Source organism: Lutra lutra, chromosome 17 (genome assembly GCF_902655055.1).
Source record: "Lutra lutra chromosome 17, mLutLut1.2, whole genome shotgun sequence".
NCBI classification, from domain to species: domain Eukaryota; kingdom Metazoa; phylum Chordata; class Mammalia; order Carnivora; family Mustelidae; genus Lutra; species Lutra lutra.
In genome coordinates, this window is record NC_062294.1 from 24127951 (window position 1) to 24272129 (window position 144179).

At 37.2% G+C, this 144179-nt stretch overlaps 1 pseudogene; it reads left to right on the top strand.

The window, feature by feature from the left end:
* The first annotated feature begins 16971 nt into the window (after positions 1-16971).
* On the top strand, positions 16972-88771 carry LOC125088531 (AP-3 complex subunit beta-2-like; annotated as a pseudogene).
* Positions 88772-144179: the final 55408 nt, after the last annotated feature.

Genomic DNA, 144179 nt, shown 5'->3' on the forward strand with positions numbered 1-144179 from the left:
GGCACCTTTTAGTTGTACCTATGGTCTTTTTTTACCCCTCTGCTTATATCATAATGCTAGCTTTCCTCTCCTGACCTTTATTAGAAACTAAATTCGGGAAATTAAATGAGAACGTCAAGGAAGTCAATTATTTTTATGATGGCAAGAAATTCTGGCACCTTCTCATTTAATGATATATTACATAATATTGCCTATTAGAAAATAATGGATTTTACAGACCATCCAAGGCTATCCATTCACTTTGCAATTTAGGAAATTGAGGCTAAAAATCTATAAAACTCTTCTAATTTTATGCTGCTAATAAGCAGCATAGAAAGGGCCCACACCAAAGATTTCTGATTCTTAGGTTATTGCTTACTTTTCTACTCCATTTGGATGCATGCATGAAGGCAGCAGCAATTGAGGGAAAAAAATCCTACATTGGATTTCTTCATCCCATGGACAAAAGCTGGGTATAAAAGTAAGCACTACATTTTGTTTTCAGTAAGAACCTATTTCAAAGAGAACCATTTCTGCTGTATTTTTAAAACAATGATAACAACAACAACAACACAATTTGGGAGATTTCTCCCAAGCCAAAGCAAGACATAATAAAGCAGGCTCTCCTTCCAGAGCAAAGCACGACGAAGAAGTATATCGTGAATAAAAATGTTAACATCAAACATATCCACCAAAAAGTAATAACGCTACAACAAGATAAGGCAATTTACATAAGTATTTCATAAAGATTTTCCTCCTGAGAGTCTTATATGATCTCCCTCTCTCCTAAGCCTGATTTTTTTTTTAATTTAGAAGAAAGTGTAGTGATTAGTTACACTGCCTTTGAGAACCAGATAAATATTTATGAAGAAAGAGTGTGTATGTATCTATATAGAGATAATGTCCAGGGAGAACAAAACATTTCCAGAATCAGAATCTCATTTCTATAGGGTACCTCTACTGCATCAGGAACCTACTGTCATTCTTGTTTTTATTTTTGTTTTTGTAACGTGGGCACATGAGCTGCATTAATGTTTGACTCTAATTTGCAGCTTTATTTCAGGCATCTTAAAAACTTTCCTAAATGTTGCCTGCCTTCATGAGAAAGACCACCTCTGGCGTCATTTGCTTGGAAAATTCAACCATAAGGCATGTAGCTGGGCTACAGAAAGATATAGGGTTAGAAACCCCAGTGTGGATCCTACCAAGAATTGTCAACTTTCTTGTAACATCCCCACAAGAAACCTCCTCTAGGCCTCTTGCTCTCTATTTGCTTCCACACAACACCATGCGCATTAAAGTATTCCAATATTTATCTGTTGTTATTGCCAGCTTGTCTCTTGATATTTTAACTTTACCTCTTGATATTTTAACTTGATATTTTAACTTTTACATGCCTGTCCAGTACCTGTCCTACCCACTCGGAGCTAAGAAATGTAATTACCTTTTTCAGTCTGACCTACTTCACTTCAAGGAATGCATTAGTAACTAGCCTAGTTATCCCTCTACTTTTGTCTGAAACAACTTCTTGATCTGATCAAATCTGCTATTCAAAACTAATTGTAGCATCTGTCTAGACTTATGGGTAACTACTAGAACTGTCCACACCTCTTCCAAAAAAGAATCAGACTATTCAATACACAAGTAGAATCATGTTTTTCTGCAAAATCAGGTTGTAGGAAGGAACACAAAATTTCAGGTACCACCAGTGAATGCTCAGTACTACTTCCTCACATCCTAGAGCATGCCAAGGCTTCTTAAGCATAAGGTAGTGCCAACTGATGGCCAATGAGCCAAATTAGTGTATGTATGCTATGGCAAATTGTGTTTTCCAAACATGTCCATACTAATACTTATCACATCCTATATATTCTTCTTGAACTGTAGTATTAAGATTCCTCCATTGAAAGAGAGGGGTTTGTAGTCTTTCTCCTTGAACTGAGTAGACTTTTATAGCTATTTCTATAAATACAACGTGATGTATGACAATACAAAAGTGATGCTGAGTGACTTACAAAGCTAGTTTATGAAAGATGATATGGCTTCTGATGGCTCTCTATTCAGACATCTATCTTGAGCTGTCCTAGGCTGACACGTAAGAAAGCTGGGTGCTCAAGAGCCATCTTGTTTGTGAGACCATGTGGCGAGACCACTCGTAGGGATGTCTCAAAGAGTTCATGTTGTGAGAGTCTCTATCTACTCGAATTTTCCCAGTCCATGTACTAGATAGGAGAAGACACTCATTTCTATGATTCTAGCCCTCATCTTCTGAGCCACCTCAGTTAAAGCTACATGGAATAGGAAGGAGCTGACCTCACTGAGGCTTACCTGAATTACTGTTTCACGAGCAAAATAAACACCATTGAAACTACTAAATATGGGATTGGTTCATTATGAAGGCATAGTAACTAGAACTGATAGGTTTTTCGGTGTTTCCAATGTTCTAAGAAATTTAATTAGCTGCCAAGCAAATGTGCATTTAGTTAAGAAACCCAATATCCAGTTACATGAAAGGTCAGAAGATCAGAAAACAATGAGCCAACATTCCTACACAGCAATTCTCAGTAGGAAAGGAGTAGGGTCTGCAGTTCTCTCCCCTTCCTTTCTTAAAGATTTTTATATGTTAGAGAGCACAAGCAGGGGGAGCAACAGGCAGAGGGAGAAGCAGGCTCCCTGCTGAGCAAGGACCCAGATGCAGGACTCCATCCCAGAGTCCTGGTATCATGACCTGAGCCAAAGGCAGATGCTTAACCCACTGCGCCATATAGGCTTCCCAGGATCTGCCCCCTTAAATGAAACCTACAGTTTCAAGTTTACCACACTCCTGATCACTACAGCCAACTCATCTATGTTTTCTGTCTAGTCACTTTTGGCATTCAAGTTTGGACCCCTGAGAGGGGCGTTTGACCTTCCTTCCTTTTTCTTCTCTTAAGAATTAAAGACAATAATATGGGCAATTTACCCTAGGATATTGATGCAAATACTGGACAATAACATAATTTTAAGCACTTAGTTTACCAGGATGCCTAGCTAGTACTAAAATTTACATTTCAAAAGGGTTTTAGTTTGTCTGTGTATTTTCGTAGCCAAAACAATCTCTTGGTGAGTTAGAAAATTGTTCCATTTTCCATGCTGAGGAAGCACGGGCTTATACAAGTCCAGGGATAATGAGTCTCCAAGCCTTATATTCTATATAAGGAGAATATGTTTCATTAATTCCTCTTTACTTCTTGGGTGTGGCTTAAGAGCTAGTAACAGTTGGTATGACTTTTCTCCTACAACAGAAGGAGGGAAGGACTTCCAGGTGTCTACAGTCTTCTTTAACATCTACTCCACATCCCAGGCACTCACATTCCCAGGCACTTTTTTGGTCAACTGCATATGCATTTTGGATTCAAAACTGAACGTGGACTCTTAGCCCTTCACTGGCTTCAAATCTAATGCACAAGAACATTATATCTGCATGTACGATCAGAGAGGAAACAAGAAAAGACCATGTGAGAACTAAGTGAGAAGGTGGCCACCCATCAGGAAGAAATACCTTACCAGAAACCAAACTTTCTAGTACCATGATCTTAGACTTACAGTCTCCAGAATTATGAGAAAATAAATTTCTGTTGTTTAAGCCACGTAGCCTAGAATAATCTGTTATGGCAGTCCAAGCAGATTAATACACTGGGGTTTCCATTTCTATGCTCACATCCCTTCACTATAAGCTGCCTTTCATGATGATTGCCAAGAGGTCTGCAAATACAGACATTCAAATCCATCAAAAAGTCACCCTTGTCTGCATTGGAGTTTTGGAGGGAAAAGGATAAAAGTAGCCCATCAGTTTGTTGAGTTGTTCTGTTTTGTTTTGTTTATTCATTTCTGTAGGTTATTTTCTTTATTTATTGCTGGATAATGAAATGATATAACTGCTCAAAATACTTTTTAGTTGGTTATGAAGAGAAATCAATACTGCTTTGTGTTTCAAAAAGGAAAGGCATGCAAGGACGCTGAGGTATTAAACACAAGTGGATTGAACAGTTATTTGTGAGGGGTTGCTAACAATTGAATTACTATTTTAATGTCATAACATGGCAGCACTCAAGATTACCTTTCACATCTAATCATACCATTTACATGGACGTGGGAAAATGCTTCTGAAGTGGCCAAATGTTATTCACTGAATGGATCACAATAACACTAGAAATTGCTCTGGAGGAAAAATAATCAGATTCCTCGCCAGGCTCTGGGGAAAGGTTAATGTCTCTTCATTTGAAAAAAGAAAAAAGAAACATATAAAGCACATATTCTTTTAAAGCTAGCATTTGGTTAAAAAAAAAAAAATACCATGAGTTTTGGCATTAGTTCTTGGCTCCAATCTTGACTTCAACATTTTCAAGGTACATATCCTTGGTTATGCTACTAGTATGACTGGAGTTATACTCAAAATAACTAATACATAAGACCACAATATACCCCCAGGACCTGCATGAATTTTTATGTCATTCAATCCTCACAGAACTCTTTTTATCATTTTCATTTTATAGATGAGGGTGTAAGGCAGAAGAGTATCATTTGCCCACATTTGGGAAGTGGCAGAATGGGGATTCAAGAATAAGTCTAGCTCTGTAAAGAGCTATACTGCTGTCACTAAGAACTCCTACCATGAATCTCAAAGAAGCTTCATGAGAGACCACGTATATCTACAGTGAGGCAAAGGTGTCCCCCTTCAGGCCCCAGGCTACTTTCGCAGCCCGTACTCACTGGTCCCAAGCTCTCCTCCCGCTTCTCCAATAATATCAACTGTACATTCACCAAACGAGACTTTTTTTTTAATGTTTTTTATCTTTTATTTCTTTAGAATGACTTTCTACTTGATTCACTCTTCCAGCACATGTAGTTCATATATTACATTTTCCAATAATCATTTCCAAACTCCCTCAAAGTCTACTCTTTCTCCTTCATTTCTAGTAACATTCCATGGAATCTGACTCAGGGGATGTATGCTGTGATATAATTATGTTTACATATCTATCTTTCCTGCTCTTATATAATCCACTGGAAGGCCAGCTCTATTTTTCAATATGCATGGCATCCAAATACAAAAATGTTTATATCATTTTATGTATGTCTTTATATTTATATTTAAGTGTTTGACATCAGTAAATACATGAAATTAAGATATCCTAGGATTGGTGAGTTAATAATAATAGTGGACATTTATTGAGACCTTGCTACATGCCAGGTATATAATTACATGGCAGGTACTGTAAAAACATTCTGTGGACAGTAACTCATGTAATCCTCACATAGTCTTATGAAGTTGGTATTGCTAACTAGCCCATTTTCTAGTCAGGGATACTGAGGTACCAACAGTTTGAACATATAACGCAGGTTGACACAGTTCTTACATGGGGAGTCTAAGATTTAAATCTGAAATTATGGCTTTACATCCCACATTATCAATCATTAAGTTTTATTGAATAACCTAGTCCAAATAAGACAGAGCAAGGGAGAGCTTCTGGGTTCCTGTGTGACCAAACTGTTAGACATATCAAACAGGAGAATTACACAACCCCTGTCCATGTAAAATAAACAGAAATAAGCAACTACCCTTTTACAGGAGCTAATTTAGGATGTTAATAACTGTATCAAGTGTTTAGAAATGAATGATTCTAATAAGCACACATGGAATGAATGGACTGAGCACCTGCCATGTGAATGATTCTCTCAGAATGCCATGGCCAAGAATGGTTTAAAGACAAATGATCCTGAACGTCTTCTGGAATGGAACTATTGGGAAAGATAGATCTGTCCTCAGTAACACCATTATTCATCCTTTTCAGATCAAAGGACAAGCCAACCTAGACTTAACACCTGGTGTGCTATGATGAAACAGCTACTCATTTTACTGTTTTACCTTGTGTCAACCTAATCCTATTCCCAGATCTGTAACAAGTGAGGATTAAACCAGCTGATTCTCGCCCAAAACTTTGGGTACTCTAACATTTGGATGCAATTCAAGCCACTGTTGTGAGCACAGGATTTGAACGAGGACAGACTTGGGTTTGGATCCTGTGCTTATTAGAGATATGACACTGATAAACCTGAAAAACTACTCTCTGCCTCAGCTTCCACATCTTTAAAATGGGGACATCAGCAATGCCTACTTCACATGGTTGATGATTAAATGATAGAATAAATACAAGGCACTCAATTCGGCATTTAATTCTCTCTACAAATCCACCAAAAAGTAAAGCTCTTATGCTCCTCATCTTACAGATCCAGAGAATAAGACAAATGACAGAGGAGGGATTTGCCCTTCAGCAGGCCAGAGATGCTCCTTTACATAGCTAAATTATACTGCCTCTGCTTGTTCAACTCCTGGTGCTTAGAACGTAACCACCACATAACATTTTTTTTTAAGATTTTATTTATTTATTTGATAGAGAGAGAGATCACAAGTAGGCAGAGAAGCAGGCAGAGAGAGAGGAGGAAGCAGGCTCCCCGCTGAGCAGAGAGCCCAATGTGGGGCTCGATCCCAGGACCCTAGGATCATGACCTGAGCTGAAAGCAGAGGCTTTAACCCACTGAGCCACCCAGGTGCCCCAACATTTTTAATCAGAGTGATTGATGACCTGGTAGGCATAGCATGTAGTCATAGCCGTGCCTGAAAAAGACCAGTACCTTGAAATATGTAAACCCTTCATTTCTCAAAGTAATAATTACACTTATCCTTACTGGGCACTCAGTATGTAAACTATGTGCCAGGTACCAATCAAAATGCTTTATGCAGATTAACTCCTTTTAGCTTCATAAGTGTCACTAATATCCTATTTTACAAATCATACACACATACATAAAAATACAGGCACAGAAAGGTTGAGAAGCTAGTTCAGTCACACAACCAGTAAATGGCTGAAGCTTCAATTTGAACCTAGTCTTGCGAACATAACCATGATGTCTCCCTGCTTCTCACACCCTCCTATGTTCCCCAATCTGAAGCAGCAGGTTACAGGCACACATTTTCCAGTATTAATCACTTTCTGTTAATTTCAAGTTTAAAAATTTAAGGATGGGGGCACCCGGCTGGCTCAGTCAGTAGAGCATGACTCTTGATCTTGGGGTCATGTGTTCAAGTCTCACAATGGGGGTAGAGCTTACTTAAAAAAATAAAGTAAAAAAAAAAAAAAAGGATGAAAATCATCAACTAATTAGCAATTCTTCACAATGATTCATTTTGTGTGAAAAAAAGGGAGTTGAAACAATAGTACTGAGATAAATAGACCCCTCACCCAGGTTTGTACACATATAAATTTGGAGAAATCTTTGGGATTCACAGAGACTTTTCACCCACTGCAATTACACAAGATTTGTTAAGTTAAAATCTGTGCTATGCATCTTCTCCCCTTTTATTCCAATCTTTCCAGTAGGATGAAATACTTTAGAACAAGATGACTTTGCTAGAAAATGCTAAATAAAAGAAGGAGAAAAACAGTTTAAAGTATACAGCTTACTGTACCCAGGCAGGAAGGAGGATGGGGAGAGATCCAGAGATAGGATTGTGAATCTCCTGGTCTTCAATCCAGCCTGTTCTCAGACCTTGTCAATAGTATTCCAGCCCTCGGTATAGTTTGAGGTCATCTCCCACCAAAAGACCAAGTAAAGCCACAGACTCTTACCAGACTTCTAGCTTTCTGGTTGTACTTCACCATATCCCATGTTCCTACATGGATATCATCAAATTCCTAAGCCCTAGAAAAAAGGCCTTTTTCCTCTCTATAAATATACGTTTTCTTGCCTTCAAATAGCAGGTAGTTCTCTCTGCCTCTTTCTGGTGACTATCTTCCCTTCCAAGTATTTGCCCATAACAAATATGCTGTCTTTCTACCCAAGTTACTACTTAAATCTATTGTTTTTAATGGCTTTTTAGTTCCCTTAATCCTAGATACCCTCTCATGATCTCCAATGTTTGGTCTTGACAAACCAGGAGCAAATGCTAAGACTTCTTTTAAATTCCCTGTCCCATTAGCTCCAACCCACGCTGTTTTGCTGTTTATAGTCTTGTTTTTAAGTCTTAGCCCATCAGCAGGGAATACCTGACTGATCTGTCCCAGAGCCAGTGGATGATAGTGACCCACTGGCAGTCCATGCTAATTGGTTCAGATTACCAACCTTTGCCTCCTGGTGGATTAGCAGCCCAGAGGTACAACCTAACTTCTCTTCGTTACATATTTATTTCTTACCAATAGGTTAAATCTTAAGGGCTATACAGAAAGCAGAGATGAATAAAATACATTCTTTGTTCTATGGGACATAGATATATAGTGAAATTAAATAAAATAAAAATAATAAAAAATAAAAATAAAATAAAAAATTAAATAATTAAATAAATAAAATAAAAATAAAAATAAATAAAAACCAGCTTTATAAACACCCAGGGTAAGTTTTGTAGACATACTCTAGAGGAAATGAGGTGTTCTTAGTTATTTAGCATGGCAAAGTGGGTAGAGTGTGGAGTGCTTAAAGAAAGAAAGAAAGAATGGAAGAAAGAAAGAAAAGAAAAACTTCTCAAAATCTTTTATAAGCTCTTATCCCATGATGTTCATTTAAGTTTTTCAAAATAGGGTTCCTTTCCAAATTTTTCAAGGCTTAACTGGAATATAATTCCATACGTCTCTTGTGTAAAATGTATGCACTTGTTATGAATACATTTGCCTTTACTTGACCTAGGTCTGCAGAATTCAGAATTGCTATTAATGTTGTCATAATAATGTAGTAGCACTTGTACTGAAATTTACTAATGTTCACTGTACAGTGTTAATTTGTCAGATGCTCCACTTTGTAAATTTATTTCTCTCATAGGTTCAGTGTTTTGGAAGTTCTTATTTGTTTTCTCCTCATAAGTAGTAGTATATCATTTCTCTTTGTTGATACTTAATGGTTTTGGTGCACTCTTTATAAATGCTAAGGTAACAACACTGCCAAACCTCTCAACCACTTTCAAAAGCATACTTATTTTTAATCTACAGATTTTCATTAAAAAAAAATCAAACCGGAGAATTTTTTAAATTTAAAAAAAGAAAAAGACAAAACTAAAGGAAAGAACCTATGAAATTATAAAATGCAGGTATTTGGTGACAAGGTAATAATCTACCTTCAAGGATCAGGGGTCTTTTCCTCTTATAAAGATATCCGCTGATAAATATTAAGTGGTCAATTTTGTGTATAACCTATGTTTACTTTGTATTTAAATGCTTCTGATCCTCTGAAAATACAAAGGAGCAGGGCATCCACCCAGCTTCAGTTTAAGGACTTTAGTTAATCCAATTCAAGCAAAGTGACAGTAGCAAGGGCTTTCTCTATTAAACTGTAACTCACAGGAAATTGCTCTGAATAACAGGAGGGGGAAATATTGCCAAAGGTGATTTTCTGAGAAGACCACTTGATAGGATGAATGAGAAGAGTAGGATTATTTAGTAGAAAGAAAACGAATTTCAGAGTCAGACAAATGGTTATCCTCATCTTTTACAAATTGTGTGACATTTGAGGAATTACTTAACTTTGCTGAGTCTTAGCATCTTTATTTATAAACAGAGATAATACCTACTTGAAAAATTATGAAGATTAGTGTGATAAAGGATAAAAAATGGTTGGAACATAATTGACACTCATTACACATTTATTCTCTATCTATTTAAGATGAAGCTACAGAAAGAGATTCAACTTATGGAACAATGTTATTTCAGACTACCAAGTCAGAGACCAAATGGAGTAGTCACCCTATTGACATTGCAAAAAGTGCGAATTCAGTTCCTCTGCCCAATTTTAATCAGGTAGTTTGATTAGTTACACCATCAACTTATATCAGTTCATTACATATTTTCAATATCAACCTCCCATCCAATATATGATTTGCAAATATTTTCTCCCATTCTGTAGGTTGCCTTTTCTTTTTGTTGATGGTTTCCTTTGATGTGCAGAAAGTTTTTTAGTTTGATGTAATCCCACTTATTTTTCTTTTGTGCCTGTGCTTTTGATGTCAAATCCAAAAGTATATTGCCAAAGCTAATGTAAAGGAAACTTTTCCCTATGTTACTTTCTAGAGTATTTATGGTTTCAGATCTTATGTTTAAGTGTTTAATTCACTTTGAGTTGATTTTTGTACATGGTGTAAGATAAGGATCTGACTTCATGCTTTTGCATATAAATACCCAATTTTTCCAACACTGTCTACTGAAGAGACTTTTCTTTCCCCACTGTATATTCCTTGGCACCTTTGTTGAAAATCAGTTGATTGCATATGTGTGGGTTTATTTCTGGGCTCTCTACTCAGTTCCACTGGTCTATCTGCCTGTTTTTTTTTTTAATACCCAAATAATACTGTTTTGATAACTATAGTTTTGTCATTTAGTTTGTAGTTGGGAGGTATGATGCTGCCATCTCTGTTTTTCTTGCTCAAGATTGCTTCAGTGAATTAAGTTCTTTTGTGGTTTCATATGAATTTTTAGGATTGTTTTTTCCTATTTCTGTGAAAAAGGTCCCTGTATTTGTCTGTCTGGTTAAAAAGGCTGTTACTACTAGGAAAAAAAAAAGACAATTCATGTGACCTTTTTAATTTATCTCTTTTGCTCTTTGATTTTGTAGCATTGGCCTCAACACTAAACGTGTATCATATAGCAGATTGTTCTGGAAAAACTGGATGCCACATGATATTCACAGTTTCCTATAGATGTCCAGTTATTTAAGTACTTTTTATGAACAAATAACCCAGACACCTTAATCTCAAGGAACTTAATTTTCCTAGTACAGTCCTGTGCAATTATGTTTTTCAGATACTGTAATGAAAAAATCATCTGCTGAATATATTTATGATTATTTCAGGGCCTAATACCAATATTCAGATTAAGTTGTCTTGGGTAGAACCACTGAATTTTCATTTTTAGTAACACTCCAAGAATTCTAGAAGCAGATAGTACTAGTGGCATTTATAGATATTAACTACTTCTCCATTCTCAATATTTACCTGAATATAGAGGACTGTATGGCTTGATAATAAAATATATATGTGTATATATATATATATATATATATATACACACACACACACACACACACACACACATATATATATACACACACATATGTATATGTATATAAAATTCAAGTTTGGTCTCACAATATGAGACAACTTATTCAATTAGTGATTATAAGAATCTCACTTTGGAAAATGGGTCAGTTTCATCTTTATTCTCATAGTCTGTCTTCAAGATGAAGTAGTGCTGTCAGGTTTCTAAGGAAAAACAAAAATAAAACAAAACAAAAACAGAGTGTTGCATTATAAAGCAACCCCCAAAGAGAAACCATTCAAGTAAAGTGAAAGAAAATTTCTGAAACTAGACATCTTTTGTAGATATTTTAGCTGTAATGCATAGACCTAGAGACAGAGGTCGAATTCCTTATATGAACCCTTACCAATTAAAACATGCATTGTACTCTAAGTGATCACTTGACTATAAATTCAGTCAATTTTCCCCTATTTTTAAGTATCTATCATGTGCAATTCACTGTGGGAACATGAAAAAGTATTAGATACAGCCCACAAAAGTTAGGAAAACCCATTTGACTTCAATAAGCCAGGTTTGAAAGTGATGTTGCACTGATTAGCTGTATGAACATGAACTATCTCCCACGCTTTTTTTCTAACTGTAAAATGCACATAGCCATTCCTTCTTTAACAGTGGCTTGATGCACAAAAATATGTTCAATTGATTTTTGATACACGTACCAACAACTCAATGGAGGAGGGACAGCCTTTTAAAAAAAATGGTCCTGGGGCAAATAGATATTCAAAATGAACTTCAACATAATTTTACATCTTATACAGAAATTAACTCACAATGAATCATGAGCTTAAATGCAAAATTGTAAATGTAAAATTGTAAATATATTAGGAAGTAGAAATTCAGAAGAAACATCTTCGGGGTATAAGAGTAGAAAAAAGCACTATCCATTAAAGAGAAAAATGAGAAACTGGACCTCATCAGCATTAAAATATGTGTTTTGCAAAAGATCCTGCTAAGAGGATGAAAAGATAAACTACAGAGAAAAGATATTTACAAAGCACTTATCCAAAAACGGATTAGTTCTAGAGTATACAAATAACACGTAAAAGTCATCAGTAAAGTACCACACATACACACACACAATCCAATTAGAACATAGGGAAAACACATGGACAAATATTTCATCAAGTAGGGTACAGAGTTGGCAAATTAAAACACAAAGTGATGTACAGTATCATTAGCCACCAGATAAATGTAGGTTAAGACCACAACAAGATACTACTATAGATCCATCAGAATGACTAAATAAAAAATGACAAAACCAAAAGCTGACAAGGATATGGGAAAAAACAGATCACTTATACATTGATGGTGAGAATGCAAAATGATACAGCTACTCTGTAAAACATTTTGGCAGACAGATAGATAAATAGATAGATAAAACACACATGAAGATACCATACAAAGCAGCAATTGAAATCTTGCACATTTATCCTAGAGAAATGAAAATTCATATTTAAGGGCAATCATGTTCATAACACTTTACTTGTAATAACCAATAAGTGGAAACAAAAGAAATGGCCTTTAGTGGGTAAATCGTTAAGCAAACTATAGTACTCCCATAGTACAGAACACTGTTCAGAAATAAATATGTAATAACAACAAACCACTGATATATCCAACAAATTAGATGAATGTCAAAAAAATTATGCTAAGTGAAAAAAGCAACCTCAAAATGTTTCATGTTGTATTATTCCATTTATAGAACATGCTTAAAGCAGTAACATTATAGAAATGGAGAAGAGATCAGTGGTTGCCATGATTTAGCAGCAGCAGACATGGAAGAAAGAGAAATAGGACTATAAAAAACCAAAAGGAGGGATCCTTGCTATGATGGACAGTGTTTTATCTTGAGTGTAGGTAACAAAATCAATATCCTGGTTGTGATATTGTGTTATAGTTTTGCAAATGCTAACATTGTGGTAAACTTGGGAAAGGGCACAAGAATTATACTCTGAATTATTTCTTACAGTCATATATACAAATCTATGATTATCACAATATTAAAAAAAACTTGAACTTTAAAAAAAGAGATTGTTGAGGATTATATTGAAAAATAAGAACTGAAATGGTTTTGAAATTAAAATGCTATCCAAGGGGCGCCTGGGTGGCTCAGTGGGTTAAGCCGCTGCCTTCGGCTCAGGTCATGATCTCAGGGTCCTGGGATCGAGTCCCGCATCGGGCTCTCTGCTCAGCAGGGAGCCTGCTTCCCTCTCTCTCTCTCTCTGCCTGCCTCTCCGTCTACTTGTGATCTCTGTCAAATAAATAAATAAAATCTTTAAAAAAATAAAATAAAATAAAATAAAATGCTATCCAAAAAAAAGAAACACAACAAAAAGAGACCCTACACTTAAAATAACCCTTGAAATAAAAACAACCATATTTAAAAATATACAACAGTAACAATGAGTAAAACAAATTATTTTTTTTTAAGATTTTATTTATTTATTAGACAGAGATCACAAGTAGGCAGAGAGGCAGGCAGAGAGTGAGGAGGAAGCAGGCTCCCCGCTGAGCAGAGAGCCCCAAGCGGGGCTTGATCCCAAGACCCTGGGATCACGACCTGAGCCGAAGGCAGAGGCTTTAACCCACTGAGCCACCCAGGCGCCCCAAACAAATTATTTTTTAAAAGAGACACACAAGGGCACCTGGGTGTTTCAGCTGGTTAAGTGTCTGACTATTGATTTCAGCTCAGGGCAAGATCTCACGGTCCTGGGATCGAATCCTGAACTGTGCTCTGCACACAGTGGGGATCTACTTCAAGATTCTCTCTCTCCTCTCCCTCTGCCCCCCTCCCACTTTCATACATACTCTCTAAAATAAATAAATCCTTTAAAAAGAGAGAGACATGCACAAAATAAACCTTCTGAAAATGATAATACACATTATACCTATATAATGAATAAATGTATCTGTATTTACATATTTCTGTCCACAGGGGATGAAAATAGAACTGTAGATATGAAAAATCCAAATAAATAATGTGTGGTGCTTATATAAATCAAAATTAAATCTTGCATAATTTTTCACCTACTGAGTAGTAAAAGAGAACTACTTCACCCTAACATTCTAAACCTTCTCGTGTGAGCATCACAGATTTAGAAACATAAGATTTTATTACCTTCTTGCTTGGTACTTTGATACTCAAAATTCAGAGAAAAGGTGACAATTGTTCTAGATTGCAGCAGAGAATGTAAATGTCATAAGCCATAAAATTAAAAAATGATCATAAAAACCAGAAGACAAAAAAAAAAGGGAGAAGTGGAAAAGAGGTTTACAGATTACATAGTAGGGAGACATGATGAATTGTCTACAGCTGAAAGACAAGGAAATAGTAACATTTTATCACTTAAATATTATTTGTAGATTGCAAACACTAGGCATGGAGAGGAGATGGAATGTTTTTAAGAGAGATAAATCTACCATCCTTCATGGCTTATAACAAAATATAACATAACACAAAATAGAAAAAAAAAGTATTACTTCAGAATTATGTTGGAACCACCAGAAGAATTAAAAGGATAAATGGTCACATTAGTAATTGCTACAGAAAATAATGGAGTTGTCAGTCAAGGAGCATTCTCCTTTAAATTATTTCTTCACTGCTTGAATATAATTCCCTTGTATGGACATTTAATATTATAACAGGGATCTTAACAAAGAAAAATGTTAATATAGACATAGTTTCTAGCAAGACGTTTGGTATAAAAATATAGTAAATAAAGTCAAAGAGAAGGAAAATAAGACAAAAGCCACAGTTAAAACTCAGTACTTAAAGAAACAGTCTCACAAGCATCAAATACATTGTGTATTTTTTAGAAAGAAGTGTGATTAAGTGGGAAAATGACCTTAAAATTACTTAAAGGATTCCAACAAATGATGTGAGATCCTGTCCAAGTCATTTAATCTGCCTGAAATGCAGGTTTTGTTTGTTTGTTTTTAAAGATTTTATTTATTTCTTTGACACAAAGCGAAAGAACACAAGTGGGTTGAGTAGTAGGCAGAGGGAGAAGGAGAAGCAGGCTCCCCACAGAGCAGGGGGAGCCCGATGAGGGACTCAATCCCAGGACCCTGGGATCATGACCTGAGCTGAAGGCAGTTGCTTAACCAACTGAGCCACCCAAGGTGCCCCTGAAATGCAGGTTTTTTAATGAGAAAAAAAGTATAGACTAAGAGTATGTTCCCCATCTAATGTTCTTTGAAGTCAAAGAGAGTAAATTGTGATGGAACTGAAAGGAAAAAGTTTTTTTCTGTGGCAGTGACAGCTATGGAGATGTGCTGCTCAGACCTCCCCTGAAAAAGGAACTTTCTGTCCAAGGGCAACAAGTGCAGTTAGCTAACAGCCTTCACCTGCTAATGTCTTTAGGACCCATCTCAGTTTTCCAACCAAGGCCATACTCTTCCTCAGCAATCCTCACAAATGAATGAACCCAAGACAGGCATAGGGACTTGGCTATTTCTATCCAAACTCGGGGCTATCCAGTGAGAAACTGTGGTTTTGGATTCTCCCTTGGGTTCCCTAAGAAATTTCCAAATCTACATTTCAATTTAAGGTTCTTCCTGTCCAATCTTATCACCATGCCTCTTCTTTCCCATAGGAAAGGATCTACATCATGGTTTGGAGCTTTTTCTGCACAATCACACTACTGCCCTCTTTTACCTTTTAAAAACATTAACTCAAGGAGCTGGAAGATGGTGGTGGAATAGGAAGACCCTAGGCTTACCTTAAACTATGAACACACTAGATAATTACTGAATCACCCTAAGTACCTCAGAAATCAACTTGAAGACTGACAGAAGAAACTTCACAGCTAAAGGGAGAGAAGCCACATTGAAGAACATAGGAAGTGTGGAGCTATGGTTTAGGGGGGAAATGGATCCTGGCTCCTTGAAGGAAGCAAGAGAATGGTGAGAGAAAGAGAAGCATACAAGGGAATGAGCAAAGAGCACATCTCCCAAGAGCCACTGGCTTGGAAAATAAGAGAGGCTGAATTTTCTGAGTTTTTGCAACAAGCAGGGCTTAAAGTCTAGAGTTTTAAAACTTAAAAGGTATGGTTGGTGTAGAGACCAGAGGGCACAATACTGCTTCTGGAGACAAGGCAGACAAACAACATAGAAGCATACAACATGGAAACAGTGAACTGAAGAGTGCATGAGGCACAGAGAGAAGAGACTATTTGCTCTTTGCAGAAGGTGTCCATAAGGCAGTAATCACAGAGACATGTCTCTGAGAACAAAGGAGCTGGCTGGAACCATTTCCTTCCCTGTCCCCGAGCATAAACAAAAAGCCACCTGTGGAAAGCAGCATAACATCAATAGTGGCAGCCAAACTTGCTTACACCAAGCTTCACCCCTCTGCACTCTGGTGGAACAGCCCTTGTCAGTCATGTTTGCCTCAGTCCCAGTAGGGTAGTCCCTCAAGAAGACCAACAAAGGCCCCTGCCCACACCAAGTCTCCTGACCAAAGAGTTTTTGCAGGACCTCAATTCCAGTCAAAGTGGTGATAGGTCTCACTTCACAAGCAGACCAGAACACCCCTAGTTAAACTTCACTGCATTCAGGCAAGAGACTAAACAGTGCCCACAGCAGGCAAAGCGAGACTCTACAGACAAATGGCATGAAGGACAAAGCAGCCAGAACACAACAGCAGAGTGTACACAGCACACACCAGACACACTCCCTGAAGAACCAGGCCCTAGGCACTATGTGATCTCTTCTTCATAAGACCATTACTTTCAGGAGCAGGAGACCTAACAGGATTTCTAATAGAGACAGGAAGGCAGAAAAGTAGATAAAATTCAAATACAGAAAAATTTACCACAAATGAAACAAGATAAGGCCACAGCCAGAGATCTAAGTGAAAAAGATTATAAGTAACATGCCTGAAGCAATGATGGTAAGTAAATGCACTGAACTTGAGAAAAAAATGGAAGACATCAGTAACATCCTTATCACAGAGATAAAAGAGTTAAAAAAAATAATGAAGCAAAGATGAAGAGTGTGATAAACTAGATTAACAACATTAAGAACAGCAAGCTAGAGGAAGGAGAGTAACAAATTAATGACCTAGAAGACAAAGTAATGGAAAGCAATGAAGTTAAGCAAAAGGAGGGAATTTTGCAAAATGAGAAGAGACTTAGGGACCTCAGTGACTCCAGCAAACATAATAGCATTTATATTATAGGGGACCTAGAAGAAGAAAAAAGATAAAGGGTGGCAGAAAGCTTGTTTGAAGAAATAATACCTGAAAACTTCCCTAATCTAGGGAAGGAAACAAACATTCAGATCATGGAGGCACAGAGAACTCCTGTAAAAATCAACAGAAGCAGGGCGCCTGGGTGGCTCAGTGGGTTAAAGCCTCTGCCTTCGGCTCAGGTCATGGTCCCGGGGTCCTGGGATCGAGCCCCACATCAGGCTCTCTGCTCAGCAGGGAGCCTGCTTCCTCCCCTCTCTCTCTCTCTCTCTGTCTGCCTCTCTACTTATGATCTCTGTCAAGTAAATAAATAAAATCTTAAAAAAAAAATCAAGAGAAGCAGGCCAACACCAAGACATATTGTAATTAAAATGCAAAATATAATGATAAAGAAAAAATCTTAAAAACAGCAAGATAAAAGAAGTCATCAACTTATAAGAGAAAACCCATAAGGCTAGCTGGAGATTTTTCAACAGAAACTTGGCAAGGCAGAACAGAGCAGAGTGACCTATTCAAAGTGGGGGATGGAAAAGATCTGGAACCAAGAATACTCTATCCAGCAAGGCTATCATTCAGAATAGAAGGAGAGATGAAGAATTTCCCAGATAAACAAAAACTAAAGGTGTTCATGACCACTTAACAAGCCCCATAAGAAAAACTAAAAAGGGGACTTGAGTGGAAATGAGAGCCCAAAAATGACAATATAAAGGCAGGAAACACAAAAGCAGTAAAAATGATTATTTCTGTAAGAATCAAACAAGAAACTCATACAACAAAAAGGGACATAAAATACAGTAACATATACATAAAATGTGGAGAGAAGGGGAGAACAGAATGGGTTCAAACTTGAAAAACCATCAGCTTAATATAGACTTTGCAGAAGAGGCTATATACAAACTTAAGTGTAACCATAATCAAAAGTAACTAATATAAGCAGAGAATACAGATAAGGAAATCCAAATAGATCACTAAAGAAAATCAGCAAAACATGAAAGAAAGGATCAGAGAAAAGCTTCAGAAACAACCACAAAACAAGAAATACACTGGCAATATTTTTGACAAATATCTGTCAATAATTACTTTGAATGTAAATTGACTACATACATTGGGTATCAAATGGCTAAAAAAAAAATAAGACCCTTCTATATGCTGTTGAAATGAGATTCATTTTAGAACGAAAGTCACCTGCAGATTGAAAATGAGGGATGGAGAAACATTCACCACACAAATGCATGTCAAAAGAAAGCTGGAGTAGCAATAGTTACATTGGACAAACTCAACTTTTAAAAAAATTTTTTTTAATTTATTTAAGTAATCTGTATCACCAATGTGAGGCCTGAGTTCATGACCCGAAGATCAAGAGTTGTATGCTCCCCCAACTTAGCCAGGCAGATGCCCCCAAACTAGACTTTAAACAAAGATTAAAATAAGAGACAAAGAAGGACATTATTTAATAATAAAGGGGACAATTCAACAAGAAGATATAATAATTGAAAATATTTATGAGCCCAACATGGGAGCACCCCAATATGTAAAAGTAACAAACATAAAGTAACTAACTGAAAATAATACAGTAATAGTATAGTAGGGGACTTAATATCCCACTTACATCAATGGACAGAACATCAAAGCAGAAAATAAACAAGAAAACAGTGGGTTTGAATGACTCATTGAACCAGATGGATTTAACAGATACATTCGGAAGATGCTATTGGAAAACAGAATACACATTTTTTTTTTCAAGTTCACATGGAACATTCTCCAAGACTACATATTAGCCCACAAAACAATCCTCAACAAATACAAAAATATAAAAATCATACCTTGCATCTTTTCTGACCACAATGCTATGAAACTAGAGACCAAAAATAAGAAAAGATTTAGAAAGAATACAGATGCATGGAGCTCAAACAATATATTAGTAAATAATAAATGGGTCAACCAGGAAATCAAAGAAGACATAAAAAAAAATACATGGAAACAAATCAAATGAACATACAACAGTCCAAAATCTTTGGGATACAGCAAAAACAGCTCTAAGTGGGAAGTATATAGTAATATAGGCCTACTTCAAAAAGCAAGAAAAATCTCAAAAAAATAACCTAAGCTTACACCTAAAGGAGCTAGAAAAAGAATAACAAATAAAGCCTAAAGAAGGCAGAAGGAAGGAAATAAAGATTAGAGCAGAAATAACTGACAGAGAAACTAAAAAAAGCAATAGAACACATCAATGAAATCAAGGACTGGTTCTTTCAAAAAATCAGTAAAATAGACAAACCTCTAGCCAGACTTATCCAGAGAAAAGAGAAAAGACCCAAATAAATGAAATCACAAATGAGAGAGGAGAAATAACAACCAACATCACAGAAATACAAATAATCATCAGAGAATATTATAAAAAATAATATGCCAACAACCTGGACAACCTAGGAAAAATGGATAAATTCCTAGAAACATATAAACTACCGCAGCTGAAGCAGGAAGAAATCGAAAACTTGAACAGACGGATAACAAGCAAAGAAACTGAGTCATCAAAACACTCCCAACAAACAAAAGCATAGGGCCAGAGGACTTCACAGGCAAATATTACCAAACATTTAATGAAGAGTTATAACTCATTCTTCTCAATCTATTTCAAAAAATAAAAAGGAAGGGAAACTTCAGAATTCATTCTATGAGGCCAGCATTACCCTGATACCAAAACCGGATAAAGACACCGCTGACAAAGAGAACTACAAGCCACTACCCCTGATGAACACAGATGCAAAAATCCTCAACAATACTAGCAAACAGAATCCACCAATACATTAAAAAAAAAAAAAAATCATTCACCACTATCAAGTGGGATTTCTTCCTGGTGGCAAGGTTGGCGCAATATTTGCAAACCAATCAACATGATACATCACATCACTAAAAGAAAGGATAAGAACCATGTGAACATTTCAAGAGACAAAAAGCATTTGACAGGGGCACCTGGGGGGCTCAGTGGGTTAAAGCCTCTGCCTTCGGTTCAGGTCATGATCTCAGGGTCCTGGGATCAAGCCCCACATAGGTCTCTCTGCTCAGCAGGGAGCCTGCTTTCTCCCCTCTCTCTCTGCCTGCCTCCCTGCCTACTTGCGCTGTCAAATAAATAAATAAAATCTTTAAAAAAAAAAAAAAAGCATTTGACAAAGCACAACATCCATTCTTGATAAAACCCTCAACAAAGTAGGTTTAAAGGGAACATACCTCAACATAATAAAGGTCATCAACAGCTACTATCATCCTTAAAGGAGGAAAACTAAATGCTTTTCCTCTACGATTAGGAATAAGCCAGGGATGTCCAGTCTCACTACTTCTGTACAAAACAGGACTGGAAGTCCTAGCTGCGGCAATCAGACAACAAAAAGAAAAAAAAAAAATAAAAGGCACCCAAATTGGCAAGGAATAAGCAAAACTTCCACTAGTTGCAGGTGACATGATAGTATATACAGAAAACATGTAAGACTCTACCAAAAAACTGCTATAAATGCAGTCAGTAAAGTCTCAGGATAAAATAACCAAAGCACAGAAATCAGTTACATTTCTATACATCAATAATGAAGCAATAAAAAGAGAAGTTAAGGAATCAGTCTCATTTCTAATTGCACCAAAAACAGCAAGATACCTAAGAATAAACCTAACCAATGAGATGAAAGACTGAAAACTATACAAGTGATGAAAGAAACTGAAAAGAACAAGAAATGGAAAGACTATCTATTCTCACAGGTTGGAAGAATGAATACTGTTAAAATGTTTATAATACAAAGCAATCTATGCATTTAATGCAATTTCTAGATAATACCAACATCATCTTTCACAGAACCAGAATCCTGTCTGCACCATGAAAAACCCTTAACAGCCAAAGCAATCTTGCAAAAGAAAAGCAAAGCTGGAGGCATCACAACTCCTGACTTTAAGTTACGATACAAAGCTGTAGTGATGAAAACAGTGAGTACTGGCACAAAAATATTCCTGTAGATCAAAAGAACAGAATAGAAAACAGAAATGAACCCACAATTACATGGTCAATTAATCTTCGACGAAATAGGAGAGAATATCCAATGGGAAAAAGACTATCTCGTCAACAAATGGTGCTGGGAAAACTGGACAGTAACATGCATAAGAATGAAATTGGAACTTTCTTAACACCATACACAAAAAGAAATCCAAAATGGATTAAAGACCAATGTGAGATCTGAAGCCATAAAAATCCTAGAAGAGAACACAGGTAGCAACATCTTTGACATCAGCCGTAGCAAGTTCTTTCTAGATAAGTCTCCTGATGCAAAGGGAAAAAAAAGCAAAAATAAACTACTGGAACTTCATCAGAATAAAATGCTTCTGCACAGTGAAAGAAACAATCAACAAAACCAACAAGCAACCCACAGAATGGCAGAAGACATTTGCAAACGGCATATCCAGTGAAGGGTTACTATCCAAAATCTATCAGGAACTTATAAATTTCAACACCTGAAAATCAAATACTCCAATTAAAATTAAAATATCAGCAGAAGACATGAACAGACATTTTGCCAAAGAAGACATGCAGATGGCCAACAGACACATGAGAAGATGTTCATTATCACTCATCATCAGGGAAATGCAAATCCAAACAATGTTATCACCTCACACCTGCCAGAATGGCTAAAATCAACAACACAAAAAACAACAGATGTTGGCGAGGATATGTGGAGAAAGGGGAACCTTCTTGCAGTGCTGGTGGGAATGCAAACTGGTAGAGTCACTCTGGAGAACAGTACAGAGGTTCCCCAAAAAGTTAAAAATAGAACTCCCCTATAATCCAGCAATTACACTACTAGGTATTTACCCAAAGAATACAAAAATGCTAATTTGAAAGGATATATGTTCCCCAATGTTTACAACAGCCATTATCTAGTATAGCGAAATCCTGGAAACAGCCCAAGTATCCATCATTTGGTGAATGGATCAAGAGTATGTGGTATATATATATATATCCAATGGAATATTGTTGAGTCATAAGAAAGAAGGAAATCTCACCATTTGCAACAACATGGATGGAGGTAGAGAGTATAATGCTAAGTAAAATAAGTCAGAGAAAGACAAATATATGATTTCGATCATATGTGAAACTTAAGACATAAAACAAAGAAGCAAAGGGGGAAAAAGGGAGAGAAGCAAACCAAGAAACAGACTCTTAACTATAAAGAACTGTTAACTACCAGAAGGGAAGCTGATGAAGGAATGGGTAAAGTAGGTGATGGGGATTAAGGAGGGCATTGTGATGAACACAGAGGTGTATGGAAGTTTTGAAGCCATGGATTGTGTACCCCAACCTAATATTACTCTGTAAGCTAATGAATTTAAATAAAAACTTAAAAAAAAATTAGCCCCCAAAGCACCTTTACAATTCTATATCCATCTCAGCACTTGCTTCCCAGAAGACCATGCCTTCTATCTTTAACACAATGCCTTTTATCTTTGCTTCTTCTGAGATTGAAGTTATTCAGATTTTTTTTTTAAGATTTTATTTATTCATTTGACACAGAGTGAGAGAGAGAGCACAAACAGGGAGAGCAGCAGACAGAAGAAGAGGGAGGAGCAGGTTCCATGCTGAGCAGGGAGCCAATGCAGGGATCAATCCCAGGACCCTGGCATCATGACCTTAGCAGAAAGCAGATGCTTAATCAACCTCACCACCCAGGTGCCCCATTCACTTAGATTCTGAAAGACCCACATACCTCAACTCTTCAGTCATTTGTACATACGTATGTTGATACGTACATATGTATGTATGTATTTTGGATAAGTATAAATGGTCTTATTTCTATATATTTCCCTTTTAAATTTCACGTACTTATTCCTACACTTCCGTTTCCCAAAATCACAAACTTCACAAAGATAGTCATTCTTGTATATTTATTATATATTTTTAAATGGTATCTAAAGGGGCGCCTGGGTGGCTCAGTGGGTTAAGCCGCTGCCTTCGGCTCAGGTCATGATCTCAGGGTCCTGGGATCGAGCCCCGCATTGGGCTCTCTGCTCAGCAGGGAGCCTGCTTCCTCCTCTCTCTCTGCCTGCCTCTCTGCCTGCTTGTGATCTCTCTCTGTCAAATAAATAAATAAAATCTTTAAAAAAATGGTATCTAAAAGAAAGAGTAGATGTTATTTATTGTTTGAAGGAGGTTAATGTATTTAATACACTCTCCAGACTCAGGTCTCAGAGAGGAAAAGATGCTCTCACTAATTTTATAAACAACTGCTTCCTTAAACGTAAGGAGGGATAGGGAAATTGTTCACTTTGTTAAAAGTCAGCTTTGTTTCTAGGCCTGGTTGCTCTCTCATTGTTAAATGTATATAGGTTTACCTCTTCACTTTGAAACTTTCCATCTCATTTTAGATGTCCCTCCAGGAAAATATTGAACATTGTGTGTTCTTGTCGGTAGTACAGTTAGTACTCTGACCTACGGCAAACTTTCTTTATATTCTGTTTAAAGACTGCTATTAATTGAATCAGATCTTGAATTTCACTTTGAATGAAGAAGACTTTGCGGAAAGTTGTGCATCATCTTTGATAAAAAGAGAGACTGCTGATTTTCAGCTTTTATTATAACCTATTTTTTTTCTGTCAAAATGTCCTTTAATACAGACTGTTTTTAATCTCTTTAAATTAATGAATCTCATTAAATGGCTCTTAAGTAAATCATTTTGATAATGGTTGACAGATTTTTTTGTACCCCAGATGGATAGTTTAAGATCGTTTCTTTCTTCAAAAATAAAAAGTGCCATTCCCAAACCACATTATTTTGTGTCTCCCAGATGAATACTCCCCAGTGCTGGTTTTCTGGTCTGTGACCAAAGAATGATTTAGTTGTTGAGAAAAAAAATGACTTAGATACACATCAAAGAGCAAGACCTTAGGGACAGAGAGGTTTAGGAAATTCTTATATTTTTGGTCTGTTACACTCTTTTGTCAACTTTGTTTCTAGCCTTGTACCTTTTATTACTATCTTTCATGCAGTGACCAGCTGCTTTTTGTTAAACTATAATTTAACTACAGATAACACTCAAAATGTACTCCCAGGAAGTCTTTGGTTCTGACCCATGACTTCACTTAGTACTGAAGGTACAACATTTTTCATATGTTCTACTTTTTATATGTACATTTTAATCTATTTAGAGTATAGAAGTCTAAGAACATGTTATATTATGCCATTGTGACCACTCTGGACTAGAGACGGGAAGGAGGAATCGGTCAGTGATTTGAGGTGACTTTGTGTTTTTAAACAGTAACAGTTTTGAACAGAATGTTTCCAGTTTTGAATGGCACAGCCTTCAACTGCTGTTCACTTTCTCTTCCAATTATCTCCATTCCTTCAAAAAATATGTGTCCATTTCACACAGTATAACCACAGCAGGTGAAACCACTTATCAACAGAAATGCCCAGAGATCTATGGTACTTAGGCACTGCAGCTCTGCTCAGGGCAGGAATATCACCAGGGGAAGAAATGGAAGGAAGCATTATAAGGGAAGCCAGGAAAAGAAGGTCGCTAGAAGTAGCAAGAGGAGGATGCAGGAAGAAGAAAATCTTCATATTCCATGAGGTTAAGTTCTGCATGTTTCTTTCATCATGACTTCCTAGGAGACATAAGGCACTGAATAAATCTTTTTTTGTTAGGAAAGAATCAGAGATTGAAAAAATGACAAAGGGAACAAAATGTTTAGAGACAAAAGCAGGACAATATTCCTATCAGTGTGTGTGGGGGGGGGATGGGGACTGTCTTGAACTAAAACTCATGCTAAGCAGTGATACTCAGAATATAGTAATTTGGCAGTTATTTGGTATTTTCTAGGTTTTGTGAGAGGAAATAACAGTAATATATGCACTAGTTACCTCAGACCCCTCATGCCACAGAATGTAGAGAGATTCACTACTTGGCTGGTTGTAAAGCCATTTTATAAGAGTCCAAAACTTTCAGTCCTTATTATTTTAATAATATTGCCCATGACAATGTTCTGGATCTTCAGCTCAACAACTACTGCAATCTGACTTTATTTCTAGTCTTATATATTTAAAAATAAATAAATAAAAGAGGGGAAAGAGCTTAAGGAAGGAGTAAGAAAGATCTGCCCTTGCTTGCTTGTAACTTGCCCACTGAGGTATAATGTTCAGGTTGTTCTAGTCTGTGTTTTATAGCTCTGGAATGGAAGTGGCCACCTTAACTAAGTTGGGGCAGGCAATTCCATCAGCTTGTCTGAGGGATAGTTCCAACACAGTGTGGTTAACTGAGTGAGTCATTGGCCTGAGATCAATGATGGTGTTGAAAGGGGAATGTCAAAGCCAAGTGAGGATCAGGAAATATTTGAAGATGGGAACAAATATATATGAATAGAATCAAAGCAAAAGGAGGTACTTTATTATATTCAGACATGAGGCTATATTTTAAAGCAGTTTTAGTTGAGATGCTATAAATACATCTAGTTAAGTCGGTGCAGAGGACTCTCCACTGGGCTACAGAATCTTGAGCAACAGAATTTATATATTTTTCAACATCAATCTTAATCCATTAATTCTGCATGTCATAAGGAAAAAAATGCAATAATTAAATGAAGCTTCAGTTTCCTTAGTCATAGGACATTCAAATCACACACACTTCCCCAAAAGGTATTGAAGGAAGAAACCGTCATATCCTACATTCAGCAATTCTATTTGTAGAAAGGGAAAAATAAAAGGCAAAATCTCTTATCTGCCCTTGGGAGTTTTCACAGCATAAACCGTCATCCATTTCAACGATTTTCCTTTTACCCTAGGTGATAGATTATCAGGAGGCTGTTTAAAGTCCCAAAACTTTGAAATAATATATTCATGAGACTTCCAATAACAAAACTTGAAAGCTAAAGAGGAAACTGCTTGTGGAAAAGGATGCTCATGGTGTGGAAGGTGGAGAGCAGTCTCTAGAAAAGTCCTATCAAGAAAGGAGTGGCTCATCCATGAAACGTGGGCTTCGGCAGTCTGGCTTCACTTGGGATCCAGTGCTGCACACATACTTGTTCCAGTCCCAGGTAGCAGGAACAAGCTTCACAACGGGAAGGCTGAACACCCTCATGGGAGCAAGTGAGTTGCGGGAAAAAAAACAAACTGAAAATGCATTTGAATTTTTTAAATAAATACATTTTCCAAACTCTTTAGTTACGAATTTTAAAATATTTTATTTTTGTTTGAACTTTTTAATTCTCCCTACATATTATTTACTTCATCAGCTAAAAACCTTTCTGCAAAGGTCTCTGGAATAAACTTTAATCTTTTAGATCAAGGGTCAGCAAACTATGGTCCATGTCCAAATCATTCCCTGCCTACTTCTTACAACCTGGAAGCTAAGAATGTTTACATTTTTAAGTATTTACATTTTAAAGGTTATATGACCTTCCAATTTACCATCTGGCCCTTCACAGAAAAAAAAAAAAAACAAAAACAACTTGCCAACCCTTTTCTAGATCATTATCTTTCATATTTATATGTTCAGATCCTATATACAAAACTCAGATAAACCCGAGGACATGGCAGGGCAAAATTATGTTGCACTTTGCCTTTCTTAGTTGACCCTGCATTATTCTTTTTACTCTTACCTCTGAAACGACTACTTCATCTGGGATATTAGTACATTATAACTGAAGTGATACATAACTATTTCATTTTATTTTTTTTTAAAGATTTTATTTATTTATTTGAGAGAGAGACAGTGAGAGAGAGCATGAGCGAGAAGGTCAGAGAGAGAAGCAGACTCCCGCGGAGCCGGGAGCCCGATGCGGGACTCGATCCCGGGACTCCAGGATCATGACCTGAGCCAAAGGCAGTCGTCCAACCAACTGAGGCACCCAGGCATCCCTGAAGTGATACATAACTAAAACAACAAATTGTTTAGCAATAAATGGATTACTATGAAGCCACAGATGCATAGAACACTTGAGCTAGAAACTAACTGTCACATAATTTCAGCTCCCCTGCTTCAGGATCTGATATTAGATAAAACCTCCCCTCCCACCCCATTTCTTCCTCCAGACTGAATGAGAAAACACAGTTCCTAGGCAAAAGAATGTGCCTTGCCTTTACTAAATCAGGGAACTTATGACCAGAAATGCTAATTTATTTGCCTACAAGTAATAGTCAGTTTGTATCAGAACCAGACTTGGGCTTGGAATCCAGACATACCAATGCTCACGTCAATCCGCACAATGTTATTAAGCTGTGTGCATCCTGTTTCTGTATAGTTGTGTCTCCTACCTCCCACCCATGCAGGTGTATTGACAAGACAAGGTACTCAGGGATGCTACTCACACATTCATAGGTGGTGGCTCTGGTGCTGGAGGTTGGGATAACTTTTTATTTACTTCTTTGTAATTAATTACTTCGTAATTTTGTTGTTGTTTGCATTGTTTACAGGGAGCATCTTTCGATGGATCCATACTGAGAAATGAGTTACCAAGGAGCATTTTTCAAATACATTGCTGTGAATTATCTAAGAGTTAGCAAGGAATAAAGCACACTGGGTAGGGAGGTAGTTATCAAAGAAAAAACACACAATACTTGAGCAGGGAGCCCAGAGCACGCTTGGTCACTACACACACAGACCATCACAAATTCTTAATTCCAAAATGCATTTCCATCCACGTCTGCCTCTCCATTTTGTCTCTGTGAGCATGCAGACACACATTTTCCTAAATTAAGCATGGCTTTGGTATAAGAACACCAACCCAGGGATCAAAGTTTATGTCTTTTTAGCTAAAGATGTCAGGGTTCCTGCATTGATCAAATGGGTTAAAAATAATGAAGGAGACAGCAGTGGAAAAACAGAGGGTGAATTTGGGAATCAGACTGGTAGAGAATGAATTTGGACTCTGCTTCTTATTGACTTTGTGACATTTAGCAGGCCACTAATAGTTCTAAGCCTCAGTTTCCTCATCTATGAAGGGACAACAGGCAAAATGTACAAGTGTCCATTTAGGAGCACTACAGTGGGGATCCAATGAGATGTCCGCTGTGCACTAAGTATGTGGTATAGGTCATTGTTTCTCCATTTATGGATGCGATAGAGAGAGAGAATGCAAAGCCAGCCTCACTAAACCAGACAGTAACAGAACTAGTGCACAGACCTGGGTGTTCTCGTTCCAACATTCCCCAGGAGGCAAGCACAGATGAGTAGTGAGAACATAGCTCTTAAAGTTGCAACCTAGTGAACTGGCAAAATTTTTAATTACTATAGTTTCATCTATAAAATTACAACAAAGCTGTATACTTCATGTGGTCATTATGAGAGATGAGTAGTGTTTGAAAATGAGTTAAAATACAATAGGTAGTTCTCTTCTGACACCAGCAAGTAAATACTTAAGGGGTCCACACTGAGTAAGCTCTAAAAAAATATGGATCATACTTTATTTTTTTGTGGTATCACCAGCTCTTAGATGTAGGCTTGATTAGTAGACATTCAATGAACAAATACAAAATGAAAAAACTGAATGAATGATGAGAAGTAGATCCCTCTACTGACATTTTCTTCAATATTAACCTTACACTCTAATTAGCCGTATTCTTTCTTCTCCGTTGACACATTACAAGCCAGACTTAGAATCCTGTCCCCAATTATCTTGCCCCGCTAAGCCTTCGAATCACAGTGAACAAGGTTAAGTTATACATCAGTGGTTAACAGCATTGTATCTGGAGTCCAACACCTCGGGGCTCCTTCCCATATCTACCACTTCAGAGCTGTAGGACCTGGACTGATTCATTTTATCTCCCTAACCCTTAGTTAGGCAAAGATTTACTAACTGCTTTGGAGGTGCATTAGAAGGATTAAACACAGATACTATTGAAGTACTTAGCACAGGGCCAAGAACATGTAAGTGATCAATGCATGTTAGCTATTTTTATTATCATCTTAATTATTACTTACATCACACTGAGTGTCCCAGAGGACCTGTACATTGGGCCCCATGTTCCACGTCCGTGGAGAGGAAGATCCAGTTCTTAACAGCAAAAGAAATATGTTGGTCTTCAATCAGCTGCCATTACCAAGCATGATTTAATTGGGGATTTATCCCTTAGTGATGAAAACAGAATCATTCATAGGCACTGCCTAAACCTGGGTGGTCCAGGGGATTTGGAAAAAGTTCCCTGGTTGTAATAGGGGACTGAAAGCCCAAACAGGAAATGAAAACGCTACAGTTTTCATTCATAACCAAAACAGACACTTTCACTGACTTGAGAGAGAGAGCACTGGGGACATTTAAGTTGGGTGTCTTGTTGAAGGTAGTTAGGGAACAGGAAAAATGAATCATGTGCTATTTATCTCAGTATTTTATTCTGTAAAGTCCTCACACTATTCTTGCAAAACTGATACAAGTACTTTTATTTATAAAATGGAGACAATAAAAAAATAAAAAATAAAAATAAACAATTAAAAAAATGGAGATAATACCAAGCATCAAAGAGGTTAAATAACCTCTTAATATCACAAAACACTTAATGACAGAGTGAACACTCACACTCAGATCTGGCTGTCGCCAAACTTACGTTATTTAAACAATAACACTTCTGAAAGAATGATACACATTCATTGTAGAAAATCTCTGAAATGCAGATAAAAGGGAAGTCAAAATGATGTTGAATCTACGTGTTAGAGATAGCCATATAGGCAGACATCCTCCAGGTTATTTTCAGTAGAGAAGCCTCCCTCACTGAACCCCAGAGATCTCCTCTGTTCAATTTGAAGCAAAAGCAGTAGTGTTTCTTCAGTTCCTTACAGCTTTAAAATCTTATAAGTTTATACTTCAAGTGATTTTTCTCTCATACTTTAGTTCCCTTAATGTAAAAAAAAAAATGTATCCACACAGAAAGATACATAGATTTCCATGGGCAGTTCAATCTGTCTTGCACAGGAAGACATTAAGCCAGGAAAAGTGTCTCTTTGTATGTTTCATGACAACCCATCCATTCCTCGTATCCTGGATCGTCTTCATTTTACTGACCACTGAACATGAAGCTCTATCACCTGCCCCTGGCTACATTTAGGATGATTAGAGGACGCTGAGCGGGGTGGGGTGGGTAGAAAGCTGGCTTAGGAAAGTTGTAACAGTGGTAGGCATTAAAATGAATTTGTTGAGTATAAAACTGTTGATGAGCTCAGAAACCTTAAAAAGCTATATAGGTCCAGACACCAGGAGCTAAAAGATTTGATATTAAAGCAGAAACAGCCGTTAATCAGTCACCTCTACTTTAAATGTTCAGTCCTTCTGGTTTTGCAGGATTTTTTTTTTCTTCTGCCTCCTGACTACTACACTGACAGAAAGATTAGAAAGTTACATAATTGCATTAGGATAACAAGGCAGTTCAGGGAAAGGCTGATACCCGGCAGTATTTTTAGGATAATTTGGAGAAGCTGCCATTACCATCTTGTTGAGAGCTGTCTTTATTTGTCAAAAGGGACAGAGAGAATTGAGTCTATCATCTTCTTTTTTTTTTTTCTTTCAGATTACTGGGTACTTGAAAGATGGGTAGAAAGAAGTAACATGAAGATCAAGTGGCTTGAAAAATAAGGACATTTCTAACACTTTTACAATGACTTACAGATTTGTGTGTGTTTTTCATCAAGCACAAGATTTGCATCATTTCACACATAGCCTTCATTTCTTCTGCTCCAAATTTTACCTCATCCCCTCCCCTTCTCATTTTTCTTCCTCACCTTTTCATCACACGCACACACAGAAAGGGACACAGAGATGCGATTACACTGAAATACACACACACACACACACCCAAAATGCAGGAAGAGGTATTTTCCTTGAACAAATTCTGTACTTACATATGTCTACACAACACATTCAGAATGAATCCTTTCAAATGATTTATAATTTCCTATTTCTCTCAGCCTCAATTTTGCCACCTATAAAATTAGGATGAAAATGCCATCCTACTAGGATTTGTGGTAACTATTTTTGAAACTGCTAAAATCTTCTGAATTAAAAGTGACAGGAATTCACTCTCTTAAGCAAAAATGGGAACCTTCTTGTGGTGAAGTGGATTTGTTCCACAGCATAGATGGGCAGAAATGACTGGGTTTCAGGGGTATGTGTAATGAGGTATACTGTCAAGATTCTCTTTTTTCTTTATCTTTCCACATGTACTTCATGTATCTGATTCTGTGCAGTAGACAAAGCTATTCCCAGAAAATAACATGCAAGGTCATATTATCCAATAGCAGTTCACTATAGATTTGACTAAGGTTTCCATAAAATAAAAGCAAGCACTGACAAATTCTTCTGAGCTATTATCCCTTGCCCTTTTCAGGGTCTGCTCCAATCTCTGAGGTCATGTTCACTAGGAACCATTAACAACCACTCCCATTCACAACCTTCTCCTTCTTGGACACAATGAAATATAAATGTAATTAAATGTAAAAAGAAATAAGAAAGTGGAGCATTCTATTCACTGGAAATGATATGCAAATTCTCACAGAAAAAGCAGTGAGGGAGAGAATAAATGGAGTGTCCTAGATCATTTTCTACCTGAGAAGCAAGGAAAGACAGGGTAGCTGGAGTTCAAAGGTGTCTGTTGATCCTAGAGCAACTTGACGGGTTGGTAAGTGGGGAAAAATTCCTAGTGGCCAAAACCAGAATAGAAGGAAAATATAAGAAGTTGATTAGCAAAATGCTAAGGAAGGGGATATAAATAATTGGAGAAAGAGAGAGAAACAGATTCACCAGAAAATTATAGGAAAGGTTTTTTCTGGGTACCAAACATATGCCACCCAAATGCCTAAACACTCACCAGTTTTTGAGAATGATCCAAGTAAATACTTATACTAATTTTCTAATAACTTGTTAGATGTTAAAGTTATTTAAAATATGTGTACCCTACTTATAGTTTTTAGACATCAGGGTGTTTTTTTTTTTTTTTTTAACATGTAATCAACAAAGACTGACCATGAGGAACCATAGTTACATCCAGGTCACACATATGTGTATATTTCATCTCCCCTATCAATCATGACACTCTTGAAAGCAGGGTCTTTTTCGGACTCAATATTACATATTTGTTCTACATGGCTAACACGGGATTTGAAAATAGGTTCTCAATGTTCATTTTAACAAATAAAAAGTGATGAGAGGAGAAGAGATACAGCAGGAAGAAGGTAGATGGGAAGGCAAGAAGGATTAAGCAAGGTGAGAAACAAAGAATGGGCAAACGTCTATCTTCTGTCTCTTCCTAGAGCAGAATATAGGCAGAATTCATGCACTGCTCACAGTACTGGTACATCGCCCTTGCACCAGGTGTGACATGCTCATTTTCCAGCACTTACAAAAGAAAATCAAGCCTGTTACATGTTTCATTTAAAATTTCTTTTCAACAAGGCTAACTATCCCATTAATTCTATTTTTTAACTTGAAAGTTTGGCTCCTTCATCACACAGCTGTTTCGCACCAACCCCACAGTGATTTCACTCACACATACTCGATATCTCTCTTGTTGGGGTCACATTCCTGCTATGAGGCTCTTTTGGCTACTGGGGAGTAGAGCCAGTTTCCAAGTAGAATCTGTTTCCAGGCCAAGTTTTCAGATGAGTACATGTATTTCTGGCTAAGCACCATCTTTAAAAATACCTAGATTTTTTGTTTTTAATCTTGACTTCCCAAACAGTACCCAGAAATAAGAGAAGCTTCGAAGTTTTATGGAATAATGGTTGATTTATTGGTTGACTTAAGAAAGAGATCAGGTTTGGTAGTCCCAGGTTCAGGTCCTGGCAAATCATTTGATTTCAGCATTTATTAAATGGAGATCACTCAATTTTCCGTTACCTTTATATTTTCAGTATCTAACATAGTACCTGTTACATAGTAGGTCCTCAACGAGTAACTGAATGAAAAACGTGCATGAAGGAATAACTCTTTCCAACTTTACGGTGATTTTGTGAGACAGTGGGGAGAAAATGTAGCTCCGGTTATATCTGAAAACTGAAAAGAATTTTAAAAGATGGGCAGGAGAAGTAGTTTTTTATTACAATATATACCACCAACTTTTTTTTTTTTAAAGATTTTATTTATTTATTTGACAGAGATTACAAGCAGGCAGAGAGACAGTCAGAGAGAGGAGGAAGCAGGCTCCCTGCTGAGCAGAGAGCCCGATGTGGGGCTCGATCCCAGGACCCTGGAATCATGACCTGAGCTGAAGGCAGAGGCTTTAACCCACTGAGCCACCCAGGCGCCCCAATATACCACCAACTTTTAAAGAACTATTAAGATATATATTGTGCAGGTAAATTTCTTGCCCTGTATCATAAGAAGTTAGTGCTGCAAGGGGACTAAAATATATTTGGTTCAACCCTTTTTCTTTTACAAATGAGAAAACTGAGGTCTAGCAATGGGAAATAATCTAACTCAAGGCATATAACCGGTTTCTAACCAAATGGGTTAGGTTAATTTAATGAGGGGTTTTGTAAAACACTGATTTTCCCTCTAGCAGCGTATTTCTTCCTTATGTGGATTTTGTTTTGTTTTCTTTTGTTTTAATATCAGCACCAAACAAGATTATCAAACACCTGACTCCTTTTGGAATAGGAAAAGGCCTGCAGAAGAATGAGTTGACAAAATCGCAAAGACCCTTTGTTGGTTTGCTCAGCTATATTGGGACCTTCCTCCCTTATGGTAGGTCTGCTCACTTTGCTTTAAGTGACCTGTGGTCAATTTTCACTTTTCCCTGGTACAAGTCCAAGCAGGAAATGCTTGGTGAGGGAAGGAGTGGGAAAGGACACATGGAAACTTGAGTGTCCACTGTGCTCTGGTAGTGGTGTGAGAAGCTAGAGAAAGACTGCTGAGTAAGGCCCATCCACCTGTCATAGGGCGTTCAGTGTCTCATGGGGCTGACTGACCCCTAAACAGAAAAGGCGACCACAAGACTCTGTGATGAGAGGTTTGGCAAAAATCCCACCAATGATGCTTTAGGAACACACAGGAAGGGATTCACCCAGTCAGAGGAGTTGAGAATTGGGCAATAAAAGGAGGCAATTAGCAAAGGCCCAATGCAAAAATGCATGTCCAGTAAGGGAAATAACAGTGTCACCCACCACAGGGCTCAGAGGTGTGAAAGAAAACAACTGGGTAACTTCTAATGAAATCCTGTTACCACGTCTGGTGTCTTAGAGCTCTGTTCTCTAGACAAAGTCTCTTACAAAATTTCTGATGCTTTTTCATAGTACAAGGGACTGTGGGATTCTATATCTTCTTTGAAATCCAATGTCCTATATGGGTGACAGAGAGGAAGATATACATAAAGACAAATAACTAAATAAGAAACTCATCTCAACAGTCTGATGCTCAGATAGGCATTCTCTGACAGCATGCTACTTTAAAAAAAAAAAAAAAGGACTTATTCTGTCTTCCATCTGATGGGGATCATAGTCTATGATGTGATGCCAGCTCTCATAGAAATAGGCAAAGGCTTCTCATAAGCCAAGATATGAAATGTCATGGGAAGAGGGCTTTAGCGGGCAGATTTAAACACGTGTATGGGTTTTATTTATTTTTGTCAGACTTAGTCTGAGATGTTTGGATGCCTGTATTTGACTTGAATCCTCCTCATTTATCCTTTAATACACATTGATTAGCATGTCTACGATGCACCAAGCCTCTGTCTTGGTATTGTTTAGGAAGGTTGCTGGCCTCTATTCCTCAGATTCTTGAGGTACAAGGGAAGTAAGACAAGTAACCCCAACACTATTACACAAAAGTCCAATAGGACAAAACAAGGTGATTACAAAGTCATCTATTTAGGTCTCAGTGGGCAAATGAAAGATTACATAGGAATAATAATCTTAGGCAAAGATTTGTAATAAGAAATTACTTGCATATTGGGGAAAACATTAGGTGGATTATACAGAACAATTAAGTAAAACAAGAGGAATTAAACAGGAGAAATAATGGAAATATTTCTTTATGTCCTGAGAATAGTAACTCCACATAATTTAATGATCAGTGAGGAAAAAAATACATGGCATAAATATGTCATAAATTTTCAGGTTTATTTTGCTTTACTTTGCTCTTTTTTTGGATGCGAGGATATGTATTTTTAATTTTGTTCTTTTTCCTACATTTTAAATATTTTATAAATTTTCTTAAGAGAACCTGTGTTTCGTCTATAATATGAAAAATACATATTATACAAATGATAGATTAGGTTACATTGAAAGTTTCTGAAGGCCATATATGTGAGGGATATCAGAGAAATGGGACAGGGAAACTAGTCAGATATACTATCATGAGTTTAAATAATTAGAATAAAAAAACTTGGATCTCTTCAAGTAGACAAGTTATTATTGATACAAAATGATGAATCCTTTTTGGGGGAGAGAAATGCATGCATATGGTTGCTGAGAACACAGCCTTCATCAAAACTACCCTGAACTGATATGCTTCTTTTTGGTGCCCAAGTCAAAAGATGGAAGTAATTCAGCAAATCCACACAGGAGCCATATCTAAATGACAAGCGTCTGATTCTAAAGCTTAAGTGCAGTTATTATGCAAAAATGACCTTTATGCTTTCAAATATGGTAATTCTATATAAATGACCCTCCTATCCAGATTTAGTTATAAGTAAATATTTTCTAATGTAAACCCAAGCCCAAAATCAAACCAAGATATCCTTTCTATATTAAATTGCTCTATTGTTCTTTTTTTTGAGCAACTCTGCACATTTCAAAGAACCTTCTTTGTTCCCCTTAATTTTGAGGAGAAAGAATACCTTCTTTAAGGCTGATTCAATTCCTCTGACAAAATTCTCCAGGCAATTGCTTTACAGCCTTCTGAATTTAAGTGTTTCAGAGGAGAAGTCTGAGGCCAACTATAGTTTTACTTATTTTGCCTAAATAAATCCAGGGACATTGTCTTCTCCATAGTAAATACTGAAAGGATTTGTCTAAGAATGTAATAACTCTTTTAAGTTAGTTGGTTAATTTCTTTAAATCTGTCTATCTAGCTCCTACCCAGCTTTGGAAATATACTTTGAATTATTTGTGCCAGCATTCTTCCCCTGACAGTTAGGTGGTTTTATTTTACCACTAAGTGTGTTAATTGTAGGTTTTTCCTAAAGCATTTTATCAAACTGAGAACTTTTTTTTCTATACCAAATCACTAAACGTTATCATCAATGGATGTTGAACTTTTTCTGTGTCTACTAAGATGATATTTTTCTTCTTCATCCTGTGAAATTCTGTGACACACATTATGTTTTTTTTCTAATGTAAACCATTCCTGCAATAAATTCATTTTTAATATATCCCTAGATTTACTTACTGATAATTTGTTTAGGAGTCTATTTATGTTTCTGAAGGATTTTAGTTTGTCATTTTTTTTTTCTTGTAATGACCTCAAATTTTAGTACCTGGGTTGTTATGCTGTTCTTATGAAAAACAGTTGGGGAGAGTCCCCTTTTCTATTTTCTAAAGAAAAATAGGAACCCCATTATTTCTTCCTTAAATATCTGACTGAATTCACCCATGGAGCCATCCAGGCTTTTATTCTTCCTAGGAAGGTTTTTGATTACAAATATAATCCTTTTAATAAAAACACAGTTTTTAAGATTTCTTCTTATGTTAGTTTTGGGGTTTGTGTTTTTGAAATTTGGGTTAAGAAAAAACATTCTCTACTTTCAACCACCTTATACTAAATTTGAGGAATATTGGAAAAACTCCATTCAAAAAATAATTGTCCAGGAAAAAAGAATTATTTTGGAGGAGATAAATTTTCTTTTTTCAGATGATTCAGAAGTAAAATATGAGTAAATTTAAGTCCTGCCACCACAAATTCATTGTCCAGCACAAAGACAATGATGGTCTTGCTTGATTTCAACCTCCTTACATCACACCTGGAATGCTGTATTTATATAGGATGCCTCATATTAGGACAAACAACTACTAAGTTGGGAGAATGAAAATTCAAATCTATTATTGAGAGCAAAACAGAAAAAGTCAATCAGTGACATGGCCAGCATTCCAGATGAAGTAAACAGTGTTGGAGACATTGGGTACATATCCTATCTTAAAAGGGCAGTCGAAGGGATTGTTGCCAATTTCCATTAAGATAAGCAAGAAACTGGATTATCATGAAAATTTTGGCATCTAAGGCAGTGGGGTGTGGGGCAAGGCTGTAATGTACAATCTGCTTTGAGCGACCAATTAGAGGAATGCAAAGAACATATAAAAATATACTTGAGGAACACTACCAAAAACTAAGTAAGATTTTTACTTCAGAAGGGATGATCTTGAGGAAGCATTACATCTGGATTCAAATATTTGCATGACCATGAAGTAGAAGCAGGATCTAAAGTATTGTGTTAGGCCCCAGCAAGTGAACAGAACACTAATGACGATAATGAGTACTTATGTACCGTTACTCTGTGCCAGGCGGATCAGATCATTTAATTCTCAATATATGATACAGGTGGTTTTTTAGATCACTTAGTGTTTGAGAAAAATGAAATAATTAATATTTAAGTAAATTATACCCAAGGACATAATTTCTGGTTAGCAGAGTTGAGATTTAAAAAGTGATGTCCTGGGACGCCTGGGTGGCTCAGTTGGTTAAGTGGCTGTCTTCGGCTCAGGTCATGATCCCAGGGTCCTGGGATCGAGTCCCGCATCGGGCTCCTTGCTCCGCAGGGAGCCTGCTTCTCCCTCTACCACTCTGTCTGCCTGTGCTCTCTCTCTCTCTCTCTCTGACAAACAAATAAATAAAATCTTAAAAAAAAAAAAAGTGATGTCCTGGAGACACCTCTTCAGATTATGAGGCTGACGCTGCCTACTGCGCTAGAGGGTGGCTTCTGGAGACACCTCTTAATGGCTCTCAAGAAGTGACTGTAGAACACCTCTTCCCAATTCTATGCTTAGCAAGGTCATGTTGATAGCCTGAACTAAACATGAGAGAACTATTTATACTGCAAATGTTTCCAAATGCTACAAACCAACCTTTCCCCATAACTTTAAATCAGTTAGGTTGTTAATCATGCACCTGCCTACCACTGATTCAATCTATATAAGCTGATCCAAATATTGTGCTCCTAAGTACTACATTACATAGGAATTACAGAGATCCTGAGGTAAGGAACAACTTTTTTTTTTTTTTAAACAGCAAATTTGTATTACTTTACAAAGTAAAGGATGCCTGAGCCATCCCTGACACTGGGATATTCAGAGAGTAGGCAACTACAATTTAGGGCTCCAGCAGAGACTATTCAAACATCAGGCAGAATGATTGGAATTTTTCATTCTAGAACTGCATGCATTTCTTTATATACTTCTTAGACATTAAGAGTCTAACACAATGGTGTAAATGTTAGAATTTAAATTAGAATATTCTCACTAAGATGTGTAAGATTTTAGTTGCTCAAATTTGAGCCAATATTAAGTTTAGTTTCACAAGCATCATTATTAAAAAATACATTTTTGAAAGTTGAGAAATAACTCTAAAATCCTTGAAGTTTCATTTCCACTCAGAGAGCTGACTCATAAACCAAATTAAACATTTCCTAAAAATGCCATCCAAAGTCTAGAAGGGTCATTTTATTTTGGGGGTGCATATTTCAGAGCTGCATGACATTTTCTTAGAGTCTTGTTTTATGTTGTAAAATATTACACTAAAATTGAAGTTAAGGTTAACAGACTTTAGAGCTCATTTTTTTAAAAAAGGAATATATGTCAATTTTGGCCTTTTATGCAAAATGAAAGCCTCCGAAGCACAGACATAATGTTGTTTAATAAAGGCTAATTTAAATTCATCATGTACTCAATGCCTTCACAGGAGGGGGTTTGGGGTAGAGAGGAGTTTAACAAAAAGTTTCTCCAATTAGGGTGAACTACAAAATGTTCTTTGATTAATTGGTTCACTGGTAAAATTCTGGTTTTGGCCAGTAGATGAACTCAGGTCACCTGTTCAAAACAGTCCCTTTTGATGGGTCCACCAGGGAGAAATGCACTTCAACCTCACTCTCTCCCACTTGAAGCATCTCTAGGTTAGCACTTTGAAAGTTATTTCACTGCTGACCTTGGCCATTTCAATTTTCAGGCAACTGACTTGCAGTCATTAGCAGCTTCCTCACAAATCTGCTTTCTCCTTGTGCATTCTAAGGATAAGTGTGTCTCTATTCATTATGTCACTTGTCATTTATTTTCTTGCACTGAATATATTATAAGAATCATACTTGGCAGGATCATAGATGAACTTTGTCACTTAAAAACTAGCTTTGGATTATCTGCAAACTTTCCAAAAGATCTTTTTTCGGATTTTCTTTTTAAGTTACTAAATGTTGTAAACAAGTGGATGCTCGCAATTATGTTTTTTTTTTCTTTTTCTCAATATGAGGAGAGAGAAGTAGAGGGGGCACATGAAGAAGGAAAAGGAAGAAAAAGAAGAAAGGGAGGATATAATATATAAATTATATATTTGCTAAGTATTATGCTGATTTAATATATTTTTCCTTTTTTATCTTCTTGGCAACTTATTTTTACTTTCTTAGTTCTATTCTTTGTTCCCCTCACCCTTAATTTACAAGAAATATCAGTTATACATCAATAAACTCTACCTAATTAATGTAAACAATTTGGTGAGTTTGGAGATATAACACACACACACGCACACACTCATGTTAACATCACCAAAATCAAGTAATAAATATATTTATCATCTTCAAAAGTTTCCTTGTGTTTGTTCTGTTAAACAGGGAGGTGGCACATAAGAACAATGAACATGAGATCTACTGTCTTAACAAATTTTTAAGCTCAGTGTACCTTCTTGCTCAATACAGGCACTATGATATACAGGAGATCTCTGAAATTTACTCATCTTATATAAATTTATACCCATCTTCCTGAATTCCCCTAGAAAGCACCAATCATCTATTGTCCATTGTCTACTTCCATGCATTTAACAATCTCCAATGCCTCATTAAAGAGGAATTATTCATAATCATTCATCCCACTGTAACTAACTTGCTTCCCTTTTCATAATGTCTTCTGGGTTTCACGAGGGCAGAACTTAATCTAAAACACGAAGTGCTGGACTTGCGAACCGACTGTAAACGAGACCTGCATGGTCTTGTTTCCCTCAATGCTTCTCATTATGGATCTTACCAGTCTTCGTCCAGTGGAGCTTCAACAATATTGGAGGATTTGAAGTAAGCCTTTGTTAGTCACTTCCGTTGGTTGTTTTTCATTTTTATTTATCACCAATATGTAAAATTCCACTATTGAATTTCTCTCTCCTTTTACCTTGCACCACAGATTTTATAGCTGTTTTATGGTACTCAGCTACTTGGCCTTTCATTTCCTCCGCTGGAATTGTGCCATTTTATAGATTTCCACCCCTGGGTGAATCTAAGATTCAAGAAGCCTTTTATCTCTTATTCACATCCCACAGTATTCTCTAACATTTATTTTCAAATTGGTTTTCCATGTCAGTAAACAAAACACGGAGATGACACTTTGAGGAACAAATTAAAAAGACAAGCCACAATCCATTTTTAGTTTCTAGAGATATTTTGTGCTGAAGTCACAGGCTTCCATTATTCAAGACAAATTAAGATTTATAAAATTGCATTCCATCTAAATGTATGGACATAGCATTGGCAACTGTGGATTTATGAAATAAAAGAGATGCATTTTACTTTGGCTCATAGCAAGGCTGTTCAAATGATAATAAACTGGAATTATCATTTAAAAAGATCTCTTATTTTCCTGTAAAATGACAGTAGCTACTTAAAAAATTTTTTACTGAGAATTTTTTTTTTTACCTAAACTAATGAAGGTAACTCTTCTTTTATGTTATAAAATGGACTGATTTTTAAGTATCTTTTCACAATTTTTTTATCAAGGTGTATTACATGGATTCATAATTTCAAAATTATAAAGACTATTATTTCTCTTAAAAACCTTAAGCAGAGAGTTTAACAGGATTTCTCCAAAGTTTAATTTTGACTAAGTGGTCGGTTTCAAAATTAAATCTCAACACTGAGCAACTTTTAAATTTAATTGGTTTCTTTCTTAGCTTTCGGTCTATACCACATGATCAAATGGTCTCACTTCATGCAAAAATACGAAATTATTTTTACTGTAAAAAGGTAACTGTAAAACTTGGCTCACAGCTTCTTTTTCATGATTTTCCTACCTTTGAGGCAGTATGTAAACAAATTCATGCATAACTGTCCTGCTTCCTATACAGAACCCAATTACTTTCTTATTTAGAAGCCTGCTTTTTACTAAAGGTGGCATTAAAACAGTAAGAACTCCTTGATACTGTATCATAGAAAAAAATCTTATTTCTTTCCACTGTGTTTTATAAACTTTCATAATGAAGTCTTTAAATGATAATCTTTGGATAAATTAAGTCTGTGTTCTTGTTAATGACCATACCCAAACTCAACAGCAGGGTAGCCTCTCGGATACCAAAAATTTGTGCCAAATATATTCTAGGACACTAAGTTCTGGATCAATTTTAGGCTGATCCAATAGCCCATCAGTGCTGGATTCTGATGAAATTTCCATCAGCTGGAAACTTAACATTTTTTATTATTTGCATCTTTCCCTCATTCCTTTCTCTCCCACCTTGACATTACCAAATTGTTTTAGCAGACATATGTTTTGCCCTATTAAATTTTATTGCTGATTTCTGACTAATTCATTAAGCACACTGCCAAGATATTTTTGGATCCTGATTTTATCAGAATCTGAAATATAATCATTTTCCTTCCCAGTGTCCCAAACTTATCATTCACCTCCAGAATTCCTTCTCATTCTAGCCATTTTATAGCCAAACTCATCAACATTTATGGCAATTCTAAAACCACAACACCCCTTCTGAAATATATTTCACTGCTCATCCAGAAATATAGTGTTTTCCCAATTTCAAGGTATCAGGGTAAAGGTCTTAAAATGTGCATATATATGTGTGTGTGTGTGTGTATAATAATCTGAAATTTTGATGCTCTTTTCTAACCCACTTATGCCATAATCCCTTTTATGTACCACTGAAACTATGTAATCAGGTTTTTTATTTTTATCTATGACTATGTCAGAAGGAAGATTTTTTTTTAAAGGAATATACTAATTTTCTTTCTAAAAGTAAGTTTTAATTATTTCAATAAAAGGATATAATTATTTCAATTACTAATAACATTTTGTATAATTACTATAGTCTCTGTAATTTCTAAATGCTTAAATTTTAATTTGTAACAAATTCCTGAGTAGGTTTTAAAATACAGATAAGCTCAAGGTGTGTTGTTGTTGTTTTAATCTAAGGAGTAGTTGAGACAAAAGCATAAATATAAATTCTTATTGGTTCTGCATGTTCATTTTTGTTTTAGAATCGATGTATTTTAGATTCTGCCTCCTCCCTCCATTCTGCCTATAGTTTGCTGGATTTTACTCATCTCCACAACCTAACTTGGGCTTAAACCCACATCACAGATCTCCTGTAGAGTTAATATTCACCTAACCAGTCTCTTCTGAGATTCTTCTCTAGGCTTTTAATGTCTATGTACTCCTTGCTCCCAGTTAGCAGGAAATAATGTCATTGATTGGGATCCACCGCCCCTCCTTGTTTTCTTAGTAGACATACAATCCTTTTATTTTTATTATTAACAGAATATATTTTTCAGAGCACATTTAGGTTTACAACAATGAGCAGAAAGTAGAGTTTCCATATACACTCCCCCAGCCCTGGCTTACAGTTTCCCTAATTATTAACATCCTGAATCAGTGCAATACATTGTTTACTATCCATAGACCAATACTGATACATTATTATCAACCAAAGTAGTTTATATTAGGATTCCCACTTTGTGTTGTACAGTTCTATGGGTTTTGATAAATGCATAATACCATGTCTTCACCATTAGACTATTATATAGAATAATTTTAGTGTCCTAAAAATGCTTTTGTCCACCCTCTCTCCTGGCAACCACTCAACTTTTACTATCTCTATAGTTTTGCCTTTTCCAGATTGTTCTGTAGTTGGAATCATACAGTATGCAGTCTTTTCAGATAGCTTTATAGTAAAGGGCATTAAAGTTCTTCCATGTCTTTTTATGGCTTGATAGCTCATTTCTTTTCTTTTTTTTCTTTTTTTTTTTTTCAGAACTGTGAACGGTTTATTGGGGGGATACCAGGAGAGACAAAGCACAGGGGACGATAGCTCATTTCTTTCTACCAATGAGTAATATTCCGTTGTACAATATAACGGACTTACGTATTCACCTATTGAAGAACATCATGGTTACTTCTAAGTCTTGGCAATTATGAATAAGGCTGCTATAAACATTCATGTGTAGATGTTTGAATGGACATGTTTTCAACTCATCTGGATAAACATCTAGGTACTAGGTATTAATGGTAAGACTGTGTTTAACTTTGTAAGAAACTGCCTAATTGTCTTCTAAGGTAGCTTACCATTTTTTATTCCCACCAGCAATTAATAATTCCTATTCTCCATATCCCCACTAGCATTTGATGTTAGAGATTAGGATGTTAGCCATTCTAGTAGGAGTTTGGTGATATCTTAATGCTGTTTTAATTTGCAGTTTCCTAATGACATGATGTTAAACATCTTTGCATATGTTTACTTGCTGTCTATCTTCTTTGGTCAACTGCCTGTTTAGATCTTCACCTTTTAAAATTGGTTAATTTATTTTCTTACAGACTTACAAATAGTTTCAAAATATAAATTTAAGGCAAAATCCTTTCTAAAGCACACTCCTATCAATAGTCCTTCTCTGTTCTTCTTGGAAATGCTCTTTCAGTTCTATATATTCTATTAAACTATATTAACAACTGCAATTATTTGCTTACACATTTGCCTCCTCCGTAGATGATGATGAAGTCTATCAGAAGAGAATCTTATCTGTATTCCCAGCCAGGTACATTTGCAGGTACAGTAGAAGCATTCATGAAATGATTTTGAGTGGTTATCATTACTGAATTCAGCTACAGCAGACTCTAAAGCAAGTGCCTAAGACACCGTCTCAGACATATGGTAAAATTCCTTGTTTCAAAAACAGAAAGTAACAATTCATGGTTTTTGCAGGAAGAAGAAAACATCTGACCCATCTATCAGACGTTTTAAAAACCATTTGATTCTTTATTTCTACTTCATCCTCTGATTTCCTAACATTAGGAAGACCTGGGAGTTAGACTTTGGCTATACCATTTGAAAATGAAAATCCATTTCCTTTAACCTGAGCTTTTACTAAGGATCAGGAAAAAGGAAGTTTTAAGCACGTATTGATCAGTTCCAGCTAGTCAGTAATTGATTTTAATGAGAGGATATGAAGAAAGTGGTGGAATCATTTTGACCTTCTTAAGTAGATCCAATTCAAGAAACAAAGCACTATCATCATCATTATTGTTTAATTCAGATAGATTTTTAGATATAATTTTGGAAAGTGGGAAAATAAAGATGAATTTAGTAATATTTGGTACAATTCAGAATGTGCATACATTTTCTGACTCAGAATTCACTCTAGGCCATTCACTCTATGTTAACTTTCATACAAGCCCATAAGTAACTATATATATCTTTTTTTTTTTTCAGTAATCCAAAATTCATTGTTTATGCACCACACCCAGTGCTCCATGTAATTCATGCCCTCCTTAATACCCATCACCAGGCTTAATACCTCCTTAATACCCCCCACCCCGCTCCCCTCCAAAACCCTCAGTTTGTTTCTCAGAGTCCACAGTCTCTCATGGTTTGTCTCCCCCTCTGATTTCCCCCAGCTCACTTCTCTCCATCAACAAATGTCCTCTGTGTTATTCCTTATGCTCCACAAGTAAGTCAAACCATATGATAATTGACTCTGCTTGACTTATTTCACTCAGCATAATCTCTTCCAGTCCCATCCATGTTGATACAAAAGTTGGGTATTCATCCTTTCTGATGGAGGCATAATACTCCATATATATCACTTTTAATTGAAAAATACAAAAAATAATACAAACAACCACCAATATATTTATATGACGGAATGCTGTACACCACAAGAAGGGAGGGAAGGAGGGAGGGAGGGAGGGAGGGAGGACACACCAATATGAGTAGCTCTCAAAGACAATGTTAGGTAAAAATTCAAGTTGCAAAATTAAAAATACACAATGATATAATTTTTATATATTAGCAGTCAATATAGTTTACCTATATATGAATATGTTCTAAAATTGTTAGTAATATGATGCTAATGAATATGTTACTAAAAATTGACCAGGAAGATACAGACTATATCCAAACTAGCATGCCTATGTGAAAATGTGATTGAGGAAAATCTAAAAGAAAACCTTCTCTCTAATTTCTGTGTATAATTTTTTAAATGTTCTGAATTCCCAAATATTAAGATTTTTACAAGAATAGATATTGTTATATCTCTTTCTATGTTTAATTATAACTTTTGTTTTAAATACAAACAAATATTTTTAGGGAGAATTCATTTTCCTCTAATACATACTCCATTTCATGGGCTGTAAAACTGGTTTAAGAAAGAGAATATCACACTAGTTGGAAGCACCTCAGTGAAAAGTGAGTGGCCATGAAAGTTGTGGAGACCAATCCAAAGAAAGGAAATAGTAGCTAGCTGCCAAGAAGAAGATAGCCCACGTCACACCAGAGAGGACGAGATATGCTAGCATGCGTCTTATTATGTATGGGACCTTGGACAGGGTCTTTCTTTCCTTCTGTAAAATGATGGGTTTAAATATATGTATCTATTCTATATCTTCCATCTTTAGAATATAATGGTCCTCTGAATATGTTCTATATGTTTTACCAATCCTCTCCATTCTTCCCTTTTAAAATTTTGATAATATAAGAAAAAGAAGAAAAACTATTATGATTTAAATCATTGGTTGCTACTCAAAAGCCATTTTGAGGCTTTTTCCTTCTCCAGGATGAGCCACCATCCGATAATGGCCAATGAGAGGTGAAGGAGTATCTGTTGGGATAAAGGAGGTTTTGAAAGGATCCCCCATTTTGGCCAAGATACAAGCCTTCCTATGGCGGATGCCATTATATGACACATAGTTCTTGGAGTTATATAGCAGAGCCATCCATTTTATGACTATGCAGTGGCAAGCTGGAATATAAAATGTTAGCTCACTAACATCATCTGTGTTCAGTCACTGCAAGTTTATGAAATGAAGTCATCAGTTGGCTTTTTTCCTTGAGTTATTGTTTTTCTTTTACTTGCATCTTAATGGTTCTACATATGTTCTCTTAGTTCTCTCCATTGAAGCACACTACTTTCCACCATAAATGTTTACTCAAATTGACCCATATTTTGATTATGTCTCCCTATGACAAGATGTTTGAGGCCAGGAAACTAAATAAATAGCCTAGTACTGGTTTTTTTTTTTTTTAAGATTTTTTATTTATTTGTCAGAGAGAGAGGGAGAGAGAGCGAGCACAGGCGGACAGAATGGCAGGCAGAGGCAGAGGGAGAAGCAGGCTCCCCGCCAAGCAAGGAGCCCGATGCGGGACTCGATCCCAGGACGCTGGGATCATGACCTGAGCCGAAGGCAGCTGCTTAACCAACTGAGCCACCCAGGCGTCCCAGTAGTACTGGTTTTTTTTTAAATATTAAAGAAAGAGGACCTACCTCACACTATTTGAAACTCAGGTCAAGAGAAAAATTGAATTATTTTTGGTAATCCTTAGTACAAAACAGATTCTCAATACAGATAAAGTACCCCTATCTTTGTAACACAGTGAAAGGGAGATATATGAAAAGTTAGCTCGTGGTAGTAGAACAAGACAACTGTGGACATTACCAGTAACAGGTTGATTGTGGTCTGAGTGGGCAAAAACAAAAGGAAAATAAACAACAACAAACAGTAATAAAGATTCTAGAGCTACCATCTTTCTCAAAGAGAACGGTAAAGCAATCAATGTTTATCCCATGCCATGACCCTCAATTCTATGAAACTTAAAGTACACCAATTATGTACATTTTCTTTGACCCCACTACTTAGCTGTAATAAACCCAGAAAATTTAAACTGAGTCTCCCTTCCCATTCATAAAATATGGATAGCAATAATTGTATCAGAGGATTAATCAAAAATAAGATTAGAGAAAGAAATAGAGTGAGCATCTAGAATGACTAGTGTATTATAGGCACCCAATAGTATTCTCAGTTTCCTTATTACATTTGTTTTTGATTCATGCATAAACTTTTTACTTTCTATTCCTCTGAGCTTGGTAAGGGACTGCAGAAGAAAATGAGAAATAATAAGTATAATTTTATACACACACATACATACACTAGATTTGAGAAGTAAAGTAATTTTTTGGAATTCCTCCAATCACCACACCTATTGGCACCTTCATATATCACCTTACACACACAAGCTAAGACGAAACAAGCTACAGTCCCTGAGCGCAAGAAACCTAGGGTAGCTTCAAAATCCAGAAAAAAATGTCAATTTCTTGTCAATTTTCTCACTCTTTGCTTTCATTACCATACACCCTTTCTCCCTATAGGCATCTCTACTATAAAAAAAAAAAAAAAAAAAGACTCAGATAAGATATGATGCAGTTCCTTTGCTTACCAATATCTACCTATGTAAATGCATCCAATTTTTCTATCTCTACTACCATAAGGCGTTCCCTGATCCTTCCACTAAAAAACAGCATCTCTCTAGTCTGACACCCAGTGTACTTTACTCATGACCCTTAAAAAAAAGAAAAGTACTTTTCTACATATTACTATGTACTATCATTATTTTGACATATTTTTCTTTCCCTGAAAAAGAAAATAAGATCATCATCATCATTTTTGAGCATTACCATATATAGCCTGAATTGTGCACTACTGGAAATTCAGCACGTATGTGTGAAAACGTGAATGCATATGCAGAAACTTGATGATAATAACTATATTGCATTGAGGAAGTTCAAGGGACTGTGCCAGGTGCTGAAATATCTTGTGCAATGTATTATATAGAAGATATATCCAAAATATTATATTCATTTTATAGAAGAGGAAATAAAATCACATAACTTATTAGCAAGAAATTCAGAATAGACACTCAGAAAACTCAGTAAGGATAAGCAGTTTGTCCACAGTCACACAGCTAGGACAGGAATTTGTCATTTGAATATTTCTCTTTGAAGTTATCAGATAATCCAATTTATTTTTTTTATTTATTTATTTTCAGCATAATAGTATTCATTGTTTTTGCACCACACCCAGTGCTCCATGCAATCCGTGCCCTCTCCAATACCCACCACCTGGTTCCCCCAACCTCCCACCCCCCGCTGCTTCAAACCCCTCATATTGTTTTTCAGAGTCCATAGTCTTTCATGGTTCACCTCCCCTTCCAATTTCCCCCAACTCCCTTCTCCTAACTCCCCTTGTCCTCCATGCTATTTGTTATGCTCCACAAATAAGTGAAACCATATGATAATTGACTCTCTCTGCTTGACTTATTTCACTCAGCATCATCTCTTCCAGTCCCATCCATGTTGCTACAAAAATTGGGTATTCATCCTTTCTGATGGAGGCATAATACTCCATAGTGTATATGGACCACATCTTCCTTATCCATTCGTCCATTGAAGGACATCTTAGTTCTTTCCACAGTTTGGCGACTGTGGCCATTGCAAATAATCCAATTTAAGTCATTTTACTTAAATGAAATTTATTGCCTCATTAGACTAAATGTTGGGAGGTCAATCTTGGGGATGATTTGATACAAAGTTTCATGGTATGAGCTCTGACTTATTTTTCAAAAACTACCTTAACTGTCACTTCCTCTATTTAAAGACTTCTTCCTCAGGATGGCTGTCTTGTGATAGCAAGTAGTTGCTGATATTCAGACCTCCCCTCTACACCCCACATCTTCCAGAGCCGAATGCACTGACTGTTAGGAAGGCTTCTTATAATTTATGGAATAACAAGTTAGAAGCTTCCCTAAAGTCCCCCAAAAAATCTCTCTCCTTATCCAGTCTGGGATAGCTACCCATATTTGTTAACATCCAAGATGGCCTAGACCTCTGGCAAGAGAGAAGGCCCAACCCCATCCATTCACTAACATAAATTGGGCATGAATAGATCTTCTGGAAAGAAAATTAGATTACATTTTGTGGAAAAGGCCGTTGAGAAGCAGGGATTGGATCATGTGACATCAAAGCTGGTATTCTTTAAAATTAGCCTCTGAGGCTCCAGGCTCTGTTGTAAGAGAAAAGATCATTTCTCTTTTGGCTACCTCAACCACTATGCGGGAATTTTCAGAGCCTTTAGCAGTACATAGATGTACAAATACGGTTTCCAGATTTCTCTCTTTTCCAAAACCCTGCCCTTTCTCCCTAGGGCACATTGCCTGTTCTTTTTAGCCAACCCATCCTTCAGCAGTCGGGGCCGCGTGAGTGCAGCTCAAATGTAATGCCAAACAAATCAAAAGAATAGCTGTCAGGCCTTCACCGGAAACAATATCAGCCTCGTCTATTCATACAGAGAGCAGAATGGAAGTGACACAAATAAAATGTAATGGAATAAAATGTATTGCTCAATGTACAGTAACAAGGAACTATTGGTTGACAATTTTTTTTTTCCTCTCCTCACTACATTTCAATATGTTTTTCTCTAGGATTTCCACATAGTCTTAGTTAATCATGTGCTTCCATCAATCCTGAACACATAGTGGAGACACAATAAATGTATTTTTAGGAGTGAACAAATATGTGGATTAATTAAATCAGGCTCAATAAACCAGTTATAGAATGTATACTGAGAAATGCAGAATCTGGAAGTTGGAAAATAATCTTGGCCTAAAAGCCATCTGATCTACCTCTTTTCCCCGAAAATTAATCTTTTCCACTGAGTTCCCGATGTGTAGTTATTTTGATACTAGTTCAGTATCTCTGGGAAGAAAATTCATTATCCCATGGATCACTTAATTCCAAAGACATTAAGTGATAATATCTGAGAGTTTCTGATACTGAAGTACAATATGGCCCCTGCAGCTCCCTCCCACTGAACCCATCCATGACGGTTTATAGGAATTCGAAAAGTATTATGGTTATATCAACCAATACTGTCGCCTTTGGATCTATAACATGTCTATATGACAAGAGAATTATTAACACATAATATAGTTTCAAATAAAAGCATATGGTGCCTTTGAATCTACAACTTTTCCTTAACACCATTCTCTTCTCTCCCAATCAACTATATTTTTAAAATTAGAAAAAAACAGATGAATGGAAAGGGGAATTGATAAGCATTTGGGGGTATCTAATATGTCCATGCATTTCGCACACTCCATCACCTTATCTTTGCAATGTTAGCACCAAGTAGGTATTGCTATTAATTTAATTCTCAGAGGAAATAGATATAATAAATTTAAGTAATGTGCTCAAGGTCACACAGCAGATCAATTATGGAGCTGGCACTTGAACCTATCTGGAACTTGTGTCTATCCAGCTAGAAAGTCCATGCCTTATACCCTATATTCACTGCCTTCCAGCTATGTTTATCATTTCTTTCCTAAACTGCATCAGAAAAAAAAAAAAAAAAATCCAGAGATATTCTTGGCAAAAGACTCATTTGATAAAACACACATGCCATTGGTTCTTCTCTAACATTTAACATTTGTGATACTGTTTGCCGAACGAAGAGAAATGCTAAGACTCCAGACCAACTGTTTACTGAGCAGATTATTCCTGATGGCCTTCTGCTTAAAAGTTTAAAATTAAAAATAGAACGCTATTCACTATGTGCCCCTGCCAAACCGTGTGGGAGCAGCAGCACAGGCTGCAGGGCAAGGCTCCCGAAGCTTGAAGCTCAGCAATACATCTTCCTTTGCCCCCAGTGTTAATATCCTCTCTCCTTTTCTTTCAGAACAGAAAATAGTAACTAATAGCTTTAATAGCTGCCACTTTCATCACTTTAACTGCGAATAAACTCAGTTTTTCTTCCATCCTTCAGAATCTACAGACCACGCATGACCACCTATGGCTGTATGGAGTCCTGCAACTACTGCTTTGAGGGAATTACCGCAGTGCTTCCCCAAATATGTCTCACCACAGAAATGATAAATAGTGGCAAAGAAGCAAGAATAGGATCTTGGGAGACTGTAAATATGTCCCTCAGTTCTCTGAATGTACTTTGGGTTTCTTACCTCGAGGGAATGTGGCTGTAGTTGTCTTATGTGCTGGGAGTAAATGAGAGTGCTCTTTTCTAACAAAACTTGGAGAGTGGAGGGATTTTGCCTGGGGAAGAGGTAGAATAAAATAAAATATTTCTGTTTGTCTTGATCTATTTAGCCAGGGAGAAATGTATGTGTTGGTGGAGACACTGTTAGTGATTCTGCAGTCAAATGTGTTAGAGTGTTTTATGAGCAGCAGGTCACATTGGAAGGAGTACCAGAATTGGGGGAAGCAGGCCTGGGTTTAATCTCCCTCCTTGCCACTTGCTGGCTGCGTGATCCAAGGAATGTAATCAAAGTTCTCTGAACCTTATTTTTTCCAGCTGTAAGATTGGGCAGTATTAGCCTACCTTGCAGAATTCCCATGGGGATACAGTCACCAGATTTGGCCAATAAAAACACAAAGCTCCTAGTGAAATTTGAATTTCAGATAAACAGCATTTTTTTTAGTATGTCTCAATACTGCATGACATATACCAAAAATGATCTTTTATCTGAGGTTCAAATTTAAATGGGTGTCCTATTTTTTATCTGGCAATAAAATGCTTGACACAGATTTGTTGCTGAACAGAATTTATTTCCCTCTCTACCTCTTACATTTTAGTTCCATGCTCCACCCAAGGACTCATTTTTTAACTGTCAAATGAGTCAAAATTTAATTTTTTCAAGCCATACATTAGGAGAGCATTATATTTTTTTCTTTGGTGAGCACCATCTAAGAATAAAAAAAGGAATTTCTGATTCTTGTCATCAAAGATTCAAAGTATCAAGATTGAATCTCTTTTAATAACTAGGGTAGGAACTAAACCAGTTCGTCAACTAGAAAATATAGATTCGAATACCTGAGTTTATGCCACATCATTTTCTGTAGACACAGATATTTAATTTCATACTTCATTTGATCAAACAAAAAGGAAGTAATAGCAAAAGATAACTCTCCATTCATTTCAAAGGTGGAGAAATTAAGGCACTGACTGATTTAACGAATGATTTACTCACCAAAATACAGCCAATCAGAAGGTGGAAAGAAAATAAAATCAAAAGTCAATTCCCTGGATTCTAACAAAGTTTTATTTTTGTATTTGACCTCACAAAACGCAGAGAGGAGGAAATAAAACAGAATACATAGAAGTATTTTAAATACTTCAGAAAAAAAGAAAACAATATAACTGGAAACATTGTTATTATGTAGAAGCTAAGTATGCCATCATTAAGTCTACTTTCCAACATTCTAGTATTAAAATGAAGAGCTAGTAAGCCACATTTAAACAACATTTAAATTATATTAATGTACACAAAGGTTGGAAGTATGAAATATAGTTCTAATTTTCATTTTATAGTTGAGGTAAGTCTAGCCTTCTCTCACTGTGTTACTGAATTTAATTAAAAATATTTTCTCTGCTACTAAAAGTAGCCATTTCTTCTTTTAAAAAATAATTATTAGAAACATATACCTTTATTTTTAATGTTTACCTACTAAATATAACATACACTACAGTAAGTGTATATTTGTTTTACCTACTACCCATAAGCAAGGTAATTTTAAATTATCTTTAGGACTATTGTAAAAAAAGAACATCTAGAATTCTTGGCCCTTAGATTTCAAGATACATATGTTCTAAAGCCCAAGGTGAGCAGAAAAAGAAATAATAAAGAGCAGAACAGAAAAAGAGGACATAGAGACTAAAAGAAAAAAAAAAAAAGGAAAAAAGTCAATGAAACCAGAAACTCATTCTTTGAAAAGATAAATAAAATTAACAAACCCTTAGCCTGACTCATCAAGAAAAAGAAAAAGAATTCCAATAAATAAAATCAAAGAATGAGAGAGGAGAAATAACACTGATGTCACAGAAACACACACACAAAAAAATTATAAGAGAATACTATGAAAAAATATATGCCAACAAACTGGGAACCTAGAAGAAATGGCCAAATCCCTAGAAACATATACTCTTCCAAAACTCAACTAGAAAGAAACAGAAAACCTGAATTGACCAATTACAAGAAACAAAATTGAATCAATAATCAAAAAAACTACCAAAAAAAAAAATAAAAGTCCAGAACCAGATGGATTTGTAAGTGAAGTCTACCAGACATTTAAATAAGAGTTAATACCTTTTTTTTTTAAATTTTATTTATTTATTTGACACAGGGAGAGATCACAAGTAAGCAGAGAGGCAGGCAGAGAGAGAGGGGGAAGCAGGCTCCCTGCTGAGCAGAGAGCCCAATTCGGGTCTCGATCCCAGGACCTTGAGATCATGACCTGAGCCAAAGGCAGAGGCTTAACCCATTGAGCCACCCAGGCACCCCGAGTTAATACCTGTTCTCTTCAAGCTATTCCAAATTGAGAAGAGAAAGAAAAGTTTCTAAATACATTCTATGAGGCCAGGATTACCCTGATAAGAACACCAGAAAAAGACACCACAAAACAAAACAAAAACAAAAACAAAAGATATAGGCTAATATCTCTGATGAATACAGATGCAAAAATCTTCAACAAAATATTAGCAAACAACATACAAAAAAATACATTAAAAAGATCATTCACCATGATCAGGTGGGATTTATTCTTGGGATGATTCAATATTTACAAATTAATCAACAGCATACACCACAACAGCAAAATGAAAGATAAAAATCATACAATCATGTCAATTGCAGGAAAAATATTTGACAAGATTCAACACCCAGTCATGATGAAAAAATTCTCAATGAAATGCATTAGATGGAACATACCCCAATATAATGAAGTCCATATATGAAAAATATAGTTAATATCATCCTCAATGGTGAAAAACTGATCTTTCCCTCTAAGATCAGGAAAAAGACAAATATATCCACTCTCATCACTTTATTCAAATTAATACTAGAAGTCCTAACCATAGCAATCAGACAAGATAAAGAAATGAGACATTAATATTGGTAAAAAAGTTAAACTATCACTATTTGTGGACAACATAATACTACACAGAGGAAGTCCTTAAGATTACACCAAAAACTATTAGAATAAACAAATTCACTGAAGTGGCAGGATATACAATTAATACCCAGAAATTGGTAGAATTTCTCTACATTGACAATGAAGTCACAGAAAGAGAAATTAGACCACCACCACCAATTATAAGTGCACCAAAAAGAACAAAATACCTAGGAATAAACTTAACCAGAGAGATGAAAGACCTATACTCTGAAAACTACAAAACAGGGATTAAAGAAACTGAAGATGAAACAAATGTAAAGGTATTTCAGTTTTATGGACTGGAAGAATGAATACTGTCAAAATGTCCATATTATCCAAAGCCATGTGCAGATTTAACACAATCCCTATCAAAATACCAACAGCATTTTTCACCAAACTAGGACAATTAATACTAACATTTATATGGAATTAAAGAAGACCTCAAATAGCCAAAGCAACCCTGAGAAAGAAGACCAAATCTGCAGGTATCATAATTCCAGATTTAAAGACATAATACAAAGCTGTAGTAATCAAAACAGTACAGTACTGATGAAGAGACACATAATTAATAGAACAGAATAGAAAACCCAGAAATAAACTCACAATTGTATGGTTAATTAATCTATGAAAAGGAAGCAAAAATATACAATAGGGAAAAGACAGTCTTTTCAATAAACTGTGCTGAGAAAACTGGAGAGCTACATGTAAAAGAATGAAATTGGGACACTTTCCAACTCCATACACAAAAATAAACTCAAAACCAATTAAAGACCTAAATGTGTAACCTAAAACCATCAAAGCCCTAGATGAGAACACAGGCAGTAATTTCTCTGACATCAGCCACAGCAACATTTTTCTAGCTATGTCTCCTAAGGCAAAGAAAAAACAAAAGCAATAATAAACTAATAAAAAATAATAAACTCAAAATATATATATATGTGTTGCCGAAGCAAGCACGGGACTGTGTCAAAATAAAAAGCTTTTGCACAACAAGGGAAACCACCAACAAAACAAAAAGACAACCTACTGAATGGGAGAAGATATTTTCAAATGATATATTCAGTAAGAGATTAATATTCAAAATATATCAAGAATTCACATAACTCAACACCAAAATAACAAATACTCCAAGTAAAAAATGGGCAGAGGACCTGAGTAGATATTTTTTTTCCCCAAAAAGACACACAGATGACCAACAGAGAGTACGAAAAGATGTTTAACATCATTCATTATCAGGGAAATGCAAGTCAAAAACAAAATGAGGTATCCTCTCACACCTCTTAGAATGACTACAATCAAGAAGACAAGAAACAACAAGAGATGATGAAGATGTTGAAAAAATGGAATTCCTGTGCACTGTTGGTGGGGTTCTCAAATGTACAGCCACTACAGAAAACAGTATGGAGATTTCTCAAAAAATTGAAAATAGAAATAACGTATGATCCATTAATTCCACTATTGGGTATTTACCCAGAGAAAATAATACTAACTAAAAAAGATACATGCATCCCTAGGTTTAGTGCAGTATTATTTACAACAGCCAAAACATGCAAGCAATCTAAGTATCTAATCAACAGATGAGTGGATAAAGAAATGTGGTATATATACACACAATGGAATATTATGTAGCCATAAAAAGGATGAGCTCGTGTCATTTAAGATGGATGCTCCTAAAGGGTATATGCTAAGTGAAATAAGTCAGACTAAGAAAGACAAATACCATGATTCCACTTATGAGTGGAATCTTAAAAAATGAGTAAACAAACAAAAAGCAGAATGAGGACTATGACTACAGAGAACATACTGATGGCTGCCAAAGGGGATGCAGATGCAGACTGGAAAAAACAAGTGAAGGGGAGAAGGAGAGACAGGCTTCCAAATATGAAATGAGTAAGTCACAAGAATGAAAAACAGAGCATAAGGAATACCGTCAATGATACTGTAATAGCAATGCAAAGGGACATATGGTAGCTATACTTGTGATGAACACAGCATAATACTTAAATTTGTCAAACTGCTAAGTTGCACACCTGAAACTAAGTAAGGTTGTGTGTCAACAATACTCAAAAAAAGGTAAGCATTTCCTGTATTTGATATGGAACTTGGTATGTGTCCTGGTTTGTATTCCATTTAATTTATTTTCATTTTTCCAAATCTAAAATAAAGACTACTTTATTTTGGCAGTGGATTTGTTTATTATAAACTTAAAAAAAAAAAAAAAGATGAGCAAGATGGAAATAGCTTTTAAGTGGCTTACAATTAGTTTTATGTTCAAGAAAAACTGAATAAAACTAAACATATAAATAAGATTTTATATATCGTGATCAATTCTATATTGCAAAACTGAACATTGCTAAGAAAATAGACCTTAAAAGTCCCCATCACAAGAAAAAAAAATTATAACTATGTATGGGAACAAATATTAACTAGACTTACTGTGGTGGTCATTTGACAATATATACTAGTACCAGATCATTATAATGTACACTAGAAACTGAAAAAATGTTCATGTAATTTCAATTGAAAAAAAAAAGACTGTGAGAGAACTTATCTTACATTGGAATTGGCATCACAAACTAGGATATTAAAATGTTGGTTATGTTTTTCCAGGTATCTGCAATTGTGCTTTTTAGCATTTTGGACGATTCTCTCTAGTCCAGGTATTTTTAAGGAAATGGGATAGTCAGTGGTCTTCTATCAACGCCAAGTAATTGTTTTCATATTTCCTTTTTTTTCCAATCTAAATATTTCACGTTTCTATTTTTCTAAAGGCAGTGTGAGGTCCACAGGAGGAAGTCTAGGATGTTATCTTGACTTATAGATATGATGATAAAAGTTTAGGCTCACAGCTTGTTCCCACTCCTCTGACAGAGTGCAGCCTATAGCAATGTTCAGAGACAGGTTATCCAAAGCTGAATGTAGTTTGATTTTAGTAGTAAACATAGCCTACAGTTTGAACATATTGAATTTAGGTCCAAGCTGCACAGAATAGACAAGTAAGACTATTCCAATAAATAGCATGCTCTCCAATTAACTCTGTGCCTAAGACCTTTGTTTCCACCGCACCCCGCAATCCTTAGGAAGTTAAACTCCAAGTATAAATGGTCGATATACACTACAAACATATTGATGAAATATTTAGCCTGGATGCAAATGGGTTATGACATTAATTCATCCAGAAAATAGCTTTCTTGAATGTTCCATACCTGTCAGGCACTACTGTAAGGGCAAAGTCTCCAACCTTTTCCAGGTGATGATCTAAGGAAATAGATAACTATCATGCAAATTACAAATAATGAAGCAGATTATACTGGGTAAGTGCAGGGCACTATGAAATAACACAGCTAAGTATTAGGTAAGGGTACTCTGATGAATTAATATTTAATCTGAGACTCTGAAGAATAAGGAATGAGCCAAGCAAAGTAGAAGGAAGTCACCTCTTGTCAGAGGACCCTGAGGTACTGGGACCTGGGAGTATGGTGCTGACCAAGAGGGGGCAAGATCTTGGTGAACCATATAGGCCATTAAACTGAATCTCTAGAAAGTCAGTAGCAGGAGGACAACAGATTGATTTAGTATTCCTCTCTTTATGTGGATTAAGAATGCACCAAAGTTGGCAGGAATAGAGGCAAAAGAACCAAAAAAGACACTTACTGGAACTATGTAATGGCGGTGGAGATGGAGAGGATGGGTTGTTTGGAACACAAGTGCATTTTCTAAATGGATAAGTTTGTAGAATAAATACTCTTTGAGTAAACTCGAAGAAGCCTAAAAATCATACTGACAACCAAAAACGTTACAGAAACCCTCCAAGATGAACGACATTAAGAGATGAAATTAATATTCTATCCCCTGCAAAGGCATCATGGAACCACAACCTTCTAACAACAGAGTGAGCTCTCTTCTCCTTACCATGTACTTCTTACACCACCCTCTAACCATACTACTCTGTAATGGAGAGTAATGATGTACTTCCAACGTTTGCCACACCCAAAAAGGTCTTAGTCATGCCTACCCTCCTACTGCCTTTCTATCCAGCTCCATAAACAGTACCTTTCACCGAGCAAATTTTCAACACATGTCAACAGAGAATAAATGAATGACAGTCTCTACATCAAACGACTGGAATGAATGTGATTTAACATAGTTGTTACCAAACAAGTCATATGAGATAGGAACTCGCTCATCTCTGCAATCCTCCTAAATTATAAGAAATATGTTATCCCACAAAAGCAAAAAAGCACAGCTACAAAAGAGACATAGCAGTGATGACTACATGGGAACTTGACATAAAATGACTATAAGATATTTGTAATGCTCAAATTAGCATCATTAAAAAATTTAGCAAAGTGATTGTTTAGAATTTTAAAAGTAAAACAAACCAGATCATAGAATAGCTATACTGTTAAGTTAGATATTCTGGAGAAATGAAATGTTTTCTCTCTTAACAACTGATAGAATGACTTTTGCTGTCTGGAGTTCTGCATCTTAGGATTGCTATCAACTCCCTTAAGTTATTAAGATTATTAAGACTCAGAAAACACTCAAAATATAAAGAGATAATAGCAATAAACTTCTGGTAACAAGTTTGTTGCTAAAACTTATTTTTAAAGAAGTTAACCATATAGTCCCTTATTTCACAACACAACGCCATCCTAGACTCATGGTTAAGTCTTAGTTTAAAAGCAATTCCAGGGCGCCTGGGTGTCTCAGTCATTAAGCCTCTGCCTTCGGCTCAGGTCATGATCCCAGGGTTCTGGGATTGAGTCCTGCATCAGGCTCCCTGCTCGATGGGGAGTCTGCTTTTCCCTCTCCCTGCCTTTATCCTTGCTTATATGCTCTATCAAATAATAAAATCTTTTTTTTTTTTTTTTTAGAAAACCGTTGTTTAGTGGCATCAGTGAGAAAGAACGAGGGTTTGAAATGAACAATTCAACTGGAAGTTTATATATTTGAACTTTGCAGGGTCTATGTGTGGTATATTCCATTCCAGCAAAACTGCTTTAAGGGTCCCTGCATTCTCTGCCTTAGCCACCAAATTTCATCTCTTCAGAGAACCACTGATTATTCAACTAAACCTGCTAGTTTTATCAATGGCAGGGAGGCAGAGCATCTATGGAAAATTGATTATATGTTATATTAATTATACTCTATTATTTATATTTCTTTTATATAAATAATTGTAATACTGTATATGATATAGAGTGACTGCAAGACATTACTCTAATACAAATTCCACCATGCAGTTGCTACCTCTGCACTTCAAAAATATGGACAGAATGGGCAGGAAAGGTCAGGTAGAGGTCACTTATCACCATTTCAGAGAAACATTAGGTAAAGTTTATGTTGTGCTAAGACCGGCTGATCTTCTTGAGCAGTTTAAGAATCACATGGCAACATGCAGCAATAAAACTTAGTGGGCACGGAGAAAGTGCCAAAAATACAGCCCTGGGTGCTATTTGTGAATGTCACTCTGACCGGCAGATTGGTTCAGGGAGGTACTGGTCATCACAACAGGGCATTCAACTCAAAGAAACCAGATTGTGTTTTTTCACTACTATCTTCCACATCTAACCAACAGTCTTCAGCGGTGCTTTCTGCATTTCCCCCCAGCCACTGAACCAATTCCACAAATAGTTGAGTTCTCCTTCCTGATCTCGCAGTTTCACAAAAAAGATGTTTAGATATTTGCAAGAAGAACAAAATCAGGCAACTTTATTATCTATTTAGGACATTAGAGCTGCAGGGAAACTGCCTTTGCCCCAATAAACTTTTCCAAAACCCTCCCTCTTTATGTAAATCCTTAAAAAACTGCATGTTGGGGCGCCTGGGTGGCTCAGTGGGTTAAGCCGCTGCCTTCGGCTCAGGTCATGATCCCAGGTCCTGGGTTCGAGCCCCACATCGGGCTTTCTGCTCAGCAGGGAGCCTGCTTCCTCCTCTCTCTCTGCCTGCCTCTCTGCCTACTTGTGATTTCTGTCAAATAAATAAATAAAATCTTTAAAAAAAAAAAAAAAACTGCATGTAGAAACTCACCAAACAAGGATAAACGTCAAAACCTATTCCTACCATGTCTTTTGCTGAGGACCTGGCTCTCAGTAGTATCCCAGCCCTTAACCAAATGGAGAGGAGAATTTAAGATAATGCCCGTTGCAATGCTAGCACCTGGGGTACAAAGGAAAGCAATTCAAATGTGTCTCCTTCTCCCAAGGTGCTTAGGGTCCCTTTCCATTATCCTTTCTGTATATCTACACCATTTATTATTTTTCTTTGACATCCATTTCTTTCCTTTTCTAATTTCTTAACAAAATTATCATCTATAGACCTTTTTCTGGCTCCTTGGTCAACATTACTAATAGAAGTTGAGGTATAAATTAGGATCCATTCTCAAAAGAAAAGGCCACTATCGGATAGTCACCCACCCTAGGCAGTGGAACTCATTTAGAATCAATAGTATCAGGCTACCCGAGCAGGTATTAAATAGTAAGCCTGTCTGCAGAACGAGAATAAAAAAAGATATAAAAAGTGTGAAGGATCTGTTGAAACACAGTAGTAAGCATCATGCAGTAACTGTGAATGGCTGAGAAATCACAGGAGTTTAATAGACCTGCTGAGCATATCTAAGGAGAGGAATGACTTTTTTCTTTGAACAAAGTAGTTGCCTATGTCTGCAAGCACCATGAGGTCTTGAGGTTGGGACTGAAAACTTTTAACAAAATAAAAAAAAAAAATAAACCATTTAAAGTCTGTGTAAGATGAGAAAACTGTCTGTTATTTTTCAGCCACAAGTAATAATCATAGTAATAACAGTAAGAAAAAGAAGAAAATTAACTGCCATTAGTCATTGTTTTTATGAAAAGCATCTTATTATGCATTGTAAAAATTGTTTATCTGTGTGTTCTTTTCATCTTAGTATAAAATAAAACACTTATAATCAAAGTGGCTGGTGTGAAGGGAAAAATGTGTTTTCTTATGCCATGGAAAGGCTTCAGGTATGGCTGATTCCAGGCATATAACCAATGCCATCAGAACTCAGATGTTTTTGTTCTCTTTTCTTATATGGGGCTCCATTTACAGACAAGCTTTCCCCTCATAATGGCAGAGGCTACAAGCAACTCTAGATATCAAAGCTATCTTCTCAACAAGACCCAAAGAAAGCTCCAGATTCTTTTACTCAAAGGTGTTACAGCTGAAATCCAGTAGTCCTGATTACCGTTCTTGGATCTCTTACCTGACACTAATCCAGTGCCCTGCTGGGTCTGGCCTGATGTCTACCACATTTGACTTAGGTGGAATGAAGAGGAAAGTGGGGGGTGGGGGTAAGGGGTGGGGAGGGGAGGGTTCAACGTGGAACTTGGGATGCTGCTATACGTTTGGATGAATGATTGCTAGACTGTCACAGAGACCCTCTAGTCTATCAGAAAGAAAGAGAGAAAGAAGAGTTTGGGACTTAGATCTGAAGAATGCTCAATTCAGACCAGGAACCAATGTTTAAAAAACACTTACATGCAAGAGGAATTGCATAACACTGTCTTACAAAGTACACGTTTAAAACAAAAGTAAAGAGGGCTTAAAGAATTCAAGAACAAACTCCCACCAAGTTCTCTTTGTTTTCATCAGATTATCAAGGATGAGCTATACCCATATAGTGTGACTCATAGTACTGGGGAGAGAAAAGTGAACAGAAAAGGAATAAATGAATATTGCACATCTCAGTCCTCACCAAAAACTTCCTGAATGTAGCTATTTTATCAAAATTTCAGAGGGGAGAAAAGAGAAGATAAGAGAAGCAATGTAAAGTCCCTAAATAAACCAGCTAGTAAGGCCAGAGCTAGAATTTGAACCTAGATTGGGCTGACTCTAAAACAATTTCTAATCTTAGAACGAAGATCCACATCCTACGAAACAAAGTATTGAGAAATGTTTAGTATTCATCCTTTCTGATGGCTGAGTAATATTCCATTGTGCATATGAACCTCATCTCCTTTAGCCATTCATCTGTTGAAGGATATCTTGGCTCCTTCCAGTTTGGCTCTCGCGGACATTGCAGCTATGAACACTGGGGTGCAGGCACCCCTTCTGTTTACTGCATCTGTAAAATACCTTGGCTAACTGAATTTAAAGAAAAAAAAAAACCTTCCATTTTGTTAAAAACAAACAAACAAAAAGAACAAAAAGGAAAGAAAGGAGGGAGGGAGGGAGGGAAGAAAGAAAATGTTTAGCCAAAGAGTTATATTAAAGTGGGGCTCCTGGATGGTTGAATCGGTTAAGTGTTTGGCTCTTGGTTTCAGCTCAGGTCCTGATCTCAGGGTCATGATCTCAAGGTCCTGAGCTGGAACATCTTTTGGGGCCCCAAGTTCAGTGCAGAATCTGCTCAAGACTCTCTCCCTCTGTGCCTCCCCTCCACATGATGCATGTTCTTTCTTTCTCAAATCAATTGATCAATCGATCTTAAAAGTATCTTCCAAATATAAGATTTTCAAAACCATGAGGAAGTTCTCAGGTGGAAGTTTCCAGCAAAAAATGCATAGTGCATTGGTAAATTCATCCTGGTTATGAAGAAATTTGTAATTAAGGCAGAAAAGGTAATGATCTAGGTGTTAAGGTGAAAAAGATTACTGGTTAGCAGTCAGTGACCTGTCTATGTATGTGCAGATCAGCACACTGGTTTAAAAGATACAGAAAAAAAACTTTAGCACTTCTCAAATAGAATTCATATGTAAGAGGGACGGAATCCCATTTTGCCTCCAGATACAGTAAATTGAGATTGAAAATTTGAATGCTGAAAAACCGAACTCTCTGGGAAATGCCAGGAATCTGATTATTTAGAATGTGACTGTTGTTGCCTTCTATTGCACAGTATTCAGTCCCCTCTCCCCCGCCCATCTTCTCTGTGGCTAATGTGAGGGAATATTTGAAATGTGAAAAATAACCTTATTTTTTTCTATCCCTGATGGTGTTACCATATGGCTTTAGCATTTGGTTCCATCCTTTTCACCCTCCTACTATTTATTTATTTTAATCACTACTCGTGATTAGTAAAAAGAAGGTCTCTGAGAGTCTATTCCTGGCTATATTCTCACTCACAGTTTGGCCTCAGATCATTTGATTTCCCGTAGCTGCAGAGACTGCCATCTTTAAATGAACATAATGTTACTCACCAGTTGAATGAAATCCTTAAAAATGATAGTTCCCTATATTTTAAGAGTTTCTATTATCTGTGGATTCTTTTTCCTCCCTAAGATCCAAAACCATCTGTGCCTTCTCGTTTATGACCAAGACTTTTCTGAGTTTTGAATTTGCTTAGAGCTGACAAAACACAACATCTGGATTTCAATTCAAGGAGGAAGGCTCATTTGAAAGCTTTTTAATGCCCCTGGACCACAATGAGATCAAATTGAAGAACATTTTTTTATAAGTTGAGTGCAAATGAATTAGAAACATGTGGATTAAATTTCTCTTAAACCTCAAAGGGAATTTAAATATTAAGGAAAAGTGCTTTGCAAACTGCTTCTTGGCTTCTGCCAAAGTCAGAACACTTGAAAAAAGAGTCGGTGATATCTACTGAATTCAAATGTACCCAGCATTTTCTTCTGTGGTGTATAAAGGACATTTTGATCTTTGAATAAAAGGGAATATAACTAAAGATTTGCAAGTTTCATATCCAATAATGCTTAGATTTTGGTCTAAAATAAGCATATTGCTAGAATTCAGTCTTTCCCATTTTTTAATAGCTCCCTGTTTTGTGTTAACAATATCCCAGAATAGAAGCGAATGACACAATTATACACAATGCAACACAAAAATTTTGTAGTCATTTCATGGGCTTGACTTCAGAGATGGGAGAAATTGATTAATAGGTATCAATATGTTTTAAATTTGCGAGTACCTAAGTCTTTTCACTTCAAGTCAGTGTTATCTGGTTGGGTTTTAAACTTTTCTGATCAGTGGAAAATCACCTGGCCACCTCACCTGTCCACACACCTCCTAGTCTCAAGCACTGATTCCATAGCCAGTATTCTCAAAACAACATGTGTGCGTTTTTGAGTGTGTGTGCAGAGATGTGTAGCAACAGTGTTACCAGTACTTCAGCTCACTACATATGACCCTGAGACCCCTGTACACTCAGATGAAGTCATTCTTCAATTACTTGCAGGGAAAACTCTGCCATGACCGTGGACCTGAGTGAAGTCCCCGTAAAGGACGGCTCGGAAGAGGGCAGATGGAGGGAAGCAGTGATCGGTGCAGGAGCTGCAATTTCCCCAATTTCCTGAGTCGGAAGCAGCTTAAAATGTTCCTTTGCTGGTAGCCACAAAGTCTGGCAGTGACGAGGAGTAACTCACCCCTTCTGCCCTTTCCTCAGAACGCCTTGATCTACTCTTATCCTGAGGGTAACCAATGTCATGACATGTCTGCGGCCTTCCTTATCACCGCTGCTAATAACACATTCCCGCCTGGAGACAGCACCATGAGCACAATTTTAAATAGTCTCTTCTGGCACAAAATGATTTTGTAAAGCAGACTCCGTCGTTGAGGCAAATACTCACAAATGTGCCAGCGATAACTCCAGAAGTCACTTGACGACATTAAGATAAAACCTTATTACTGACCACTCTCTCTCACTCTTTTTTTTCCCCCCTCCTACTACATCTTGCATTTTAACATAAGACCTTCAGAGACATCCTTGTACTACCAGTCTCTCTACTCGGGGATAATGCTGAAGAAAGCAGACATTAATCTGAGTGAGAAAAGAAGTCCCATAGACACAAAGGTTCTCTAAGAAAACAATGAGAGCTGGGGAGTTGGGGCTGGAAAAGGGTCAGTTAAAACAAACCTTCCCAAAGTATGCAAAAAATGAGAGCCTTGGAAAATGAAGACGTGTTTTCTGAATAATAAAGCTGATACTTATTCTGCGGCAGTAAAATATACAAACAGGCTAGTTCAGCCTCTGCCTCACCTGAAAAAAATCTGCAAAGAGGACAAAATTGACAGGGTCACAGCCTCCCTCTTATCCGTGGTAGAAAGTACTGAAGGAGAAAGGGTAGAATGGCCCCATTCAAACGATAAAGCTAACAAGGGGAACTATCCTCCAAGAGGTAAAGAGTAAGCATGCAGCAAAAAAAGTAGGTGAGTTTAAGGGGAAATGCCCTCTTCCAGAGAGCAGAGAAATGAAAATGCATGCAAACACACCCAGGAATTCTAGTAAACCTTATCACTTCCACACATTTGCTGGGAATCATGTGCTGGGTTATAATGAACAAATACTCACACGAAAACAATTCAAATACTGCAAAATATTCCTGACCAATTCCAATGCAGTAACTGATTTTACTAACACTTTAATTTAGGCATCTGAAATTATCTATTTCCTTTCTTTTACAACCCAGTGTATTCATTAAAGGAAATGCTGTGTTTCTTTTTATTTTCATTTTATAAAACTTCTCTGGAATTCAGATCTGCACGGTACGCTCTTCATTACAAATAATAGGGAAAGTGTGTGTTATCCAATTGGAAAGCCACATTCTACTGGTTTCTGATTTCTCACTCCACCCTGACACTCTTCTGTCCTTTGTGACGAAATGCAGGAGAAAAATTTTATGTCATTGCTATCAGGGTAACTGGAGAGTGTTTCTTAATGCCTATTCCTGTGAAAAAGTAGTTTTCCATCGTTTGCTTAAATCCCAACTTCAACACTACACAATGACCACCTATGAAGTTGTGTGTGTGTGTGTGTGTGTGTGTGTGTGTGTACACATAAGTTTTGGAACTGGCAAATATATTTCTGCAAATGATTATTTACCAATAACAAAATGAGTAAGCGATGAAGATCAATGGGAACATTAAAATAATTTGTAAAAGTAATCCACACACCATCTTTTGTCCCCAATATAGAGTATTACAGACATTTAATAATATAATTTTATTATTAAAGGCATCACTCATTCAAATTATCGAGTATAATGTTAATACTACAATGCTGGAATCAGAGAAAAAATGATTTATTGGCATGATTCCAAAATCCATATAAATTCCAGGCTCTCATTTACTCATTGCTTCACAAAACAATGATTTTTTTAGCTATATAGAGACAGACAGAGAAGGAGAGCACTGGGGGAGGGGCAGAGGAAGGAGGAGAGAGAGAATCTTAAGTAGGCTCTGTACCCATGCACAGCCTGAAGCCGTGTTCCAACTCACTACTCTGAGATCATGTCCTGAGTCAAAATCGAGAGTCAGAGACTTAACTGACTGAGCCACCCAGGTGTCCCTGAACAACTATTTTTTAAAAGCTTTATGAGTTTGGGGCTCCTGGGTGGCTCAGTGAGTGAAAGCCTCTGCCTTTGGCTCAGGTTATGATCCCAGAGTCCTGGGATTGAGCCCCGTATGGGACCCTCTGTTCAGCAGGGAGCCTGCTTCCTCCTCTCTCTCTCTGCCTGCCTCTCTGCCTACTTGTGATCTCTGCCTGTCAAATAAATAAATAAAATCTTAAAAAAAAGTTTTAGGAGTTAGAAAAACACAGTATACCAAGAAGACACAGTCCACACCGACAGAATAATAGAAGAGGCAGCATCTAACTTTCATTGGCCACAAATTAGGGTAGCCCCTGGCTAATCACTTTATACAGTGCCTCACTTAATTATTAGAGCAATGTTACAAGGAAGATACTATTATTAATCTTAATTTACAGCTGAGAAAACTGAAGCATATACAACTTAAATAGCTTGGTAGGAATGATCACAGATAGGATCTCTACAAAAACTATCTCAGGAACTCTCAATCACCATGCCCTAGTGCACTGGTAATAGATCTAAAATATTTCACAGACTTTTAATATATTGAGCTAAACCATAGAAAACAGAGATGGCCAAATATCTTAGCACAGCTGCCTTCACTATGTAGTTAGAAACCTTCTTTCTGGCATCTAATTTAAAATGTATAATTTCTTGTGCAATGCACTCTGTCAGTGGCACGGGTTGTGCATAGTTATATGAGGAGTCTTGGCAGGACAAGGCTGTGTAGATTGTCTGGGACTCATACATAATTGCAGTGATGGAGGCTCGAGCTGCTCTTCAATGCACCCCATGCTCACCTCCAAATATGCTGATCATCAACTTACCAGCTGTGGCAATTATTTGATATACTTTTTTTTAATACTTAAAAGAATTGTATTTGTTTGAGATATTCCTGTTATCTGGATTTTTTAAACCTGGGTGGCTCAGTGGGTTAAGTCTCTGCTTTTGGCTCAGGTTATGATCCTAGGGTCCTGGGATGGAGCTCTACGTTGGGCTCTAGCCCTGCATTGCTCAGTGGGGAGCCTGTTTCCCCCACTCTCTCTGCCTGCCTCTCTGCCTATTTGTGATCTCTATGTCAAATAAATAAAAACTTAAAAAAAAATTAAACCTTTAATATGGCATCTGCTGTAGTATGAGACCTCCAGGATAATCATATACTAATTACGGTCTTTCTTCCTATTACCTATTTTAACACTCTATAGGGAAAGCATGATCTAGATACAAGATTGACTTTCACTTTCTAGATTTTTTTTTAAAGTTTTTTATTTATTTGACAGAGAGATCACAAGTAGGCAAAGAGGTAGGCAGATAGAAATGGGGAAGCAGGCTCCCTGCTGAGCAGAGAACTCAACGTGGGGCTCGATCCCAGGACCCTGAGATCATGACCTGAGCTGAAGGCAAAGGCTTAATTAACCCTCTGAGCCACCCAGGCGCCCCAGATTTTTTTTTTTTTAAATCAACCTACACAAAGAAAACAAAAGCAGCAGCAGCAGAATCAGAAGAAGGAGAAGAATGAGGAGAGGGAAGAAGAGAGGATGATGGAGGAGAAGGAACTACTTTTCATAATTTATTCATTAAGTTCCTAACAGCAAAGGATAGACTGATCAATGAAGTTCATATTTCATATGCATCCAACAAATGCTAAGCATTCTTTAGAATTCAGTGATACATAACGTCTTCCCATGAAGATTTCCATGAAATTCCCACCTATCCAGTAATGATGATCACGGCCTCATACTTACTTCCTCTATAATGCTCACACTACTCTGTAATCATTTTGTTGGCTATCTTTCCCACCACACTGTGAACTCCTTGGAGGCAGTAGATGTGTCTTACTTATCCTTATATATACTCTTTGTTCCACCTCAAGGATTTGGCAAGTTATTGTAGCTCAAGAAATGATTGTTTAACTAAAAGATGTAAATCAGTATCCTGTAGATAGTCTAAATGTTTCAAAATGTTTTCCATAAAACATTCTCCTGAAATTTTACCTTTGTGATGTGTTGGAGGTTTGAAGGAAAGGCAAAAATAGGAAAAATTTAGAAAAATAATAATAAAAATAGGTATCTGTTGATTGAAATCTACCTGCCAGGTATTCTGCAAACGGTTTCAAGAACTACATTTACTTTCCCAACAACCTCACGCAAAGAGAACATTTATTATATACACCTGAGAGAACAGAAAACTGAGATGTACATGATTTCTCTGAGAAAGGATAGTCAGCTCAGAAGTTGTGAGACTGGGTATCAAACAGATCAGCCCTACTCCAAAACACGCTCTCAGCTGGCGTTTTTATTTCCTCCTTGGCAAATGGTGACCCTTTTGGTGTTTAAACCTAGCTAAGGAGCTTGAAATGAAGCCAAGGAAAGGCTCACTAAGCAAGACTGTAAAAAGACAGCAGAGGTATGGAGGAGTAGAGCTATAACGGGATGTCCACAAACCAGAAACTAGACCCACAAGCTGAGAGTAGAACCCATAAATAAATCTCTTCTCACTGCAGCAAGCATTCACTGTGCGCCTCTGTGTTCCAAGTCAGTACTGGCCCCTGACACAAAGCCAAATAAGACACACTACAAGCCCTGGAGGGTCTCACAGTGTAATAGATTTTTACTCCACAGCGTCACTGGACAATATGTTAGCCACTGGCCACATATGGCTACTTAATTTAAACTGTAATTAAAATTAAATAAAACTAAAAATTCTGTCCCTTTATCCCTCTCATCACATTTCAAATGCTCAATATCTACGTGTGGCTACTTGTTACACAGAACAGAGTAGATATACAGTATTTCATGCACTGCAGAAAATTTTATTGGACATGATTGCTCTCGACAACTTATCTTGCTCTTGTAGCAAGGAGGCAAATGCCAACTATGCCTCTTTGGGCAGGATATTTAGCCTCTCTGTACCACAGTTTCTAATCTCTCTACAAAAGGAACATAATTATAATGCTTGCCTTTGAGGGCATTATAAGAATTATTTTCACTAGTTCACATAAACATTTGGAGCACCTACTTAGTTGGTATGTGCCCAATAAATATTAGGCTTGAAAATTATTGTCATAGAGATCACTAATGATGTTATTTATAATCTTGAAAAGCGCATGATAAACCCTGAGAAAAGAGTGTCCCCTTTCCATTTCACAAATGAGAATTGCTAAATTTTATGAGAAATTACCCAGACAAATCAGATTTACCTGAGAGGGACAGTGAATGTACAACTCATGCAGAACACTTGTGCTCTTACACACGCTCGACCACTATGGCACAGATCTTCGGGCATTTATATACTAAATATATTAATGTATGTTATGACATGTATGATATAATAAACACTGTATAAGTAAACTAAAACATATGTGATAAATAATAATTATATTAAAAAGCACACTAGCAACAGATACTACTTATCCACAGAATCAAGAATTATTTAAACTGGGCTTGGCTGTAAAACAGATAATTCAAAGAAAATTTCGCCATCCATACCTTTTCAACTGCATTTGGAAGTTAATAGGCTGGTTTCACTCAGGACATAAACATATCTAAATTACATCTAGATATCTGGGATAGAGTCTTCACAATGGAAGGTACTGGAAGGGAATAGTAAAGAGTCCCAGTGGGTCTTCCATAGAACACTGGAGATGCAGACACATTGAGTAAATAAGACAGATGCCATGGATCCACTCTGCATTCATCTTAAAGTAATTCATTGAGTACGATGTTGAGTACACTGTACTAATTTATAGGGTGAACAACTGAAATTCACATACCAATATATATTTATAAATATTGCTTAATTAATATACTGCATTTGAAAGAATTTTGCTACCAGAACTGTTATATATACATTATTCATTCAAGAGAAATTTTGTTTGATCCTCATAGAAAATTAGATACTACTCTAACACTGATAATGAAGCTTCTCACATGCATAATAATGAAAATAGTGAGGAATTATTGTGTGCTTATTCTATTCCTAAGACTTTAGATTGTATTATATAAAATCCATGTAGAAACAACAAATGCAAAACAAAAACCGTTAATAGATAGGTTTGATTCTGCTACTTGCTAGCTAGGTTAACATGAGTACCTTATTCAATCTTCCCGAGGCTCTGCACTCCTATTGGGATAATTCCACCTACCTCTATATTTTTAGTGAGGATTAAAGTAGGTAATGAATATGAAGCACTAAGTATATTGTACATCCTATATCACTTAATAATTAAAAACTAAAATTTCAAAGAATGGTATAAAACATGTCCCTCACAAAAATCATATAAAATAGGTATTATTGTTTCTTATTTGCAAGTGAGGAACTGAGGATCACAAATCTAAAAGAGCATATCCAAGCTCAAAGCTGTTAAAATGATACCTGGTGAAATTAACCATTTACCTCTAGATCTGGCACATACTTTCCATTGTCCTTAAAATAATACTACATGTTGCCGTGAGGCAATTTTTTTTTAAATGTTAATGTAATGCTGAGAAACAGGATATATAAATTCAAAATGTCTACAGGCAAGGAGTGAAAAAAAACATGGGAAAAAATTCCATATCCTGGCAACCCTCATTTTATATCTCTAGCTTGGATCTTCACCCTGGATTCCAGGCTTGTATCCAAATACTCTCATGATACCAAGGCTCAAATGTCTGATAATTCCCTAAAAATTAATATCCCCCAAGCCAAATTCTTGATCTTACTATTTCTAATTTCCACCTGCATTGTCTTTTTCTCTACCTGGAAATTCCATTCCCCAGTTGCTCAACCCAAAGCCCTTGAGTTACTCATGATTTCCTGCCTTCTCTTAGACCCCATATTTAATCACATCATAATGTATCAGGAACCCAATCGCTCCCTAATTCCTAAATCTTCTACTTCTCCTTTTTAAAGACTTATTTATTTATTTATCTGAGAGAGAGCATGTAAGAGTGATGTGGAGGGGGGGGAGGAGAGAGTCTCAATCAGGCTACCCAATGAGCAGAGAGCCCAATGTGGGGTCCAACTCACAACCCTGAGATCCTGACCTGAGCCAAAACCAAAAGACTTAACGAATGAGCCACCCAGGCGCCCCTCCCTACTCCTCTCTTAATCTCTTCCCAGTACAGAATTGAAATGATTCTTCCAACTCTTTAAAAGAAAAAGTCAATGCCCTGAGAACAATCTGTAAGATCACCAGTCTTCTGAATACTTACTCTCCTTTCATTAACTCTCTACCTTCAAATCACAGGACGGAGCCTTGCTCACTTGACTACACTCATCTCTTCTATGTTCTATCCATACTAGAGGCAGGGTCCCACGCAGGATTATGCACTGCTTGTTGCTTCTTCTGCCTTCCATACTCTCCTCATCCAGCCAGGAAGGTCAAAATTACAGCTTCTTTACGTCTTTGCTCGCCATCTCTCACTCAACTTTTCTCTTGCCGTCCTATTTAAAATCACAGTCCTGGGGCGCCTGGGTGGCTCAGTGGGTTAAAGCCTCTGCCTTCATCTCAGGTCATGATCCCAGGGTCCTGGGATCGAGCCCCACATTGGGCTCTCTACTCAGTGGGGAGCCTGCTTCCTCCTCTCTCTCTCTGCCTGCCTCTCTGCCTACTTGTGGTCTCTGTCTGTCAAATAAATAAATAAAAATCTTAAAAAAAAATAAAATAAATAAAATAAAATCACAGTCCTTTCTACCCATACACACACTCCTTATTCCTCTTCTCATTCTTATTTTTCCATAGAGAGATAGATAGATATCACCCTCTGAGGAACAGGATAAGGTAGGAAAGGACACAGCATGAGATTTATTCTCTATTTCCCATTAAGAAATTGCAATCTCCATGAGAGCCCAAAATTCGTATGTTTTATTAATTTCTTTATCCACAATGCCAAGAATAATGGCTCAAACATTACAGGAGTTTAATAAGTATTTCATGAATGAATGAGTGAATACACAAGGCAAAAAGTTGTTACAGTGGTTGAGTGCTATTTTATGCTCCTTATTTTTCTCTTTTTTAATATGAGCAATAATTCTTTTTATTTTAAATGTCATGGTTTCATAAATGATAGATTTTTTTGAGTTTCCATCATTGTGCCTATAATATTTCATTTCTGTTTCCTGTCTTGATTTTGGAGCTCTGCTTTTGGCAAGCAATAGAAGAATCTAAAAATGTCCATTGTTTGAAAACAAACATGTAATGATAAACGTAGTACTAATTCGTGATTTACACACAGCGGTAGTAACAAGAGCAGAGCAATCATTCACTGGGGACCTTTTATGAATTTTGGATCCTGGCTGATCTTCTATTTGTGTTGGTTTATGTGACACTCAGAAAAAATCCTACCAAATGTCCGTTATTAACAAGAGATGCAAAGTGAGGTGCAGAGATCCTAGATAATTGGCTATGGTTATGGAATTAGTAATTGAGAAGCTGGCATGTTAACACTAACAAGACCTTATCTATGCAGTTCACAGCATCTTTATGTCCAAACATTAAAGTACAGTATATTGAAAACAATTTAATTTGCTCAATGCAAACTTGTTAACACAATTGACTATCATATGGATTGAACATAATCAAAAGAATTACAGTTTTCCTATATACTTACTAGAGTAAGGTTTTAAAAGTAATCATGGCTCTCAAGTGAACTCCCCTGTTTGAGCCAAAGTATTTTATTCTTTGCCTGCACGTATTTTCTGCTGCTGCTACAGGTCTTGTAGGATAAGCAAGTGACTCTTTACACTGCCTTTCTTTCTGGAGAGTGGCCTTACTGCCTTGAAAAGGACTCATAATCACTCCATTACCTTCCCTTAGATATGTTTGCCAGACTCCTTAGGGAGGCTTTGAAATTCTGACACTTTGTGTTAAGTGCAGTGAGTTTGCCAAAAATACTCTTTGTTGGGGAAGCTGAGGACTTTTTTATTTACTTATGGACACAGCATGGTTTATAGCCTCCCAGAGTGAGGAAATGGAAAAGGAAAACAGCCAATACAAAATCAAAACCAGCTAGTTGATAAAGTAAGTTTAGTTTGTAAAAAAAAAAAAAAAAAAAAAAAGAGAGAGAGAGAGAGAGAGAGAGGGAGAGAGGTAGGGAAACTCTGAAACATGAAACTCCTTCAGAAGTAATCAAACTGGCTTAAGTGGAAATGATATTTATTGAGTACCTATTGTGTGTCAAACCTTGTATAAAGTACCTGTGTAGGTTTTACAGCATGTCTTTGGATGCGGGGGGGGGGGGGGGGGGGGGGGGAATCACTGATGTCCATATTATTCCCACATTAAAAAAAAAATTGTTTTTTTGGCAGGAGCACTGTGTTGGAAGAGTTTAAATACTTATTCAAAATCAACTGCTTAGAGGCACCTGGGTGCTTAATCGGTTAAGTGTCTGCTTTCAGCTCAAGTCATGAGTCTTGGGATTGAGCCCCACATTGGGCTCCTCTCTTCCTCTCCCTTCTTTTCCCTCCCTCTTCCTCCCTTTCCCTCTCTCCATCACCCCACTTCTCCCTCTCTCCCTCTGAAATTAAAAAAAAAAAAAAATCAACTGCTTACTTGTCTCATTTTCAAAATTGTGAGCCTTCAGATTCAAGTCTACAAATGAAAGGGGAATGCTGATGATAAGAACACTGTTTACTGGTATGTAATGTACTCTTTCCCCCCCCTTTTCTCTTCACCCTTTTATGCCTTGCTTCCTCTAATCATACTACAATAACACTTTTTCTAGGGTTCTGGAAGGATAGGAAACCTTGTAAAAGTAATACTGGTGAAACCCTCCTCTTGCTGATCAAATACTTCACATTTGCTTAATAATGATAAACTTTCCATTAAATTTCAATTTATCAAGTGTGCCATGCCAAAGTTCTTTAAAATAGAAGCTAAGGCCAAGAAGGAGTAACAGGACAGATTTATCATTTCACTAAAAATAAAAACAATGAACAAAGTCAATGAAGCACTTTTTTCCAGCCATGCACATAAGGTGGCACAGGACAGTGATATATGAAAGAGGTGAATTCTAGGATTATCCCCAGGTTATGGCCTAGTAGCGATTTCAGATGCAGTACTGAGAAGGACCCAGTCAGAGCCCACCAATGCCACTAAGTTGAGAACATGGATATCAGAGTCAGGTGTATGGTGTGAGGCCTGAAATTAAGATCTAATATTATGTACTGCCTTTATATCTGGTGAAACTGAGAGGTTCTCAAATAGTATAGCCACAAGTTCACCTCCCACTTCTGCACTCATGGATCAGATCTCCTAGCCAAACCATCTTCAGGCTTGCAGTGGAATAGTGGGTTCCACTGACAGCTCCTGGAATTATCCAACAAACCAATTATATTTTTTTCATAGGAACTGGGGGGTTACCATACCCTCTCAGTACTACAAAGCCTGCCTCCCATAGCCTCTGGTTGTTCACTGCTCCCAGGAGCCACCTCTGTAAGGCCCTGTGTGGTGTGCTCCATCCCCTCCTCCACACTGTGAATATATATGACTATTAACACATGTGACTATGGTCAGTCTCCTCTGTCCAGTGTTGGGTGACACAGGTTTGGTTACCCTCAAAGGTCTAGGGTGAAAATCCCTTCCTGACCAATGGGGTAAATAGGAGGTAATTAAAAGCAGGAGGCCACGATGGGAAAGGTTTGCAGATCACAGTACTGGAGAGAAGTAATTTTACACAGAAGAAAAGCAATGGGAATGTTGGAGCATTTCTCTAAATCTTTGCCTCATCAATGATAAACATACATATAGGCAAGACTACTTGAGAGCAGAAAAAGAATCATGCAACCAGAAAGTTAAATCCTCACAATTCACAGGAAATCAGAATATTTAGAAAACTCCATATATCTCAGCAGGAGGGCAAAATCAGATGTAGGTTAGTCTAATCTAAGGATACTTATCATATAACCTAAAAGCAAACTCAAAAGAGTATCTTTCAAGGTAATTGAACTATTTTCTAGCATAAAATTCAAGAATATTGGGGCGCCTGGGTGGCTCAGTGGGTTAAAGCCTCTGCCTTCGGCTCGGGTCATGATCCCAGGGTCCTGGGATCGAGCCCCACATCGGGCTCTCTGCTCAGCGGGGAGCCTGCTTCCTCCTCTCTCTGACTGCCTCTCTGCCTACCTGTAATCTCTGTCTGTCAAATAAATAAATAAAATCTTAAAAAAAAAAATTCAAGAATATTTAAAGATATACAGAAGTATCCAGTAACAACAAATTTAAAGGTCATAGCATAGGATACTTCATCAAAAACTGCCAGTTAAACAAAGAATCAGGAAGATCTGATCCTTAAAGGGAAAAAAAAAAAAGCAATGGAAAGAGACCAAGAAACAACCAGATACATGCATACCTCCTTTTATCGCACTTCATAAATAATTGCATTTTTTACAAATCGAAGGTTTGGGGCAATGTTCCATCAAGTAAATCTGTTGGCACCATTTTTCCAACAGTGTTCATTCACTTCAAGTCTTTGTGTCACATTTTGGTAATTCTCACAATATTTTAAACTTTTTCATCACTACGTTTGCTATGGTGATTTGTGATCTGTAATTATGACTTCCTGGAATGGTTACATTTATATTATATTTATTTATATTATTTTATATTTATAATTTTATTAAGTATTTTGCATTAAGGCATTTTAACTTAATTTTTAAATTAATATGTACACTTTCTTTAAGACACAATGCTACTGCACACTTAACAGACTATAGTATAGTATAAACACAACTTTATATGCATTGGGAACCAAAAATTTTATTTGACTCACTTTACTGTGATTCACTTTTCCGAGGTATTCTGAAACTGAACTTGAAATACGTCCAACATATGCCTACAGAATTACTACACAAGGACATTAAAGATGTTATGATTAAACTTCTGTTATGTTCAAGAAGAAACGGGAAACATTAAAAATGTTAAGTAGCAACATAAATATGCAAAACAAATTAAGCTTCTAGACCTGAAAACTATAGTGTCTGCCTTGAAAAACACAGTGGTTTTCATTGACAGAGTAGATGCTTCAGGAGAAAAGATTTATGAACCTAAAGACATAGCAATAGAATCTAGGCAAAATGCAACACAGAGAGGAAAAAGACAAAAAAATAAAGAATATGTCTTCAGTGAGCTATGGGATAACTACAAGTGGACTACTACCTGTGTAACTGGAGTCAAAGGAAAATAAATCAGGGCAGGATAATATAAAGAAATAAAACAAAAATTAAAAAACACATTATTTCAGGAAATAATGGCTGCTGTTCTTCCAAACTTAATGAAAACTATAAGCCCACAAGAACCAATAAGAACCACAAGAACCAATAAGCTTGATAAATCCCAAGTACAAGAAACAAAGAAAACAACGCAATAGCATATCTTAAGCCAATTGTTCAGTTATTATGACAAAGGCAAAGTCTTGGAAGTAGCTACAGAAAAGTAGTAGATTTTTTTTAACTTTTTTTTTTTAAAGATTTTATTTATTTATTGACAGTAGTAGGCAGAGAGACAGGCAGAGAGACAGGGAGGAGCAGGCTCCCCACTAAGCAAAGAGCCCGATGTGGGGCTCGATCCCAGGACCCTGAGATCATGACCTGAGCTGAAGGCAGAGGCTTAACCCTCTGAGCCACCCAGGCGCCCCAAAAGTAGTAGATTTTAAATAAAAGAATGAAGAATGTTAGATTTCTCATTGGAAACAATGCAAACCAGAACAGAACAACAATTCTACTAAAGAAAACGGTCAACCTAGAATTAACATAGAAAAATATGCCTCCAAAATGATGAAATAAAGACTTTCTCTGATATATAAAGCTAAAAGAATTCATTACCAGCAAGCCTATGCTGCAGGAAAATGCTAAAGGAGTTCTTCATACAGAAAGAAAATTATAGCAGATGGAAATACATATCTACAGAAAGCAATTAAGGGCACCAAAAATTATAAATATGTGGTAATTATAACATATTTTCCTCTTTTTATTTTTTTCCTTCTTTTTAATACCTATAAAAGGAATCAAATGTGTACAGTAAAAAACGATAACTGTTTTGTAAGACCTATAACATATTTAGAATTTACATGTATGACAACAATGTTACCAAGGCCAGCAGGGAGGAACAGAAGTATACAGGAAGTTATATAATATTACTTAAGTTAAACTTAAAGATGTTCAATGAGAAATGATGAAGACTTCTCAAAAGGACACAAAAGCATATTGATGGGACTCCCATTCTGAAAAAATATGAGCATCTAAATAAATTATATTATAATCCATTAAATCAATTATGACACCATGAATTCATACTGATGCAAAAAGTGGGCAAAAGTAATTAGGGAAGAAGGAAAGCTCTTCTTTTATTTTATCCCTAGATTTCCTACTTTCCTGATGTATGAGGCATTTTTTTTAACCAATCATACACATGGATATTGTTCTGTAGACCCAGTCTATATTCCACTTTCTGTTATAAATTGGTAAGCTAGTTCAATAATATGAAAGGCTCATTAAACTGCACAAACTACTTGATTGAAGGCATGAAACAAAACTTTATATATATTTGGAATTTTTGTTATTGCTTTTATTGATTTAGAAACACAATTTGATTTTTCATTTGCTTAGACTTTCTTTGTCTATATATTTACAATCTTTATGAAAATTCTGTTTTCATGATAGGCATAGTCAGTTTTGAAATCCAAGGGGAAAAAAGCATATGATTTTGATAAACAGATAACTCAATTGACTCTTTAAACTTTTAAAATGCAGCTATGTGTTCAACATTAGTACTGAACTTGATCTATTTGGGAATTTTTGAATCTAGAAATAACTACTTATGCGTGAAACTCCCAGATATGTGTCCACTCCCTTCCCCCCATAATTGACAGAGATGTTTATTACTTCTCAACAAGAAAATAAAACTAACTACTACTCTCTTAAGAACCAGCTACAGAAATAAGGTAGAAAAAAATTTTTTAGTCTCTCTTGTTCTTTATATCAGCTACCACATATATTGCAAAGATAGCTATTCCAGTAAAATATAACAAAAACTTTGGACAATAGAGCCTTATTTATTATTTAGGGCATATAATACATTTCAGGTACACCTATTTTGGAAAAAAATTTAAAAAAAAAAACGCTATCAGAGAGTAAGTAACAGAACTCAATTTCCTTCCTTCCAACCATCCCACTTATTGAGTGCCAAATATGTGCCAAAAACTACTGCAGGTTCAAAATGTAAACTCCTTATATTCAAGTTTCATATGCTGACTATCACCATCTCACCTTACAAAAAATTCTAGTAACATTTTATGGTCAGAATTAAATATGGATTATTTTCTTAAATCTACAAAAATTGCTAAGTATAATCTAAGTATTAGACTAACAATAAATAGTAGAATTAAAATAATTAAGAATGACTGCTGATAGAAGTTTTAATTAATACAGGTTCTGGGATTTACTTACAGACAGCTACTAGACATAACTTAGAAAATTATCTTCAAAGAATAAAAAAATAAATGAAAGCCTTAAGAAGAATAAAGTGATCTTTATTACCTCAGGAAAAGAAATTACTTGGTTTTCACCCTGGATATATTTTAATATGAAATGGCAGAAGGTGAAGACATGCTGTTGTCTGAACCAAGAAGCTAAGGATTTTCAAGTTTAAAATTTATTACAGGTGGTTGCCATAAGACAACTCTATCATAGATAAAGGAAAGGAAAATTTATATTTTCTTTAGTTGTTTTTTACTATAAAATCACTGTATCGGGGCACCTGGGTGGCTCAGTGGGTTAAAGCCTCTGCCTTCGGCTCAGGTCATGATCCCAGTGTCCTGGGATCGAGCCCCACATCGGGCTCTCTGCTCTGGGGGGAGCCTGCTTCCTCCTCATTCTCTCTCTCTCTCTCTCTCTCTCTGCCTGCCTCTCTGCCTACTTGTGATCTCTGTCAAATAAATAAAAATAAAAAATCTAAAAAAAAAAAAAAAATCACTGTATCTCTCCTTCATCAACAAAACACATTTCTACACTCTCTGTTTTAAGGCCCCCCCCTTTTTTTTTTAAGATTTTATTTATTTATTTGAGAGAGACAGAAAGACTGACAGAGGGGAGAGGAACAAGGAGACTCAGCACTGAGCACAGAGCCCATACTTAAGGCTTTTGTTTGTTTTAAACAGATTCAATTAACAATATGGTTAACTTAATCATAATAGTTCATACCAGCATGGCAGTACTGAACTTTTCCAGATAAAATAATCATAGACCTTGATAATCCTCAACATGCTCCTTTAAAAAGTCAAACCTTCTAAGCCAAAAATAGGATTTATTTGGTTATTACACAGTAAACATGTTCTCAAAATTTGAACATTACAATTAAAGGTAACAACAATAAAAAAAAAAACCAGTAATCCAAAAGCCGCAAGCTTGTCTCCAGGATAATTTCAAGAAGGATTAAAGTTAAAAACACACAAAGAGAACAAAGAGTATTAAAATATCAAGCTCCATCAGATGACATGAAGGAAGCTATATTAAAAACATGAAAAATCAAAATGTAAAAACGTACTTGCCCCTTATTTAATAACATGGAAAATCATCCAAGTTACGAATAGTGCGTTCGCTTCTGGAGCCTAGCAAATCCTTTATTTATTTATCTGCTTATTTTGTTCATAGTAGCATAGACTTCTAAAACCTTCATGCCTTTAGAGATTTGGGTCAACAAGAGGACCAGGATGATTATGATGTGCACACAGACAACCGGATATATGCAAGGGGTAAAATCCCCAGTCTCATTTCCCCCAATGAACAAAACAGTGCACAGGACAGGGAGGGAACAGAGAGACCCGAAGAAGCCAGGGCAGAGCATGTGGGAAATGTATTTGAAACACAGAATTACAGAAAGCTAATACTTCCTTGAGATAGTCCTAGGGCCATGCTTTCGATAACAAAGACAGAATCATCCAGATCAATGATTCACAGGTGTGATTACCAAATGGGCATCCCACTGAGCATTGAGAGGCCGTGTGCAATAAATACATGAACATGAGACTTTATGTATCTGTGTGTGTGTTCAGCCTAGGGGGAGGAGTTAGGTAGGACATCTGAATTGGGGTAGTTCCTGATTAAGCAAAACACGAAGTTCTCAGAAACTGCGCTGAACCTGTTTCGTGTATCAGAAGAGGATTGGGGGATGAGCACTTATTTGGCCACCAAACTCCTTTTCAGGTGAATCCTCTGACCCAGCTAATGTTAATAACTCCATTTCTGTCTGGAGCTTTTATATCTGCTGTGCTCTCTGAAAACATCCTTTGTCCCAGATTTTTGTTAGAGTCACTCAGGCTTCATTTCACGTATTTTCCCTCACCAACCTATCTAGAGACCCCGGAATCATTCCCACCCCAAGGGCTCTAACGCATGACTCTGCTTCATTTAATTCGTAGTACTCATCACTAGGTAAAAATACCTCAAAAAGAAGTGCCTTCCCTGCTGAACTGATCTGCCCTCACTTACAATACAACCTCTTCGACTGCAGGAATTTTTATTATTTTATTTAATAGATGCTCTATACTCAACTCCTATTAGGTGACCAGTAAATGTGTATTGAACCGTATCAACCAGAATTCAGGACAGTTTTTATTACAAAGTAACCTGCCCAGACTAGAACAGAAAAGATTTACGGAGATCCAATATGCCCAGATATGTAATGAGAACCATTTTACTCCATGTTAATTTGACAGTAAATATAGATAACAGACCACATGGGGGTATATAGCCAAGTTCCAAAACCATTATCTAATTCTTTCTTGCTAGGAAACTGAGAAGAATGGTGAGCCAATGTAGTTGAGAAAGTGGTGTCCAGATTGCACAATGAATACATTATCTCAGTGCTGGTCTGGTCTGTCTTCTCCTTTTTAATGTGTCCTCAAGTGCTGTGCTGTCCTGGTGTGTCCTACAACTTGGCTTCTTTCAGGCTTCAGAATCCTAGTTACTAGCATGACTTATGCCTGGTCTTCTAATTGATCACAGTATTCTTCCAGTTTGCAATGTTTATCGATTGATCACTATCGTGTTTGCTCAACTAACACACTTTGTCACCCACTACGATATATTCTCTTTTTCTAATCTAGTGACTTTCAACCTTACTTGCACATTAGAATCAACTGGGGAGCTTTTAAAGGTAATACTGCCAAAGCCCCATTCTAGAGCATTAAATCAGAAAAGGGGTGGTGGGGGGGGCATTGCTATGTCGTTTTTGAAAGCTCCCAAGGCAATTGTAATGTGCAGCCAAGGTTTAGACCTAAGGCTTGAACCCGAGTGCCATGGCTCAGCAACTCCTCTCTCTCTCTCTCTCTCTGTCATGCTGCAGAGAGAGAGGTTTATATTCTACTCCTCTGGTGGCAACTGCCATTCCCCAGGTAGATCTCAGGCAATAAGGAGTGCCCTACTATGAAAAGAAGTCGATACCATGCTATGTCATGTTTGCACGAATATATGCATGTATATATGTAGCCTAACATCTCTCAAGATGGTTTCATAGCAAATCATTAATACATCCATCTATCCACATATCTGTTCATAACTCTGGATCTTTTCAGAGATGCTGTACTTCAGACGAGAGTTACCTCACCTCCTTCCAGGTGAGACATTGTGGGGGAGGAAGCCTCTTCCAAAATGCTCCCAAAGGGGCACCTGAGTGGCTCAGTGGATTAAGCCTCTGCCTTTGGCTCAGGTCATGATCTCAGGGTCCTGGGATGCAGGGAGCCTGCTTTTCTCCTCTTTCTGCCTGCTGCTCTGCCTACTTGTGATCCCCCTCTTTCTGTCAAATGAATACATAAAATCTTAAAAAAATATATATGCTCCCAGGAAATTTCTATAGATAAATTTGTGAAAGAGGCTTAAATGCTTCATTTTAACTGGAATAAATTCTGCCTAATAAACATTATAATGGGCAGATAATCTCTCACTATAACCAGTCATCTTCCTATAACCTGTTTATTTAAAAAAAAAAGTTTTTAGGCTGGGGACATTTCTTGTTATAAATCCCCCACTGTTATTAGTATACATAAATGTAAACTATTTTTAAACATATTATCATTGCCAACTTTAAAATTATATTCAGGATATACTGGAACATGTGACAATTGTAAAACAAAATGAAAGCAACTTAAAATAAATTTTGAAATAATGACACTAACAGAAAACTGTTAAAATAATGAGGGCCAGAGGACAATTCCCAAATCCTATCTCCCTTTCCTGAGGAAAGCACAGGAAAGTTCAGGGTATGTTTTCTGGGGCAGGGGGGTGGTGGGGGGATGTCCTTATGCATTTACAAATACAAGTAAACACATCGTCACTATATTATGAACATAACTGGTTTTTGTTTGCTAACTCTTCCCCAATTGTTATGTGTGTTCTCGATCATTCCAGTACCAAGATGGTGAGATGCTCTCTGCCTCTAGACCCTTACATAGCTCAGTGTTGGAGCATTAATTCATGCCAAAACTCACAAGAAAACATAGCTTGAGATGAGATGCTGACGAAAAGCCCATTTGCTTCTTCAGGTAATGCCTGAATGTTTTTAATGGGACATAAATTGTTATGGTGATGGAGTCAGATGTCAATCTGATGATGGAACAAAACTTTAAGGAAAGTTCTCTGGAGCTAGAACTAAACCATCTTATTAATAGTCCTATTTTGCTGTTTTCCAAAATTGCCTGAGCAAGATCACACCCTGCTTTCTCTATATTACTCCAGAGAGGAAGGAGAAAGATCGGAGGTATACACTGGAGGCAGAAGGAGTAGAAGAAAGGATATTCTAGAATTATTTACAGATATATGGATAGATAGATATATTAGTAAATTAGTACGTTAGCACCAGAGGGGTAGAATACAAACATTATGATGTGAAATGTTGGGGTCTGGGAGTAAAAGTTCAAGAAAGAATTCTTGAGACAGGGCTCCTGGATGGCTCAGTGGGTTAAGCCTCTGCCTTTGGCTCAGGTCATGATCCCAGGATCCTGGGATGGAGCCCCACATCAGACTCTCTGCTTAGCAGGGAGCCTGCTTCCCCCTTTCTCTCTGCCTGCCTCTCTGCCTACTTGTGATGTCTGTCAAATAAATAAAATCTTAAAAAAAAAAAAAAAAAGAATTCTTAAGACATCCTTGGTTAAAAAAAAAAAAAATGTTTTGTGGGGGCGCCTGGGTGGCTCAATGGGTTAAAGCCTCTGCCTTCAGCTCAGGTCATGATCCCAGGGTCCTGGGATTGAGCCCCACATCCGGCTCTCTGCTCAGTGGGGAGCCTGCTTCCTCCTCTCTCTCTGTCTGCTTCTACTGCCTACTTGTGATCTCCGTTTGTCAAATAAATAAATCTTTAAAAAAAAAAAAAAGGTGTTTTGTGGGGCACCTGGGTAGCTCAGTGGGTTAAAGCCTCTGCCTTCAGCTCAGGTGATGATCTCAGGGTCCTAGGATCGAGCCCCGCGTTTGGCTCTCTGCTAGGGGTGACTGATTATAGATTTTTAAGTTGGAAGGGAGTTATGAGAGCCTAAGTCTCTAAGGGAATTTGGAGGAAAGGTTTCCAGGACTTTGAGGGGCTAGCTATTATTAGGATAAGGTCATTTACTACTGTCTACAAAACCTCCGTCATGAGACCCTTTAGATGATATCAGCATGTGGTCACATGTTTGGAGAATAATTACTAACATATATCTTGGGGGGGGGGGTAGAAATAAAGGAACCTTCCAAAGGGATTTCATATATTAAAGACAACACAGGATCCTAGAGGTCGGGCTAATGCCAAGCTAAGGCTGCCTTTTCCTCCAGCAAAGTATTAACATGGAGATAATGGAGTTCCTTAAGGATGGTCACTCTGCCTGTCTCAAGTATTTGTCGATGGGCTCTAAACTGTAAGGAAACTTAATTGTTTTCTTTATTTCTTTCGCCTTTGTTCTCCACATTACCATCCATATATAAAAGAACAGTTAACACTTACTTAAAATGTGTAGGGCCCTCACCCAGGCATGCTGGCACCTTGATGGAGGGCTTCCCGCCTCTAGAACTTGACTGGGTTCGAGACGGCAACGTAAAAAGAACCTAAACTCACTTCATACCACAGACAAACCAAATCTGCATCTGAAACTCCTCCGTGAAAGAAGGTCCACACAAAAGCAAGTACAAAAGCCTGAGGCACAATCTCACCACAGACCGCCCACCCCACCCCCACCCGCGTCCAAAACCACCTACAGTCAGAACTGAACTCAGAACCTGCAACTTCCCGCTGAATGCAAAGGGTTGGAACCCCACACCAGTTGCCCCAACTTTTAAGACCAGCTGCTGGGGGAAGAGCCCCCAAAACACTTGACTTTGAAAACCCGGATGGGTCCAGGCCACAAGACCCACAAGGCTACGTAAGAATCTGAGAACCGCGGACTCACCTGCCCCAGGGCTCGGCGCAGTGGCGGCAGGTCCCCAGGCGTCCAGACTGTTGTGAAAGACGCTCATTTGCTAATCTGAAAGCTTCCGCGCGGGAGGAGAGGAGGCCTGTAATTTAACACCCATTTAGGGGATGCTGGTGGAAGGACAGCAACTCCACGCTCTCCTCGTGCCGGGCTCTAGCAGGCACCACCATCTTTATAACTCTGGGCCCCTCCCCCTGCCAGGTGCCATCCATCATCCACATACGGGCAATTCCTTCCTCCCTAAGATGCTCATTAGCTGATAGGTTGACTGTTAGGCATAAATTACACTGCAAAGGAAAACCTCCTCTCAGTGGACTAAAGTTTTGAGACTTCATAGACTATTCTTAAAACTAGTTACACTCTTGGGGTCCCAGGATGGTTCAGTGGGTTGGGCCTCTGCCTTCGGCTCTGGTCGGGGATCCCGGGATGGAGGCCCACATCAGGATCTCTGCTCAGGTAGCCTGCTACACCCCACCCCTCTCTCTGCCTGCCCCTCTGCCTGCTTGTGATCTCTCTCTGTCAAATAAATTAAATCTTAAAAACAAAAACAACACAAAACTAGTTACATTCTTAAGTCTGAACAGACTGAAGAAAAGGCTTAAATATTTATAATAATCATAAGCAGGGGTGCCTGGGTGACTCAGTCCCTTAAGTGTCTGACTCTCCGTTCTGGCTCAGTCCCTGATCTCAGGTTAGGGAGATCAAACACAGCCCCTGGGTCTGTGAAAAATGGGGAAAATCTAGTTGAAGAGCCTCTCCTCTCCTTCTGTCCCTACTTACACCACCCACTCCCCAAGCCCACCCCCCCCAAGCTGGTGCACGCAAGTGCTTGCCCAGGCATGCATGCTCTCTCTCCCTCTCTCTCAAATAAATCTTTAAAATAAATAAATAAATAAATAAATAAATAAATAAATAATTTTTTAAAAGTAGGTAATAATTTCTGTATGTTCTTCCAGGAGAGCATAGTTTGCTTAGTATTTTAAATCGAAGTGTAGAAACTATAAATGTGTAATTAGCACAGGTCTTCCCATTTTTCTGGTTCACTGGATCATCTAGGAAAGGCCTACAGAATGTTTTCCAAAATGTTCTGGAGAATGACTGGATTCATATTCTTGTCACTTTGAAAAAAAATGGCCTCGTTGATGGAGCAGTCTCTTGTATCCTTGGTCAGCACTTGATGTGATGATTCCTAAAACGTGAGCCTTCCTGGCTCCCTCAGCTTGTTCCAGTCCAGCCCTGCCCATTGCTCTCTGTGGCAATTTCCAGGACTTTTGATTCAAAAAAGCTTTCTCTGAGGCAGGAGTTTCTATTTGTCCAGAATGCAAACTGTTAAATAAAATCTTTTGCGCTGAAAAGAAAAAAAAAGATTTCTCCAGCATGCTGGGCACATCACCCAACCTCTCTCTCTCTCCTGGTCCACCTCCCCATACACTGACCCCAATCCTGACCTCTTCTTACTGTTGTCCTCCTCCAACTTGTCTTCTATGCCATTCTACTTAGTACACCTCTCTTCCCCATACCTATCACCCTTAGCCCCAGCCCAAGGTCCTCATACCCCTGGCCCTGTCCTCTCTACAATGAGGGGCAGTACACGGCCACCATGCCCATCGAGCATCCAGTGGGTTTCAATCCTACCTGAAGAGCTTCTGCATCAGGTCAATCAACTCCACCCAGATCAGAACGCTAAAGCTGGAAGGGCTGAACATCCTAGTTAATGAAACTAGAATCTTTACTGTCCTATAGAAGTTCCAGACCTATAGTCACAACATGGACAAGGACTTTACGGCATCATGATCCTGGTGCAGCCACTATTTTAATGTGATGAGCTATTCATCACAGAGTCAGTGGTCATCATTAAGAAGCTGCTGCAAATGCAGCCAGCACAGCCTTAGGATGTCAGAAGTTGGCAAAGCTCACATTAACACCTAGGAACTCCTGGCCTGAGCCAGCATCCTGTGGCTCATTGGGGAATACAGTGAGCATGTCTCCAATATTCACCTGATGTCCTGGGAAAAATGGCCAAGTCCCTCACAGCAGAGCAAGACATCCACAAACTCCAGGTTATCAACCTGGCAGCCAAGCTCTACCTGACCAAACCCAAGCAGACCAAACTGTTGACCCAGTATATGCTAAATCTGTCCAAGTCCCAGCAGAACTGTGATATCTGTGACCTGTCACCTGGCAGTTTATCCTCTCTTCAGAGTAGGGTGGAGCCCTCAGCCACCATGCCAAGAAGCTCTTCCTGGCACCCAAACCAGCCCCAGGCTTGGAGTCATCCTTCAAAGACCAGACCACTTCCAGCTGGACTCATTATCCCACCCATTAAATGCCAAGGCCACAGGCTACCTAGAGCTCCCACACCAGCCAGAGGAAGCTCCAGACACATCTGCGTGCAATGTGGAGGTACCTAAATGGACCAAGTGCTCAAACTGGGAGAAGAGGAAGGAGACGAGGAGGAGTGAGGCCCCACAGAGTCCACAGATAGACTCCCAGAATCCAAGAGTGAGTCACTCAGTGAGAGGGCAGCAGCTAGAGCAGCCAAAGACTCCAGCAGTGAGTCTAATAATGAAGACCACGATGAGGGTGAAGAGAAAGGGAGAAGGAGGGAGAGTGAATACAATGAGAGGAAGAGGAAAAGAGGAAGATGAAGAAGATGCCAGAAGGACAAGGAGAAGGCTTGTCTTTGGATGAGGGCAGAGATTCCAGCTGTAGCTCATCAGAGTTGGAGATGATATTTGATCCCAAGGAAGGGCAGGAGGAATCTGGCTCCTGAGAAGAAGGAGGAAAAGAAGCAGGAAGAGGAGGAGAAGAAGAAAAACCTCCCAGTGGATCATGGACTCCTGCAGCCAAAGAAATATCTTTGTTTGATCCAGAGAACTTCCCCCTCCTACTGTCCACCTTGTGTCTCCCACCATGGCTGTGTTCACCTGCCTGGCTGCTGACATGGGAGGTGTGACAGTCACAGACTCTTCCCTGATGCCCTTGCTGCTGAATCCACTGTCAGGGGTTGGAAGGCAGGAGCAGCTGCACCTTGTAGCTGGTGAGGGGCTGGCTGTGGATTAGACCTTCCACAGCTTGCATTTGTCCTGGCGGGCCCCATATAGTATCTGTGCATACCCACTGCTCCAAGAACTCCCATATCCCCATCAAGGGCCTGCATGTGGTCACCCTTAAACTGTCTTCTGGCATTAGCATGCTGAAATTGAGTCCCTAGTACCCAGAGAATCTGCCACTGCTTCATGGGCATTAATTTCTGTGACTCAACCTAGTGCTCAACTTCCAGCTGCGAATCCAAAGCCAACAGTTCCACATCTCCATTCAGCCACCCAATGAGTAGTGGCCCCTGTGTTCATGAGTGAGAATGAGTTCAAGAAGGTACGGGGAAAGCAGATGGACATGAATGAAAACAGAGAAGCTGAAATTGCCAGATACCTGTTGGAAGTGACCACACGGTGGTACAAAAGTGCCTGCATGGATAATGTCCTTTGTGGGACATCTGCCAAGTACAGGTTTGAAGGGAGGAAGGGAGGATGCTGAGTAGTGAGAGCTTGGTCCTGCTGACCCTGGACACCCTGCCTGCTGGAGCTGCCTAGCTGACAGTCAACAGGGCTTAGTCTCTCTTTCTTTCTCTCTCTCTCTCCTTTTTTCTCACATCAGATAGCATACAAGGGAACCTCTCTCCCTTTGGTCATGACCACAGTCCGCCTCCCAATTCCCCTGCCCATGAATTCCTAAAACCTGTGCAGAGGGAGACAACAGCTGCTCCCTTCAGTCATCCCAGCCTTCTGTAGCTATTTATGTAGCAAAATCTCAGTATTCTCCCGGATATAAAACATATATGATATATGATACCTAGATTTATTGTGGCCATTTTGCAATATATACAAATACCAATTATCATCCTGTACACCTGAAGCTAATATAATGGTGCATGTCAGGTATATCTCAATACAAAAAAAAAAAATACATAAAATAAAATGTGTATTTCTGGGCTATAGTTCAGGAACACTGAATCAGAGTGGGGCAAGCCTAGAAATCTTCCTTTAAAAAGTGTCCAAGATGGTGGCACCTGGCTGGCTCAGTGGGTTAAGCCTCTGCCTTTGGCTCAGGTCATGATCTCAGGGTCCTGGGTTTGAGTCTAGCATCGGGCTCTCTGCTCAGCAGGGAGCCTGATTCCCTTCCTCTCTCTCTCCCTGCCTCTCTGCCTACTTGTAGATCTCTGTCTGTCAAATAAATAAATAAAATCTTTAAAAAAAAAAGTGTCCAAGATTATTTTAAAGCAGAGTAAAGTTTTAAAAAGGCTAATAGTATGCCTTAGAACCCTCCAGTTTCAGCAGGACACCCTCTCCATCCTGGGCTCTTCCACATTGGACCAGCCTTTCTGGTAAACGGGTACTGAGACACCTGAAAAAGTCACCGAGAAGGAAAATGCCTTCTGTCTCTGGAGCCTGCTCCTTCTACAGGAGCTAACTGACAATAATCAACCAAATGAGTTCTACTAAGACCAGCTCAGGAGAGGCAGTTCTCAAAACTCAAAGAAGAGGGGGCACCTGGGTGGCTCAGTGGGTTAAGCCTCTGCCTTCGGCTCAGGTCATGATCTCAGAGTCCTGCAATCAAGCCCCACATCAGGCTCTCTGCTCAGCAGGGAGCCTACTTCCCCTTCTCTCTCTGCCTGCCTCTCTGCCTACTTGTGATCTCTCTGTCAAATAAATAAATAAAATCTTAAAAAAAAAAAAACTCAAAGAAGAGTGAGATTTCTAGCTTAATGGAGTTTATAATCTGATAGAAGACAAGGCTACACATAAGTTACGTAAGGACAAAAAGAATATATAATCACCTTAATTCCTTGGGTAATTGTTTTAACTTTTACATCTACTTTTTTTTTTAAGATTTTATTTATTTATTTGAGAGCACCAGAGAGGGAGAGCACAGAGGGAGCATGAGACTCTGAGAGAACCAGGCTCCTGCTGAGCAGAGAGCCTGATGTGAGGCCTGATCCCAGAACCTTGAGATCATGACCCGAGCAGAAGGCAACAGCTCACCCCACTGAGACACCCAGGCACCCCTTACATCTACTTTGACTATAGAGGTGGAAACTTGGAAGAGTATTCTAATCTGTAGTCCAGGATTTTCCATTAAATATCCTAAATGCATAACCATAATTTAGTCTGGATCTTCTAGTCTCTTGTCTAGAAATTTCTTTTCTTTAACAGCCTATAAATCTAGAATTAAAAGCTATGTTGCCTTTAAAATATCCTGGATTATTTTCTCAAATCATTAAAAGATTCCAGAAATTCCATTATTTTGAAATCTTCTATTGCTTTTGATAAGACAGCTGTTATTTTTTCATTAATTCACTCAAAGTAATAAACTGAGAGTAATCTATATTCTAGGATACTAAAGATCACTAAAACTTAGTCCCTGTTCTTATGGGCCTGAGAGAGAAGGCAGATATATAAATGATCATGATCATATGTTCCAGTTTTAGAATATATATATCACTATATAGAATATATCTTGTCCCCTTTCCTTGGCAGATAATGATTTTAACAGGCATGAAAATGACTGAAATTAGTACACAGAAAATAGTTCTATCTGAGTTGGGTGGAGAGGGAGCACATATTTTAAGGCAGCAAGGATATGGGCAGGTGACAGATAAGGCAAAGAATCTTATTTTAGCAATGCAGAAGTAAAGGACCTGTAATGATCTACTCAGTGAAAGGAATGTGCTCCTTAAATAGTCGCTATCTGACATGCTTTTTCCATTTGATAACTAGATTAACCGTGACACAATAGGATTTAGGGCATGCGGAGGGAAGGAAGAAGAGCTCTCAACACAGAACAGAAATAGGGCTAGAGTTCCGGGTTGCCTTGCCCCACCAACCAGAGATATGTCATTTGTGAACGAAAGCACCCATCAAAGAATTTCCACGTGAGATCCTGGGATGACTTCGTTTGTCACCCAGGCTCCATCTAGCTGTGGCAGGAGTCTCAGATGCTAATTGCCACCATGAGTTCCGAGATTCACACACTGAACACTATGACATAATCCTGGAAGAAGACAAGGAGATTGGGGAAGACAGATCTCTTCAGTCCTGCTGTGAGAGTAGAGAAAAGCAAATCCAAAATGAACTTGACAATTTTCCCTTTAATTGATTTAAATTAGGAATTCCTCCAACATCCAAACTGTTTTCTAATTAAGTTCGATATGAATGATGGCCCATGTTGTAGGTGGATGAAAGGTGAGTTTTCTAAAATAATAATGAATTAGGGATGTAATCTAGTTTTGTGGAGGAGTAATCCATGTGATTCAGATGACATCTTTTAATACTGGGGGGGCTGGGGGGAAGGAAGGTGGCAGTGATTAGATTATTTGAGATTTTAATAAAATGATAGATCCTACTCAAAAACCCTTCCAAATGCTAAGGTTCATGTTAAAAATAATTTTGATGAGATTTATTTTTATTCATTTTAAAAACTGATATGTGCTCATGAGAAAATATTTGGGATACAGAAAATAGAAAAATAGGGAAAAAAAAGAGTACCTATCATGTCGGATGCAATCACTAATAATTTTATAACATTTTCGGTATACAGGTTTCCCTGCTATTTCCTGCTATTATTATCCTTCATTTGCTTTATACCACCTCACTTTTATGAAAAACCTACATTAGAACTACCTATTTTCACTAACCAAAAGAAATCTGAAGAAAATTTTCACTTTTACAAAATGGTAATTGCATTTTTTGCTTTATGCCATTTTAGCTTACAAAAGGTTTCGTAGGAAAACTCTACTTTTAAATAGTGGGGAAATCTGTACTTCTCTCATGCTTTATATTCTAACCTGTACATAATTTTGAGATGATACGAAGCACGGTATGTTTTAAATATGTATCTTTTTATATAATAAAAAGCAAACATGTTTCCATGATATTAAAATATTTTGCAAAGGCAAAGTTAATTCTTGCATACTATTTCTTCATATAAAGCATGCCATAATTTCTTTGTTTTCCTCTTTCAATCATATATGCCATTTCCAAGTGTCCAAAAATTTCAAGGAGGCTATACAATGTGTATATTAATGTGAATATTTTAACTTTTAGCTGATTTTGATTTTTTTGTCAAAATCTCGGAATTTATTGCTAGCAATAAGATTAAGTGTTAAGGGTTATGGACATATCTAAAAGTTTGATGTGTTTTGTGACATTTTCGGATACATTTACCTCAATTTTTGCCTCACCATCAAGGTAAAACTGTAAGCATTCTCATATTAAGTATTCTTTTACATTTCCTCATTCTCTCTAACACTGAAGCTGAATTTGTATTTATTTGATTGCTGCGAGGTAGAATATTTCCATATGTGCTTTTCAATCAGTATTCTCTTGCAAAATGTCTATATTCAAAACTTTTTTTTAAATACATGAAAACAGGTTCTCAATTCCTTATTTTTAAAGGATATGGTTGTTTTGTGGATAGATATGCAATAAAAATGTGTATGTAATCTCACTCTTGTTTAGTTATGGCCCTCACAAAATTTCAGCGACATTACCTCCAAGTAAACAATGGCGGGAGGCCCCTCTGACACACAGACACTCACCCTCCTATCAAACTTCTTTCAGCATTGAACAGAGAGAAAATATCTTCTGGGTTCCCTATCCTCATTCTTCTCCCTGCATCACTAGACACACAGCTCGGCCAATTTGATGGCTCCAGCCAGAAAGACTGATTTCCTCTCCAAAGGTGCTGAAATTAGAGAAGTTGGTTGGATTCACTGGGAAGAGAAAACAGATTTAGTGGTGGTAAAAAAACAAAAAACAAAAAAACAAAAAACCCAGCTCACATATGAAGCCTCTGGTTAGAGAAATATTTGTGCTTCATGGTAAGTTCATTTGAGACAAATAAATATATAAATGAATAAATATATTTATTTTCCTTATAGGGGAGAACACTGAAAATTCAGTGAAATCAGTTTTACACACCTTTTTTTTTTTTTCTCCACACCAAATCTCTACTGTGGTCATTTTCTGCAGGGATTTCAAAAGTATTAGCTTTGTTGCTTCTGCTACTACCGAAGAGGACTGTCCGTTAATAAAAACATCTAAAATAACATACATTCCTTTATGAGTCAACGCACATGTTTATACTGAGCTAATGTAAAAGGGGATTTAGTCTTGGCCAGTTCTATATAAAGTGCCCTTCTCTATCACAAGAATGTGGTTTCCTTAGCCAACTGCTCTGTAAAATTTGGGATATGCTTCAGCAGCAGGGGGAGGGGGAAGACTGAAGTAATTCAATAAGAAAATTGTAACTAACAGTTCTACTATTCAATTCATATTAAAAATGAAATAAAATGAAAATATAATAAGACTCAAAATAAATTTGAAGTATGAATATAACATGAACTATTAGTAATAATAATATTTTTCCCTGCTAGAAAGTGAATAAAAGGAATACATTTCCCATTCCATTTCTCTCTCAAGCACCTCTCCTACATGTATTGTTCCATGAGGAATTTTTTTATTTTCATTTACTTTCAACCTTCTGACCTTCATTTCCTTGATTGCAAAAGAAGGTTAATATTTCCTACCCCATTACACCTTTGTGAGAATTACAAGAGAATTACATGTAAATTAAATACCATAAAGCCTAGCGTTTGGTAGGTGTTCATTAAAATGTATTTCTATCAGGTTGCCTTTCTCTTAAATGCTATAAATTATGTATGGCATGATCCATAATTCTCTATTCTTATTTAGAGTGGGGGCAATGAGAACCATCTGCTGTTTTATCATTTGAGATTTGGGAGAAAAATGGCAAAACCTAAGGAAGAAAGTCTTCATTTTGAAAGCTTACAGGGATCAATTGATTCATTTTCCTCAGCAATGTCCCTCTTTTTAAAGAGATCAATACAGCGAGATGCAGAAGAGAATCTCTCTCCTCTAATCACTAATAAAGGAAAACATTAGCTATACTTTTTAAACATATGTGACTAGCAGAGAGAATAGGGAATGACATTTTAGGGTTCACAGTAGACGAACAAAATGGGATGTCCAAGGGAAATGCAGAGGGACTCTTAAGGGTGTCTCACAAATCAAGCCCTTGTTAGGTGTCTCCCGATGACTGTGGAGCTGTCCGGGTCTGTTTGGCTAATGACACTCACGTGTTAAAATTTTAACCATGGCTTCTTTTGCTGCATTTCAAAGGAGTCATAATATTCCTTTTATTATTTATTGCCTGTTTGGAAAGATGATTTCCCACGAATATTTCTTATCATTGAACAATATAAGGACATTGATTCAACTCTCTGGCCCTCCGTCCTCCAGCCTATTTGCTCTTGTTCTAGTGGACTCGCCTGTCCTATTCTCTTCTACTTAGTTATAGATTTCTGCCAGGGCCAGTAGTGCATGCAGGTATTGAGGAAGTGGGACAGAGGCGAAGAGGAGGTGATACCATTTGTCATTCTGGGGCATGTGGTGAAATTGTTGAAGAGTTGAACACTTTAGGGAAACGTTTTGCTGAAAAATTGAGTTATATCCATTATATATCCATTATATCAATATCCATTATAGCCCTGTGAGATAGCAATTATTTTCATCTTCATTTTGTGAATGAGAAAACTGAACCTTAACAAGAATAAGCAACTTATTCAGTGTACACTAGTGGTAGGTTCCCAATAACCCTGGCTATTCTTCAGAAAAAAAAAAAAAAAAAAAAAAAAAAAGAAAGAAAGAAAAGAAAAGAAAAGACAGCCTTATAAACTTTCCTGAAACAACCTATAAGGCTTTTTTGGGTTTCAATGTCATAGATGGCAGTTAATTAATTCACCTGAGTTCACATTGCTAAGTGAGTGACATAAATGGATTTGATCACAAACCTATACATTTGGCCTTAAGTCTCTTTCATAGTTCTTGACCGTGTCATGTATCTCTTCTGGTACCTGCCTGTTCATGGGTATTTTAAGTGATAGAAAAAAATAATAAAATTTGGTCATTTCCCTCCATATGCTTAGAACCTATCAGGACAAGTAATTCTGATACTTAAAATAATGTCAAGTCTAATGTATATAGTGAGAATGGTCACCAGATAAAAATAACAGAGAACTATGAGCTCAGGTGAGAAAGGAGAGATTTGAAAACAAACAAACAAAACCAGGATGAGATATGGGAAGGCCTCAAGCCATTCTCTAAAGCAGTGGGATAAGGTAAGAGGGTTAGTATTAGCAGTTATGAAATCAATTCGGAGAATGGACAATAACCATTCTGACAAAATGAAGCTCTTCATTTCACCCATAGTGATATAACACAACTTAGAAACTTTAGTCTTCGCCTATTAAGAGATTTAAATAATGTTGATAGTGATTGCTCTGCAATTTACCTTAGGTTTAATAAAAGCAAAACAAGTTCGCTGAGAAATTTTGGAATGAAAACAAAAATACTTGGGATGGTTCTTAATGTGTTTGATATTTTTACCTCCTTGTAAAAACCTCTAAAATATTTGAACTTACATTCCTATCAATATAGAGACTGCATTTGAAAAATATGTTATTAATATAATAACTCTAAGAAGTGTCATTTCCAAGATCCCCTCGTTGTTAACAGGAGTTTTATTTTCCTGGTCTTACTAACTTGGTATGTTTGAAAGAGTAAAATATAGGGAGTTGTTCAGACCTGTTTAATCCCTGCCTCTTCTACATACTTGTTACATCTGCAAACCTTTGAAAACTATTCCTTCATTTGCAAAAAAGGTTTTAGGTTCTGAGGATTAGTGGAATCAATGAAATGTGCCTATAAAAAGGAGCCTGTTTTCTAGTATCTAGCAGACACTTAGCAAATGTCAGTGCTTTTTCCTTGGGTAAAATGCCTGCTATTATACCTGGTAGTTATTGGGGAGTCAAACCACACAGCTCTCCTAGGTCTTCCCCCAAGTTAACAGATAATAGTTAACAGAGAAAACCTTCCATTGTCACTTGGATTTCCATGCAAAGGTTGAAGCACTCTTGATTGTTCCCGTTCTTCCTCCTCATCAGCATTTTGATAAAGCCGAAAGAAGTTTCTGCTTTCTCTCCTCGCTGTCAGCTGTGGATTAGAAGAAACATTGGTTACCGACTGAACAAAACACGCATCAGCAGTGAATCGTAAATACTGGAAGTTATCATTGTAATTAAAGACTGGCTCATCCATGAAGTCACTGATTTTAAGTTTAATGAATAAATGAGGCACTCTGCTAATATTTAACTTTAATTTTCTGGCAGGCAGAATGTAAGGAGTAGCTTTTAAAACTTCACTGGAGAAGAGTAAAACTGGGGCATATTTATCTCAGGGAAAGAACGATGAAACAATTTAGAGAACTGACAAAACTTACATAGGAACAGAAGGACCTATGATAAAAAGGAAAATATCGGCACCAAAAACATTGGTGACCTGGAAATCCATTAGTTGTTGTAATATGGCAAAGGTTTAAGGAGAGAGAAAATAATCACTGGTGTGTCCTTTCACTTTTGAGAGGTAATATTGTTTGTGTTTCTTGATGGACTTCTTTGTGAGAAAAACGTGTAATTCTCAAAATACGTATGTAAGTTTATCTTCCAGTTCTCATTTAAGTGTCATAAGGGCAAGAGGGAAAGAACAAAGGAAGTATAAGTGTAGTTCAAACACCTACTTGGTTCTAGGCACTTTGTATCCATGATCCTTATGTGAGGTAAAAACACTTGAAAGAAATGACTCAGAGCTGTTTGACAAATTACTCAAAATCACAGAGCTAATTCATGAGGACTAAGGATTAGTAGGTAGGTAAGTCTCACTAAATCCATGGTTTTCTATGATACTCCTCAAAGAAAGAGATCTGGTCTAATTTGGCATTGGTTCACTATGACCCCAGTGCTTACATCACAGAGATCAGGCACTTACTAAATACCTAAATAAGAAAACACTCCCAAACAGATCTCCAAGGTCCAATCAACAAATGCACTAGTCAACTAGGATTGCTGTAATCTTGGGGGAAAAAAAAAACAAATCAGTGTAGAAGAGCAAGTGGATACCACCCATTCAAACACTGTCCTGGGGAGAGAGAGGAAAGGACAAGTTTGGCTGGCCAGGAGTTAAAACTCCATCAGGGGGACAGAAGCATCACATTAAAGGTCCCTGACATGGGTGCCCACTCACCTCACATCACAAACCTCTTCAAGCCAAGTTCTGGGAATCTGGCTCCCGTCTAACTTGATTATATCTCTATTAGGGCAAATGTGAAAGTCCCTTCTCCAGATACTTAAACAATCATTTGCTTTCCCGTTTTCATTTGCATATAGGCTTTCTTGGGCCCTGCTACTGAAACAGCACTCCTGGGAGTGATCTATATTGTATCACAGATAATGTAAAAATGGAGCCCCTGGGCCTTCAAGGTGGAGGGCCTGAGACCGACCTACGGTGAAAGAAACACCCCTCCACGTAACTTTTGTTCTTTCCCCTTTCATAGGGGAAAAGTCCATTAGATCCTCCTCCTATTCAGAAGGATACAAAAAACTTCTGGTAAGTCTGTGGCAATATTATCAAAGCAATAGAGCCAATATTTTATGAGCATATTTAGCAGTATATAGATAACTGTCATCCCCTAATCTAATTCTTTGTGTTATTTTAGTTTAGCGTAGTTTAGCTTTGATTCAAAGTCAGCTCGTCCACCAAGGCCCAGCTATACTGTGAAGACCCTTGAGAAATGGGGTGGGGAAAATAGAAAATAGGGACGTGACCTTTCACATACAGTCTCATAAAGATGGTTTTTCTACTCAAAAGGAGAAATAGAGTTTGGAAACCACTGATGCATTACATTGATTTATTTCAGATATCAAGGAAATACAAAGACATTACATTGCATAATGTATCATATTATCTCTATTGTACTACATTATATTATATTTTGGTCCAGATGACTTTTCAGGCACAAGACCACACTCTTGTCTCTCCTCTCCTCTAATTTTTTTTTAATTGGGTTATAACTAACACATAACATTTTATTTCAGGTATACAACATCATGATACAGTATTTGGATACATCCTGAAATGATCACCACAGTTAAATCTAGTTAACGTCTACCACCTCAGACAGCAACAAAAAAAAATTACTTTCTTGTGATGAGAACTTTAAAGTTCTACTCTCTTAGCAACTTTCAAACATACAATACAGAGTACTATCATCATGCTACACAGTAGTCTCATGATTTATTTTATAATTCTTTTTAAAAAGATTTTATTTATTTGAGAGAGAGCGAGAGAGAATACAAGATGGGGGTGGGTCAGAGAGAGAAGCAGACCCCTTGCTGAGCAGGGAGCCCACTGTGGGACTCTGGGATCATGACCTGAGCCAAGGGCAGATGCTTAACCGACTGAGCCACAAGGCACCCCTATAATCCTCTTTTTAAAAAAGATTTTTCTTATAAAATATGTTTTAATATGCACACAACCCTATTTTGGGGGGAATACTTAATACAATGTCAGAACCTACTGTAGTCTATTGAAAGACATGCTTTCACTGTTCTGTTTTTAGTACAGAACAGTGATCTGTATGACATCATGATCAACATTTTGCTTTAAGTGTGTTTTCTATGTTGATTTTATGATACACAAAATCAGTGCCCCTCCCAGATGCAGCCGTGTAGGAGATGGCATTTGACACAACTCACAGATGATCTGAAAGGTTTCAATTAGCCCTGTTTTCTCAACAATTGGAAGGGGCTGATATCATAGCTGCTACTAAGGGCCTGGCTGCTTCAGGAATTTTTTAAAAATGTTAATGTAGTGACAAAATTTCCAGTTATCTATAGTATGTAAATATAAATGCATACCATCAATATCACCACAATGATGCTGGACTTACTTTTTTCCAGGAATAGACACATTGTCAGTTTTAGATTAATTTTTTTTAAACATTTTTTTATTTATTTGACAGAGAGAGAGATCACAAGTAGGCAGAGGCAGGCAGAGAGAGAGGAGGAAGCAGGGTCCCTGCCGAGCAGAGAGCCTGATGCGGGGCTGGATCCCAGGACTCTGGGATCATGACCTGAGCTGAAGGCAGAGGCTTTAACCCACTGAGCCACCCAGGTGCCCCTTTAGATTAATTTTAATAGGAATTAATGGCTCCTTAAATAAATTGTTGATGACAAGCAACACTTTCAGAATCAAGTATTCTCAGATCAGTGTAACTTGGAGCAATGTCTGTATATATTTATACCAATAGCTCATTAACTGACTCATATTTTATTTAAAGAATCAGCTTTATGGCATATTGAGGATTTTTTTTTTTAAATATATTGAATACGACTACAGGCAAGACAGTATACTAGGTACTTGACATCCTTTCAATCAAATTCCTTAGTCTCAGTGTGCAACAGAAACTATCATCCTTATTTTGTGTTAAAGAAAATAAAGGATAGCAAAGACTCACGTGTCACTGCAGGACACACGGGTGTGGTGAGCGGTGGAAAGGATATCAGAGGCCACTGTTATTTGCTGTTTCTCTGTTATATGCCAGGTGTTTCACAAGGGGCCTATCATTCAATGTCCCTAACCCTGCACAGACAGATATGCTTTTAACTAAATGGAATTTACCTCTGATTTCTTTTTTTTTACACGTGGAAGATTGGGGAGACAATTATCATCATATGGTATTATGTTGCATTATGATAATCCAGCAACCTGGGGAAGGTGTGGGAGGGGAAGAATGCCACACAGTTTTTACAGAGATATCTTTTGAGTTACTAACATTCATGAGTTTCATAGCTGATCACAACTCAACATTTGAAAAGTTTTTAAGCTTGGAGTGGTGTATCATAAACAGTCATTTTGGAAGGTCCCTCTAGGCACACAAGAGTGCTTCTAGTGAATTGAAAGCAACTATATTTGCATGTACCCTAAATATCTCTAATTTAACTGACAGAAAAATTGTCAAGGCAGATGTAAAGTCAACCGTGCACTGGTTGGTGATGAAGGCCTCTGTCAGAAATATGCTCCAAATTCACAGACTCAATCTATGAGAATTTATTTTTAATTTTTGTTGTTTTGTTTTACAAAATTTCAAATTTTATGCCCTCGGCTAAGAAAATAAACGTGTCCTGTGTATCCACAGGCAGCCGACTCCGGCTTCCTTCATGGGTGGCGTAGATATTGCCTTAACGGAAGTCCGAGGCATGGCAATCAGGCATCAGGCTGAACTTGAATTACAGTCCCAGTGGTCAAAGTTCAGAGTTTTATCCACTTTGCCATCAATCTTCTTTGTTCTAGTCATTCAACTTTATTAAGCATGGTGAAAGCTTTATATCCCTGCTGCTTTGTTTCTTTCCCTCAATACCAACCGGGCCCTTGACCATGCACAGACTTGCTTATGCTCATACACCTAGACGCACTAGTCTGCAAACATTCTCCGTTTAAGCTCAAAGTGTTCATTCATGAAAGGCTTTTTTTGATTAAATCAATAGTGCTGTGACATCCAGAGAATATTTTTAGTCTCTCTCAAATGGAGGAATCAATCCACTACTTTAGGGAAGGAGGAAAGTTTCCAAGAGCTTTGGGTTGAGACTCAAACTAACGTTTTATTAGTATCATGTGGTTTGGTATAGCAACAAGTGTCCTTAATACGTTGTTGTATAGGGACGCCTGGGTGGCTCAGTTGGTTAAGCAGCTGCCTCTAGCTCAGGTCATGATCCCAGCGTCCTGGGATCGAGTCCCACATCGGGCTCCTTGCTCATCAGGGAGCCTGCTTCTGCCTCTGCCTGCCATTCTGTCTGCCTGTGCTTGCTCTCTCTCCCTCTCTCTCTGGCAAATAAAAAAAAAAAAAAATACGTTGTTGTATATAATCTTCAAAAATAATTTTTGAAATTGGAATCAATATTATTTTTTTTTTTAATTTGACAGACAGATCACATGTAGGCACAGAGGCAGGCAGAGAGAGGAGGAAGCAGGCTCCCCGCTGAGCAGAAAGCCCAATGTGGGGCTCAATCCCAGGACCCTGAGATCGTGACCTGAGCTGAAGGCAGAGGCTTAACCCACTGAGCCACCCAGGTGTCCCAATATTCTTCTTTATAAAGAGGAGATTTTTTTTTTTTTTTTTTTTTGGTAGAAGCTCAGGGAGTTAAATAGTCACTACATTTTGGGTAATAGTGGACAGGGAATTTGAATAAATTTGAAGGTTACTCCAAAAACACAACTTTTGATTGAATGCAGCACTTTGGGAAGATGGTAAACATGAATTAAATTGAAATAAAAAGAGTGAAAAAGACAGAGATTGTTCTTTAATTCCCCAGAGCTCAAGTGTTCCTTTTCAGATTAGGTGCCAATGCCTCTGGTACTTCAGATTATAAAAGGAGAAACTGATAATTATTTACAGACACAAGGCCCTTGTGCTCGCTTCGACAGCACATATACAGACACAAGGCCCCATCATTATCTTTGTAGTCAGGTCTTCTCCTTCCTTTTTTTTTAAGATTCTATTTATTGGAGAGACAGAGAGCACAAGCAGGGGAAGGAGGAAAGGGGGAGGGAGAAGGAGACTCCCCACTGAGCAGGGAGCCCAATTCCAGGACCCTGAAATCATGACTTGAGTGGACGGCAGACGCTTAACCCACTGAGCCACCCAGGCGCACCAGCAGTCAGGGTATTGTTATACTTGCATATTTTGTGTGCATGTTGTGAAGTGAACTTCACATATGGAGATTATGAATTATCTGGTAGGTAATAGTTTCAAATGTTCTGGATATTCATTGTTTCTTGAGATCAGCTTACGCTCTAGGCCTGACATACATGGATTGTTCCAAGGAGGCCTCCTTGCTTTCTGGAGTCCCATTGGGTACATCCATTAGGAAAAGCTGGCTGGAGATGAGAGGGCAGGAAGGGACAGAGATCATGGTATTTATATTCTTGGCTCCCTTCTTGCTGGATCTAGGTTTGGAAGTATGTATGTGATCCTTTTGGAGGGATCCCTCCGCTAAAGTTATAGCACCTTCCAGGTCTCCTTATACCTGAGACCTAGGAATGGTACCACTCCCTATTATTTCTAAACCCAGGGCAATCTACTGTACTTTGTTCATTTTTTACAATCCTAGTGACACTTTTGTGAAAGTCCTAACATTGAACTCTATTGCTTTTGGATATATCATCATTTTTTCTTTTGGCTGGGATCCTGATTCAATTACTATAGAAGATCTTAGGATGCAGTTGAAGGGAAAGTACAGAGATTCTACTGCATTTCTAACAAAACCCTAAAACAAAAAAGATAGATGAGGTGATCACCACTGAAGGAATGTCTCTTGAAAATTATTCTGTATAGTATTTTCCCTCTAGTCATAAATATATTTGCAAATACAATATGCATGCATGTCCTTCTCAACTAAGAGCATGGACTTTTTTTTGAAAATCTAATTAGATCTACATAGAAATTTCCCTCAGATAAATATTTGTAACCCTAAGAAATCTCAGTTTCACGTTTGTCTTAATACTTAAACAACATGGTCTTGTGTTAAAAATAGAGTCTAGCAAATAAAAGTAATAATAGAAAGGTTCCAAATATTCCCTCCATCTCCTAAGGAATATTTAAGGTGATCCTGTTCATATCCCAAAGCAGCACTTTATCATACACTTCTGTTTATACTCAAATTATCTCTCTATCCAGCAGCGCTCAAGCTGCTCTCTTGCTTAAACAATTACTCAACATACAACATTCTCCTTGAATTTCCAGCCTATGGAGACCTTATTGTTTTCTATATCTTTCTATCTCTTCCTGCTTCTCTATCCTTCTCTCTCCTTCTCTTTCCCATCATTCGCCTGTGTTATAAGTTCCATATCCTACCATACAAAGTCATGCAAACCAATAAAACTCACTGAAATAGGTAGAGGAAGGAGGAAGATGACTGGACAATAAAGTAATTTTTTTTTAAAGTTCCTCTTCTAGTGGAATGTGTGTGCTGTTGTGTCAGAAGAGAGTACACGCTGAACAAATATTTCTATGTGATTTTGGTTTCCAAGTACCCACAGAGACGGTAAAACTCTGTTATGGAAATGCTAGACACTCAGAGAGTAATAGGTCTCAAGTTTAAAACCAATGCGAAAAGTAACAAAATCACAACAAAAACAAAAGTAAAAAGTAGAGAAGAAAAATCTATACTCAAAAAATCCACACATAGCCATTGATGACATTCTGATAAATGTGTACTATAAACAATAATATATTTTCTGTACATATACATATCCTTTGTGTATATATGTACACACCCATATATATGTATGCATATGTAACTTTTGCATTGGCCTGTTTTTCATTTTCTTATTTTTTAAACTCCTTGTGGCTTAATTTTTTTTTTTTTAACATAATCTCTATGTCCAACATGGGGTTTGAACTCACAACCTCAAGATAAGGAGAAGCATACTCTACCACCTGAGCCAGCCAGCTGCCTCATATTGACTTGTTATTTTAAATGCTTCAGGGGGAGATTTTTAATTGTTTCAAAATATTGTTATAAGGCTTCTTATAATTTATTTGCCAATTTCTCTCTTAGACATGTATGTTATTTCAACTTTTAAACTCTATATCTGTTATTAAAATCAAACATTTATTCACCTCTATGATCATTTCTCTGACATTACTAAACAAGAATGTACTGGGTCAAATTTTAGAATATTTTAGTTTTTCTGATTTACATTACCAAAGAGATTTCTAGAGGGATGAAATCAATTCACATTTCTACCAGCACGATGTTAGTGAGGCTGTTTAGCTATAAAATCTCCAGTCATTTTTCAGGTGCTAGTTAAGTAAGAAATGGCATATTGTTGTTTTCATTTGCATCAGTATAAAGTTTATTACATATTTCACAAGTTTATGGATCATTTGCATTACCCATTTAGAAATTATTCCATTAATATCCTTTTTTTATTTTACTACTGGCAAAATTTTTATTAAATTTTATAGTGCTTCAAATTAGGGCATTATTTCTTTGTCATTATTTTTGCATTTTTACATTTCTGTGGTTTCCTGTTAATGTAACATTTTTCTAACATTTAACTTTCTATCCAAATATATTTCTTAAGAATTTCATCATAACTATTATCGATTATTATTATTGTCCCCAAATGTGGGTATGCTTATCAGTACTTGTTTTCATAGATGTCATCTTTTTCACATATAAACTTTTTTTTTATCAGTTAAAGCATATTGATACATAATATGAAGGAGTAATATACTTGATGCCTAACTTATCCCTAAGTTGTAGAATTTTTAAGGAACATTTGTTGCATTATCTATCAATATTCTCACTGCTTATGATAGGTCTCCTCCAAGTAGGCTGAAGTTCTATTTGTTTTGTCCTACTGATCAGTTTTTTCATGTATGATGTCCACATTTTTTAAAGTAATTTTTACTTTTTTTTTTAAAGATTTTATTTATTTGTCAGAAAGAGAGATAGAGAGAGCATAAGCAGGGGGAGCAACAGGTAGAGGGAGAAGCAGGCTCCCTGCTGAGCAAGGAGCCAGACACGGGGCTCAATTCTAATTCCCTGGAATCATGACCTGAGCAGAAGGTGGACACTTAACTGACTGAGTCACTCAGGCATCCCTGAATTTGAATTTGTAGTATCTTCTTACAGCTGATAGGAAAATAATCGTTAGTCTTTTTATTCAGACTATACTCAATATTTCTGTTTGAAAGGCTCTATGTTTTTTGCAATATTTTGGTTTCCAAAGCTTTCCAAAGATTGCGATTTTGACGTTTTCACAAATTAATGCATAAATACACATATTACATATGTATATTTGTATTTATATGTATAAATATATGTATTGTGTGTGTATGTGTGTTGATGATGCTGTATTATTCCCTTCAGATAGATTCAAGTTTTTTTTCCATTTCTTTATGCGTTGTTTTAATACATATTCTGCTAGTCAGTTTTTGTCAGGATTATTCTTAAATAATTCATGTCATTGATATTTTTCACTCATTGTAAACTAATTAGGCAGAAAAATAGGAAATTTTTAAAAATTGAACTTATCCCTGATTAATTTACTGAACCAAAATTTATATGAAAATGATTAAAGATTCCTTTGAAGAATGTCACCTCTAATTATTTTTTGAGTATTCACCTGTATTTTCTAGTATGTAACCTAATTCCTATACAAAAACAAAATTCAAAATGATTAAGTAGACAACTCAACAGGCAAATGATTGAATGCATGAATGAATTTTACATCTTGTTGAAATAGTCAGAATTTCTAAAATACTACTGAAGATGACTGATACCCAATCATTGTGGCTTTTGTTCTCTATTTTAAAAGTAATGCTTCTTGAATGCAGGAGCACCTCAAATATTACATTTAATTTCTGGGGTTTGCAAACCCCCTGAAATATCCTAGTTTCAATATATTATGTGCATATGCCTACTGCCTTCCCTAGACAAAGAGGTTTTCAAAAGAAATCCATTTATCAAAGGAAACCTATTTGTCCCCAAACATTAAAATTCCAGGGGCACCTGGGAGGCTCAGTGGGGTAAAGCCTCTGCCTTTGACTCGGGTCGTGATCTCAGCGTCCTGGGATCGAGCCCCACATCGGGCTCTCTGCTTGGCGGGGAGCCTGCTTCCCTCCCTCTCTCTCTCTGCCTACTTGTGATCTCTGTCCAAAAAAAAAAAAAAAAAATCCAGGAAATATTTTATTAACCCAAGTGTGATTTTGGCTATTGGGTTAAGATTAACCCTCTTTATACTTTTATAAATGAAATCTAGGGGAAGAAATTACTATTTGTGAGGAAGGGAAATTGACTTTATAGATCCCATTATATTATTCATATTATCTTATTTATTAATGAAATATTTATTTGCTCTAATAGATAATAAATTAATACTAAAATAGTCCTATATTTCTGCATTCATCTCCCTTAACTATGTAGGGTTAATATTTTGACAATTGTATTAAATTTTCAGGTGTTTTATTCGGTATTTTTACAACACTATAATTAAAATCGTTCTTAGTGTTTTTGTTGGTTTTATTTTCATACTATTCATGTTAATAACATAAAATAAATTATAGATAGGGATGCCTGGGTGGCTCAGTGGGTTAAGCCTCTGCCTTCTGCTCAGGTCATGATCTCAGGTTCCTGGTATCGAACCTTGCATGAGTCTCTCTGCTCAGCAGGGAGCCTGCTTCCTCTCTCTCTCTGTCTGCCTCTCTGCCTACTTGTAATCTCTCTTTCTCTCTGTCAAATAAATAACTAAAATCTTTAAAAAAAAATAAAATTATAGATGACAGAATTACATATTCAATTTATGTAATACGGTGATTATAATTTCAATGTTTGAGACACAAACGTTTCAAGCCTCAAGCTCGTTTTACAGAAAGTATTTTTTAGATACTTTCTTTAGATACTTTCTTTAGTTTTAGATAATCCATTAAAATTTCTTTTTAATTTTAATTTAATTTTGTGTGTGTGTGTGTGTGTGTGTGTGTGTTAATCTCTAGTTTCCTCCTGTTTGTTGTCCTACTTGGATATAATTTCCATCTAACCTAACCTTTACATTTGGATTCTCTGCAATGTCACAAGTCTCATCTAAGTGTCTTGACATAGCAGAGGGGAAGTCAGAGGATAACTTGAGCTCCCTCTACAGGAAGAATTGCACACTCACCCTTACACAGTGCTGTGACATGCTTATCTCCTTAAAGGAAAAAAAAAAATCATTGATTTGCAAGTGGCTTATATTGTCTATTATAATGCTCTGCACTTTTGTAGTTGTTTGGTTTTTTTTTTTTTTTTTTTCCTCCTGGAAAGCATTTTCCCTAAATGCTTTTGAGTCCAACCTCTGAACTTTTGAAATCTACCTGACCCACCTGTTGTATCCCATTTCCCTGCAACTCCTAAAGCAGACAAGTGGGTATGGAATCTAAGTGTTTCCCTGGTATTTACATGACTGAAGAAAAAAGGTTTTCCCTTTTACTGGGATTATTTAACCAGGAGAGTGGAACTCTAGAGCTGACAGTAGACATCTTTTATGGCATAAGGAGAGAACAGAATGTCTCCAGAACGAAGTGAGCAAGAGAGAAACAATAACGAGAAATAGAAGACTAAAATCTTTGAGATACTCACTTAATATCTGTTTCTAGGACTCCAGTTTCTTTAGCTCATGTTTTGATTCTGTGTTTTTTTCCAGTTTCATCTCAGATACAGTCGTCTTTTCATTTTCTTCTGGCTTAAAGCTGGACATGTTGGAAATTAGTTACCTGGAATCAAAGAGTCCTAATTTTTGTCAGACGTTCTTTAACTGCCCTGTTAATGGATATTGATACAAATTATACAAATTCAGTATTCAGTAACTTCACTGATTTATTCTTCATGAAATTGACCTGTTCTTCTTTTTTGAATACTGAGATAATCCTTCATCTCCAAGTTTATCATCTTGTCCATTCTCCAAGGCTATTTAGAGACTAGTAAGAGCATCATCTAGATATATGAACAAACCCTTTTCCCACCCAGAGCAGAGCAGTAATGGAATTTGGTGAAGAGCAGTTAAGGAGGTTAACAGTCAACAAATGAGCCAATGAAATTTCTTTAATACCTATAAGGCAATACCTGCTGTACTCTCCTCCTGACTAGTCCTCTCCCTCACTCCCGCCATATCCATTTCTATGATCCTTTTGACCTGCCCCAAATTCTGGAATACGGAATTTCACTGCACATTTTTTTACTTGGAAAAAAAAAATGTCTAAGTGTTTATTTTTTTAAGTTTTTATTTAAATTCCAGGTAACATATAGTATATTAAGTTTCAGTATAGTGATTCAACACTTCCTTACATCATCCTGTGCTCAGCACCTGTTTCTCTCATTCTTCATCCACTCCTTTCTAGTAACCACCAGTGTATTCTCTATAATTAAGAGTCTGTTTCTTGGTTGTCTCTCTCTCTCCCCCTCCTTCCCTTTGCTCATTTGTTTTGTTTCTTAAATTCCATATATGAGTGAAATCACATGGTATTTGTCTTTCTCTGACTGGCTTATTTCACTTAGCGTAATACTCACTAGCCCGATCCATGTTGTTTCAAATGGCCCTATTTCATTCTTGTTATGGCTGAGTAATATTCATTAAATATATATGTGTGTGTGTGTATGTGTGTGTGTGTGCGTGTGTGTATGATGTGTTCATACACACACGCACACACACACACATACACACACACACATCTCTATTCATTCATCAAATGATGAACACTTAGGCTATTTCCATAATTTGGCATGTATTTAACTGAAATCACTGACCAGTACATGTAACGGGGAAGCAATACGTTTCCTGACTTACCTTACCCTCTTACATTCTTACAATAAATTTATTTCATCATTCTCATGAATAATGAAATATTGTAACTTGCTCTTACCATTATGTCTAATGGGAAAAAAAAATAAAGAAAAGGAAAGAAAAGAAAAAAGAAAAGAAAAGGAAAAAGAAAAAAAGAGAAAAGCCACACTGTAGATTTTCCATCCCAACCCCAACCTGTTTCAGCCTTCTCATTCCACTGGATTAGGGAAACCATAAAAAACACATGGTCTATTCTTTTACAAATAACCACTCCTTAACACACTTAGTCAAGGTGTTACTAGGTCACAGGCTTGCCTACAGGGCTAACGATTACAATTGCCTGATCTGCATAGCCTATCCTTTCTTTTAGGGAAGTTAGGGAGAGCCCACTCCTCTGTCAAGTCTTAATTAAGGTCATTTTCCCTAGAAGTCCTCAATGCCGCCACAGACTAGAGTACAAGTGTGAGTTACACAGCTGTGTGGCATATTCTGATTATTCTTACCTACAATTACATACTCAATGACCTTCCTCTATATTAGACTATAACCTCTATGAGGTCAGGGACCATGTCTAATTTATCTCTCTAGGGTTTCCTATATGGATAAAATGCATGTTTTATTTCTTTATAAAGAAATACCATGTCCAGGTTTTTTGATAGGGTTAATCATCAAGATCTACAACCACTAAAGTATAAAAATCCCATTTTCTTAATACAAACAAATGAAAATGAAATAAATTCTTGCATCATGCTGACTATATTCTGGGGAAAAAAAAAAACAAACAAACATGACATCAAATCAATTCCAAGAAAATATTTGGGTCTATAAATGGAGCATATACAATATTAATTCTTTTCTAATTAATTTTACACCAATACTCTGTAATGGGAGCATTAGGGAATGAGTTGTCTCTCGTTATTTTCACTGCAAATGTTAAAAGGGAATCTACAATGCAAATATTCTTTCAGAACTCTGAACAAAGTCCCAATGTATTCTTTGAGGGTGGAGTAGAGTGGAAATGCAGATAGAGTGTAAATACCACGCAGTGAAAACCTCTTTCTTGGCACTTGGTTATGGAGGCTCGAATGCATGGACATTAAGAAAGGAGAAGGGAGTTAGAAGTCAATTCACAGCAGGCAGATTGCTACTTATGTTTTTCAATTCATTCATGTGTGAAAGAATATCATATCATAAAATGAACCACTAGAAAGCCAGAGAATGGAGCATGTGGGAAATAAATTCCTGAACCAGGCCAAGAAGCAGATGTGTGTGTATGAATGTGTGTGTATGCATACAATTTGTGGAATCCAGAAATCTATTTGTTCTCTGTTCCCATATATGCTACATATGTTTAGAACCACGAAAGTTCTGAAGATGTTTCCTGGTGGGATGATGTCATTCTAGACAGCCTATTTTAGCATCTCAAAGCAAAGAACCAACCCATCTCTAACCTCACATTTAGGCAAACATATCTGAGTAGTACAATCTAGCAAACATATATTTGTCTGTGTTTGTTTTCCCATTATTACTTTTCTGGGCATTCCAGAACTGAAGTCAAAGTCAGCTTACAAAGACAATTCAGTGAACTGTCCATTTTGGGGAAAAAATTTTTTTATCAATCATTGGCACAGTAACTAGGCAATACTCCAAGCCTTTAATCTCAAATGACCCCAATACTTACCTCTGGGGCTTTGGACATTATAACCTTGTGTAAGGCAATTATCCTGGACCCTCTAGCTCTGCCTGTTTAGTCCTATTTAGGACTCTCTTACTAATTACTCTATGTCTGGGTTTATTGTTTATCTCTTATTCTTCTCCCAGCTTACCCTGAAACATTGTGCTATACCTAGCTCCCATTTTCCTTTTTTCATATTCAGTGCATGCTTTTTTTTTTTACGTTGTTTGAACCATAACATCATCACTTCCTAATTGTGTGAACTGTTAAAATCAAATACAAACAGAGATCAGACTTGAAAATACCCTGACAGACAAAACCAGTTTAGTCATCCGGCAAAGCTTAATTTAGCTTATTTTGCAAGACATATGAGGCTAACTTGACCTGGGTCACTTCTTGCTTATGACTCTGAAAATCACAAACAAAGCTTAAACAGTTCCCCAAAATTGATATGAAGTAACCATTCACCAATTCCCTTTCCTTTAAGAAAATTCTACATTGTAACCACTCCCTGGAAAGAATAAACACTGCCTGTGCAGTTTGTATGTTGCTTTAATGTAAATTTTTAAAAAAATTTTTTAAAGATTTTATTTATTTGACAGACAGAGATCACAAGTAGGCAGAGAAACAGGCAGAGAGAGAAGGGGAAGCAGGCTCCCCAATGAGCAGGGAGGCCAACATGGGGCTCGATCCCAGGACCCTGAGATCATGACCTGAGCCTAAGGTAGAAGCTTAACCCACTGAGCCACACAGGCGCCCCTGTAAGGTGCTTTATAACAATATCCCTCTGCACCTTATTCCATGTTTTGGTTTGTGCTCCCAGTTTGCAAATGGTCTTTTGGATGTGTGCACGACAAAATTCTTTGAATTACTACTCAAGTTTTAATTTTTTTTTTAGTTTACTTTTGACAGAACTTACAAACATCAGTAAAGCCCTCTCAATCTCAATTTTTCCATTTGTAAAATTGGTATTGTGCAAATTACTCCCTGTATAAAATCCAATATAAACACCAAGGAAATCTGTGATGGTGAATGACTGGCAAATCTGAATAATTTGCTCTCTTTCTCTACAGGCTTCATAGAGTGCTGTAACAGCACTACCTTAACAAATCCTCATTTCCTCCTACTTAATGACCACCCACCACCTGAGATTCTGACTGGTCCTACATGGAGTGTGGTAGGGATGAAGGGTGGGGGTGTAAGCAAGAGCAGACTTGGGACACAGACTCATATCTTCCAGTAAACATTCTGTTGAAAGTTTAAGTAACCACAGGGTGAATCCACAAAATGTAGGAAGGAAAGAATAAACATGAAACCGACTTAAATTAAAAACAAAACACTGGAGATAATCAACTAAACCTAAAACTGATTCCTTAAAAAGGCTAAAAGACGGGAAAGCCTCTGCTAAATGTATCAAGGATGAAAGAGAGCACGAGCAAGAGCAGAACTGAACATTATTAAAAAAAAAAAAAAAGACAATAAATGGAGGACCTTTGTTACTCAGATTTTTTTTTAAGATTTTATTTATTTATTTGACAGACGGAGATCACAGAGAAGCAGGCAGAGAGAGAGGAGGAAGCAGGCTCCCTGCTGAGCAGAGGTCACGACCGGAGCCGAAGGCAGAGGCTTTAACCCACTGAGCCACCCAGGTGCCCTGTTACTCAGATTTCTAAACCTTTTGCTAATCATTTTTAAAAAGTATATTTTTGTAGAAATGTTTTTATTCATTTTCTCTTATGTATACTAACTCAAAAATATCTTTAAAATCTGAATAGATCCATAGTCATTAAAGAAAAGTAATAAAATTATTTCTCTCAAAAACAAAGAAAAAAATAAATAACACTAAACCCAAATTGTGTGAGAGGCCATAAATCCTATCAAGAAAATTTAAAATCTTTACTAACCTATTTCGTCCAGATTACTGTTATCAACTACAATTGAAAACCCAGATACAAAAATGCCAACATTAGTCATAGTGAATTATTTTAGGGGTGATGATTTGCATACACAAAAAAGTATTCAGCTTAATTCGTTTTTACATTAAGTGGTTGACACTGTCTCTTGTCATAAGAGGCAGGCTTATTCATCCCAAAACAACAAAAATCACAACGTCTTCTATTCCAGAAGGAAGTGGAGGGAAGCATTATCTCGACTGTCATAGTAATTACATTTAAATAAATAATTTAAGAGAAGAAAAAGAAAGGGGATGGCATTATCTCCAGAGAAGGGAATACATGTCACTATATAAAATACACAAAGCAATGTAGGAAAATACAGGAAAAATGTGAGACCCTAAAAGGAGATGAATTTAAGAGAGAATTCCAGACAGCAGTTCTGACTTTTAAAAGGTAAGTAGGAGGGGTTCCTGGGTGGCTCAGTTGGTTAAGTGTCTGCTTCCAGTTCAGGTCATGATCCTAGGGTCCTGGAATCAAGTGCTGCATCTGGCTCCTTGCTCAGTGGGGGGGGGGGGGGGGGGGGGGGGGGGGGGAGGGGGGGGCGGGGAGGGGCAGGGAGGGTCTACTTCTCCCTCTCCCTGTGTCTCCCCACAAGCTTGTGTTTGCTCTCTTGCAAAGAGAGTGATCCCTCTCTGAAATAAATAAATTTAAAAAAAAAAAATGGTAAGTAGGACTTTACAAGTTAGGGAAAAGAAAAGCTTTGGAAAAAGCATTTTGGAGAAATGGAACATCCTGAAGATAAGAGCTATGAAAAAGCATGGTGTTTGCAGTGTGAGTGAGACGTACTTCCCATAACTGACTGATGCTTCAGATAGCTCCTTAATGATCACAACCCTATTACTATGGATTTGATTATTCCCCACCTCCCAAATTCATGTGCTGATGAGGCTCTAATTTTCAAGGTGACTACATTTGGCGATAGGGATTTTTTTTTTCCTAAATATTTTATTTATTTATTTGATAGACAGAGAAAGACAGCAAGAGAAGGAACACAAGCAGGGGGAGAGGAAGAGAGAAGCTGGCTTCCTGCCAAGCAAGGAGCCTGATGCAGGGCTGGATCCCACCTGGGATCATGACCTGAGCTGAAGGCAGACGCTTAACAACTGAGGCACCCAGGCGACCCACAGCAATTGGATTTTTAAGATGTAACTAAGATTAAATGAGATCATAAAGTGGGGCCCTAATCTGGTAAGATTAGTGTCTGTGTAAGAATAGAGTTCAGGGGCGCCTGGGTGGCTCAGTGGGTTAAGCCGCTGCCGTCGGCTCAGGTCATGATCTCAGAGTCCTGGGATCGAGCCCCGCATCGGGCTCTCTGCTCGGCAGGGAGCCTACTTCCCCCTCTCTCTCTCTGCCTGCCTCTCTGACTACTTGTGATCTCTCTGTCAAATAAATAAATAAAATCTTTAAAAAAAAAAAAAAAAAGAAGAAGAAGAGAGTTCAGAGCTCCCTCTCTCTCCACAATGAGACCACCATGGGTAGCCTGCTGTCTACAAGCTACTAAGAAGCAACTTCAGATTGATACCAATACCATGCCAGCACCACAACTTTGGACTTCTCAGCCTCTGGTACTGTAAGAAATAAATATGTTCTTAAGCCACCCAGTCTCTGGTATTATGGGATGGCAGCTGGAGCCCACTAATATGCCCATCGAAGCTCTACCAGGTAAAGAGATACGAGAGAGAGAGAACTCCAATGATCCTATGTTTGGGAGGTTTGGAAAGAAACAGGCATCAGGAAGAAGGAGATAGGAGGTGTGATTGGGTCCCCAGAATATCAAATCTGTAAGGATCCCATTTTCAGCTGCTTCATTTTACAGGAAAGGAAACTAAGATGCAGGTTTGCCCAAAGTTCCATCGAAAGCTAATGACGAAGCTGTGGAAAGTACTCGGATTTTCTCTGCATATACAGGGACCCACTCTTCTGGAGAGGATATTGCAATGTAGTTCTGTTTTTGCTGTGAAGAATGCGATTTTATTCTATACCCATATGAAATTCTGTCCTTATTCCGTTTTCTTGATACAGCCTGATGCCTTCATTCAAGCAGTGGATTCATTACCAAGAACTATCAAACTCTGCAGTGATATCCCCTAGGCAAAGGCTGCCTTTCTGCCTCAAGTGCCAATCTTGGTGAAGGTCTGAGACACCCCATGTTTTCTGACATTCTCAGCTGTGTAGACCCTCTGCCTGGGGCTGATTCGGTGGGAAGAGGGTTGACTTTAACAAACAAGATGCTGCTTCCCCACCAGCAGGCCTGCTGTTGCTGTTGTGTGCAATCCTCTAAAGGCAAGAGCCTCCATATGCTCACCTACCACCGCCTCGGCATCGTATCAAACGCTTGAACAAGTGAATGGGAGGAGCAGGAGCAAGACCATCTAAAGAACAGGGCCGGCACTAAGCCTCACTGGGCAACAGGGAAAGGCAAGGGCTCTACCATAAAAGACTGGAACACCTGGGCCCACATGCTACCAACACAAGGACTGAGTTTCTGTTTCCATTACGCCCTAAGCAATGCCAAAATCAGTCCAAAATACAGCTTTGCAATCCAATCCAAATATCACTTTGTGAATATCAAACTCATGAAGACTTAAAATTAGTAATAATGATACCATCCAATGGTGGCACGTGTATAAGAAGGTGTATTCAATTGACGCATTTATGAACACATCCAACTTTGCCCCTAGAATTTGCACCCTTTGGAAACATTTATAAAGGACCTTAAAAATGCCTGTATCCGGGGCACCTGGGTGGCTCAGTGGGTTAAAGCCTCTGCCTTCAGCTCAGGTCATGATCCCAGGGTCCTGGGATTGAGTCCCGCATCGGGCTCTCTGCTCAGCAGGGAGTCTGCTTCCCCCCCCTTTCTCTGCCTGCCTCTCTGCCTACTTGTGATCTCTCTCTCTCTCTGTGTCAAATAAGTAAATAAAATCTTAAAAAAAAAATGCCTATATCCTTTAGTTGGTAATTTAAACAAAAAATGTTAGGGATCTGGACATATAGGAACAAACCTGGAGGAAACAAAGATCTATTTGTAGTATGACAGTCATGAAAATGTGCTGTCTGTATGTCCTGAGCAGACATGAAGATTCCAACTGTTATCCTTCTCTATTCTCCCTCGTATCTGCACCAAGGTTAAGCTACATGTAGGCTGTTCTAAGCCAGTGATGGAGGACGGTGGGGTTACAACGGAATTATGTGAGATGAACTCCTTCAATGACTGATTTTAGTTTGAGGACTTCCCAGTGGCTTGGCTAAAAGTTTTTTATTTTTTATTTTTTAAATTTAATTTTTTAAAGATTTTATTTATTTATTTACTTGACAGAGAGAGAGAAAGAGAGAGAGAGATCACAAGTAGGCAGAGAGGCAGGCAGGGCGGAGGGGAAGTGGGCTCCCCACTGAGCAGAGAGCCCAATGCGGGGTTGATCCCAGGACCCTACGTCATGATCTGAGCTGAAGGCAGAAGCTTAACCTACTGAGCCAACCAGGCGCCCCAAAGCTAAAACTTTTTTTAAAACTGTGAGGCAGTCTGAGATTTTTCCTGACACCATTACTCTCCGGTCTCTACTTACAGGAGTCAGATCTGCATTTTATTCTGAAGAGTCTACCCACCTTCTCCAACTCCCACCCCCAATCAATCTGTTGAATGTCTAATCCTGTCCTATTGCCCATTTCTCAGGAACCCAAACTAGTACATTTAAGAATACTCAAGAGCCAGTTTAAGATGGTGATGTATGGAGATCCAGCACTCACCTCCTCCCACAGACACACTAAATCTACAGCTACATGTGGAATAATTTCCTCCTAAAAAAATCTTAAAACCAGTGGAATAACTCCTTCACATCCGGGAAATGAGAATTAAAAAATAATAATAATAAAAATAAAACCATTGAAGCAGGTAGGAAAGGTAGAGACACACTCTCCCCAAACACTTCCTATCCTGCAAGGTGACCCATAATTGGAAGAGAACTCAAAACCTGGACTTTCTCCCCCAGGAGCAAGGGGTTCATACTCCAACATCGGACACCCCAACTTTTATACCTTCATCTAAGAGATGAGCCCCCAAAATATCTAGCTCTAAAAACTAACAGGGCTTGCATCCAGGAGACCTGCAGGGCTAAAATCTGTATTAGCAAACAATGACTCAAGCAAGTCACTGAGAAATGACTCTCAAAGGGCTCTTGCAGACTCACCTGCTCCAGGGCCCAGAGCAAAAGCAGTCTTTGAAAGGCACCCAGACTTTATATGAAATAGGCTCAGTGTTACTTTTAAAGTACCAGACTGAGAGGTGGGGTGTGTTGGGATATTCTCCAGGGACTGAGTCTGGTAGACACTGTCCCTCAGTTTTGCTTGGGCGGCAGATGCCATCTTTTATTCCCACCCCACCCCCCACCACCACAGTGGGCTCCAACTTTACACTCTAGAGGCCAAATGCTATATTCACACTTTCTCTCAGCCTTGCTGAAGCCGGAGGGTATCATCTTTTTCTTTTCTTTGATCTTTTTAATCTTTATTTTTTCTTTTTATTTCTTTTTTCAGTTGCCATCTTTACACTATCCCTCTGTCTCGCTCCCACTCACCAGTATCTCCCAAATGGGAGCTTCTATGCACACAACCGATGACCTACAGACCAGGTTTCACACCTTGATGCTTGACTGTGAAGGCCAGGGGGGCCCGCGTTCCTGGGTCCCAAAGAACTGTAACAATCAGGGAGACAGTTCTTGGCAGACTACCACTCCTGGGGCACCGCACCAATAAGCACACCCCCAGTTGCACACCCCAAGATGTTCTGTGGAAGAGACCTGTTGGCTCATCCAGGAGCTGTGGTCTGAGGTGCTGGCTCTGGTTTGGCACCCTTCAAAGGGCCCACAGAGCTGTTCACAAGGAACAGAGGCTGGTGGACACAGTTTTTATGCTCCTCTCTCCTCACTCCTGCTCACTGATAATATGCATATCGGGCATTTTACTGCAAAAGTGGTAATACCTGTAATATAAGTTAAATAATCATAGCAGTATGTCTCAAAATAAGTTGTATGAGATATATACTGACTGCTTGTTATTTGACCTAAAATAAGTGGAAATATTCATAACACCTAAAAAGTTGAGGAAATGTGAAAAACATCATTGAATAAGTTTATTTAGTCTGTGAGAGGCTGTTGAGAGTCCTAAATAATGTGCATCTTGAATCACTAAAAAGGGGATTTGATATACATTGATAATGGAACATTTCTTAAAATATTCAGTCCATAATTTAATCAAAATCTGTATTAATTACTTAATATGGGTCAAGGCATGTCCTAGGGTTTTGTATTCCATGAAACATACTTTACAAAACAATGTTAAAGAAACATTTCATAAAAGCCAACATTCTTTTTATGTCTAATAAGTATGTCATACTTACAGTAATAAATTTACTTTTTCATGTATACGTAAGCAATTACACATCAAATTATCAGTTTTATCCTTCTTCTCCTCACATTTTCCTCTCCTTATAATCCAACCAAGTTCCTTGGATATAGTAAGAGCTTGGTAAATATTTCCTTCCATGGAGTGACCTAATTTTCATTCCTAACAGGTCTGATTTGTCATTGTAAAACCGACATTACAAAATAATAAAGTGATCCAGGAGACACAGCATTCTTAGGAGATGTGATACTCCTTCCAACCCTTCATGCAGTTTCTTACTTGCCTGGTGATTGGTAAAAGCATAGACTGCCAAGTTGCAGGGAGATCAGAGCCTTCTGCTGGCACTGCACAATAAATCTCACAAAAGCTTTAAATATGTACCTGGTGTTAATAAAGACATACATGATTTAAATAAAGCCCATGGTTTAAATAGATATATCAGAAAATCCACGCAGTAGCAGATCATGAAATATTTGCTTTGGCAGGTCAGAATTACAAATGGTAATCCATGAAAAGCAAGGGCACGCTAAAGTGGTATTCTATGAATGCAACTTCCATATTGACTTTCAATACCTATTCATTTTGGCTTCCTTTCTTTATACATCTATCATTTATACTGTTTACATAACTGAACTGAGACACACTCTAGAAAGCACAGATTAACATTGCCTCTATTACCCAGATCACTGTACCTTTAACCCATTTAAAACTTGAATGTGTGAAAATAAATTCAAGAGCACCAAACACTTTCCTATTAAAGGGATTTAATTACTGCAGCAATATGGTATTTATTTGTCCCAGTAACCATTAGGAGATAATAGATATTTCTTTTGCTAACATAGCATGAAGACACTGAATAAATGGCATTTAGAAAGTAATTAACATCATTTCCATACTCAATGTCTTTTCACATATCATGAATATCACGCCTCTTGATCTGCCCTCATGATGTGTGACAGCCTTATTTTATAACAGACATACCATTGCTTCACAACTATCTTCTGTTATCACACCTTTGCAGTTCAAATTATTCATATCACAAATGCAGAGGCATGAGATAGGGCTATAGAAAGAACTATTTATGACAGTATACCATAGAGGTTATAAATCAATCCCATCACATTTTTATTTAAGACCCAGGAATGCCATTGTGGCCAGAAATCAGATTAATTTACCCCTCAATTTTGATATTTATTTATTTATTTATTTATTTAAAGATTTTATTTATTTATTTGACAGACAGAGATCACAGGTAGGCAGAGAGGCAGGCAGAGAGAGGAAGGGAAGCAGGCTCCCTGCTGAGCAGAGAGCCCGATGTGGGGCTCGATCCCAGGACCCTGGGATCATGACCTGAGCTGAAGGCAGAGGCTTTAACCCGCTGAGCCACCCAGGCGCCCTTGATATTTATTTTTAAACAAACAATATCACCATTACAAAAAACTAGTCATTTCTCAATTTCATATCCAATTTCACATGTTGCTGTCTTGTTCCTTTTAAATAATTTACAAGAATTCTATTTTCTTCTAATAACAGAACCTGCAATTTTCCCTGTTTGATAAAATCATTCAATATTAACCATTTTTGGCCAGGCATCTTTTAATTACCTTCTGTTCTTTTAATAATTTATTTTCTAATTGAATCTTTTGGTCACAGCTGAAACAGAAACTGAACTTGCCTTGCTCTACAAATTCCTAATAATCTATAAACAGTTGGCCAAAGCTCTACTCGTGGAAGTTCTATTTCAATTGCCAGATTGGTTTTCTGTATTACACATATGTCAGAGCTGTGTTTCTTCACTCATTTAAAAACTGTGGGTCACTACTCTGAATCCGTTGGTGGTAGGTGCCTGATACAATGTAGTAAACAAAACACACTAGCTTCCTACCCTTTTGAGGCTTATATTTGGGAGATATAAAAATATAATTATAATTTGGAATAAATTCACAGAAAAAAAAAATCAGAGCATGAAAATAAACAAGTGTGGCCTGTTTAGATTAAAGCAGTAAGGTGCAACTTCTCCAAGCTGGTAACATCCCAAAGAGAACAGTGTGAAATGCCTGGGGTCAAAAAGAGTGTGTTGTCTTCAGAGTGTGAAGGAGCCCAGTGTGCTCTGAGAGCTGTGAATAAGGAGCATAGCGGCAAGAAATTAAGCTGAAGAGGGAGCAGGGACCAGAACACAAGGATCTTACAATGTCCACCATAGTTTAAAGGAATTATGCAGGAGCCTTTGTTTTCCAACCCTCTGAATTATGTTCTGTCCCTTGCTGCTTTACCATTGTTACTCCTGGGTTAAGTGCTGTTTGTGAATGAATTCTAACCAGCATTCTATCCAGGTGAACACTGTGATTTGGAGATAAGAATGTTATTACAATAGGCGGTAATCTTGTGGGATACTTGATGCTCTGTCCTTCATGTTAACCCAGGGTATGTCAGAAACACTGTACCTATAGCATAGCCACTTCTCTTTCTACTTAAAAAGAAAATAATAATATTTGTCTCGGAAAAATGTTTATTAATGTAAGGTTTACATTTAAGAATCGTACACTTTGGTATCTACACATGCATTCATGTACATATGTATAATTCTTATGTGGGGAAGAGACAGACATGTTGATATAAATAGGTTGCTGTGAAGATAAATTAAGATTTATCTTAATTTTTTTTTAAAGATTTTTTTTTTATTTATTTATTTGACAGAGAGAGATCACAAGCAGGCAGAGAGGCAGGCAGAGAGAGAGGAGGAAGCAGGCTCCCTGCTGAGCAGAAAGCCCGATGTGGGGCTCGATCCCAGGACTCCGAGATCATGACCTGAGCGGAAGGCAGCGGCTTAACCCACTGAGCCACCCAGGCGCCCCAGATTTATCTTAATTTAAGATTACATATGTATCTTTATACATATCTTTTTGTATCTTTATTTGTATCTTATTCATCTCTTACATAAGGCAGTAAATTCATTTTATTTCTCCTTCAGCCATACAAAAATGGATTATATCAAATTAGTATCACGTCTCACAAGTAACATTCTTTTATGCATAGGAGATTTTTATACCAGCCTTGTAGAACAACCATCTTTTCCTTGACTATCATCTAAGGCAATGGTTCTCAACCTTGGCTGCTCAAGAGAACCACCTGGAGAGCTTTTAAAATCCCTATGACCAGGCCTCTCCTGAGATCAATCAAATCATAATCTTAAGGGAAGGGACTCTGACATGTCTATTTTGAAAGCTCCCCAGGTGCTTTCAGCGGGCAGACAAGGTTGAGAACCCCTGTTCCAGGGTACTTGGTATGGTGATGCAGGGTTATCTCTAAAAAAAAAATGCATAGACGCGGCTTTTCAAAAAATGTATTTTCCTTTAGAAATCCTACTCTGCTTTCAAATCCCAAAAGAACTGGCTGCTGTGTTGTGTAACCTTCCTATTTGAGATAGCCTTTACTGGTTAATGTACTCTGTGCAAACCTTTATTATAGCCTTTATAGAAATAGTCATCTGTAATAGAAGGGAAAAATGAAATACTGCACTCCTGCTTCTAGAAGGTAAGTTTCTTGAAGGCAGGGAGGTAGATGGCTGGGTGGATAGATGGATGGATGGATGTACAGTATAAAATCAGTACAAGCAAATGTCAAGTCTGACATTCCCTGGGAACTAAGTGGAATTTGAATATAGTAAACATATAAATCCATAAATGTCCTTAAAATGATAATGAAAAAACTTCATCTCTTAAGCATAATGGTGCTCAATAAATGTTTGATGATAATTTTTATGCCATCAGTAGAGTTTGAAACATTTTGTTGCATATTAAACCCTAGGAATTATAACATATTCGTTGTTCAGAGTAATGGTCAGGACAGGGAAAACAGGCTTCATGATATAATCATAATTATATGATGGAATATTACCCAGTCATAAAAAAGAATGAAATCTTGACATTTGAAATGACATGGTTTGAGCTAGAGAGTATTATGCTAAGCGAAATTAAGTCATCAGAGAAAGACAAATACCATATGATTTCACTCATAGGTGGAATTTAAGAAACAAATGAGCAAAGGGGAAAAAAAGAAAGAGGGAGGGAAACCAGAAAAAGACTCTTAACTATAGAGAACACACTGTTGGTTACCATTGGGGAGGGGGTGGGGGGAAGGGATGACTAGGTGATGGGAATTAAGGCATGCATTTGTCATGAGGAGCACTGGCTGTTGTATGGGAAGTGCTGAATCCCTACATTGTACACTGGAAACTAATGTAACACTGTACATTAACTACGTAATTCAAATAAAAACTTTTTGTAACACTGTACATTAACTACGTAATTCAAATAAAAACTTTAAAAGAGAGAGACTGGAGGGATGTCTGGGTGGCTCAGTCAGTTGAGTATCTGCCTTTGGCTCAGGTCATGATCTTGGGGTTCTGGGATGGAGTCCCCCATTGGGCTCCTTGCTCAGTGGGGAACCTACTTCTCCCTCTGCTTGTGCTCTCTCGCTCACAAATAAAAAAATAAAATCTTTAAAAAAACAAAACAAAACAGAGACTGGAGAAAGTAGGGGTGACTTTTTAAGAGAAATGGTGTGTGTAGTTTAACCAGGAAATATAGACTTCAGTTTGGAGTCTGACAAACACCTTCCGGTTATTTTCTCTTTCTGCATCTTGGATTCCTCCTCTACGTTTATGCTTTTATGAAATTTGTAATTGAAGTCCTAAAATAATATTTTCTACATCTTTGAAAAGAAAACTTTATTAGTATTGTTTTTGTACAACTGTATTTGGGTGACAACAGCTGAAAGTCAATGACCAAACCTCCTTCCCCAGGTATTTTGTCATTGATGACTCAGAAAAAAGGCTGAGAAGACTATGCATTGAAGTTTGTACCCGGAAGGAAAGACACAGAGGAGGCAGGTGGGAAATGCCAATAGCAACGCCCTTAAAGAATTCCATTCACCCCGTCACCACTGTGAAGACTTCAATATTCTGAAGATATAAAAATATTACTAAGATTTAAAAGAAAAGAAGTTGCAAAGGCATCATGAATCTACATGAATGGATCTGTTATTTTTTTTTTTAATAAATAGTTTATATGCAGTGGTACCTGCCTACTGAGCACTTGGTATTTGGCTACTTTAACTGAGAGACTAAATTTTTAATTTCATGTAATTTTAATTAAAATATCTACACATAGCTAGTGCTGCGGCATTGGGGAATGCAGGATTAGATTCTAGCCTCCATAGGAACTCCTCTCGGGATAGAGAGGTCACTGCAGAGGAAACACTCACTCCATTGTTGGACACCTATAGTCATCTTCCTTGCTTTGAAAGCCAAAATGTGTCTTCTCATAGTTACCTCAAATTACTTTTAACATTATCCTCTGGAACCACATAAAGAAAGCCATTCCTTCTTTGATGTTACAGCTCTCAAATTCATTTCTTAATGTAGTATTTTATTCTACAGTACAAGTGGTCTCTTTTTCATCAAACCTTGCTCTAGATCTATGCTCTGGTCTAGTCTAGTAGATTCCAGCTTCTAACCAGGTGGATGTGGATTGAAAACCCAGTTGATCCATTTGCTTACAATACATTCTTGGAAACTGAAACCCTTTTTGCACAATAGGGATAATAATTATAACTATCTCACACTTTATTAAGGATTAATAAGCATACCATCATACTGACTGGTAGGGAGCAGGTAGGGGAATTTTAGCTCTGTCCTACTTACAGTAGTTTCTATTTCTGTCTCACTGGCTTCTATTCCTCTTAAAGTCTGATATGCAAGTTTGAATTCACTGTTCTCTATGTACTTTTACAAGAATTTGACCACAGGCATAAATGATAACTTCCTAAATATTTGACCTCATACATCGACATTATTTTAGGAAAAGTATTTGACTGTTCTTTCCTCCAGTGAAAGACACAAAGGGAATTGCCTTGGTCACAAGTTTGTTTCTAAACTTTCACTGAGAGAAGCCATCACAGGATTTATTGAAGTCATCTTGTCTAACGCTTTCTTGAGTTACTTGTTGTTCCCGGCTGCAATAATTTGTTATCTACAGGACTCCCAATGTTACTGTGGGGGAAAGAAAGCAGTTATCTATCAATACACCACAGATAGCTTATTCACTTGCCCCCCCCAGAAACTGTTCATTACTTTTAAGAGAGAATGGCTGACAAATGGTTAGGTTTCCACAGACGGTCTTTTAAAACTACAAACTGCTCCACCTGGACATGAAACTACACATCAAAAAAAGGGAACAATGGAATTCTTTTGAAGTGAAGGACAAGCATGTACTTTAACATTTGTGAAAACACTGCTAAGTTTCATCATGCTCAGCAGGTAGACATAGGTACACAGATGGATCAGTTGATAGCTGGGCAGACCATCACAGTATTTACGTGAGGAGGTATGCTTCACCCCCCAAAACAATGCTTGAGTTTTCTAATTTATACGAATAGAAACTGGGGGACGTGTGTGCAAATGGATACTGAAGGTGTGGGCCAATAATGGAAAGAACATAAAGATATTTTTCTCCGCCAATTACCTTTGCACTTTTGTGCAAAATTAATTGAACAAATATTTATGGCTCTGTATCTGGACACTAATATGTGCCATGGATCGATCTTGACACTAATACCACCTCTTGTTCACTCCTGTCACTTTATACCATACCTCCAACTGAGGAACTAGTAAGGCCCCCAAATTTGTTGTTCTTATTTGAATTTGGGCTCCACAGTCGAGGTTATTTGCACTTCTGTGTGAAATTTAGAAACAGCTTTTCATTTTCTTCAAAAACACTATTGGGGTTTTGACTGAAAGTGTGCTGACTCTGTAGTTAGTTTAAGGACAATTGACATATTATTGAGTCTTCTGATCTGTGAATATGGTATCCTGCATTGAGTTGTTTTTTTTCTCTCTCAAAAATGTTCTGTAGTGTTCAGTGTACTAGAATTGCATGTGATTTGTCAGTTTTATTGCTGAACATTTCATATATTTAATGTGACTGCAAAGGCAAATGTTATTTTAAATGACTGATATTCCTTAACCAGTATAAGGACATACAGTTGATTTTTGTATATGTATCTTATAGAGTACAATGCTGCTAAAATTCACTAATTAGTCCTAGATTTGCTTTTTATAGATTCCTTGGAATTTTCTCCTTAGATGATTATGCTGTCTGCTAATAAAAACACGTATATTTCTTCCTTTCTAGTCTTTATGATTTTTATTTTTTTACCTTATTCTACTGACTGGAATCTGAGTACAGTGTTGAATAGAAGTGGTGAGAATGTTCAATCTTGCTCTGTTGCTGTTCTTAGAACCAAAGCATTCAGTCCTTCACTATTAAAGTATGAAGTTATCTGTAGGTAGTTTTTAGAATGTACTTTATCTGGTTCAAGAGATTCCTTATTATTCCTGGTTTATTGAAATGTTATCAGAAATAGATGTTAGATTTTGTCAAATGTTTTTCTGCATCAGTTGAGGTGACTATATGATTTAATTTTTGTCTCCATTATTGACTTATTAGCTATATTTCTACTTCATTTTATTTTACTGTTTGACTTGGGGCTTATAATATATATGTATGTGTGTGTGTGTGTGTGTATATATATATATATATATATATATATATTTAAATCATCTGATTCTATCTTTTAGTACAAGTATACCACTTCATATCCAGTATAAGGACTTCATATCCAGTATAAGGACAAGAATATATCCAAATCTCTGCTGTCCCTCTTAAGCTTTATACTACTGTTGTCAAACGTATTAGGACATAATATGTTATAAACACCATGCAATATTACTACTAGTTTTGCTTTAAAGAGTCAATTATACTTTAAATAAACTTAAATAGTAAAAAAAATTTTTAAAGCTTAAATGATAATAAAAAGTCTCATTATTTACCTATGTAGTTCTCATCTCTTACATTCTTCATTTATTGTGTATATCCAGATTTCCATCTGATATATCTGTCTACCTGAAGGATATGGTATACTTTATCTTTCTCTTGCAGAGCAGGGCTGCTTGTAATAATTTTTTCTAGGTCTGAAATGTCTTAGTTTATCTTAATTTCTTAAATGTATTTTCACAGGCTATAGAATTTTAGGGTGGTAGGTGTGTGTGTGTGTGTGTTTTCCTTCAGTACTATAAAAATGTTGTTCCTTTTTTTTTTTTTTTTTGCCCTGCACTGTTTCTAGCAAGCAGTGTGCTATTATTCTTCTCTTTGTTTCTCTCTATGCATTGTGTCTCTTTTCTCTGGTTTTCCCTTTATACCTGTTTGAAGCAATGTGGTCACAATGTGCATTTGTGTGGTTCTCTTCATGTTTCTTATTTCATTGATCACCTTTAATCTGTGAATTTATAGTTTGATCAAATCTCAAATTTTTTCAGCCACTAGTTCTGCACTTTTTAAATGTTTTCCTGCCATTTCCTCTTCTTCAGTAATACCAAGTGTACAAACAGTACGGCATGTGAGGTTGTCCCACAGCTCACTGATCCTCTCAGCTCATTTAGATAATTTCTAGTCTTATGTCTTTAATTTCAGTAATTTTTTTCCTGCAATGTCTAATCTGCCCTTAAGCCATTCCTTGAATTTCCATTCAGATATTTTTATTTTCCCCTTTAGAAGTTTTGTGTCATTTTATATCTATCTATTTCCTCTATCTTCTTAAACATATGAAATATAGTTATGTTAATTGGTTTCACATCTTTTTCTGTGAAATATATCATCTGTCATTTCTGGGTCAGTTGTAATTAAATTTTCTCCTCATCATGAGTTACAGTTTCTTTTTAATTTCTTGATAGTTTCTTGATATTTTTAAAGCCTGGAAATTTTCACTGGATTCCAAACACTATACATTTTACATTTGTGATATGGTAGATATCACTGTATTTCTAAAAATAGAAAAAAATTTTGTCTGGGATGCAGTTAAGATAAGGGAAACTGCACAGCTATATACAGAAGAATGAAAATGGACCATTCTCTTACACCATACACAAAGATAAACTTTAAATGGATGAATGACCTCAATGTGAGACAGGAATCCATCAAAATCGTAGAGGAGACCATGGCAGTAACCTATTAAACATCAGCCACAGCAACTTCTTTCAAGACACATCTCCAAAGGCAAGGGAAACAAAAGCAAAAATGATCTCTTGGGACTTCATCAAGATAAAAAGCTTTTGCACAGGAAAGGAAACAGTCAACAAAACAAAGAGGCAACCCACAAAATTGGAGAAGATATTTGCAAATGACACTACAGACAAAGGGTTGATGTACAAGATCTATAAAAAACTTCTCAAACTCCAAACACAAAAAAGCAGATAATCAAGTCAAAAAATGAGCAGAAGACATCAGCAGACACTTCTTCAAAGACCACATACAAATGGTTAACAGACACATGAAAAAGTATTCATCATCATTAGCCATCAGGGAAATTCAAATCAAAACCACAATGAGATTCCACTTTATACCAGTTAGAATGGCAAAAATTGACAAGTCAAGGAACAACAAATGTTGGAGAAGCTGAGGAGAAAGGGGAACGCTCTTACACTGTTGGTAGGAATGCAAATTCGTGTAGCCACTTTGGAAAACAGCATGGAGGTTCCTCAAAAAATTAAAATGAGAGCTACCCTATGATCCAACAATTGCACTACTGGGTATTTACCCCAAAGATACAGATATAGTGAAAAGAAGGGTCATATGCACCCCAATGTCCATAGCAGCAATGTCTACAATAGCCAAAATGTGGAAAGAGCCAAAAGGCCCTTCAACAGATGAAGGGATAAAGATGTGGTCCACATACACAATGGAATATTAGCCACCAGAAAGGATGAATACCCAACTTTTGCATCAACATCGATGGGATGGAAGGAGATTATGCTAAGTGAAATAAGTCAAAGAGAGAAAGCCAATTATCATATGGTTTCACTTATTTGAGGAACATAGGAATAGCATGGAGGACATTAGGAGAAGGGAAAAATGAAGGGGGAGAAATTGGAGTGGGAGATGAACCACGAGAGACTGTGGACACTAGAAAACAAATGGAGGGGTTTAGAAGGGAGGGGTGTGGGGGGATGGGTGAACCTGGTGATGGATATTAAAGAGGGCAGAGATTGCTTAGACTACTCTGTGTTACATGCAAACAATGAGTCATGGAACACTATGTGAAAAACTAATGATATACTGTATGGTGACTAACATAACACAATTAAAAAAAAAGATACAGGGAAACTGTTTTATCCTATAAGGTGCTGATTTTAAACTTTGTTGGGATTACAAAATCATTTGTTCTAGAATTAGTTTGCTTTAGTAACTGAGTCAAAACCCTTCTGAGTATGTTTCCCAATATACCACGCTTATAAGGGATTCCACTCTGTCTTGTAGGAATAGGAGATATTTCTACCTTTGTGTGAGCTTCAAGGATATTTTCTTCCAATACTTTCAGGTTATTCTTTCCATGGTCTTGCACAATTTCTACACAGGCATTCATTGCTCACTATTCGGTAAGACGTGAGGGAGATATTATCTGCAAATATTCACTATTCTCTCTAAGTGTAGCTATTTCTTCTCTGGTATTTTCTGTGTATCCTAGTCATCTTGGCCTCCCTAGCTTTTCTGCTTCATTTCTTCATGTTAGGGATTTCTCTGGGTTCTCCCTGGGTTCTCCTCTGAGACACGGCCCAGATAGTCATCTCAGTTAGTAAACTGAGGCCATTGTAAGACTCAGTTTGTTTGTCTTCCAATACTCAAAGAACATGACATTGTCCTTCATTGCCCCCCCCTTTTTTGAGGAATATGTTTTAACTTATGTTTAATATTAAGCCAAAGTCCAGCCTGCAGATACATTCAGCAATATTTGGGGATCCCTCTCTTTCAGATATTAAAAGATGAGACTAAACTAGTTTCAAAGAGAATATTTAATTAAAAGATATTATATATTTCCAAATAGCTTATTGATTTCCAAGCCCATGTGCTATTCCTACATATCCATATGACATTTAACATTATTACCATTACATTATGAATTATTTTTCAGCTCCACAGGGGCATAATTGACAAAAATATAAACATTTAATATATACAACATATTTTGATATAGTTATACATTGCACAGTGATCAGCATCATCAATCTAATTAGCATAACCATCATCTCTAATCTTATGTAATTGTTTTATGTTATTTAGTTTTATCTAAATATATATAATCTGGTTGCTTTTTACTTGGGATATAGTAAATTGGATTCCTATTACTCCAACTTCTTCAGAAGTGAAGTACTTATAGTTTTTATAGAAAGAACAAAGAAAGGACGATGGCTCAAACCAACACCTAGGTATTACCTGAAAAAAAAAATTTAGACTATTTCAATAAAACAATCTAAATAAAGACTTATAGAATCTGAAGAAATACCAGGGGAAAAAATGGCTGCACACAATGCCTTATATTTCATTATGACATAAATAGAAATAATGAAAATTAGAGAGATTATTAAAAAGATAATAGGCAATAGTAGCCCATGACAAGGGAGCTGACAAATTTCAGGAAAGATTAGAAATAAAAGGGGGAAAAAAAACCACTGGAAATTAAAGCTAACTTAGAAGGATCATGAATGTATAAAAAGCACAGAGAATCTCATACAGAAAATAGAAAATGGAAATAAAAAAAAATGAAAATTACTAATGGAAATGTAAAAGGGATAAAAAGAATCTGTAAACATGAATATAGAAGAAAAGCAAAAACAACCAGGCATGAGGAAAAGAAAACAATGGAACACAGAGACACATAGACACAATGACATTACATGCAGTTCAAGAAAACTTTCCCAAATGAAGATGTGAACTCTCAAATTGAAAGGGCAAACTGGGGAAAACTGACACATTATGGTTGATTCTAAGACATACTGTAGTAGAATTATTAAACTTTGAAGAAAGGGAATATCTTCTGTTCATCCAAGCTGAAAGTTCAAATCACTTCAAGAAGAAAGTTAACACTGACATCAGATTATTTTTTAAATATCACTTTATTTCAGGAGAAGTCAGTGTACATATTTAAGGTATTGAAGGAATGATAATATAAAGCAAGGGTTTTTATATCCAGCCAAACTGATTTCCAAGAAGAAAGATTATAGGAAAAATGTCATAAACATGGAAACATTCAAAGAGTGTTGTTTCTGTCGATCATTCTCAATCTAATAATACATTCTAAAAAGTAGTTGGAGAAACTTCAGCCAATAGTAATATGAGAAGCTTCAACATATAGGCAGGTGGCTGGGGTATTTTACCATGTAAAAATGCATAAGACTATGGTGTGTCTGGGTGGCACAGTCAGTCAAGTGTCCAACTCTTTGTTTCAGCTCAGTTTGTGATCTCATGGTTGCAGGATGGCACCTCACCTCAGGCTCCAGGCTCAGGGTGAGATTCTCTCTTCCTCTCCCTCTGCCCCTCCCACTCATGTACTCTCTCTCTCTTTCTCTCCCACAAAAAAAAAAAAAAAAAAAAAAAAAAAAGCACAAGAGAAGAGTCAAGATGGTGGAGGAGTTGGAGAATAACATGATATCTCAGGTCATAGGAGTTCACCTAGATGGTTATTAAACCATTCCAACATTCCAAACACCTACAAACTCAACAGGAGATCAAAGAGAAGAAGAGTAGCAATTCTAGAAACAGAAAGTTGACCACTTTCTGAATGGTAGGATGTGCGGAGAAGTGAATCCAAAGTGTAAGGAAGATAGACGGTGGGGGGGGGGGGGAAGGCTGGCCCCCGGCAAGTGCTGGCGCAACAGAGCACAAAATCTGAACTTTTAGAAGTCTGCTCCACGGAGGGATATCTCTCCAGAGGCTAAGCGGGGGTGGAACCCTCACGGGGACAGTGTGATCTTGGGTCCAGTGGGGTCACAGAAGGATCAGGGGTGTCTGAGTGTAGCAGAGCTTGCAGGTATCAGAGTGGGTAAGCTGACTACAGAGACGGAGCCAAGGAGTGAGCTCTCAGCATGGGGTTACCTTAAACCATGATCTGCGGCACAGTTGGGCCACTGCTCTTTGAGCAGGGACACCACAAGTGGCAGATCTGGGGAGACCCACCTTCCTCCACCGGAAAAGCCACGTGGCAGGAATCTGCTGGGTTTGGGGACTCCAAACAGGGCCATGCGCCAGAGACTGAAACATTTGGTCACAGGCCAGGTGAGCTTGGAGCATGGCTAGAGACCAGGGAGAAGGGAGTGATTAAGTGATTTTCTCTGAGGGTACACTGAGGAGTGGGACCCTGAGCTCTCGGCTCCTCCGGGCCACAGATTGGGAGGCTGCCATTTTCATTCCTATGCTCCAGAGCATTATGGAAAGCATTCAGGGAACGAAAGATCCAGAGAGCAAACCCAAGCAGATTACTTAGCCTGGCCCCTGGCAAGGGCAGTGTAATTCTGCCTCAGGCAAAGGCATTTGAGAATCTCTACAACAGGTCCCTCTCCAGAAGATCAGCAAGAACATCCAGCCAAGACCAAGCTCACTGATCAAGGAGAAGAGCAGAATTCCAGAGCTAGGGGAAAACAGAGCATGGAATTCATGGCTTTCTCCCCATGATTCTCTAGTCTTGCAAAGTTAATTAAATTTTTTTAATTTTATTTTTTTCTTCTTATCATTTTTTTAACTTTTCCTTTTGTCTCTTTTAATGTTTTTTTTTTAACTAGTTTATCTTAACAATACCTTTCTAAAAATTTTTAAAAACCTTCATTATTATATTCATATTCTATCCTTTGTTGTATAGAACTTTATTTTTTGTATACATATAGGGTTTTTTCTTCTAAAAAAAATTTGGGATACAATTTCTTCTAATAGATCAAAATATACCCTAAATCTACCACAGGGTTTTGTTCTAGTCTTCAGCCTGAGCAAATTCTCTCCACTTTCTTTTTCTTTCTTTTCCAACCAACTTATCTTACCAAATCCCTTTTCAGAATTAAAAAAAAAAATTTCATCTTTACAGTCATATCCCATCCCTTCATCATGTTTACCCTTATTTTTGTATATATATAAATTTTTCTTTCTTTAAAATTTTGGGAGGTAGTTTCTTCTAAGACACCAAAATACACCCAAGATCAAGTGGGTGGCTCTGTTCTATTCACCAGTCTCATATATATATATATATATTTTTTTTTTTAAATTTCTTTTTATTCCCTTTCTTCTCCCCCTGATTTGGGGTCTCTTCTGATTTGGTTAGCATACATTTTTCTGGGGTCTTTGCCACTCTTTCAGTATTTTATTCTCTCGTTCATGTATTTTTATCTGGATAAAATGACAAGGCAGAAAACACACACACACACACACACAAAACAAGAGGCAGTGCTGAAGGCTAGGGACCTGATCAATATGGACACTGGTAATATGTCAGAGTTAGAGTTCAAAATGATGATTCTGAAGGTGCTAGTTGGGTTCAAAAAAGGCATGGAAGATATTAGAGAAATGCTGTCTGGAGAAATAAAAGCCTTTCCTGGAGAAATAAAAGAACTAAAATCTAACCAAGCTGAGCTATTAATGAGGTGCAATAAAAAGTAGAGGCTCTTACTACTAGGATAAATGAAGCAGAAGAGAGAATTAGTGATATAGAAGACCAAATGATGGAGAATAAAGAAGCTGAGCAAAAGAGAGACAAACAACTACTGGACCACGAGGGGAGAATTTGAGAGATAAGTGATAACATAAGATGAAACAATATTGGAATAACTGGGATTCCAGAAGAAAAAGAAAGAGAGAGGGGGAGCAGAAGGTATATTGGAGTGAATTACAGCAGAGAATTTCCCTAATATGGCAAAGGGAACAAGCATCAAAATCCAGAAGGTTCAGAGAACCCCCCCCTCAAAATCAGTAAGACTATGTCCACACCACATCATCTAATTGTAAAACTTACAAGTCTTAGTGACAAAGAGAAAATCTGAAAGCAGCTTGGGACAAGAAGTCTGTAACATACAATGGTAAAAATATTAGATTGGCAGCAGACTTATCCACAGATACCTGGCAGGCCAGAAAAAACTGGCATGATATATTCAGAGCACTAAATGAGAAAAATATGCAGCCAAAAATATATCCAGCTAGGCTATCATTGAAAATAGAAGGAGAGATAAAAAGCTTCCAGGACAAACAAAAACTGAAAGAATTTGTAAACACCAAACCAGGAAATATTGAAAGGGGTCCTCTAAGCAAAGAGAAAGCCTAAAAGTAGTAGACCAGAAAGGAACAGAGACAATATACAGTAACAGTCACCTTATAGGCAATACAATAGCACTAATTTCATATCCCTCGATAGTTACCCTGAATGTAAATGGGCTAAATGCCCCAACCAAAAGACAAAGGGTGTCAGAATGGATAAAAAAAAACAAGACCCATCAATACACTGTCTACAATAAACTCATTTTAGACCCAAAGACACCTCCAGCTTGAAAGTGAGGGGGTGGAAAACAATTTATCATGCTAATGGACATCAAAAGAAAACTGAGGTGGCAACCCTTACATCAGATAAATTAGATTTTAAGCCAAAGACTATAATAAGAGATGAGGAAAGACACTGTATCATACTCAAAGAGTCTGTCCAACAAGAAGATTTAACAATTTTAAATATCTATGCCCCTAACATGGGAGCAGCCAACTACGGTAAACCAATTAATAACAAAATCAAAGAAACACATTGACAATAATACAATAATAGTAGGGGACTTTAACACCCCCCTCACTGAAATGGACAGATCATCTAAGCAAAAGATCAACAAGAAATAAAGGCCTTAAATGACGCACTGGACCAGATGGACGTCACAGATATATTCAGAACATTCCATCCCAAAGCAACAGAATACACATTCTTCTTTAGTGCACATGGAACATTCTCCAGAATAGATCACATCCTGGGTCACAAATCAGGTCTCAATTGGTACCAAAAGATTGGGATCATCACCTGCATATTTTCAGAACACAATGCTCTGAAGCTAGGACTTTAACGAAGTCAAAATCAAAAGGGCTATTAGTGAGTATAATTTTTAAAAAAATGGAGGCTCTTACTGCTATAATAAATGAGGCTGAAGAGAAAATTAGTGATACAGAAGGCCAAGTGACAGAGAATAAAGAAGCTGAGAAAAAGAGAGGTAAACAACTACTGGATCAGGAGGGGAGAATCTGAAAGACAAGTGATACCATAAGATGACACAATGGAATAATTGGGATACCAGAAGAAAAAGAAAGAGAGGGGCAGAAGGTATATTGGAGCAAATTATAGCAGAGAACTTCCCTAATCTGGGAAAAGGAACAAGCATCATAATCCACAAGGCACAGAGAATCTCCCCCAAAATCAATAAAAATAGGTTAGTACCACGTCATCTAATAGTAAAACTTACAAGTCTCAGAGACAAAAGAAAAAATCCTGAAAGCAGTTTGGGACAAAAGGTCTGTAACCTACAATGGCAGAAATATTAGATGGGCAGCAGACCTATCCAGAGAGACCTGGCAGGTCAGAAAGGGCTGGCATGATATATTCAGAACACTAAATGAGAAAAATATGCAGTGCCTGCCTTTGGATCAGGTCATGATCCCAGGATCCTGGGATCAAGTCCATATCAGGTTCCCTGCTCCATGGAGGGCCTGCCTCTCCCTCTCCCTCTGCCTGCTGCTCTACCTACTTGTGCTTTCTCTCTATCTCTCTGTCAAATAAATAAATAAAATCTTTAAAAAAAAAAAAGAATAGTATACCCAGCTAGGCTGTCATTGAAAATAAACGAGAAATAAAAAGCTTCCAGGACAAACAAAAGCTGAAAGAATTTGTAAACACCAAACCAGCCCTACAGGAAATTTTGAAAGGGGTCCTCTAAGCAAAGAGAAAGCCTAAAAGTAGTAGACCAGAAAGGAACAGAGACTATACAGTAACAGTTACCTTACAGGCAATACAGTGGCACTAAATTCATATTTTTCAATAGTTACCTGAATGTAAATGGGTTAATTGCTCCCGTCAAAAGACACAAGACATCAGACTGGATAAAAACACAAGACCTATTGATATGCTGTCTGCAACAGATTTATTATAGACCCAAAGACACCTCCAGCTTGAAAGTGAGGGGATGGAAAACCATTTACCATGCTAATGAACGTCAAAAGAAAGCTGGGGTGGCAATCCTTATATCAGATAAATTAGATTTTAAGCCAAGGACTATAATAAGAGATGAGGAAAGACATTATATCATACTTAAAGGGTCCAAAAAGAAGATCTAACAATTTTAAATATATATTCCCCTATTAACCAAATAATAACAAAATCAAAGAAATACATTGAAAATAATACAATAATAATAGGGGACTTTAACACCCCCCCCTCACTTAAATGGACAGATCATCTAAGTGAAAGATCAACAAGGAAATAAAGGCTTTAAATGACACACTGGACCAGATGGACTTCACAGATATATTCAGAACATTTCATCCCAAAATAACAGAATACATATTCTTTTCCAGTGTATATGGAACATTCTCCAGAATAGATCACATGCTTTGTCAGAAATCAGGTCTCAACCAGTAATAAAAGATTGGGATCATTCCCTGCATATTTTCAGACCACAATGCTTTGAAACTCGAACTCAATCACAAGAGGAAAGTTGGAAATAATGTAAACGCTAAAGACAGTCTTACTAAAGAATGAATGGGTCAACCAGGAAATTAAAGAATAATTGAAAAAATTCATTCAGGTCTCAAGTACACAGCCTAACCCTACATCTAAAGGAGCTGGAGAAAGAACAATAAAGTCTAAACCCAGCAGGAGAAGAAAAATTATAAAAATTAGAGCAGAAATCAATGAAATAGAAACCAAGAGAATAGTAGAACAGATCAATGAAACTAGGAGCTGGTTCTTTGAAAGAATTAATACGACTGATAAATCCATGGCCAGACTTACCAAAAAGAAAAGCAAAAGGACCCGAATAAATAAAATCATGAATAAAAGAGAGATCACAACCAACACCAAAGAAATACAATTATAAGAACATATTATGGACAACTCTATGCCAGCAAATTTGACAATCTGGAAGAAATGGATGCATTCCTAGAGACATATAAACTACCAAAACTGCATCAGGAAGAAATAGAAAACCTGAACAGACCCATAACCAGTAAGGAGATTGAAGCAGTCATCAAAAATCTCCCAACAAACAAGAACCCAGGGCCAGACGGCTTCCCGGGGGAATTCTACCAAACATTTAAAGAAGAATTAATACCTATTCTCTTGAAACTTTTCCAAAAAATAGAAATGGAAGGAAAACTTCCAAACTCATTTAATGAGGCCAGGATTACCTTGATCCCAAAACCAGACAAAGACCCCAACAAAAAAGAGAATTACAGACCAATATCCTTGATGAACACAGATGTGAGAATTCTCACCAAAATACTTGCCAATAGGATCCAACAGTACATTAAAAGGATTATTCACCATGACCAAGTGGGATTTATTCCAGGGTTGCAAGGTTGGTTCAACATCCACAAATCAATCAATGTGATACAACACATTAATAAAAGAAAGAACAAGAACCATATGACACTCTCAATAGAGGATGAAAAAACATTTGACAAAGTAGAGTATCCTTTCTTGATCAAAACTCTTCAAAGTGTAGGGACAGAGGGGACATACCTCAATATCATCAAAGCCATCTACAAAAAACCCACAGCGAATATCATTCTCAATGGAGAAAAGCTGAGAGCTTTTCCCCTAAGGTCAGGAACATGGCAGGGATATCCACTATCACCACTGCTATTCAACATATGCTATTCAACATAGTACTAGAAGTCCTAGCCTCAGCAATCAGACAACAAAAAGAAATTAAAGGCATCAAATCGGCAAAGAATTCAAACTATCACTCTTTGCAGATTATATGATACTTTATGTGGAAAACCCAAAAGACTCCACTCCAAATCTGCTAGAACTTGTACAGGAATTCAGTAAAGTGTCAGGATATAAAATAAATGCACATAAGTCAGTTGTATTTGTATACACCAATGACAAGACAGAAAAAAGGGAAATTAAGGAATCGATCCCATTTACAATTGCACCCAAAACCATAAGATACCTAGAAATAAACCTAACCACAGAGGCAAAGAATCTGTACTCAGGAAACTATACAGTACTCACGAAAGAAACTGAGGAAGACACAAAGAAATGGCAAAACATTCCATGCTCATGGATTAGAAGAACAAATATTGTGAAAATGTCTATGGTAGCTAAAGCAATCTATATGTTTAATGCAATCCCTATCAAAATACCATCCATTTTTTTCAAAAAATGGAACAAATAATCCTAAAATATATATCAAACCAGAAAAGACCTCGAATAGCCAGAGGAATGTTGAAAAAGAAAGCCAAAGTTGGTGGCATCAGAATTCCGGACTTCAAGCTCTATTACAAAGCTGTCATCATGTACTGGCACTAAAACAGACACATAGATCAATGGAACAGAACAGACAGCCCAGAAACAGACCCTCAACTCTATGGTCAACTAATCTTTGACAGAGCCTGAAAGAATGTCCAATGGAAAAAAGACAGTCTCTTCAACAAATGGTGTTGGGAAAATTGGACAGCCACATGCAGAAAAATGAAACTGGACCATTTCCTTACACCACACACAAAAATAGACTCAAAATGGATAAAAGACCTCAATGTGAGACAGGTATCCATCAAAATCCTTGAGGAGAACACAGGCAGCAACCTTTTCGTCCTCACCAACTTTTTCTTAGAAACATCACTTTTTCCTTGCATGGAAGCAAGGGCAAAAATGAACTGTCGGGACTTCATTAAGATCAAAAGCTCTTGCACAGCAAAGGAAACTGTCAACAAATCCAAAAGACAACTGTCAGAATGGGAGAAGATATTTGCAAAGGACATATCAGATAAAGGGCTAGTATCCAAAATCTATAAAGAACTTATCAAACTCCACGCCCAAAGATCAAATAATCCAATCAAGAAATGGGCAGAGGACATGAACAGACATTTCTGCAAAGAAGACATCCAGATGGCCAACCGACACATAAAAAAGTGCTCCACATCACTCGGCATCAGGGAAATACAAATCAAAACCACAATGCAAAACCACCTCGCACCAGTCAGAATGGCTAAAATTAACAAGTCAGGAAATGACAGATATTGTTGAGGATGTGGAGAAAGGGGAACCCCCTCTTACACTCTTGGTAGGAATGCAAGCTGGTGTAACAACTCTGGAAAACAGTATGGAGGTTCCTCAAAAAGTTGAAAGCAGAGCTACCCTATGACCCAGCAATCGCACTACTGGGTATTTACCCTAAAGATACAAATGTAGTGATGCAAAGGGGCACATGCACCCAAATGTTTATAGTAGCAATGTCCACAATAGCCAGACTATGCAAAGAACCTAGATGTCCACCAACAAATGAATGGATAATGAAGATGTGGTATATATATACAATGGAATACTATGAAGCCATCAAAAGATATGAAATCACAATTTGCAATGACGTGGATGGAACTAGAGGGTATTATGCTAAGCAAAATAAGTCAATCAGAGAAAAACAATTATATGGTCTCCCTAATATGAGGAATTTGAGAGCCAAAGTCAGGGGTTTGGGGATAGGGAAGGAAAAAATGAAACATGATGGGATCGGGAGGGAGATAAACCATAAGAGACTCTTAATCTCACAAAACAAACTGAGGGTTGCCAGGGGAAGGGTGTATGGAGAGGTTGGTTGGGTTATGGACATTGGGGAGGGTATGTACTATGGTGAATGCTGTGAAGTGCGTAAGCCTGATGATTCACAGACCTGTACCCCTGGGGCCAATAATATATTATATGTTAATAAAAAAAATGCGTAAGACCAAACATTGGTCAAAAAGTAAGAAGGGAAGTTCTGTGTTTAAGCCCATTATTTGTGGAACAGAGCTGTTTTAGATAACTCTGCAACTGAACTGTCATTTCAAAGAGACTCTTCCATCAATTTAGAAAATGAAGTACAATGTAAAAATTGACATAAGAGTGGAAGCTATTGAAACACATAGTAAAGGAGATTCAACTCGGTCCATTTGATAGGAAATGGCTACCAAGGAAAATATCTTTACCCTGACTGCCAAAGGAAGAGTAAGAAAAATGCAGACAAAATACATGAGGGAAAGCATTCCTGGCAGAGGATACAATGACTGCAAAAACTTGAAAAATAGTATGTGGCATCTTCCAAAGAATGAGAGCATGTATAGAATGTAAAGGGGAGAGTGATATGGGATCTTAGTGAAGAGAGAGATGGTAGCCAAGTCTACGGGAGTCTTAAAGGCAAAATTAGGGAACATGTGGTTTCTCTTCAGAACAACGCAAAAATATATAAGGGCTTTAAGCAGGAGAGTGACAAAATTAGTTCTATTTTAATAATTATGAATATAGACATATATTGAATTGAGCAAGTTGGACAGGACATTTTAGATAGGAAGCCCAGTTGGAAGGATGCTGCAGAAATCCATGCAAGAGATCATGCAAACATGGATCAGGTCAATTTAGCAAAAAACTTAAGTTTGAATCACAAATGAGTGCGAGCACTTTAAAGCACTGAGGCTTTCCCTGAGGTTCAAAATGGCTGAAAAACAAAGATAGCTGACCATTCCTTTAGCCCCTGTGATTTTTACCAAGACTAAATATACAATGGTCCTAAGACGTCTGAAGAATCAAAGCAAAGATTCAATTCTATTGAATTATCTAATTACTATTACCTAATTTACTCCTCCAAACCTGATATACTCAACCATGCCATTGCTTAAATTAAATCTTTGTTTCTTCTGAACTATAAGAATTCTTCTTATACCTCCAGATTTAGTTCCTTGATTATTTATAGAATAAAAAAAAATCATACAGATCTAGTTCAGTAAACTCTTTGTGTGAAAATTTGATTTATAGGAACATCTGCTCTTCTGGCTATTATATCCTAGTGCCCGGTATATTTTCTTGCACATAATACATGTTCAATAAAAATTTATTGAATTAATTGGTCAATACATAAAGGTAGATTATATCAAAATGAGCAGTAAAAATCTAGTATCATTACATAATATGATAACCATTCATGGTCAATTTTACTGTATTAGTTTCCTATTACATCCGTAACACTTTACTCCAAGTTAGTGACTTACAACAACACAAATTTATTATCCTACAGGTCTTTAGGTCAGGACCCCAGAAGGGGTCTCACTTACTAAAATGAAGGTTGTGTTTTCCTGGAGTTTTAGGAGAGAATGTGTTTCCTGCTTTTCCAGGCTGTTGGCAGACTTCAATTCCTTACAGCCATGAGACTGAGACAACCGTTTCCTTCCTTTTAGCTGACTGTTCGCAACTTGTAGAAGCCATCACATCTCTTAGCTCCTTTCCGACATCTTCAAAGCCAGCAATAGTGGGTCAAGTCACATTTACGTCTAACCCTTCTTCTGCCCTCAACTATCTCTTTGATCACAACCAGAGAAGTCTCTTAGCTTTAAACTACTCACCAGATTAAATTTAGTCAATCATGATAATCAGAGATAATTTCCGTATCTCAAGGTCCATAACCTTAATCATATCTTCAGAGTCCTTTGACCAGGATAATATATGCAGAGGTGTTAAGATTTAAAGGAATGAACATCTTTGAGAGACATTATTCCTCCTACTACATATATCTATAAAAATTTCTTAAATTTCCACCCATAATTAGAATTTGATACATTTTACTCAACAAAACCCACAAAACTCTACCTCCCTCTAGCACTGAAACAAAATAACTCTTCTTTTTAAAAGATGGGTTTAGGTAGCAGATTTCATTAAAGAGTATATATTTTCTATTTTTAAATGTTTGAATCACTGCATCAGAGTAAGGTGCAAATATTATGAGGGCTCTGAAACCCTGAAAAAAAAAAAAAGGAGGAAAACAGATCCAGAATCTTTTATCTTAAGTTCTTTCTGGTATATTAGCTTAAGTAGTAAAACGGTGAGTGAGCATACCTGCAAAATTCTAATAGTTCTTTTCCTCATTTCTTTCTTTTATCCCTCTTTCTTAACCCAGATTTTTCTTTACTTTCATTCCTCCCTCTTCTTTTTTAAGCACACAATGACATAAGTAAGTTAGACATAGATATAATACAATTTCACCACTATAAACTGAAATCCACCAGATTTATATTTGAAGTCCCTGGAGTGGCATCTGTCTTATATCATAGAGGCTGAGAGCATCCTTTCTCTTCTAAGCTCATCTCTGACATTCACTTCAAGGGGCTTGAACAATTATTCTAATTGCTCAAAGTTTGGAAATGTCTTAATTAGATGGGAAAAGCAAAAACAAACCAGGAACACTGAACTAAAGTCCCCACACTGATTAGAAAGCAACAGAGATTAAATTCAGAAGATGAATAAACACTACCTTGTGTTACAGAGACATTTCTTATGGGGGTGCCTGGGTGGCTCAGTGGGTTAAGCCTCTGCCTTAGGCTCAGGTCATGATCCTGGGAAAGAGCCCCGCATCAGGCTCTCTGCTTGGCCTGCTTCCACCCCCCCAACCCGCCTACCTCTGTGCCTACTTGTGTTCTCTCTCTCTGTCAAATAAATAAATTAATCTTTAAGAAAAAGAAAAAACAAAAACAAAGACATTTCTTATGACCATCATCACAATCTCTTTATGAGTGACAAAATAAATGTAAATAATATTAGTACTTTAGTACTATTCCACTAAGTACTACTTAGTGCTATTAGTATTAAGCCACTACCCTTACAACCAGAAAATATGTATTAAAAAGCAGACATCGCATAAAGTGAAACAATCTATGTAAACTATCAAGGGTATACAACATTTCTGCAAGGGTAGTATGATTATTCCTGTTTCACCGAGGAAGAAGCAGAATTTTAGATAAATTTACCAAACAGAGTGATTACATAGCTAGTGAATGTCAGAAGTTGGGGATTTTTCCTTGGGACTCTAACCACAACATGTAAGGTCCTATTCTAAAAGTTTCCTTTGGAAATTTTTATAGACATACTGGCAAAGACAGAAAAGGCACTCTGTATTATTTTCCTAAGGTTGCTATCACAAAGTAAAACTGGGTAGGAGAGGGGAGATGAACCATGAGAGACTGCAGACTCTGAGAAACAAAGTGAGGGTTTTGGTGGCAGGGGTGGGGAGGGACTGGGGGGATGGGTGAGCCTGGTGGTAGGTATCAAGGAGGGCACGTATTGCATGGAGCACTGGGTGTGGTGCATAAACAATGAATCTTGGAACATTGAAAAAATTAAATCAAATATAATTGGAAAAGTAAAGTAAATAAAGTAAAAATTTAAAAAAAAACTGGGTAGCTTAAAACAACAGAAATGTATTCTTTCATATTCTGAAATTTAGGGAAGTCTACACTCCAGATATTGGCAGGGTTGGTGCTTTCTGAGGTCTCTGAGGAAAAATCTGTTCCCCATCTTCCTCCTGGCTTCTGGTGATGGTCAATAAACCTGGGGATCCCGTGGCTTATAGATTCATTGCTCTACTCTCTGCTGCTGTCTTCACATGGCTTCTCTCTGTGTCTCTGTGTTTTCACAGGCACTAAATTTGTGTAAGGTGATCGGCTGTATAGAAGTCTACCCTGCTCCACAATCTCATCTTAAATAATTATAGCTCCAGCAATCTTTGTTACAAATAAGTTCACATTCTAAGCTACCGGGTGCTAGTGTATCAACACATCTTTCTTAGGGTTCACAATTCAACTCATAACAGATTCCTATCTAAATATAAAACGTGTTCCCCAAAAGCCTTATGGGGTCAAATCAGAGGACAACACCTGAAAAGATAATTAATCTTTACAAAATGCGAGGGGAAAATAAATAGGTTCTTGGCTTCAAGAAGAAAAGGTTATTTTTGAACAGCAGTTCTTTAATGCAGTGCTTATATTTTATTTAATAATTAATAAATGATTAATGCAGATTGCTTTCTTCCAAATAAATTATCAGAATGTGTTATAACAGATGTGAATAAATCACAGGCTCTAGTTCATGAGTTGTCTGCACAAATGTCAGGAGTATAATACATTATATTTAAATATTAGTTATGTGCCTGAAATATGGGTGAGGACTCAATCATAATATATTAACCACTATTTCTATCAATGAGTTATTAATTATTGAAATTCAACATGCTCCGAAATGACTTTCTAGATGCTTTATTGTTTAAAGCATATATTGATACTGATTTAATTTTCCTTTTAGTGGCATATAATTGAATTGTTAAAAATATCATCTATAACAATTAGAGACAGTCTAAAACATCAGCAATAGCATAAAAAAGTCATCATAGTACATTTTTTTTCTTCTTACTAAGAAACAGGATTGCTTATTCAAATGATTTAAAATCATTCACTTAATGGAAATAATTTTTATATACTAAAAATAATGTAGCACAAAAATCATCATGTAATTATCATCATCATCATCATCATCATCATCATCATCATCATCATCAATACTATTTATTTAGTCCTGGCTATGTGACAGGCATTAAGAACAGTGTTCTAAGAAATGTCATTCCACCCTTAAAACAATCTTAGGAATGAGCTATTATTATAAATTTCCCATTTTAGAAAGAGAAAATTGAGTTTTAAAGATGTTCGTTTTTTTCTTTTTCTAGCACACAGTCAACAGAGCTGGATCAGAACTCAAAAGTCCAGGATGACACTCTTAATCTTGTATAGCCCAAAAGTGCTAGGCTTCATGATAAAGAAACCTGGAAAGTTTCTGCTGTTTGAGGTTGCTAATTTATTCAAACTTGTGGGATGTGATGTCACCCATTTGTAATCAGAAGATATTAGAGAAAACGACTAACATATGTATAGTGCATGTAATCATATGATTATTAGTGCTATACACATATGAACTCATTTAGTCCTCAAAATAAAAAATGTGGGAGATTTCATTCTCCTCCTTTACAGATGAGAAAACTGAGACACAGTGAAACTAAGTAACATCCCCAAGGTTACACAGTAATAGCTGTACTAAAATGCAAAACAAATTCTGTTCTTTATTACTGTATGTATGTGTATATGTCTGTATGTATGTGTTAAAATAGAAGATGCACATATTCCCCCAGCTTTGAGTATCTATGACTCCCTATTTTGTATCTGTTATTTTTTTTCTATGGCTGTCTTTCCTCAATATCCCAAGAGCGTTTTAAGGTGATCTCTCCTGCAGGATTTTGTTGAAATAACTTTTGCCAAATGGAAAGCACTACCTAGCACTGGGAATTATTTTTCTAAGAAAAGCGAAGCACTGGGAATCATTTTTCTAAGAATGTCCTCAAGTGCATGATGGTGAATAAAATGACTGTGTAGAAGTATGGCTAGTCCAGTTTCTCCAAAGTTACTTCAACATGCCCCATTACTTCTTCATCTCCCATGGTATTCCATATGACTCACAGGCCCCAGTCTCGTTCAGCTTACTGAATGCCAAATACATGTTTTTTGTCTTACACAAGGTACTTCTCTGTACTTTGGCCTCCATTCCAAAATCTAACATCATGATGAACAAACTGCAGGAATTCTGGAAAAATGAAATTATTACATAAAATAGGTGTAATCTGTTGATTATCTTTTTTCTTGGGTATTTTTGTCCAAAAATGATATTTCTTTTGTATATATCATCATAGGTTTAATTAACAACTATCATGTGGCTGAGAGTATAGCTCGGGCCC